The 144179-nt window shown below is 44.3% G+C and overlaps 1 long non-coding RNA gene across 2 annotated transcripts; it reads right to left on the bottom strand.

The window, feature by feature from the left end:
• Positions 1-38299: 38299 nt before the first annotated feature.
• LOC109283814 (uncharacterized) lies at positions 38300-127433 on the bottom strand. 2 transcript variants are annotated; one of them, XR_002091081.2, is made up of 6 exons: positions 127346-127433; positions 122322-122449; positions 103239-103484; positions 76040-76163; positions 72226-72432; positions 38300-40146 (listed from the first exon to the last, which is right to left on the bottom strand). It is a non-coding gene; the product is annotated as an uncharacterized LOC109283814 (long non-coding RNA). The 2 variants fall into 2 exon arrangements; XR_009460789.1 differs by lacking the exons at positions 38300-40146; positions 72226-72432; positions 76040-76163; positions 103239-103484 and adding an exon at positions 120028-121094.
• Positions 127434-144179: the final 16746 nt, after the last annotated feature.

Genomic DNA, 144179 nt, shown 5'->3' with positions numbered 1-144179 from the left:
AAGGGGCCAGAAGGCTTCCCTGGCTGACCAGAGAAATCCAGGGCAGCCTAAGGGCCAAAAGGGGAGCACATAAAAAGTGGAAACAGGGAGAGATCAACAAAGACGAATATACCTCCTCTGCTCGTGCTTGTAGGGAGGCAGTTAGACAGGCCAAAGCTACCATGGAGCTGAGGATGGCAACCCAAATAAAAGACAACAAGAAATTGTTTTTTAGATATATAGGGAGTAAAAGGAAGACCCAGGGAGGAATAGGACCCCTGCTAAATGGGCAGAAACAATTGGTGACGGACAGGGGGGGACAAGGCTGAACTCCTCAACGAGTTCTTTGCCTCAGTGTTCCTAAGCGAGGGACACGACAAGTCTCTCACTGGGGTTGTAGAGAGGCAGCAGCAAGGCACCAGACTTCCATGCGTAGAGCCTGAGATGGTGCAGAGTCACTTGGAAGAAGTGGATGCCTTTAAGTCGGCAGGCCCGGATGAGCTCCATCCGAGGGTGCTGAAGGCACTGGCCGACATCATTGCAGAGCCACTGGCGGGAATATTCGAACGCTCGTGGCGCACGGGCCAAGTCCTGGAGGACTGGAAAAGGGCCAACATGGTCCCCATTTTCAAAAAGGGGAGGAAGGAGGACCCAGGCAACTATAGGCCAGTCAGTCTCACCTCCATCCTAGGCAAAGTCTTTGAAAAAATTATCAAGGCTCACATTTGTGAGAGCCCAGCAGGACAAATTATGCTGAGGGGAAACCAGCACGGGTTTGTGGCAGGCAGATCGTGCCTGACCAATCTAGTCTCTTTTTATGACCAGGTTACAAAACGCCTGGACACAGGAGGAGGGGTGGATGTCGTATACTTAGACTTCAGGAAGGCCTTCGATATGGTATCCCACCCCATACTGGTGAACAAGTTAAGAGGCTGTGACTTGGATGACTACACAGTCCGGTGGGTGGCAAATTGGCTGGAGGGTCGCACCCAGAGATTCGTGGTAGATGGGTCAGTTTTGACCTGGAAGGGTGTAGGCAGTGGGGTCCCGCAGGGCTCGGTCCTTGGACCGATACTCTTTAATGTCTTCATCAGCGACTTGGACGAGGGAGTGAAATGTACTCTGTCCAAGTTTGCAGATGACACAAAGCTATGGGGAGAAGTGGACATGCCGGAGGGCAGGGAACAGCTGCAAGCAGATCTGGACAGGTTGGACAAGTGGTAGAAACCAACAGAATACAGTTCAACAAGGAGAAATGCAAAGTGCTGCACCTAGGGAAGATAAATGTCCAGCACACCTACAGCCTAGGGAATGACCTGCTGGGTGGCACAGAGGTGGAAAGGGATCTTGGAGTCCTAGTGGACTCCAAGATGAACATGAGTCGGCAGTGTGACGAAGCCATCAAAAAAGTCAATGGCACTTTATCGTGCATCAGCAGATGCATGACGAATATGTCCAAGGAGGTGATACTTCCCCTCTATCGGGCGCTGGTCAGACCGCAGTTGGAGTACTGCGTGCAATTCTGGGTGCCACACTTGAAGAAGGATGCGGATAACCTGGAGAGGGTCCAGAGGAGGGCCACTCATATGGTTAAGGGCCTGCAGACCAAGCCCTATGAGGAGAGACTAGAGAAACTGGATCTTTTCAGCCTCCGCAAGAGAAGATTGAGAGGCAACCTTGTGGCTGCTTATAAGTTCATCACAGGGGCACAGAAGGGAATTGGTGAGAATTTATTCACCAAGGCGCCCCCAGGGGTTACAAGAAACAATGGCCACAAGCTAGGAGAGAGCAGATTTAGATTGGACATTAGGAGGAACTTCTTCACAGTTCGAGTGGCCAGGGTCTGGAACGGGCTCCCAAGGGAGGTGGTGCTCTCCCCTACCCTGGGGGTCTTCAAGTGGAGGTTAGATGAGTATCTAGCTGGGGTCATCTAGACCCAGCACTCTTTCCTGCTTATGCAGGGGGTCGGACTCGATGATCTATTGAGGTCCCTTCCGACCCTAACATCTATGAATCTATACCAAGGATTTTGTCATTGAAAATGTAACGCCAAAGCCAAAAGCAGAATAATTAAGCTTACTTTGATGGTATGTTGTAGCTGGAAACAGCCATATTAGAAAGCATTTATAAATTAAAAGTAATTAAAATACAATTTAGATGACTTGAATCACTGCTAGGGCTTATGAAGCAGACAAAGGTATTGAAAATGAAATAAAGCAAGCCAGGTAATCGCATGAGTTGTTTAACTGAAACACCTGAAGTGATATTCACTCTCTTAATACTGGTATTTTTTAGATTTCCAGACTTACAACTATTTATGGAAGCGTTTCATTGATTCCAGTGAGACTTAAAGGTTGAGACATGCACTACAGACAAGACTTACTTGCACTTCCTGAATTATCTAAGCGAGTATTCTGCCCTGATGTAGGTCTTTATGCGACTAAACAGTTCTTTTTCTATAGCAATGTAGTACAACATTTCTACAATTAACTCCTGATAAGTAGGATCAAGAGACTGAACAAAACTATTACATATGGCACTGTTTCAACACTGTCCTAACTTCATGAAAGAAGCTGAAAGAGAAATTAGAAACTAATATGTTTGGAAGAGATAAGGTATGGTTTAGTATTCTGCATATGTTAATAGGATATTGTTCAAGGCAACATTAATTTTCTTCTTCCCGTGAGATTTAATTAATTCCATTTCGATGAGGTTTATCATGTATTCTTTGTTTTACTATATTGTAAATCTTTTTTAAAATCATTAAATAATGCAATTAGCTTCTTTTTTTAATTTTCTAATATTGATTTCAGGAACCCTAATGCTTTTGTTTAATTCAGTTAGGAATATTGGCCTCAACGTAATAGAATTCAGCCATTACATTAAAATGAACTTAGCATGAGAGAGAGAGAACTCCAAGAAGCTGTATCCATACAAAAGGGAGATGTTAACACAGGATGAAGAGTAAAGCAGACGTTCATTGATTTAAAGAACAGTGTTACTACAGTGAATGCTATGAGTATATCAGGATGTGTTTTATGGTATTTCTGTATGCCATGCTATTCCTTTGCTATGATGCATTAGAGATTTTCATGATGCATTCTCATGACTTGTGTTATTCTCTATATAAGATTTGTTCTAAAAAGAGAGCCTGAAAAATATGAAAATTTAATAATAATTACGATTATATGAATCTAAGGAATTTCACATCTTCAAGCAACTCTTATGAAAACTATTGAAACTAGCAAAAAGCAATACTCATTGTGGACAATTAGAATGGGTAAAATCCTAACCTTATTGAAGTCAATTGTTAAATTGCCGATGTTTTAGAATTAGTTGATACAAATCTGCTTTCATTAGCTCCAGCAATGTTATGTAGAAGTTTTGATTTCAGGAGAATTTTTCTGTATTTATACTACTATTACACAAAGAAATATGGCCCAATTTTGTGCTTTAGCCCAAATTAAAATGCAGATTCAACTTTATAATACTGGTATTTTCTTTGCAAATCTTACTGCATAGTTCTACCTATCTCTTCTATAACATGACCAATATTAATAAGGTTTTTCATATATCACATACTGATTTTAGAGCCCCTGAGCTAAGTTTTGGTAACAAGGTGAGAAAACTGCAGAGCAAAAGAGGAGGTACAGCAGTAATCAAAGATGAGCTGGGAATCTGGCTAAATTTTACTGAAGCCAAACAATAGTTTGTAGTATAAAATATAATGGCCTGCATTCAATTTACTACATGGAAACTTACATTAGAAAAAAAAGCTGAAATGAAAAGAAATGCTGTCTCTATAACTGCGTTTGTACTCATTAGGGCTGTGTGAAACAGCACCATTTCCTTTTGACTTCTGTTTCACCTTCGATGGAGGCAGTGTTTTGTTTTGTTCTTCATTTTGCTCCAAAAGCACATGCTCTGTTTCAAAGTTTCACCCATAGGCTATAATGGGGAAGTATGAAACTGCCTATAACTTTGTCATTTTTGGCAGATTTAGATGAAAACAGCAGGGATGGTAGCCCCTTCTAAGGGCATGAAGCTTGCCAGGTTTCAAGGAGATGGGTGCAGGGGCTTCTGGGAAACTGCACCTCAGGCTGCTGACAAGCAAAACTCGTGACATGGATGACAGTGTATGTGTGTGTGTGTGTGTGTGTGTGTGTGTGTGTGTTAAGGCATGCCCTCACTGGTGCTGGGGTCTCTACATGACACAGCAGTGTGCCCCAATATGGGCACTGTCTCCCCCTACAGCCTCAGCCCAGTCCACCACTTTAATTGACAACAGGTAAAATAACTTAGTGAGGAGCAGTACAGTAGCACCATCAGCCAAACTGTGACAGAGCCTTTCTTTCCTGTCCTGCAGGAGCTTCTTCTCCAGCATGCATGTTAAGGCACACCCTCACTGTGTCCTTCTCCTCCCCTTCCCCCTCCCTGTTCTTACTTCGTTTCCCTGCAGGCATGCCCAGCTTCAGCTTCGAAACGTTTCAACTGCTCTCATTTCTTTTCAAAGCTGTTTTGAAGCCCTTCGTTTCATTTTGATTTCATTGTTTTCAGCTTGAAATGAGTCAAAATAGCTTTCAAATGAAACAGCCAGGGAAATTTCGCACAGCCCTAGTAGTCATGCCTTTTTAGTGTCCCAGTTCAACACATTTTTGGGTGAGTATTTGACTAGAACGTGGTTTCTCAATTACTACCAAAGATGTCAGTATGTTTTAAAAAATGAATTGGTTATAAAACTTCATTTTGCAAGAAGCAGCAGCTGTAATGACAGGGCAGATGCTTTAATAGAAGCAGCAGCTGCTCTATCATGTAGTACTACATGTCTTTCTCCCCCCACCTGAGTGCCATGGACATCATTTTCTTCTATTTCTTTGAAGCATATGCATGTCCATTACTGGAAGATTCTAAAGCAGAGGTTTTCAACCTTTTTGAAGGGAGCGTGCCCCTTCTGGGTATACTTCTGGCAGGGTGGGAGGGGTTAGTGGCAGATGGATGCAGAGCAGTGGGGGAGCTTGCATGCAGCAGTGTGGGGTGGTAGATGACAACAGCTAGCTCCCTCTACCTCCCCCATGTCCAGCCAGCTGGGCGGTGCTGGTGTGGCTGGCAAAAGGGAGCTGCTGCCCTCGCCCCCTCTCCCAGCCCTGCTCCTAGGAGGTGGCAGTGCAGGGTGGTGAGTGGCAACGCTCTGTCCCTGCCTGCCTCCGTGTATCCCCTAACCCCTTCCCAAGTACCCCCAGGGCTATGTGTACCCCTGGTTGGCAACCCCCCATTATAAAGCATCCATTTCAATCAGGGGTTGGCAATATAGGGCCTGCAGGATGGATCTGGCTTATGGAACCATTGGAGTGTGTCTCTGGTGAAGGGTTTCTTTAATGTCCACACTGAGGCAGTGAGGAGGTGAGCTGAGGCTGGGAGGAAGGAAGCTGTACTGACACCACAGTTAGGGAGCAAGAAGCTGCAGTAGTTGTGGCAGCCCCATTTGAGCATCGGCCCATCTCAGACTCAAGCCAAGTTGTTCCAGCCCAAGGCTCTGAAAAATCATCAGCATGCAGTAGAGATCATTCATATTAGTAGTTTCTGCCTGGAAGAGATCAGTCTGCAATATCTGGCTTCAAGGCATTCTTGTCCTTACAATGACTTAGTGATCATATTAACAGGCATCATCTGAAGGAGCCAAATTATTCCAGACTAACAAAATACAGGACCAAGACAGAAAGTAAAGATGGTCATAACTAAAAAGGAATCACCACAGTGGTGATAATTCAACGGTGTTTTTTTAAATCAATTCAGGAACTGCTTGGCTAGGGACAGATATTATACATAAACCAATTTAAGTGATTAGAAAGTGGTTTAAACCTGTAACAGAACAGATGTTCAGTGCACATAAACCAAGCTGAAAATGGCTGAAACCAGTTTGAGTTAAACCTGGTTGAATGTAGTATCAGATTCAACTGATTTGGCTTAAACCGGTTTATGCAATGTCTGTCCCAGATCCCTTGCTGGTTTAAGATAAACCATACTGCCCCAGCATCCCAGAATGCTCTCTGGGCTGGGCTGAGCTCTCTAGTCTACAGCAGAGCTAGCTTCTTCTGTCCTCTCTGCTCCCTGGCTGGAGCTCTGGCAGAGACTGCAGGCACAGCAGGGTCTGCCTGGCTTCTCCCTGACCCCCCCCCCCCCCCATTGCTGCTTGAGGAATCTCCCACAGCACAGACCCCATCTCCATAGACCCTAGACATGTGGTATGCTAGTTAATGCCAAGAGGTGTCTGTGCGTGTCTCCAGTTTCACTAGGACAAGCAGAAAGAACAGTGACTGCTTAGGGCTTTTTGAAGCCAATCAACAGGGCAGCTGGTAAGCTGTTTCAGAAGAGTTTGAACTAATGGAGAGAAGCTGTTTTTTGATGAGGTGATAAATGCTATTATCTCCCTGCTGCCTTGCTCGCCTGTCAGTTTGCTGCAGACAGCATAAAAAAGCAGGGAGGGAGATTGAAAAAGCTCTGCATCATCAGATGCATGCACTGCACACACATCCTTGCCTCAGAGTGCTAGCAGGGGGCTGGGGGCTGGCAATACTCCTGGCCCTTAAGCACTGAGTGGGGAAAAGCCTGGGGCCATGAAGGCAGAGTGGGTGTTTACACCCCTCCCTAATCAGAGCATCCCGCTGAGGCCTGGCCCCCCTTCTCAACTCAGCACTCTGGAAGGGAAGAGAGAGCTGCTCTAGCACCCCCCCCCCCAGCTTCTAGCCTGAGCCACTGCAGGCATATTCCTGAATTTTCTCAGTTCAGAGAATGTCTGTGCAGTTTTGACCTGCAAAGATTGAATCAATTCAGGCTCAGGATTTTTGAATGTCTGTCCCTAGTCCTTGTCACTATGAATGAGCAAAATTACAGTGCTTGCACAGTTTATTGCAGCTGCATTTTTCCTCTGGCATTGTTACCTTCTCTTTTGAATAGCAATTAAAGAGCTTTTACAGTACCCTAAGTTCAGTTCTAAGGAATAATATATTTCCTTTACGTTATAATAAAGCCTTAATAATAACAACTGCTGATATTCATTATTTATATTGTCTTCAGAACTGAAAGAGGTTTAAGAGAACAGCTCTGTACCCTGGGCAGAGGCAGCAAACAGGGCATGGTGGCTGCTGCTTTTGCACCCTCTCCCACAAAGTGGGTTCCAAGGGCTGATGTACTGGTTGCCTACCTCCCTTCACTCCCCACCCTCACCCCCACCCCCACCCCACATGTGCCCTGCTCCCTCAAACACTTTTCCTACTAGAGACCCAAACTTTCTAGGTACTCTTCTGGAGAAGACACAGCCCATGCCCAGGAGAATTTACAATTTGTACATAGGAGGTGAGGTGTAAGGAAAAGGGCTGCAAAAGACAAGCTGAATAGCCAGCAAGCAGATGTGTTGTTATCTTCTGGTTTTAAGGTATTCTCATTGGAGGGTTCTGGGGAAGATGGGATAAAGTGCAGTGTAATGACAAGCAAAGCAAGGCATAAAATGAAAACAACCTACTAAACACATTGAGGGTCCTTTGGAAGACCTGGACTTCTAAAGGGGTGAGAGACATGACAAAAGCATCCATAAGTAGGGATTGTGCTTCGAAATCTCTCTTTTCTGCTGGTACAAAAGACTACCATTTTTTTGCTCAGGTGTAAACAACTACACTAGTGCTAAGGTGACAAAACAGGTAGAAATCAGACTACATAGGCACAAATGTACTCACTCAACTAAGTAAATGAACCACTGCTCTCTGAATGACACAAAGCTATCACACACACTTCAAAACTCAGTTCCAGCTAGAGAATCCTGCAGGTTTCAATGAAAATAAAGGTAAGTGAATTTCTGACAACACCTCTTTTTCAGCAAGATAAGCTGATTCAGCAACATTAAAACATTTCACAAATTCATTTTGTTTTCACCAAATTGTTAGTGTAAAAGAAATTAAAAATGTTGCTTTTTAAAAATAACAAAAACCAAAATGTATCAGTGCTTCATTTCAAAATAGTTTGTTTCAAAGTTTCCCTCTGGCTTATTTTTTCCCCAGTATTTAGTTCTTATACCAAGCTATTTGAAACAAAAATATTTTGTTTCACATCCATTTGACCAGTTCCTCCTCCCCACCCCCTGGCCCATCTGATTTGCCAAAAAACAAAACAAAACAAAATCAGAAAACAGTCCATTTCAGGTGGATACCAAATCACATGGTATAGAGCTCTATTTTCAAATTTGGCTTAGGTTATATGAAAGTGAAATTCAAAGTATTATACAAATTACAGAAATAAATCAAATGATGAGCCAGTATTGCAGTGTTGTACAATGTAGACTAGATTCTAATCATGTGCAAGGCTTTTAGCAGGTAAATCAAAGCTATTTTTTACCTATTTCCCTGGATCCATTGTTTTTAAAGAGTATAGATAGCCTTAAAAAAAAAAACACAAAAAAAAAACCTTATATTCTCCCCCTTTCTTACTGCAAATCTGAAACAAAGGTAGAAGCAGAAAATGATAAGCTGAAGGCCAATGAACACACACTAGAAATAACCTGTACTTTTTTACATAAAAAATAATTAACCCTTGGAACAGAGATTTTATATTACTTGTCTGTAAGTCAGGACCAAATATCTACTTTTTTTTTTTCTTTTTTTACAATGCATCGGAGCTGGAACAGAAGTTATTAGGCTAACACAAAAATTACTAGAGATGTTCTTTGGCATGCATTACATACCAGATCTGATTAAATGAACACAACCATCCCATCTAGCCTTGAAACTTGATACCTGAATCAAACTTGGTACCTACCTCTGTTAAATGTGACTTTTAATGCATATCCTGTACTTTTAGGTTGTAATTTACTTCATATAGGAATCTAGTGTTCACCTTCTTCATAGTACAAAGCATTTGTTAATGGGGGTGCATCACAGCTTGATATTCTTGCTAAGGTACCCCATTATTACCTGTATGCAACTGTCACAGTTGGAAAATTTTAAAAAAGAAAACCCCTAGGGGGCAGTATTAACTAACTATTAAAACTATAGTGCCATGGACCCAACAGAAAATTAACTTATATCTTGTGTGCAAGTTTGTCTTGGGTACAGAGTAGACAAGTCGAGTGTAAATTACTAGGATAATAGCTATTTGTGAATATTGTATGTTCATATTACTAAACTATGATACAGGCCAAAAATATTGCATATGTAGAGATATTTAGTAGGAGATGGCAAGTAAATGTTAGGCATTGTATAGATTTGCATTTTATAACATTCTGAATGGGTTATCATAGGGAAATAACATATAAGGTGATAGACTGGTACACAGACTTAGAAACCCCTTGATATAAAAAGAGTGAAAGGAAAACATTTGTCATCTGGGTTTTTTTGTTCCTCTTTGGGACATTTGAGGTGAGTAAAAGCAGGCAATCCTATTTAATATGATGCTTAAGTATTCTTTAAGACTGTCTCTACTGGGTGTGAAAATCCACCTGTTGGGAGGGAAGACCTGAACAAGGTCTTTTCTAATCCTCACTGGAGCAGAACCAAAATAGAACAGAGGGGTTGCCATACTTTGTGTGCGTTGGACAGGTAGCAGGAGCAATGAATGCAAGAGAGGCCTCTCTTCTTCCTATTCCTAGTGTACCAATTCAAATTGGTCAGCCAGAAGATGGTGTTTATTTGATCCTGTTCCCCCCATTAATTTAAAAGTTTTCACAGATCTTTGAAACCTCTTCTCTAACTGTGTTGGGATTGGTGCTGAGCCAAGAGTCAAGATGGCACAAGGTCAAGTGAGAAGACCCCTGCTTCCCACTCCACAAGTCAAGGCTGCACCACAGAAGCCATGTCTCTGTCCCTCCACAGAAGTCATAGTTTTGCCCTGTAACCCAGCCATACTTCTAGTGGGAGAAGCAGGAGCCTTCATCAGTGGGTGGTTGAGACTAAATGCTCATTCTCCTCCCGTTCTTTCTCGTGAAAGAGGCAGATGTTCATGGACAGGGGTTCTTGTGACTGAGCCTAGGACTGAAGCCTTTTCCAATCAGTCCTGAAAAACCAACTGTCTTGCTTGTGCCAGGAGGGTCTGTCACAGGGTGCACCTCCAGGGGCGGTTATGCTATACCTGTCTGCCCACCCAAATTTGGTGCCTTTCTCCCTCCTGCTACACCTTGATGTTAGAATTAATATGCTGTTTAGGAGGCTGACTTTGGGTACCTGGGGTCCAGTTGTGGGTGCCTTATTTGCCCCCTACTCATTCCCAGGCTACTAGTCTGACTAGCCTGCATGGGGAATCAATCCCTCTATCTCACCCTCTCTGTGTCTTTGGCTGGGGCTTCAGCCCTCATTGGGCTCCAGCCCACCTGGCCTTGTTCTAGGCCCATGGCCCACATAGCCCAGGTGAGGCTTCTAACTAAGGCACAGGAGGGGGCTAAAGGCCATCTCCCTTCAAGAAACCACAAAAAAAGGAAAGAGTAGAGAGAAGAAAAAACAAGGGGGAGGGGACTGGAAATCACAGAATGATTAAACACTCTGCTCTATGACCTCCATACCTCCCCTCACAGCCACAATGGGCCACCAGGCATTACTAACAAATAAGCAGAGTAATAATAAAAAAAAAGTAAAACAGACCCATATCAGGTTCATATAAAGTCTTCAGCCCTTAGAGTGTACTCACTCTCCTGGGCCCCCTCTGGGCCAACATACACAGTCCTCAGGGTGTACTTGCTCCACAGGATAAATAGTGCTCAGTCTTTGGGGTGCACTCAGTCCCCCAGGACCCCTCCTGGGCTAACAAACAGTTCTCAGCCCTCTGCAGGCACTCAGCTCCCCAAGCCCCTCCCAAGGTGACTTAAAACATTCTCAGTGCCTCCTGTGTACTTAGCGCTCTCTCCCCCCAAGAGGACTTCTTGTCTGGATCTGTAGCCCCTCCTTCTGGGCTTTGATTCATCCTCATCTCCCTGAAGAGCTCCATCCTCCTCTGCCCTGGAGTACAATTTATAACCCAGGCAACACCTTCCACTTGGTAAGCTGACCAGGTTTCTTGTTCACCTAGTCCAGATGCTGCCAATCTCCCTTTCCCATCTTGCTGCTATGTTCTGCAGCTGGCTAGGCTCTACAGGGGGGTAGGTCCATAGCCCAGGGTAGGTAATTTCTAGGGCTGTGCAAGTCTTCGGATCCGGACCTGCTTCGGATGCTTCAGTGTCTGAAGCAGCACTTCCGGGTCGAGCGGGGGGAGGGGGGAAGACTGATGTCTGTAGGTAGCCAGTGAGAAGGATTTTTCCCTGGCTACCTTTCCAATGGCAGCATCTGTGGGGTGGGACTGAAAAAAGTATAAAAGCCCCTGTTTCCAGCCCTTGTGTGACTTTTGCAGCTCATTCCCTGTCAGCAGCTGTGAGAGAGAGGAACACTGTGACTGAGACCTGCCTGCTGCTTTTTCGTGTTATAAAGGAGTGGTTAGGATTTAGCTTATCTTAGTTTAACTTAGCTATTCAATTAAATTATTAGTAGTATTACAATTCAATTTATTTGTTTGAATTATTTTTTGGGAACTTGTTTTGGAAACTTTGCAAAAAGACAGTTGTGTTTTCCCAGACAGTGTTCTCTATCACTGTGCAGGGAGGCACAGATTGCTTGCTTGTACATACACACACATACATAGAGACCTAGAATATAGAAAAAAAAATCATAGTGGAAGAAGACAGACAGATATTTACAGAAGAGCAAGACACAGGTAATATTTTGAGACACAGGAACACACACAAATAATTTCATTCACACCACAAGATAGACACAGATATTCTCAGGGGAACAAGACAGACAGATATACAAAAGGATTCACACACACAGACCTTTTACAGCATAGGAAAGATCAACATGAAGCATGGTGGAAAGGCAAGTCCCAAGTCTTCTGGCAGGGGAGGGAGAGGGTGTAAAGGAGAGAGCTAGAGCTGCAAGCCCCCACCCATCCCAAACACAGACACATTCTATTCCTGAGCAGCCATGACATCAGTGCTGCCAGGGGAAGCCAGGTGGTGGAAGCAGTGTCTGCACCTAATGTCCTTGCACCTACGCCACCGCCGCTCAGTCCAGAAGTGAGCACCAGCAGTGGAATCACCGCCTCTTCCACCCCAATTCCAGCTCTCAGCATGAGACTCCCACTGCCAGAGGAGGAGCTGAAGCTGGAACCAGGGATGCTAAGCATGCTGGCTCAGGCAATTCTGGGGACTGAGGGGGAACCAGATTTAGTGCTCCACATACCTCACATTTCCCCTAGACCCAGGTCTCCTCCGGAAAGCAGCACCTCAGAGGAGGCTGAGGTTGTGAAGGCAAGTGGCTCAGCTGAGGCAGCTCCTCCTGCTGTTCAGCCTTAGCCTGCTGAGAAGGGGGAAAAGGCAGGATCTCGCCCTCAACCCAGAAGCGGGGGAGTAGTGTAGTCTGGGATCATTTTGAGGTGGCAGATGATCCCAGGTTTGCCATCTGCCAGCACTGCTGAAGGCACATGAGCCATGGCAAGGACATGAGACACTTCTCCACCACGGCCATGCTGCTGCATCTGAGGAGGCACCACCCCCTTGCCCTTCTTCCTGCTGCTCAGCCTGGCACCAGTGAGAGTGTGCCAAAAGGGAGGTCCCCCACTCACTCCAGAGGCCCCTTACCCCCAAAGCAGAGGCAGGCCATCCTGGACCAGTGGGGGAAAGGTGGACAGAAAGGAAGGCGCATTCCCAAGGTGCGGGAGATCACCCAGAGCATTGGGGAGATGCTTGGTCTGGACAGCCAGCCCTTCTCCCTAGTTGAGCGACCAGGGTTCAGGCAGTTTGTAGCACTTCTGGCCCCATTTTACAAAGTGCCTCCATGCATCACCTTTAGCAGGGTGGTGGTGCCCTCCCTGTATCAGGCATGCAGGAAGTACTTGAGGGAGGAGCTGTGCAAGGCAGGGCCGCAGGTAACCTTGCACTTCACTTCCAACATCTGGAGCAGCCAAGGTGGCGATCATGCCTACCTCTCCCTCACGGGGCACTGGTGCAATCAGTCAGGCCATTGGTGGGCTCTACTGCAAGCTGAGGTGCTGGATGAGTCCCACATGGTGCAGGGGTGGCTCGTTGGGCAGGCCGAGCTCACCCGCAGGTCCCTGGTCACTGACAATGGGACCAATATGGTGAAGGCTGTCCATCATGCCAACTTTGTTGGCATCCGCTGTGTGCCACACAGGCTGCACCTAATAGCGAGGGATGCCCTGGAGGGGGACAGGGCTGCTGGTGATGGCGCCACCACCAGTACTGCTACAGGCCAGCTGATTTTAAAAATGCAGGAAGGTGGCAGGCTACTTCCACTGCAGCATCAAGGGGGGCAAGATGCTGCGGGAGAAACAGGCAGAGTTCAGCATCCCATAGCACAGAATCATACAGGATGTGGAGACTCAGTGGAACTCCACATACTTGATGCTTGAGAGGCTGGTGGAGCAACAGACGGCCATCCATGAGATGGCCTTGCTTGGGGAGATAGGGATCAGTGCCCCCCTGAACAGAGCTGAGTGCGGTACCATCTCCCAGATGTTGGTGGTCCTCAATCCCTTCCTCGAGGCCACCAAGACCCTTAGTGCTGGTAATGCCCTCCTCAGTCAGGTGATCCCCCTAGTGAGGGAACTGGAGAACCAAATGGAGAAGTTCAAAGGGAGTAATGTTCCTGGCTGGGGCAGGCCACTGTCACCAGACATGCAGGAACTGGTGAGGCGGCTGAAAGAGGGCATCAGGAGACAGGTGAATCCCTTGTGGTCCAGTATGGTCCATGTGATGGCGGGCATGTGTGACCTGAGGGTGAAGGGGAGCATGTGCACTGGCAGCCCCCAAACCTTTGATCACTGGATGCAGGTGCTGGTGAACAAAGTCAGGGAGGCCAAAGTGCAGAGGTGAGGGGATGTGGAAGAGGGGGATCCACTTTCCCATGCCAGCACTCCCAGTACCAGCACCAGCAAGTCTCCTCCACACCATCCACTGCCAATGTGGGCCATGGGCATGGCTTCAATGCTGGGGTCCAAACACACCAGACCCCAGCTTCAGGAAGGTAGTGCCAAGGCTTTGGTGGCTACCTATCTCACTCAGGATGTGGAGCCACTGGAATGTGACCCCTTGGCCTACTGGGTGAGCCACAGCCAGATGTGGCAGGATCTGGCCACAGTTGCCCGGCAACACCTGTCCTGTCCACCGACTAGTGTTCCAAGTGAGAGGGTGTTCAGCATTGCTGGGGATGTTGTGACACCCCACCGCACCTGCTTGGATCCTACGTTGGTGGAACACCTGGTGTTCCCAAAGGTGAACCTCCTACTGCTGGGGTTCCCCAAGCTCCACCTGCAGATGGAGCGAGTGCCACCCTCCTCACTCCATCTGTACCAATTTCCTTTCTGGAGGTTTTGAAAAGCCAAGTAATGCCCCGCTGTCAGCTGGAGGGGGCACTAACTGTATCACCAGCCAGCAGGGGAAGAACATGTCCCTGCTGAGCTCATTCCCCTGCCAGGATGAACTTGGAGGTATGGGATTGGAACTATGGGGGCCCCAGGCCCTGGGCATGACCACTAAAACTGCACCCTGACAGGGTAGGGAGGCCTGGTGGGACTGCTGGTGGTGCGGCAGCCCCATAAATGCCAGGACCAACAATCCCCTGGTGAAAGTCGGGGAGGAGGCACCATAACCTCCAGCTAACGCACACATGCACAAAGTCCCGGCTGGGGAACGCCCAGACCTGTCACGTCTTTGACAGGCCTGACACTTGCTGGTTGCAGTGCAGTTGTGAGGCTACTGGTGAGCTCAGCTTAGCTGCCCAGGATGCCAGCTTTAGGGTTGAAAACCCCTTTGTCAGGCTGAGGAAGTACCTGCAGTTGGTCCTGGATGGAAGGAATAGTAAAGAAGCCAGAGGCTGGCCTGGCACACAATGTAGGCAAGAAAGCCAGTCAGTGAAAATGGAAATGGAGGCATCGGGGAGGAGGGACAGGCTGGAGTTGGGGGGAAAGGGGATGTAGCAGCTCAGGTGAAAGTGCAAATGTCCAGCAGGTTGCAGTGTGCCAAAACTCCACTGTCTATATTGTGTCCATGAGTTTCTGTACCTACTACCTAGGATGTTGATGAAGTGCAGCTTATAGGCCCAGCTCTGAAAAGTGGTTTGCATTGTAATTTGTTCCCTCTCAGGATCAGGCCTGAGAGACTGGAGGCAGAGTGTTTTTTTTGGTGAGGAATGTGCCCCCACAGGTAGTTGGGTTTTGTTGTCTTTGATAGGTTCTGGTGTGCAGTTTGTGGGGGTACTAGAGATATTTGGCAGGTTTTGTGTTTTGGGCTGTAGGAAGTTGGCTTTAGTTCTGGTGATGAGGTTAGGTGCTTGTTTGAATGTACAAACCACTTTTCAGAGCTGGGCCTATGAACTGTACTTCATCAGCCTCCTAGGTAGTAGGTACAGTAACTCATGGACTCAATATACACAGTGGAGTTCTGGCACACAGTGACCGGCCGGACATCTGACACCCCAGGCACCTCTGCACTTTCACCTGTGCTGCTACATCCTCCTTTCCCCCCTATCCCCCACCCCAGCCTGTCCCTCACCCCCTGACACCTCCATTTCACTGACTGGCTTTCTTGGCTGCATTGCATGCCAGGCCAGCCTCTGGCTTCTTTACTACTTCTTCCATCCAAGACCAACTGCAAGTATTTCCTCAGCCTGACAAATGGGTTTTCAACCCTAAAGCTTCCAAAGATACATTTTTTTTAGTACTCCTTTTTTTTTCATAATACACACAGGCATAAAAAAAAAACACAAAACACAAGATAAGCCAACACACACCATGAATAACAACATATGTCCCACACAACACAACATTCTTACTTCTTGCTGTCAATTCTGCACCCCATACTGGTGAACAAGTTAAGAGGCTGTGACTTGGATGACTACACAGTCCGGTGGGTGGCGAATTGGCTAGAGGGTCGCACCCAAAGAGTTGTGGTGGATGGGTCGGTCTTGACCTGGAAGGGTGTGGGCAGTGGGGTCCCGCAGGGCTCCGTCCTTGGACTGATACTCTTTAATGTCTTCATCAGTGACTTGGACGAGGGAGTCAAATGTACTCTGTCCAAGTTTGCAGATGACATAAAGCTATGGGGAGAAGTGGACACGCCGGAGGGCAGGGAACAGCTGCAGGCAGACCTGGATAGGTTGGACAAGTGGGCAGAAAACAACAGGATGCAGTTCAACAAGGAGAAATGCAAAGTGCTGCACCTAGGGAGGAAAAATGTCCAGCACACCTACAGCCTAGGGAATGACCTGCTGGGTGGCACAGAGGTGGAAAGGGATCTTGGAGTCCTAGTGGACTCCAAGATGAACATGAGCCGGCAGTGTGACGAAGCCATCAGAAAAGCCAATGGCACTTTATCGTGCATCAGCAGATGTATGACGAATAGGTCCAGGGAGGTGACACTTCCCCTCTATAGGGCGCTGGTCAGACCGCAGTTGGAGTACTGCGTGCAATTCTGGGCGCCACACTTCAAGAAGGATGCAGATAACCTGGAGAGGGTCCAGAGAAGGGCCACTCGTATGGTCAAGGGCCTGCAGACCAAGTCCTATGAGGAGAGACTAGAGAAACTGGACCTTTTCAGCCTCCACAAGAGAAGGTTGAGAGGCGACCTTGTGGCTGCCTATAAGTTCATCACGGGGGCACAGAAGGGAATTGGTGAGTATTTATTCACCAAGGCGCCCCCGGGGGTCACAAGAAACAATGGCCACAAGCTAGCAGAGAGCAGATTTAGATTGGACATTAGGAAGAACTTCTTCACAGTTCGAGTGGCCAGGGTCTGGAACGGGCTCCCAAGGGAGGTGGTGCTCTCCCCTACCCTGGGGGTCTTCAAGAGCAGGTTAGATGAGTATCTAGCTGGGATCATCTAGACCCAGCACTCTTTCCTGCTTATGCAGGGGGTCGGACTCGATGATCTATTGAGTTCCCTTCCGACCCTAACATCTATGAATCTATGAATTCCTTGATAAAACGATAGGCTCTGTGACAGTTCCATTTGGGTACCTTTGATGCTGCTGCTGATGCTGCTGGTGTTGAGCCAGCTAAGTTATTGGACCTGTTGTCGCGTAAAGCGGAGGACCGGGCAGGAGACTGTAGGGGAGGAGGCTTCAGTGGGGCACACTGCTGTGTTGCGCAGAGGCTCCAGTGCCAGGAAGGGCACACCTTAACACACACACACACACACACACACACACACACACACACACACACACACACACACACCACGAGTTTTGCCTGTCAGCAGCTTGGGGTGTAGGGCCCCAAATGACAGACTCCCCCAGCGAGACACACACAGCTGGCAGGCAGGGTTTGTGGCCTGGCAGGGCTCAGCACTCACTCGGGCCTGCTCTAGGACACATACAGCTGGCATTGTGGCCTCAGTAAGAGCCATCACACCTGCAGTTTTCAACCCGCTGCGCCTTAACACACACAGGGTCATTTGTGTCACGAGTTTTGCCTGTCAGCAGCTTGGGGTGCAGTTCCCCTCCAAACCCTGCACTGATCCTACTGAAACTTGGCAAGCTTTGTGGCCTCAGCAAGAGCTACCAATCCTGCAGTTTTCAGCCCCCTGTGCTGTAACACACAGCTGTGACATGAGTTTGACTTCCAAAATTTGGGGTAAAGTTCCCCCCAAACCCCTGCACCAATCTTCTTGTAACTTAGCAGGCTTTATGCTCTTCACAGAGGCTGCCATCTCTGCAAGTTTCATCCAAATCATATGAAAAACAGTAAAGTTAAATATCTTCCATTAATTCTCCATTATACCCTATGGCCAGATCTCCAAGGCGGCTCCGAAGCTTCGGAGCCACTTCGGCCAGACCGAGGCAGAAACCCAGTCTGGAGCTCTGAATCAGATCACAGCCATCCAAAGTGGCTGGATCTGAAGCTGGATTGGATCGCTGCTGACTCACACAGCCTTAGTAATTTCTCCCCAAGAGGTCTCTGCTCTCACCTGCAGCAGACACCCTGTCCCTTAGTGTTCAGCTGGGGGGTACCTCCTTGCAACTTGTACCTCTACCACTTTGGCTGCTCTGTCCAGACCTTTTCCTGCAGCAGGTAATTCTCTCCCTCTTTGGGCTACAAACATTCTGGTTCTCTCTTCTCTGTAACAAAGTTCAGGTTCCCTGTTACAGGTCTTCACATAGAAACTTCCAGGGTTGGACAGATTGGGGGGGGGGGGTAGTATGCACCAACAGCAAGAGATGAATGGGAAAATAATACTGCCCAATCAATTATGACATCAAGAGCATGCTTCAGTGGGGACTGGGCAACACAGAGAAATGATGCAGGGCCACTGAAGCATGATAGAGCTTTGAAGGCTTCAGATCAGTCCTGGCGTTTTAAAAGTGATGACACCAAGACTAGAGATAGAAATTACACAAACTACTATAAGTGATTGGCAACCAGTTCAAATCTATGACACAACCAAAGTTCAGTGCATATAAACCATTTCAAAATGGCCCAAGCCAGTCTAAGATAAACCTGGATAGATGTACTTTCAGACTTAACTCATTAAATTTAGGTTAAATCAGTTTATTGAACTTCTGTCCCAGATCCCCTCCAGATTCAAGTGAACTTGCAGTCCCTCAGCATCCCAGGATGCTGAGGCCCTGCCCCACAAACTCCCCTCTTACAGGGTGGGCAAGCTAGCCTTAACTCAAGCTGTCAGCTACAGTCAAGTAGGGAGATGTCCTCTAGCACCCTCCAGCTTCTGGCCTGAGCCACTGCAGCACACAGCTGCATTTCTAGAATCAAAAGTGAATGTCTGCTCACTTGTTTATCAGTTCAATTAAGTCATCTTAGACTAGCTTGTGAAGACTGAATTGATTCAGCCTTGGGCTTTTTGACTATCTGTACTTAGCCCAGGGGTGAGCAATAAATGTTTTGTGCAACTGTGCTAAAAAAAGTGTTAGGTCTTGGATCATCCTCTCCATTTCAAACAGACAAGTCAGTCAGCAAAGAAGATACTAGCAGATCATATACAAAGGATCTTTCTGAAGTTGGACCAAAGGGTGGCATGAAGAAACATAACTTTGAGCATTCTGTTTCCAAGGGAAAAATAACAATATCTATCACAATGATCAATGTGGAGTTTGAGTAAAATGATAGTGGAAAAAAAGTTTGCTTAGGTCAGAACTTGCATGCAATTCATCTCTGGGTTGCTTCTAATAAAAAACAAGACTTGTTGGTGATATCTTTTATTGGACAAATTGTATAGTTGGAATAAATAGTAGATAAGCTTTTTGGCACAAAGCACCCTTCTTCAGGCCCTGAGAAAAAGGAAGTATAGATGAAAAGCATTCCCAACAAATTTGAAGATATCATAGGTACCTCTCATTATGTTACACCAGGTCTGGGACCAATCAGAGAATGAAGATGCCAGCCAAGGTCAAAAGGAGCAGGTAGAATCCAGGGAGAAGCTGTGTCAGGAAGCCAGGAGATCAATCCAAAAGTAAGGTCTAGAAGCAAGGCAACAACAGCAAAAACTCTCTAAAAATCAAACTAAACCCTATAGCTCAGCACTTCCTGTTCTAGATCAAGGATGTATATGGGGGAAGTGGTAGGTCAGCTGACCCTGGCCAGCCACTACAGTGTTGGAAAAAAGGTAGAGAGTTAGGCACTGTGGAAAGCTTCAGGCTAGCTAGGATAAGTCTAGGGAATTAACTATAGGGTGGCAGGCTAAGCTAAGCATCTGTATTAGCCAGGCTAATGCCTTCAGGTTCAAAGCCCCAGTCTGCCATGTTGCCAAAAGGCTGATGGACTTATATGACAAGAACAGCTCCTCATGTGGAGGGATAGTGCTAACAGAAGTTCAGAACTCTGATTGAGTTAATCTCTAAGGCTAATTTAATATATGAGTCTTGTGGACTGTATTATAGGATTACCTTAATAAGATAGAAGTGACTCATGTGGAATGAATATTTGCAGGTTTTAAGACAGTGTATGTGAGCAAAGTTTCACTTGCAGCTGAAAAACCTGAAATCTATCAAAGCATTTAAAACAAAGCTCAGTAGGCAGCTGGAAAAAAAATCCAGCTACTATTTGAGATTCCTGTGAACAGACCGATTAATTGTTCTCCCTGAAATGGTGCCAAAATGCAATGAGCCACTTTGTGATGGGACTAGTTGCCAGGAGGACATTGCTTCAGAGTCTATGCTGTTTCTAATAACATTTTGGGCACAATTCCAGGTGCTGGTTTTGGCTTATAAAGCAGAATCCAAACATACCTATTATGAACCTCAATACCTAAAGGACTGCCTCCTCCCTTATGTTCCACTGCAGTCACTCAGGCTATCTTGAAAACTCCCTTTCTGCAGAGAAAGAGGGATGATCATGCCTGAAAATAAAGGGCATTTTAAGATGGTCACAAACTGGACAGGGCCAGTCACCCCTTGCAGATGTGTAGCAAGTCCTTTCAGCACCAGCGGTGTGGCAAGGTGAGGGTTGGGGTATGTCAACCACTGTAGAGAGAAGAGGTGGGGGAAGAGGGAAGAGAAGTCTTATGTGCCCTGGCTCTCCATACAGTGAAGGCAGCTGCTACTGTTGCTGCTGTAGCAGCATCAGTTTAGGAAGCACTGGCTTCCTGGGAATTGCTCCTGGTGCCCCATTCATTTTCCCACCTCCCAGATATGTTATTGATTACAGGATTATGCCTGGTGTGGCAAACTTCCCCCAAGGTGTCAAAACCCAGTAGCTGAATGGCTATGTCACAGTGGAAAATTTCATTGATTTGATGCCTATAACACAGTGGGAAATTCCGCTATTACATCACAATGGAATTTCTCACCACAGTGGAATTTTCCACTACGGTAGACAACCCCGGTGCAGTGAAAAGTTCCCGCCAACTTTATGCAAATACGCGCACCACCATTGGCCAGTTATAAATTATTCATACTTGGTGACTAGCAATTGGCTCGCTAGCCATATAAAAGTTAGAGCAGTTTCCGCCCAAGTCGGAGAACTCCGCGCACATCTCGGAGTGAACTTGGCAGACTGATCACCCACCAACGACTCCCTGTCACCGACCGTCCCAACGTATCCCGTGCTCTGTATGCCCAATAAGCCGTTCATGTCATCTCGTCTTACTCGAAGAGTTCATGTTTGCAACTGTAATCTAAGTCAGTTCTTCTTCCTACGCTGTATACATCGACAGCGTAAGTAAATAATCTCTTTGTTCAACCAATAAGCTTCAGTGCCTAATTCCGCTCCATCCTTCAAAAGTACCCGCCTGCGGTTTCGGGCTACTGGCCACAGCCTGGCCTACCACTCGACCGCCACATGGCGTCACGAACAGGATCTGGGGAAGACGCGATGGAGTCGGAACTAGTTAAAAACTGCCCCTGGCGCAGTGGGAGACGCCGCGTGATGAATGCTAAAGAATTGTGGACACACATCGCCTATCACCAGGCGGGTGGAATGGGTGAAAGGCCCATCAGCGGCTACCTTTCGATAAAAGGGGAAGAGGGAGTTTCAAGAGAGTGGGAGTCACATCTTCACCCTGGAGCGTTCGGGTGCATGATGAGCAGCGAGCGGGTCCTGTTTAGGCCCCGAGGCGAAGTAGGCACCGTATCCTTCGCCGGAGTCAAATCAGCGGGCAGAGCAGACCCAACTCTCGCCCGGGAGTATGCCCGTTTTATAAGATATGTGTGGGAGGGCGGAGAACCGACACCAACCGACCGGTTTAATCCCCCGGCTTTGGCGCCCGGGTCGAGGGGCCACGAGTTTCTCTTGGATCTCCGAGAAAAATTAGAGTCAGAGGGCCGCATCACGACACAGTGGGCAGGCCCGGAATGGGATAAGGGGAAAATGTTGGATATAATGTTCCGCGCCACCACAACCCTGCTGTGGGAGAATGCCGATCTAGAGGCCCAACTGCTCAACGCCGCCCAGGCGGCCAATGAGGCGGCGGCAAAAGAAAGCCCCAAGCCGCTGGAAAACCCCGAGCTGCCGCCATTCCAAGATGGCGCTGGGGAAGAAGAGAGGCGTGCGAAAAGTTCAGAGCACATGAAAAGTCCCGGGAAAGAAGGGGCGGTTACGCGACTCGCGGCCCCGCCCCCCGACGTGACATCATCTCCGACATTCGGAGAATGTGAAATGAAATTAAATCTATGAAATCTATGAAATTCCTGCCCCCTTGCGGAGGGGAGGGATTGTATCCACTCCTTCTACTAGATACACATGCACTCTCAGTAGCCGTTCACCCTGTGGTTTTAGTAAGACAAGTCATCGAGGCACAGGGTGCAACCCGCACCATCACTACATACCGCACCCGCACGCGGGGAGAACTGCAGGAATTGTGCTGAGAATCAAAAATAAGACCCGAAGAACTGCTAGCCATATGGCTGGGATGCCTAGTCGTGGAGTTCGGGTCGGACTTGCTGGACTTGGAAGAGGCTGGCTCCCTAACCCTCCAAGCCTCATGGAGTGGGGGGCACGCCATTGACCTGAACATGGTGACGAGTAACATTCATTGGCCCATCCCACTTCCAGCGCTCGTTGCAGGCCAAATTAGCCACAAGTCTCACGTGTGGCATGATGGTAACCTGGAAAAAGCCAGTGCAGAACAACTTCAGCTGGCTATGCTAGGGGTTTCATACTGCTCTTGGAACCCAAAAGTGCATCAGCTGGGACTAACACAGGCCCAATGCAACGGGGGATGGCCCCACCACCACTTAAGAAACCCTGGAGCCATCCCGGCAACCCTCAAAGCTATAGAGGCCTGCGTAGTAGAAGTCTATGGAGGAGAGAATACCGTAGCACTCTGGCTTTTCCTCAACCCAGTGGCTGGTCAACTCGTGGGTAATCTCTTAAGTCAACTCCCGCGACTGCAGATCCTTATAAAGCCGGACACAAGAACCTCCAGCGACTCAGAACATCGACCCACTGCATACCATATCGAGGCCCAGGACACGAGACGTCATGAATCTGACTCTCGACGAACACCGCAACCGTTGCCACAGAGGACACCGGAAGAACGGGCCAAGTTTGGGTTCCTCCTACACCATTCTAAACTCACTAAGCGGCAGCTGCGCATCCTAGGAGACGTGGGGCAATGGCAACTAGCATACGAGCTAGGCTTTCAACATGCTGAGGAGCCAAAGAACGAGTCCACAAGTGTACAGGGGAAGGATCGTCCAAGCGAAACCATATCCGAGCACCTATATCATGTGCTTTAAAGAGGGCAAGAAGCAGTGGCAAATCTTTGCCCACCATGACTAGCTATCCTGTCGCTTATGGCTAACAAATTAACTGCTCAGAGAAATTTTTTTTCATAGGTCCGAGACCCGGGATACATGATGGCAGCAGACCCAGAGAGAGAGAGAGAGAAAGAGAGCATCACCAGAGACGCAGGAGCCCGATGTGTGACGTCGCCATGACACCCACCGAAGCCCTTATAGTTGAACTTTTTGTAACTAATCTAGTTATGTGTATTTGTGTTTGCATTGGTTGTTATTTAATCCAGTTTATTGAGAACGAACTTGATTCATTATCTGCTTATGTGTACACCCGTTTGCCATATGAACCCCCCAAGCGAGACGATGACGACTTAAACGGCTTACATGTGCTCTAATTCCAACTGTGCCATAGGCAGGGGGGCATGTCAAAACCCAGCAGTTGAATGCCTATGTCACAGTGGAAAATTTTATTGATTTGATGCCTATAACGCAGTGGGAAATTCCGCTATTACATCACAGTGGAATTTCTCACCACAGTGGAATTTTCCACTACGGTAGAAAACCCCGGTGCAGTGAAAAGTTCCTGCCAACTTTATGCAAACGCGCACAACCATTGGCCGGTTATAAATTATTCATACTTGGTGACTAGCAATTGGCTCGCTAGCCATATAAAAGTTAGAGCAGTTTCCGCCCAAGTCGGAGAACTCCGTGCACATCTCAGAGTGAACTTGGCAGACTGATCACCCACCAACGACTCCCCGTCACCGACCGTCCCGATGTATCCCATGCCCTGCATGCCCAATAAGCCGTTCACGTCATCTCATCTTACTCGAAGAGCTCACATTTGCAACTGTAATCTAAGTCAGTTCTTCTTCCTATGCTGTATACATCGACGGCATAAGTAAATAATCTCTTTGTTCAACCAATACACTTCAGTGCCTGATTCCGTTCCATCGGTCAAAAGTACCTGCCTGCCATTTTGGGCTACTGGCCACAGCCCGGCCTACCTCTCGACCGCCACACAAGGGAGTGACATTCTGCTCACCCCTCTTCACTCCCCAGATACACTGCTGGGTGCAGGACTGCATCTGCCTGGCTCTTACAGCATTCTGCCTATCCTGGCCTTTATGACATTCACAGTCAGCACCTGGAGCTGGTGCCTGACTTGTTCCTCAGTTACACTACTGAGTCAGGACAGGATCACAGTCAGAGCGAGTCAAGCCAGTATCTATATCCATGAATCAGGAAGCCACAGATCATGCCTGGTTAGGAGCTGAAAGTTAAGAGCAAGTCAAGGGTCAGAAGTCAGACATGGAGTGCAGGAAATAGGCGTGAGAGCAGAGACCAGAGTTAAAGCAAGGTGCTAGGATCACAGCAGTCTAAAAGATCACTAGGAGACTTGTGCAGACAGCTCACCACTGTCTGCCCTTCTGTTTTTAGAGCAGTGTTTGGAGCAGGGTCAGCTTTCCAGCAGCACAAGAGCCCGACAGAAGGATGACTCAGCCCCAGATGGAGTACTGATTCATCACACTAAGGACTCAAGAGCCATCTGGCCCCACAAGAGAGAGAAGGACCATCACAAACACATTTGAACTGCCTCTTGTGTAACGTTCTTTCCTGTGCCGCACATGTTTCTGGCTTAGATAATGGCATTATGACTTCTCTGTTTCAGTTTCAGGATAATAGGTTCCAGAAGATTGTGCCATTTCCCAGCAGAGGTACATAGGTGATCCCTCATCAATTTATGAAACAATGTGCCTTTTGCCTCAAGGACATCCTAATTTTACAAGGGTGGTCACTTGAGTTCACAGGATTACAGAGCTACAGAAAGCCAGCAGTATCTTTGGTCAATCCTCAAAAATCAGTTAGTGAAATATGTAGTGACTCTGGCGTACCATGAATTAGCTTCATCCATATATCAGGGAACCTACCTGGTCTGTCCTTTTGATGAGGGCCGGTAGGATCTGCTGATCCACGCAGCAGATATTTACTTAAAAAAAACTCTTGGAGAGAGAGTCCAGAAGTGACATACATAGGGAAGATGTAAGTTTTCCCAAAACCATAGGCATCCTTTTAGGATTTCTGGATGCTTTACCTGGCATATTCAGTTGTGGGATGGAAGCACTTCTATTTAAAACAGCATTTGTCCTAGACTTTTTTCCTTTATTTTGGGGGTAAGGAGGGGGGGTTCCTTCCAGGGTTAACAAATCTGTGCTGCAAATGACTGGGAATAGGTCAATGTACCTTAATGAATTTATGGTCTCTCTACAGAATAATGTCTCCGAATTTGAGTGATTCAGAAGCAGGCAAAAGGCAATAGGGCCTGGGGTGCCAGTAAAAAAATGTCTGTATCTAATTAAAGAAGTCAAAGTGTGGGATTCTGTTTGGGCAGCTAAAGAGCAGTTTTCCAGCTGTATAAGTGGCATTTGCACACATTCTGCAGTTCTATTACCCATGTAATATGGGCACATAAATATGTTACCTGCCCTGGTAAAATACTAACGCACATAGACATTAGACATTATATACATTCAGGCTGGAAGGCACCTCGCAAGATCATCGGGTCCAAGCCCAAGTACTGGTCTACATGCTCAGTAGGTTGCATACACATGCCCAGCATACATATGTAAGTCACAAAAATGTGACTTACAAACTAAAACCTGTGACTGGGTGAAAAACCCTCCCATGTTTTCATTCCAAGAGCTGAATAGTTAGGACACTTGCTCCAGAAAGTAGGAAACTTGGGTTCTAGAATTCCCTTCACCCAGAAGGTGATTTGAACCCCTATACCTCTTCCGTCCTCTGACAACACTCTTACCACCAGGTCACAGACTAGACGTTTGTTTGAGGGGAACTTGGAACTGATTGTGTTTTCCAGGCCAAACATGAAATTGTTTTAGTCATAAATGCTTGTGAATTGAGTTTGGCAGTGTTCTGTCAAGCTAGCTTGAGAGAACAAGGTATGAGAGACTGGGAACTGTGAGGTTCCTATCAGTTTCTTCCTTGGAGCCTGGCATTTCACTGGTCATGCACTTGGACATTGAAATAAACAACACTCTCCCCTCTTCTCCCTAATATGAATATGGGAATCAAATTTTGGTTTCAGTATAACAGGAACTGGATTGGGCAAGAAATAAGTACCAAAATGTAGAGATAGGTGTGGCCAAGCTAACCACTAATACATCCACTGCCCAGTGTTGACTGCAGATAAAGACCAGAAGATCCAGTTTCTAGAGATAAAATAAAAACAGGATTTTGCTTTTGGACTTTGTCTCTGAAAAAAATGAGAGTCCCAAAGTCTTCCTACCCCAGTACTCTCCTTTGGTACTCTCTTTTCCTCAGACAGGTGAGGCCAAGAATGCTCAAAAATATGAGCAGCGTTCAGGGGAAGTACACTGAAGAAGGTCCACCCTCTTTTATGGATTATATGATAGAACTTATACAGTCCCAATTTTCACACACACAAAAATCATTGACAGTTAACCTGAACTAGCAGTCCATTGTGCTAGCGTGGCTCAGGCTCACCAAGTGCTCTAGCTAGTAGCACACAATGGTATGCTCTGACTGGCATTCACTAAGTGGTGTTCAGACTTCCATAGTTTCAGAAGTAGTCACTATGCCCTTGGAAGTACTTTCCCAGGTCCCTTTTATGTGTTTCAATAACTGTTTTGTGAACAGTTCCTGCTGTGAAGTTATATATTGAGTTCACTGATTCTTAAGCGCCCAGTGGAGAGCAACAAAAATGGGCAGGGGGCTAGGGCACATGAGCTATGAGGAGCAGCTGAGGGAACTGGACTTATTTATTCTGGAGAAGTGAAGACTGGGTGGGGGGTGGGGTTAATAGCAGCCTTCAACTACCTTAAGGGTAGTTCCAAAGAGGATAGAGCTAGACTGTTCTCAGTGGTGGCAGATGACAGAATAAGGAGCAATGGGCTCAAGTTGCAGCAGGGGAAGTTTAGGTTAGATATAAGGAAAAACTTTTTCTCCAAGAAGGTAGTAAAACACTGGAACCGGTTATCCAGAGAGGTTGTGGAATCTCCATCCTTGGTGGTTTTAAGACCCAGCTAGACAAAGCCTTGGCTGTAATGATTTCGTTGGGCATGGCCCTGCTTTGAGCAGGGGGTTGGACTAGATGACTTCCTAAGGTCCCTTCCTATCCTAATTTTCAATGATTGTATGATTCTATGATATGTATACATTTTCTCTCCAGCTTTTAGAGCCCATGTAGAGGTATAGCTCTCTGAAATGTATGGGCCTGGCTATCCAAAAGTCCCATGATGCTGTAATATTGCTATTCCTAACCTTTATTTGTCAGTATTCCAAATATTCCAACACCTCCTGTTCAAGGTAGAATCATTACTGTCTAAAGAAACCCACACAAATATTCATCCAACCTACTTTTAAAAACTTATAATCAGTAAAAACAAAGCTCTTCAACTTCTCCAGGTAATCTGATGCTATTAAACTAGGCTTTATTAAAGAACATTATATAAGTGAAATAGAGTGTGGATAGACTTATTTTAACAAGCTTAAATGGGAAAACAAATGAGTACTGCTCCAGAAAAATGTACCTTGTCATGAAGCTTGTAATGGAATCTTTAACATATCTATAGCTGTTGCAGCACAGCTAGGCATGATTATGAAGTATAAATCAGAAGACCACAGAGACGGCAAAAGAAAAATAGCCTGATGACAACAAATAGCCATCTGGCACATTTGCTGTGAATTTTGTTCAGCTTTAAAACTTACTCTGTAAGATAAAAGACTTAAGTCCCTATTTCATTTTCCTTCTAATACTACTGATGCTTAACTCTCAATTAGAAGTGGAGTATCAATGTTTGAGTACAATCAATCACCCAGTCTTTTTCTGAGGTTGTATTAGCAGTTCACAAATATTTTAGATGATAAGCAGATGTTAGTCCATGAAAAATATTTGAAATTCCATGTCCGTCTTTGTGACCAATTAAGATTATTTGTTCTTCTGGCACTTGAGTAGATAACACATCTGATGATTAGATAAAACAATTTTCAGAAAAAAAACAGATACACATCCATGCCTTGAACATGGATTGATCAAAGAATTCATAAATGGGACATCTCTGAATAGTCTTTACCTAACTCAGATTTTATAGCATGATTTTTTAGCCCTGCTGCATGTTTCTGTTTCACTTGAATGAGATCTGCCTCTCAGAAAGCTCTTAGTGTACTTTCCAAGCCATTATCATCCATTAGATGCAGAGAGAGGCATGAGCCTTATCTCTGCTTTCTTGCTTGGTAACAAGCCAAAATAGTTGCAACCTAATCACTCAAGGATTAAGGCAAAATACTATATTAGGACAGTGTGCAGTCTTGCATTAGCCAGGGCTGATGTTTAATGCAGGAAGCTTAAATGCAAATAAAGGATTGAAAGCTTAGACTGGTGCCTTTCCCTGTTGTCCTCCCTTCTCTCTTTTCCTAAAACTATTTCTTTCTCTCCCTCTACATACTTTTTTTGATGAGTCAATTTTTGACTATTGTAGAGAGTACTGCAAAACTTGAATTACAGATCTCTCTCATTCTTTATTAATGATACATACCTACACCTAAGCACCTAATGATCTCTGATGTGTCTTAGTAATACCATTTGGATGAAGTACTAATCCCACCCCTCCTACACACACATTTTAAAAGATGACAAACAAAAAGACTTATCCAAGACCACATAGAGAGTCTGTCGGCAGAGTAAGAAACAGAGCTGCCCAAGTCCTATTCAGTGCCCCGGTCAACTCTATTCCTACCCTTTCTCTCCTGATAGATAAACATGAGTCTCTTAGATCATTGGTTGTCAACCTTTTTAGTACCAGGACCCATTTGTAAACATTATTGGCCAGTCCTGATCCAGTGCCCCTCACTCTCAACCTGCTGCTCCCTGCCCCCAGCCCCTCAGTGTGTGGGGTAGAGGGTGGATGTGTGGGGATGGGACAGGGGGGTTGTGTGTGGGGCACAAAGTGCCCCAAGTAGCCACTAATAGGCTGGAATTCTGCCATCCTGCAAGGGAAAAGCTACAGTTTCCCACATTTTCTCCATTAAAGGAGTAACCATTTTTTTTAAATTCATTGATCCATTTTTAAAGTTTGACCCTTTCATATATTTCTGAGACCCACTATTGGGTCACGACCCCTGGGTTGAGAAATGTTGTCTTAGATCATGTACTTACAGCCCCCAAATTACAGACACATAAAGATGCATGAATGCACACATGTGCACACACATCTTAGAAGGCTGTGGCTACACACAGACCTTCATTTCTAGCAATAGAACTTTGGGAATTTCTGAGAAATTTCCACCACTGGAAATCCTTCTGGGAGAGGGAGCAATACAGATGTTTATCCTGCTTCCCAAGCTTTCCTCAAACTGGGGCAATCCAAGTCTGGGCAAGTTGTGGAGAGCAGTGACGGCTTTACTCCTCTTGTTGCTGGAAAAGTGAAATAAGGGGGAATGACTTCACATGTTTTCCCAGATGGGTGATACCCTGGTCTGGGGAACAAGCAGGAAGTGGTGCAAAGTGGACTGGGAGGGAAGTGGAGGAGTAGGCAAATGTATGCAACCCCTGCCCCAGATGGGGGTATCCCCTGGAAAGCATAGGTCTGTAAGTGCTGCCTGGGGCCAGTCAATTGGCTCCCCACCCAGGCAGCATGGTCAAAGCCTGTGCCTGCAGTCCTGTGAATGGGGCTGCAGTCAGGCTTTGCCCTTGGTGGCATGTTCAAAGCTGGTGCCAGCAGATACTGGCTTTGAATGTCCCCTAACCATGTAGTATTTTTAGAGCTGTGTACCTGCAGTCCCACTCCAGACTGGGAGGAGAGTGCAGCAGCAGGTCAGTGCCCCTTCAACCCATTTCCCAGGTCAGAGACACTTGGGTCTATGGAATAGGCAGGGAGCAGTGGGGGCCCCCAAGACTTCTCCAGGCAATGGGTATGGGAGGAGTCAAGCTGCAGTGAATTGCTCCATCTCTCACAGGGACTGCATAGATATAACATCTTCCTCCCAGAGGGAGCATGTTTCCTTCAAGAGGAGTTGAATGAACATCCATACACTTCTAGTTTCCACTGGGAGAGTAGTGATTCTCCTAGTTGTAACTTAAGATCTATATGTGGCATGTGCTAGAAAAAAGGAGACTTTAAAAAAAATTGATCATTGAATAATACACTAATATTGAATGATGACGTTAGAAACCTGATCAGACTTAGTGATCAGAAGTCTTCCACATTCTTTTTTCATATGTAATTGACTATCTGTTTTCCTAATCTGTACCCAGAAATGCAGGATTGTGCAGATGAACAAGTCTTTCAATATTTGGGACATATAAGTGGATATTTGGATCTAAAACTCTTGAGAGACATATGGTACCTTATTTATTCTTAAGATATCATAAGTAGAAACAGATAATTAATTTATTGAAAATAAAACAGTGGATGTAAAATGACTGGAAAATTACTGAAATGTAAAGTGAAGTCAGTGAGATTGTATTCATGCATGTAGTGTTAATGATGTGACTGTGTAAAAGGAATAAAATATCTCATCAAAAATGAACAGGGAATTCAGAATAATGTGTAGCTAGCAATTGCCTTTAAAAATACTCCATTTAATAAAGAAGTTATAACTCCTCAAAAATGCCATACTTTGCCAGCCCTCATGTTGTTTTCCCAAAACTCGTATGACCTGTCATTTCATATATGACACAATATATAGAATCTGATGAAGTATTACAGATATGACAAGTACCATCAATCAAGGAATAAAAATACAAAAAGAGAGATGTGTTTTATGCTTTCTAGACTTCTTAGTTTTCAAATATTCATCACTACTTACTTTCAGCATCTAATGGACAAGATAGAAAAAAATATTATTAATTTTATTAGGCATGCCTATTTGTCAGGTTTTTTATTCCTATTTCATTTCCTCACTAAGTGGTTATCTGACAAAGTCTTAATGCCAATGAGTGTGGCTGAATAGCACCAAAGCAAGGGAGAAAATAAAAATCAGTTTAAGAGTATTTAGTTTTACAGAACTAAAGTAACTCCCTGTACTGTAACTCCCTGCCCAAGTTCGCAGATGACACCAAGTTATGGGGCAAAGATGACACACCGGAGGGCAGGGAGCAGATACAGTCCAATCTGGACAGGTTGGATCAATGGATCAATGGGCAGAACAAAGCAGGATGCAGTTCAACAGAGACAAATGCAAGGTATTCCACCTAGGGAGGAGGAATCCCCAGCATACCTATAGACTGGGGGATGGCCTCTTCAGCAGCTCAGCGGCTGAAAGGGATTTTGGAGTCATAGTTGACTCCAAGATGAACATGAGCCGGCAGTGTAACGAAGCCATCTACAAAGCCAATTGCACCTTGTTGTGCATTAACAAATGCATGACCAACAGATTGAGGGAGGTGATGCTCTCCCTCTATGCGGCATTGGTCAGGCTGTAGTTGGAGTACTGTGTCCAGTTTTGGGCGCTGCACTTCAAGAGGGATGCAAAGAATCTGGAAAGGGTCCAGAGGAGGACCACTCATACGATTAGTGGCCTCCATACAAGACCCTATGAGGGGAGGTTGAGGGATCTGGATCTCTTCAGCCTTCACAAGAGATGTCTGAGGGGAGGAGACCTTGTAGCAGTCTGTAAATTTATCAAGGGAGGACAACAGAGAATTGGAGATGCACTATTTACCGGGGCACCCCTAGAAGTAACTAGGAATAATGGGTACAAACTAGTGGAGAGCAGATTCAGGTTAGACATTAGGAAGAAATTTTTCACAGTAAGGGTGGCCAGAATCTGGAATGGGCTGCCGAGAGAGGTGGTACTATCACCTGACTTGGAGGTCTTCAAGAGGAGGCTAGATAGGCACCTGGCTGGGGTCGTCTGACCTCGGTCCTCTTTCCTGCCTGGGGCAGGGGGTCGGACATCCTTCAGGGCCCCTTCTGACTCTATAATCCATGAATCTAAGAACAGCCATATCAGACACAAGATGGTTCCTGAGTCGTCTTTGTCTGTCCCAGGAAGTGAACCATGGAACTCTGAAATATATACTTAAAGAGATTACACAGGTTGTTGTCTACAAGAGATGCTTTACTGTGAAGTAGCATAGTTTGCTGTGCAGTAAGCATGTGCATATGCTTACTACAGAGTAAACCTTGTTAATCGTGAGTAAATTTGTTACCCGCAAATGGACCTGCAAAGGGATAAGGATCTCCCAGTGCTGGCCCTGCTGTCATGGAGACTGTGTTGGGAGCTCCGTGCTGGCAGGGGCTGGGGAGTCTGTTCCCCACCCAGCCCCACAATCATGGAGCTGACAAGGAACAAGCTCTCCATCCCATTATCACCAAGCAGGGGCTGGAAATTGTCCCAGTCAGGGCCAGGTCCCAGCCCCGCACCCCAATGGGTGATCAAGGCACAGGGCTTGGAAAGAGCTTGGAAAGAGCTGCAGGGTAGTCCCTTGCCCCAATCTGCCTGTGGGGCAGCTAGTAGGAAGCCCCCAGATGGGTGGGGAATCCCTACCCAGTTGGGGGCTCACTGGTAGCTGCTCCACTGGTGGATCAGGGCAAGGGTCCTCCCCCTCCCCTGCAGCTATTTCCACCCTAATAAGGGAGCCAGGGGTGGGAGCTCCCTGCTTCTAGGGCAGGGGGGACATTGTCCCTACCCCAGCAGCAGGCAGCATCCTGGGGGCAGGGAGCAGTGTCCCAGCCCTGGCCAGAAGACAGCTGTCTCCTGCCCTGGTGCTCCCTGCCAGCTCCTGAACTAGCACCCAGGTGGAGCTCCCCCTGGTGGCAGCGGGGGCCCATTGCTTCCCTACACGTGTAGATGCCTGCCTGGTCGCATTTACTCACAAGTAGTTTACTCATGTGTAAAACTAATGCATGTATAGACATGCCCACTACGCAGCATGCACCCCCCACTAGAGTCTCCATTAAGAATCACTGGTAATAGATTCATAGATTCATAGATTCATAGATGTTAGGGTCGGAAGGGACCTCAATAGATCTTCGAGTCCGACCCCCTGCATAAGCAGGAAAGAGTGCTGGGTCTAGATGACCCCAGCTAGATGCTTATCTAACCTCCTCTTGAAGACCCTGCTCTTGGTGAACCCATGCTGGCTGTTTCGCTCACCTTGTTGATGCTTTAATTATACCCTTTACTATCAACTGCACCTTGTTCTCCTCTAGGTGTGTCACACTAGATTCTTTCAGGACCTGCCCCATGTTATTTTCAGATACTGAGATCAGGCTGGCTGGTCCGTAATTCCATGCATCCTCCTTCTTCCCTTTCTTAAAGATGGGCATTATATATTTACCCATTTCCAAGCTGGGACCTTACCCAACCTCCACAAGTTCCCAAAGAGAATAGCTAATGGCTCTGAAGTTACCTCAGCCAATTCCTTCAGTACTCTAGGATGCATCTGTTTTGGCTCTAGAGACTTGAAAGCATCAAGTCTTGCTATGAAGTCTCTAATCTGCTCTGCCATTACTGAGGGGGGACCTGGCTGAGGGGGGACCTGGTGACCGTCTATAAACTCACTAGGGGGGACCAGAAGGGTTTGAGGGAGACCTTGTTTCCCCTAGCACCCCCCGGGATAACAAGGAATAACGGCCACAAGTTGTTGGAGAGTAGGTTTAGATTAGATATCCATAAGAACTACTTCACAGTTAGGGCTGTTAGGATCTGGAACCAACTTCCAAGGGAAGTGGTGCTGGCTCCTACCCTGGGGGTCTTTAAGAAGAGGGTCGATGCCTACCTGGCTGGGGTCATTTGAGCCCAGTTTTCCTCCTGCCCAGGCAGAGGGTCGGACTTGAAGATCTACAAGGTCCCTTCTGACCCTACTTCTACGATTCTATGATTCTATGATTACACTAGGCCAGGGGTCCAGATGAAGTTCCCTGGGCTAGTCTGCAGGCCATACCAGGACTGATCCCCTGTGCACTACCCCACCATGTCTCCATAATGCCAAGGAGATCCAATTCTTCCTGCTTCTCACATTTGTATCAGTGATGTACCCAGACTCCTGGTGGCCCCAGGCAAATTGTTAGTATTGGGCCCCACTTCACCAGAGATAATGATAATAATAATCAAACAAATAAAAAAAAAAATTCAAGCCCCCTTTCTGTGTGAACCCCAGGCAGCCACCTGGTTCACCCATGTCTGTGTCCAGTGGCCACCTGGTTTGCCCATGCCTATGTCCAGCCCTGCTTACTATATAAATATTTCAGGTGTCTGACGCTTGCCCTATCTTCTCCTCGAGAATATTTCTGCTATTGTTTTTCTTACATAATGATTCCACATAAAACTGATTGTCAGGTGTGCAAAACTAGCTTAGCTAAAAACACTTCTGCCAGATGCACAGGATTCAATTTCAGAATATCTATTTCATACAAGAAGTAGAGTTCATTTTGGAATATCTTTGATTGGACCAGGCTTATATTTGAGAGAGAGATTAGAGAAGCTTTCAGGCACAAAGAGCCCTTCCTCAGGTAACCTGAGAAAATTAGTTTTATCTTTATTTAAGGTGATCTGAGGAAGGGATTTTTTGTACCCAATAGCTTGTCTAACACCTCTCCCAGCTATATAGTGGGTCCAATAAAAGATATTACCAAACAAATCCTACTTCTCAACTGTTCCCCAGACCATCAAGGCTATACCACTATTATGCAGTTTTCAGTCCATACCATACCATGGTTTTCAATGAGATTTGGCTTACTTTCTGTGCCTGCTGCTACTATTTGTCCATGCCTCTGCCTTGTTGTTCTGCAGCAGAGCTAGTAGCAGCTGTTGCACCTGGAACTTGTTGTCTTTGCTAGCCTTTTTCATGTTCCGATGGCACAAAGATTATTTTGCACAAAACATCTCTTTTATAAACCATAAGAAACAATCAAGAGAAAATTAATTTTGAACTGGCACTGACTCCAACCCTTGATCTTTGTTGCAATAATAGGTGGAAGCTAGGCACCAAGTTCAGATTCAGTTCTAACCTTCCCCAAAAAATCAAGAGGTGTTGAAAAACTGTGTCAGATCCTGACTGAATAAGAAGATGGGGCCAATTCTAAGTTGAGTTCTGGGGTAAGCTCAAACACATCACAAGTCTGAAGTTGTTTGGGACATTGCATTTTGGCCTGAGCCCACCAGTAGTTACAATGCCGTTATCTACTTCTCTGCCAGAAAGAACCCAATTTCCCTGTCTTTTATTCATAACGTAAAGCCTTTAAGTCACACAGCAGAAGCAAGATGAGAGTTGCTATTTAAATCCAGGAGCCAGGCTCTCCCTACAGCTTGATGAATGAAAACAGTGGAAGTACAGCTGCTGCTTGGGCTAGAATTTCAGTATTTAGTACACTGCTGGAAAGTCCAGGCACCAGGAGGCTTTATTTTGTTTTAATTTCTGGGAATTCTAATTTGATTCATACTATTTTACCAAAATCCAGATACAGCAACAAACACAAAATGAGAAGAATCACCTATCCAAATATACAAGAGGTGTTTATAACATTGGGTGCCTTCTTTTCTGGGGATCAAGTCTGTCATACTGGCACCCCAATTTCTCTGAGAATGCATAATACCAATCCAAAAAAAAAAACAGTAGAAACTAAATATGGTCAACTCCACTGGAAAACAAGGCACTTACATGGGGCCAAAGATTTAGATTCTAAGTTTGAGTGACTGAGGTTGAAAAGTTGGGTTTGAAATTGGATACCAAACAAGGAAACCACCCAAAGATCAAGGCCAATTCTTAAAGTACTGCCTCAAATCCAGATTCAAATGCCTCTTTACTTTAGGAAAATGTTGATTTCAATCTGTTTCTGAATTTTGGGGCGTGGATTTATCTCTATGTTGGATAAATTGAAACAGAGGATCTGACAAACAAGTAATCTGATTGGCTAGAATTCTCAGACTTCATTATCTCTAATCCAGAATTGCCTGCACTGTTGCCTTCCAAAATATTTCTTGACAAATGTACATGTAACATTCCAACGTATGAAGGCAGCTGCTCTTTGGGCATATTCATCAAGATCATACCATTGCTTATAGATAAATTTATAAGTTTAGCTTAGTATCAGACGTGTCTGAAACAGAAGCAAAGGATTATTCCCTGCTGTCCTGATTTACTTCTCGTCACTCTAAGCACAACTCTTCCCTCATTATAGAAGGATGCTGAGCCTTATTCTGTTTTCTAGATCCCAAAACATCCAGCAGGGTCAGTCTAACTGCAAGGATTTTATGATAAATAAAGATCCACACATGACAAGGATCTTAAAATTGTTTTATAATCCAAGGAAGTGACAGAAAATGGTGGGCCAAATTCTGTCCACCTTTCACCCCTAACTGAAAGCAATGACAAAATGGTGTTTCTTAGCCCATGTCTAGAAATATATGTCAAATATATAATGCTTCTTAATATTATGTAATCATTCAAGTCAAGTGGATGTAAATACACATTTAAAAGTAAAATGTGCTTTAAAAAGTGAATCTCAGCAGTGATGCTGCAAGACTCCCTCAGGGATGCTGCAGCACATATGCCCGTGCAAGGCGAAAAGCGTACTACTCATTTCTCCCCAGCCCTGCCCCAGAGACCCACACACAAGGGGAACTTGTGGCTTCCTCCTTCCACCCTCCAGCAGTCTGTGCCCTGGCCACGCTGAGCAGCGTGGTACACCACAAGCAGGTGGCACAGAGCTATGTGTTTCAGCCTGTCTTATCCCCCAAAGCCTTGCATACTTCCAAGGCAAGTGGGAGGAGCTTTACAGGCAGGTGTGCAAATCCCTAGAGGAGCAGTTACAGTAACAGAAGCTACTCTTTCCCCCTTAGACATAGACTGAAGGCAGGGAGGTGGGTCCACCTGTGCCCTCCAAAGGCTCATTTGTTCTGTTGCCCCTGTCCCTGAGCCTTTGACCTCCTCAGTGATCCTCATGTGCCACACATTTGAAGCCCAGCATCTTGCCCCTGATGACTGGATGTCCTTGGACTCTATCCATTTTAGCCCCAAGGCTGGAGTTCAGGGGGGATTGCCCTGAGATAACTAAGGCTAGTGCCATGCGTGGGGAGTCCAGGTGCCACTCTAGGAACAAACATGCACAGAGCCAGGGGCAGCAACCTTAAGGGGTGACTATAATATAATAATGTAATTAATAAATACCACATTAATTAATAACATTATGCTTAAATTATCATATTAATTCTATATTTCTATTAGGCAGACAAGTTTCTTTGGGTAATTTTGATATCTTTTATTAGACCAACTCAAATAGTTGGAAACATTCTTCTTAGCAAGATTTTGGGTTTAAATACCCTTTGTCAGGCTGAGGAAGCCTCTGCAGTTGGTGTGTGCTCTTCCAGGATGGAATGAATAGTAAAGAAGCCAGAGGCTGCTATTCATGTAAGAAAGGCAGTCAGTGAAGATGTACATTGAGGAGTCAGGGGGTGAGAGACAGGCTATGGGGAGGACACAGAGATGAATGTAGCAGGTAAATAGTGGAGAGGTACCTGGGAAGTCAGATGTCAGGCAGGTTGTAATGTGTCATAAATCCAATGTCTATATTTAGTGCATGATTTGTTGTATCCAGGAGGTCGATGAAGTGAAGTTCATAGGCTCCTCTGTGAAAAGTGTTTTGTAAATTTCCTATGAGGATTAGAATGGAGAGATTGGTGAGAGTGGTTTTCTTATGAGAAATGAGCCCCCTAAACACCTAATATTTCTATTAATTTTTTTCATGAGGTGTTTCTGAATTGTGAAATGGAGAAATGAGAAATGCTGAATTATGAAATGGATAAATGGGATGCTGCTGAATTCTAAAATGGAGGGCCTTGAATCTAGAAAGCTGACAACCACTGGCTTAGATGGTTTTCTGACTAAACAAACATATACTTTATTGTTTGTATGAACTAGGAACATAATGACAGCTTCTATTGTAACAAGTAAGTAGGTACATAAAGCCTGCTTACTGAAATTTAGTTCTAAATGTTTTGGTTATTAACGTTTCTGACATCACATTGCATTTATCAAGCTTAGACATTTACATTTTTCTTTTTAACTATTAGCTAACCAACCTCAATTCATGAATAATAAAAAAGGAGCAACATTCCCTGTGTAAAAAGTAATTTTCTTTATTTGCAAAAGGGCAATTGAAGGTAAATTTATGATTAATCAAGTATATATAACTTAATGAAGATTGTCAACTCTGAATGATTACAACTCTGAATGACTGTCAACTCTGAATGATTAAAACACAGAACAATGTACGGTGTCTCAAAGTCAGTTCAAAACCATCAGATTGGCAATGGTGTGATGGAAAAGCTGTCACCCAAATTCAGCGATAAGATGTCATAAGACAAAGTGATTACATTTACACAGATCATTTGTCACAGTTACAATTGAGCCATTGGAATAGGACTTTTCCCTAAGATCAATGCTTTCTGCTTCAGCTTGACATTTATTTATGCTAACTGTGGAGACATTTATCTAGGCACAGGAGATCATTATCCTATGACATTGTTCAAGTTGATTCTCTTCTCTTAGTTACAGTTATGCTGTGAATAGTACACAGAAGTATACATTCCATCACTGAAATGACTGAATTGAATATTACACTTTGCTTCTTAAAATTCACAGTAAAAATATTACATTTGGCCTCAGTAGCTTATCATCATATTGATAGATATTTATATTCACTCTGAATGAGAAACTGGTTTAGTTTAGATCAATCTTCACACCAAACTGTAGCGCTGATATAGCCTCACACAAGAATTAGCCATCATTGTAATGAGTTTTGCTTACATAGGTATAATCAGGCAATTTAATACTTGTGTAAAAAAGGCCAGGTCTTCTGAGGGTGGAGAAAAACCATATCATTCCCTTGAAATCAAAAGAATTACTTTGGTTTGCACCAGAGGATCTGGTACCTTTCAAATAAGCTGTGTCTTAAACAAACAGAAAGAAAGAAAAAACCTACCACAATTCAACTCTAAAATTGTAATTGCCCTAATTCAACAAAAAATAAATGAAAGAGGATTAAATTAAAGTGGTCATGCATGGAACTTACTGGAGAAGTGGCATTCAGTTCTCTGATCTGCTACAGATGACCTATGTCACCTTAGACAAATCATTTAGTTTCTCCATGCCACAGTAAACGAGTGACTTCCTTACCTCACATATTGTGGCAACAGGGGTCATGTTAAAACCCAAGACAGGTAGGTAGACAGACAGATCGGTCAATCTAAGACATCCTTCCTTAGCATCTTTAGTATTCCTTATGGGAAAAGTTCTTCGAAAATGAGGTAACATCCACTTATGTAAGAGGAAATTTAGAAATTTAAAGGAGAATAATTTGAAAGTTTTTACACATTCCCTTTTTAAATACTTCTTCAAATATAAACTGGCTTTTTCAGGTAAGACGGTTTAGAAATTATGAAGCATAGCTGTTGTATTTTATTATTTTGAAGTAAATAGATAAAATTTATTACCCATTGCACAAGATTTTTGAAAAAATGAATCATCCCCATTCAGCTTGAATGAGTCATTTTTGTCTTTTTATAGAGAAGATTTTTTCCCCTTTTATCAGTCTTCACAGTCATTGGCAGTCCCTCAATACAACAGCAACAGACTCCAGTAAATAGGGACGTCATTAGTGAATCTGTAGATGACTGAGGAAGCTGGTCTGAGATCTGTATGTTTGAATGCAGACATGGCAGATAGTAGATTCTTGTGATGTTAGCTCACAACAATTTCCTTTTGTTTTTCATTTATCCACCTTCAAAGTGAGGTCCTTCTCTTCTTTTGTGTCCTTGTGACAAGGTATTTAGCAGAATTTGCTAAATTCACTGGAATCTGACACAGTGGCACCATGAACGCTTCTGCTATGGCCTCACACGTATGACCTCTGGGCTGTCCAGTATGTGCCTTAGTACTCCATTGTGAGGTGAGTTGGTTCAAGATGTACTACAAGACATCAATCATTACAGCATCATTGGCAACAATTCAGTAATTGAGTCTTCCAGTTATTGAAGTTAATACAGTATAACATCATAAATCCGGATACCAAAATCTGGAATTATAAAAATTCCGTCACTTCCCCCAACTGCTCCAGCACTGGCCGCTGCTCCCCTCTGCCCTCCTGGACGCGGAGTGGAAAGCTTGCACACAGCAGCTGCTGCTGCCATTGACCATCCCATGCTACTACTCCATGTGTGGCCACTGCTTTGGGACCGGCCGCTGCTACCCCCCTGCTCTGCGACCGGCCACCGCACCAGTTTAAAAAATCCAGCATTTTCAAATTTCTGTCAAGTGCTCAGTCCTGAGTATGCCGAATTTATGAGGTTATACTGTATTTCATTTCTTCACAGTAAAAACCAAAATAATAGATTTTGTGTCTGAATTTGTAAGGGTTCTTCCCATTTAAAATGTCTGATGAGGCTAAGGATCCTATGAGCAAAAAGGTCTGAATTCCCTGAATTATGCATTTTATTGGTGCCAATTTAGGCTGCTTGGAAAGGTACGATTCAAAGTTTTGTGGGACAATTCAGTTTGGATGAGAAAGCACTGCCACAATGATCCTTGCTACAATTTATTCATTCACAAAAGAAATCATTTTGCAGTTCAAAAAATGAGATGGATTATATGACTTAAAGAAAGTTAAATTGGAAGCTCGTGATAGAATTTGAAAATAAACTCTCTCCTGAGAAGAGCTTAATAGGTATCAGATTTTACACTTCACAGGAAATCCAATGATAGCAATTTGAGTTTTGGTTCATTTTTTTAGCAGCTAGACTATCTTCTGGTTATTATTAATTTTGCTCCACATGAAGCACATTAACCTGCAGCCATGTGTCTGAGCTCAGAAAGCATCCCAGATGATCCTTTTGCCCTCTTTAACTTGTGCCAAAGATAAAATAATAACCTGTGTTATTTATTTTGAATCCTGAACCCATTTTGGGCTACTGATCTGACAGTTTGGTTATGAATAATTTGAGGGATAGTGGAGGGGAAAGGATAACACATTCAGACTTTAGTCTGACTGATTTTCCCTCTAGGACACAAATAGGTAAGCAAAACTTTCCACATAATATCTTGATTAGGTAATACTTTCTGCACCTGTCTATTGCATTGCAGGCAATGAAAGGAACATGATAAAACAAAAAAACCAGAAAAATAAAAAAACCCCCAAAACAAACAAACCAGCAGGCGAGCAATTAGAACTCAAAACTTTGAGTGCCTATCTAGATCCAAGTTAAGAGGGACAGTAATCACTATCACTTTCTTCCTTTTTTCTTCCTTTTTTATTGTACGCTAAAGCAGGAAGTTAGAAATCCTGGAATTTTCCCCTTCTCTTGAAGGTCCTATTCTCCTTCACAAACCGTATCCCCAAGTGGAATCATTTAAGTGAAATCAGACAGCTATAACAGAATTGGGGAGTGGAGGAGGGGCACTGTTCGTTTGTTAATTTTCCTGGACACAACCCACATCTCTACTATATCATGCCATTTTCAAATGTCCTTAAATTTTCTAAGTCTTGAGCTATAACAATAACCACAAAAACTTCAACCTTAAAAAATATGATGCTAGGAACATAGTCCCACAGGAAGCCATAATATAAAACAGAGTGTTTATGAGATTGCCGTCAGCTGATAGTCTTCTGAAAAAAGGACAGCAGCATATTCTCTAGAAATTAAAGGAACTACTAGAGGCTCTGCGTGCTTCTGTTTTTGTCTTGTTCTTTGGGGCTGCATGCACGCATCTAAGGCAACTTAACTTAAGCTATGTTGAAGCATACACAAGTACAGCTCCTTGATATGGTGGCATCCATTTTATGAGGCCTCTCCTGTAGTAGTCCCTTAGTCCCATCTTTATACAGGCTCCAGGGTGGGGGTGAGATTCTGAATACACATGACATTGGTGCTGCTGGAGCAGTCTGATTAAAATACATTGGAACAGGTGTTGGGCACAGGTATATGATATCACTCAGTTGACTGAATTATTATTTCTGAAAGCAAAATGATTTGGAAGGCAGTAATTCTAGATATTATGTTTCAGTTCCATAAAGAAGGCGAAATCTTAGCCTCAGTACCCTGACTTCTATATAGCCATTTTACCTACCCAAAAGTAAATGCAAAGTGTGTATTAATTGTGACTATTTGGAACAGGTAATATTCTGCACTCAATTTGCCTATGTTTAAATAAATGGAAAAGAAGAAAGGAGGTGAAGAGTTAGGCCCATAAAGTCTTGAAACAGAACTACTACATGGCAGGGTCTTTAAATAAAATAATTATATATCAGTATATCAGGGTAAATGCTCTTTATATACTTAAAACACAATTGTAGGAGAAAGGACAAACACATATAATGGAATTAATGGTGTTAACATGGAATTCACTTAATCTGGAATAAATAAATATTTAAGGTTGTTTAAAGCTAAGGGAAATCAATAAGTGACAAAAAACACTTATTAAACAATTACATGTTTGTAGCTATTATATTTGTCAATAATCATGATTAAGAGACTTCACACTAAACTTTACTTCAATAATCAATGATATTATGCATGCTTTGGCAATGAAACATCACTTGAATGCATCTACTGTATCAGTAGAACATTCAAATTTAAACTACTATAAAATAGCATGATTTTGATAAACTTCCCTTTGTTTTTGTCATTGTTATAAAACGAAGCTGGCCTAGTAGCAAACCCAACTGGAAAATGTACAGGTCCCTGGTCCCACATTAACTTTACCAAGCACTTGTTTACTAGATTAGATTTAAACTCAGAATTTGCATTCTAAACCTGAGACACTTGGATTTCTATTTATATGAAGATTTAAATGTAAAGGCAGCTGTAAACAAATGCTTGGAGATTTTCCTGATAACTAGGGATCTACTTAAACTGTGTAGCACCATTTTTGCTGTCTTTTTCACAGAGGCTTCCCCTGCTGCTGATTGGCTGAGGGGCCCTGGCAGCCCTGCCCCTCACTATTCTTATGTAGCATAGTGCATGGTTGTCAGTAGGGATCTACCCTATTTGTGATTTTACATTTTGTGGCAGCGAGAAGCCCCCACAGGCATCAAGGACAAACCCAGGTGTTCCTGGAGGGGGAGAGAGAGTACCCTGCACCCCAGGAAACTTACCATGTAGACAAGTGGGGGTGGAGCAGGAGCCACATGAGTCAGTGTTTTGCCGGCTCTTCAAGCAGCTGCTTCCCAGGTGGAAGCTGCTGAGGGAGGGGAGGAAGCCAGCTGGGAGCACGCGGGCCAGGCAGAGACTCTGGGCACTGGCTGTGGCAGTACAGAAGATACTGCTCCACAGCAAAGCATGGGGAGCAGTGTCTGGCATCAGGCTGGGAATGGGCAATCCCCAGCCCCTGAGCTTTAAGCTTACTAGAAGTGTCTCTTTTGGTTGAGGACGCCGAATGCCTGTAGCTCCGACACTTGAGACCATGGACTGAGGCTCAGACATATCAACATCCCAGCAACAGGCCGGATTACTGAAGTCAATGCTGGACCCCATAGTTAAGCGGGCCACCGTAGATCATCAGGGCAACGATCGGAATATCCAAGCAGTTAGCGAGTGGATGGGGTGTAGGGGAGGCAGAGCACCAAGGAACACCATGGCACACTTGTGAGTATCCCGTCTTCAGGTCTATAAGGGAAGAGAACACCACTGAACCCCCTCCTCTTCATATACCAACAAGTCATGGCAGACAAGTTGGGATAACCCAGCATAGGGGGTGGTGTAGTCACCACGCCTACTCGAGGAGTTACACATTTTTGCAGAAACTGAAAAATGCAGTTTCCACAAACCCTGAGAAAGTGGCAATCCTGTAAATTTGGCAAGGATTTGGAAAGGGAGGGGAAAATAAAAAAACTTACTAAAAATAAAATAGTCCTCAGGGCCTCATATCCTGCTGGAGAGGAAAGGCAAGGGGGGGGGGGGAGGCAGAGAGCTACTAGCATGAAGAGGAGCAACAAAGATGGTAGCTGCCACCTCACCTTGCATTGATGATTGGCCAAGAGGGCTGCCTATGATGTGGCCCTACCCCTGCTGCTGACTGGCAAAGAGGGCTAATAACCGTTCACTGTGCAACACAGTCCCGTTACCTTCTTTTAAAATTAGCTCAACAGGCAACTGGGTATTATCTTATCCTAGGGCAAGTATTTATGCTTGTAAACTACAAACACCATCAGGCAATTAACACTTCATCCTCTTTCTGTTTTTCAAAACAGGAGAGGTAAGCAACAGTTTGCATATTTGTCCATTGTTTCCTTGTTGTTTTTTTCTCTGTTATACCATGTTTTATTAGTTGTCTCCTAAGTGTATTGTAACTTAGGTCATGAACTCTTCTGAAAAGGAATGGGAGAGTCTCATCATTCTTGCCAACATCTTCTGCTTATAAGAAGGATAGCACTACAAAATCAATTGAGCATTTGGGGTCAACCCTGACTCAGATGGGGTTGTTCTTCTTTTGTAGAAGAGGTCAGGGTTCTGCAATAAGAAAGATATGACTAAAATAACAATGGAGCAGCTGTGCTCTTTGGATGACTGGCTGTGTATATAGAAATCTCATTTGTAAGTCCTGGAAAGTTACTCATGTCCAATAATTGTCACTGTATGAGGGCATTCAACCCAGAGCTTTATGTAAGAGGTATTCAAAAACTTTATTTGTAGATTTTCTGACAAAAAATACCACAGTTCAGATGCCATAGATCTCTTGCCCAGCAATATGTAATTATTTCATTGTCTCTTCTCCTACCTTCTTTTCAGAACTCGAGTTAATGATGCATGTGACTGATTCAGTACTTTAAGGAACAATTTCCAAGGCCCTAACATCTTGTCTTTTGATGAATTTTCATTATCAGTATATTCTGTTTCCTCTCCAAGGCAATAAAAACTGTAGCAACTAAGCATAAATAAACAGAGCAACAGGTATTTTGAAATATAAATGTTTGCATTTTTCTTGGTGACAAGAGCTTTGAAAGGTTGTGCTGGGAAAAAGAGGACTGCTGCTGGATTCTCAAGCCCTCCCCATGGATTGGAGCTGCCACTACGGTGGCAGGGGCTGCTAAAATCATAGCTGCCCCACTCTCAACGTACCTGACCCCTGCTTTTAAGAACTGAACCTACAGCAGGTGTTGAGTGGGATGCAAGAATGGGGTGTATGAGTGGAAGTTGGCAAATTGGATAACCAAAAAAACTGAAGAGGAATGGCCCCAGATGGTCTGCAGCTTTAACAAGGGAGTGCAGACCACTTAGGGACAGGTGTCTGGAACAGGTATCACTGAAAGGTAAAGCTCAAGGATGCTCTTCTACAAGGAACTAGTACGAAGGGTTTGTGTTGTGTTTTGTTTCAATTGAACTATGCATTTTCCTTGTGAAGAAGGAAGTTTAAAATGGGTGTTTTAAACAACCTCTTGCTCCAGGGCTGTTCTGGATGTCCCAGATGGACTTGGGGGGCTTTCCAAGGAAGTTCCCTCAGTCACGCATCTTGGGGTCTCTTGCCTGGGGCTGTTGGAGTAACTTGAGCTAGGGTTAGGGTTAGAGAACTGGAAAGGTTTAGAGATATAATTTTGCTTTGGATTAGTTTAACTCCCAGAGTTATATTTAGGATACAGGTAAGAAGGGCAGTCCCTCCTCATAAGACATGGGATGCGCCCTGGGGCCCCCACCTCAGGTTGACTCTAGATTGGTTCCCAGCACAGGGGTCACTTTTAGGAGTGGGACAGTACTTCTTGCTCCAAACTGTTCTGGCAAGTAGGGATCTAGCACCTTGGCTTCATGATGGGGTTTGGGGGCTTTCCAAGGCAGTTCCTATAGTCAGGCTGCTCTGAATCTCCTGCTCTAAATGTTTCCAATTCTCTAACTCAAATTCTAAACCTGGTTGGGACATGGCCAGAGCCAGAGAATAAGCAACAGTGGAGATGGGGGGGAAGTGGGGAGAGAAGAAAGAGGGGCAGAGGCTGCAGGGAGGCAAGATGGGGCAGCAGCTGTGGCTCTAGCTCCAGCAGAGGTCAATGAGGGAGGTGGAGCTCCAGCAGCAGCCAGCACCCTCCAACTACTGTCACAGTCCACCAGGCCAGCTATCCTAGTGGGTAGAGCTGGTCATAGAGCTAGGCATTACAGTGGTCAGAAGCCACAAGTCTGGAACCAAAATACCACATCAGGGTCAGAGGCTGGGAATCAGGAACTTAGTTACATGGACCAAAGGAAAATTCACAGGGCAAAGTTCAAGAGTAAGGCAAGCCAGGGTCAGAAATCAAGAAATGAGTCTGCAGGGAGAATCTAAAGTCTGAAATCTAGGAGCAAGCTGCAGGTAGGGTCAGAAATAAATGGAAGCCAGTGAAGTTCATGGAACAGGAGCTACTCAGAGACTAAAGACCAGTATGTTGAGCAACAGCATTCAAATGCTGGAGGATTTCCTTAAATACAGCTGCAGAACCAATCGGAAGGAACATGCTGGTGGCCAGCTGGCCTCGAGTAGTAGTAACTGGGTAAGTGCACTGGGCTGCAGGGCAGAAGCCTACCTGAGCCTTACAGAGCTGACCTAGGCAGTAGCATAGGAGACTTACACCTGCCACCTTGTATTCAAATCCAAAATGAGGGGCTATTTCACTATGTTAAATGGGGAAAACACCTTATCTTGGATTCAAGTAGATATGATAGCTTTTAAAACATGTTGTAAATGTTCTTAAACAATTTCAAAATGTCATTTTTCTTTTAAAATTCTCTCTCCCATTTCATAATTATATTTTTTTCAAGTTTGTAAAATGGGCCTGTAGCAGGCTGCAGCCTGGCTGGAAGCAGACAGAGTGAAATTCCAAGCCTGTCTTGGTGGACTGGGCCATCTGATGACAATAATTGACTAGCCCCATGACAGTTAAAAGCTCCCAGAGAGACACTGGGAAAACAGGAAGTTTGTAGGCAGAAGCTTGAGTGCTTTCCCTCAGTCAGAGAATAACTGGAAGCTGAATATAGCTGAGGGATATCCAAGAACCAACCCCTTGTCTAAGCCCTGAGTACTAGGGCTGTGCGAAGCTTCAGTCACTGATTTGATTCGGCAAAGATTTGGCCCAATTAAGCAGCTGAATCTCTGAATCTGAATTGAAACAGGAGACCCTTTAATCTCTTCAAATCAAATTGAACTCTCTGAATTGATTCAGAGAGATTCAATGATTCGGACACAGACACAGCTTTAAATGTTTTTTCTACATACCTCAAGGTACCAGGTAGCTCATGAAGGCTGAGATGGTGGGATGGATGGAACATCCCATGGGAGCACGTGGGAGTCCCAAGCGTCCTTGGCAGTGGACCCAGAAGTTGACCAGAAACACTTTCAGTCCACTTCCAGGTCCGCCATACAGCACGCGGGGGACCCTCCCCTCTCCCCCCAGCTCGGCAACTGGTGCCTCCTGGGTCTGGGGCGGGGGGCACCTGGGGTCCCCCTGTGGCCAATCACTGAGCCGGGGAGTACAGGGAGGGGAAACTCCCGCACGCTCATTGGTGGATCCGGAAGTGTACCAGAAGTACTTCCAGTCCACTTCTGAGTCTGCCGCTGAGCATGTGGGGGGGCCCCCCATGCTCCTGTGGGATGTTCCATCTGCCCTACCATCTCAGCATTCACAACCCATGCCTGTTACCTCGAGGTATGTACAAAAAACATTTAAAATTGTATCTATGGCTGAATTGCTGATTCTCCAAATCAGCATCAAATCTTCAGATTTGGATTCGGCCGAATCGAATCAGGACAGTGATCCAAATCAACTAATCGAATCACTGTTCCCTGAATGTGCACACCCCTACTGAGTACCACTCCAGAGTTGTTGCTCTCCTACAGGTCTGGGAAAGACTGGGAGTGAAGCCAATAGACTGAGTTTGCTGGAGGGAATGAGAGAGAGAGAGAAGGAAGAGTGCAGGCTAGTGGCTGCAACACTAATTTGTGTGTTTGTTTTATTGATTGTTTACATTGATTCCTGCAGGGAGGGAGTTTGCCCCAGAAAAACAAAGACTGTAAACAAGGACTGTAGAAGCTGATTAATTCCCCAACCTACTACAGGGTCTTTAAAATATCAAGATCACATATATTTTATGAGTTAATCCCTACCGCATTTAACAGGAAATTGCTTATCTGAAGTCCTTGTTTTGTTTTACTGCTAGTCTAACTCTTCTGTTACTAAACTAAAACTACATGTACAGGGTAAGCACTTTTACATTCCATTATAGGCATATAATAATCATCCCACAAGTGAGTGGTACAAAGCACTTCATTTTATTATACATTAGTCTAGGTCCTTCACAGACACTACAGTTTAATATTCTTCAGGAAACATTTACAAGCCAGGGTGAAAGGTTTCTATACTAACTTTGGCTTGTAAAAGAGTGTTCCAAAGTAAAATATATAGGAAGGTCATCATTCCCGTCCTTGACCATGGAATCCAAGCTAGATGCTAAGAAGGATACTCTTTTTTTATTATAAAGGTCATAATGCAAGGTCTATGTGGTTTTGACAATACAGATCCTGCTCTGGACAGGTGAAAGCACGGAGGAACTTGGAGCTAACGTTGTTCTTTCTTCTAATTTCTGAAAAAGACAGAAGGTTTTGGTTTGTTTGTTTTGGGTCTGTGTATTTACAGATCAGTACAGACACAAAATGAATTGGCATGTGATCCAGGTGTTGACCCCGAGAACCAGTGACTCTTCTTGTGAAGACAGAAGGCCAAATATCACAGCCCTTAATTAGACAACACTACCAGGCAGTAGGAGCTGTGACTTTAGGGAGGCATTTGTGGGTTTCCTGTGGAAAAGACCTAATGGTTTAAGCATTATGAAGATTTAGAGCTGTATTTTGGTTAATTAGGTGGTTTGTTATTAATAATTTATAGGGTACTTTTGTGGTGCATTATTCATACTTTTATACATTTTAATGTGATTTCTTTCTCTATCCTAAACAGAGATTAATGTTGTTTGAATGGGTCTCTTTATCAGAGAAATAATTACCCATTACTTGTTCATACAAGTAATTAATTCTGGAAAGTTTTAACTCTGAAAAAAATAAAAACCTCTTTTCTGTCTGAGCAAGTTTCTTACAACTATAGAATAGCTTGTTTTATTAAAAAAATGTATAAGTAAGTCACTCTCCTTACTGCGTCAAACAGGTGATTCAACACTACTCGTAGTTTCTCAAGGCAGTTTCAGTCTTCACAAAACAGCCTTGAATCCACAACAAAAGAAGCAAACCAAAACCCTCCATCCTTTCCAGAAAGTAGAAGAGAACAACTTTAACTCTGTGTTCCTCCTCAGCATTCTCCTCCTGGAGTTCAGAACTGTCTTGTGGCTCTACTCTCACCAGCTAGTCATCTCTTCCAGCTGGCCCTAGGCCTCCCCCAGGAAAACTATTACCTGCTGACAACCTGCAACTGGTTTCCAGTCATTGTTGGGGTGGGGGAGCACTTCCTTACAGTAATATTTCAGGTACTGTATTTACCCAAATCCAAGATGACTCTGAATTTAAGATGACTCCCCCAATAATTAGATTCTAGACACAGAAATCTTATACATTTGTTACAATTTTCCATGTCTAGAATCGAATTTTTGGAGGGTTGCCTTAAGATCACACCCTTCCCCCACTGCACTAGGACAAGCAGTGGCATGGGGCAGGTGGAGAAGCAGCCAGCAGGGAGTTAAGTCCCTCCTGTCACTTGGCCTCCCTGCTGCCCACATGCCCCATCTGTCCCTCCACACTTCCACATTCTAGTTCCTGCACTCCCTGTTGCCTGCCCCTCCTGCTTGGCTTCCCCTTTCACTTGTCCCACCCTCATGCCTGCCACCCCCTCCTATGAATGGTATGTGCTCCCTGAGACTGGGTGGGGCATGGCTGCACTGACAGTGGTGGAAGCACAGCAGTGGGAGCCCAGCAGCTGTAAGCTGGGAGCTCCTGCAGATGCCGCCGGCACTGTCAACAGCCGGTGGGTGGTGGTAGGCGCCAACCAGCAGTCGACGACCACCCGCAGGCACCACTGGCAGTGGCCACCAGCGATTCTGGACCACCCGCAGACACCGCTGGCTTTTTGCAGGTAGTGCATCACTACATGCAGGGGGTGCACCTGCCTTCACCCCTACGCATTGCCCCTGCCCCCTCCCCTGCCACACAGCAGCTGTTGTGGTGGAAGCAGTTGTGGCCCCAGCCATGGGGGCCAGAAGCAGCATGTGCTTCATGCTCCCTGTACTGGCCCAGAACAGGGCCCCAGCCAGACCTGGAGCTGTGAGAAGAAGCAGTGGCAGTATGGGGGGATGGTGAAGGGCAAAGGTTGTGAGGAGAGAAGTGGCTGTGAGAATGGATAGGGAGCAGTGGCTGGAGTTCTGACTCTAACCCAGGGGTTCTTTTACCCCCCATGCTGAATGACGAATAAATCTCATCTTGTATTTGAATACGGGAAATAATTGAAGCATCTCAAATTCTACATTTTGAAATTGGTTAGAAGCTGACAAACAGATCAATGTATTCTTTAATGAAACTGCCAAAAGAAATAATTGAATCTGTTACAAAAAAATTACTGCAGTTTAAATACGAACAAAAACATCAAGAAAACCACTCTCTCTCCAATCCTCAAAGGAAACTTAAAAAATACTTCCCAGAGATGAGCCTATGAACTCCACTTCATCAACCTCCTGGATACTAAAAATCATGGACTAAATGAAGACATTGGATTTATGACACATCATAACCTGCCTGACATCTGACTCCCCAGGTACCTCTCCACTATTTATCCCCCTTCTCTCCCCCACACCCAGCCTGTCTCTCACCCATTGACTCCTCAATCTACATCTTCACTGACTGCCTACCTTGTATGCATACCAGCCCAGCCCCTGGCTTCTTTACTTTTCATTCCATTCAGGAAGAGCACACACCAACTGCTGAAACTTCTTTAGCCTGACAAAGGGTTTTTGAACCTGAAACCTTGCTTAAATTTTTTTTCAACTTCTTAAGTTGGTCTAATAAAAGACATCAGATTCACCCAAAAAAACCTTGTCATTTTAATTAACACATTTTTTACAAAGTTCTATAATGTAGTATGATGCATAATGACTATTTATACTAGATCAAACCATAAAATTACATTAGTAGGATCTATCATGGCTTTAATTCATACCGGTATCAGATGCTTTAGGAGAGGATGCACAGAAAAAAAAAAGTGTGGTAAAAAGGTGTTTAAAAAAACCCAACAAACTAGAAAATGAATTGATAAATTGTCTACATAAATAATTTTTTCTTGCATGTATTCAGATATTCTCATTAGCTTTAAAAGGCCCCAGTTTTTCATTTACACTGTGCCCACTTTATTCCACCCTGACAATGTGGGGCTTGCTGTAAGTTACTTCCACTTTGCAGCACTGTACCAGTCTAAAGAGGTTGCAAAGTAATTTTATACCTAAAAATAAGATGAATAAATATGTAATGCCATGGGTGGTTCTAAAATTGTGTAAAGCAGGGCTGTGAGAGCTGTGACTAGTGCTGCAAGGGTGAATGCACCCCTGCCCCAGTTTCCCTGCACCTACTGAGATGGGTAGATGACACTGTGAAGCAGCAGCCAGGGACTTAAAAAAAAAAAAAAGCTCCTGAATCAAGAAAAAAAAATCATCACCCCTTTGCTATCTGTTCCCTCCCTCTTCATACTCAGCTGCACATCCCCTCCCCTCATTCTCCCTCAACCATGTTCACTGCTACCACCATTCCTGTGGTTCTTGACTGCCCTGGGAATAGAGGTAGCTCCAGAGCCATTCCTGCCCCACTTGAGCTGGGCTGTGTAGGGAGCCAGGCTCAGCTCAAGACACTGGCACTGACTGGGGAGAAAAGGTTCAGCCCTCCCTGTGCCTATTCCTGGGCTTGCAGGGAAACACACAGCAGGAACCAGGAAAGGAGGAAGAACTTACCCATTGCCGCTGCTGCCTCCGATTAGGGCAGCTCTACACATAGCCCAGCTGCAATGGGGCAGTAGCAGTTCTGGAGCTCTCCCTACCCCTGTGTTATCCAGGGGCAACATTAGTTGTGGGTGGAAGAAGGAGGAATGGGAGGAGAAGGGATATACCACTGAGCAGGGAGGGTAAGGGATGGTGGCGGGAATACTTACCAGCTTCAGGGACAAAAAAACTCTGGAGCTGCTGATTCCACAGTGTGATCTAAAAGGGGAGGAGGGGTGCAACTGTGCTATTGCACTTCTAGAACTTCCCCATCTAATGCTGTTTGTAATCTAATAACACTTAGCTTTAGATGCTTTGTAGATGAAGAGTCCTATTGATCACTTGTGGTATGTTTACTGCTTATAAACATACCCATTTGTTTATTGTTTTTAAATGTCTTGCCCTTCATTTTCACTGATTATTCCATTTTTCTCATGTTTTGGGTAAAGTAAACAGATGTGTCATCTGTTTCTTAGTATTATTCATACTTTTGTGTCCTTTTCTCCTGTCCCCTCCAACCAAGTTGTCCCAAGACTAAACACTGCTAGTCTTTATAATATCGTATAAATGTTGTTATTTTTTTATACTGGTGTCCCAAATTAAATGGAGTGTACCAGGTGAAGTGACATCCTTGGCTATACAATATTATGATAGTTTCAGTGTTGTTTTTATTTTGATTATTTTACTTAGCACAATGGAACAGAAATATTTATTGAGCTGTCTACAAGAATTACAAAAGGCTTTAGTCTGCAATGTAATGAGAAACTGCTCTTTTTAATTATTATCTTGATATTTCTCCTGTATGCCAATGGGAGATGAAGAGAGAGCAAAGATCAATGTAAAAAACTCAACAAGTAAACCACTTTATTCACCCAGGGGGAAGTGAGATTTATTTCTGCTTTCAAGCCAAAAAAATAGTTTTAGTAAACTGGGGAGTTGAGTTTTAAGGGCCATCTCTGGCATATTAGGAGCTATGTCCCCAGTTGCCATAGCACAGGTACAGTTGAAGTTATTTGCACAAAAATGAGAGCATATAGGTGATTTTCCTCCTTTGTTTCAGTTTCTGTTGTGCCCCCATTCACACACAGGTTAAAGAGATCAAGATAAGCTTAAGAATTTTTTTCAGGTTTATCTATTATTAATGTACATTTCACTGAAATGAAAGTCAATTAATTTCTCAGTTGTTAGTTCTTCTTATGCTAATTCAGGATTCAGCTTTGCAAGGCACAGAACATTTTGCTCCTAGCCAAGCAGGACTCAAAACAACCTCCTAACTTGAAGCATAGGAAGTCAGGGCAACTGCTCAGTCTTACTTTTACTAAGAATCCATGTCATTATTGATGTTAAATGTTTACATTCCAGCTCTCCAGCATTTAGTCTTACCTCCTGTCATGTTTTAATTAAGGCTTTCCTGATGTAATCCTGGTGCATGAAGATGGCACCCTATACATGCAAATTCACTGAGGCTCTGGAAAGATGTAGGATTCCAATTCAAGTTGCAATGCAGGAACAGGGTTTTCCATCATAAGTATTACACGATAGAGACACTGGGCCTTGTTCTGTTTTCATGTACTGCATTGGTATTACCCCACTGAATATGATTTTGTTCTCATTTGCAGCATCACCAATCCAGATTTACAGTTAATGTGTTCTAATTAACATAAGAGCAGATAAGAGACCACTGGGCAAATATACCTGTGCACTTTCATGAACAATAGCCTATTTTACTGTGCATTAAAGCATCATGTAAAAAAAGTGCAATTATGCTAACATACAGTAAAATAAGGTACTGCACATCAAGCATTACTTTTAAAAAGTGTGCTTTTGGTCGTGTACATTAGAGCTGCCTAATTCACATTTATTTATACCTCACATTAGAGGTACTAAATTTAATGCGCATTAAGAAAAGTGCATTAATGCACATGTAGACACGCCCACCGTCAACAATATAGTTTGTGACTATACCAGTAGAAATAAAGAAATTTTTTGTTTTCAATAAATTTTTGAGGGAGTTTTTCATAATTGTCTTTTTACACTGTATCTTGTCTTCCACTGCATGCAAGTTATGATTTGAAATACATTATGCTTATAATACGTTACTTAAAAGCTTAAATATGGTCTGTTGTATTGAAAGCATTTGTACTAGTGGTAAGTAATATCAGATAAGTGTTTTTTGAGAGTTTCCCTGTGGAGCTTTGATTTCTCCAGCAGGACAAATGAGAAAATTAATTGATATCAAACAGTGTTTCAGCAATGGTATAATCATAAGAAAACAGTAAGTTGACATGCACTTTTTAATATTTAGGCAGAGCATTTATTATATGGACATAATCTAGACTTGAGGTCCCTCCAGAGTCATATGCTGATCTTTTTATAACCTTACAACAACAACAAAAATTTTACAATTATACCAAGACAGACACTGAATACATGAGACACTGCAGGCAATTTTAATTATAGTGGCTCCCAAGAGCAGCTCTAATTCAGGTGCACCCCCACCCTGGAGTACATATAAAGACAACCATTGGGACTGGGGTCCAGCCTACCAACTCAAGGAAGAGCACCTGTGGGGAAAGCTGTCAGTGCCAGTGATTGTAATGCAGTAGTCATCCTGCTGGTCTTCCAAGTGCAAGTTCTAGTGTTCAAGGCTCTAACCAGTGATTGCTTGCTTTTAAAACTTTTGCAGGGTCTTTGAGCATCCCCAATCAAAGAGTCTCACATAGCAGAGTCCTGATACAGGTCCCTGTCTAGCAGTGCAATGGAAGCATCACTGTTCTGAGTACAAGGTCCTGTCCACAAGGGGTGTCACACTCTTGGGCCCTGTGCTGCTCAAGCCCTTGTCTGGGGTCCTGATAGCAGGTAGCCAGGAGTTCAAGATGCTCTCCCACCTGGTACCTTGGCAGGGTGAGAAGCCAGTTTAGATTGGTGGCTGCTCAGGCCTCTTTTTTCTTCCTCTTCTAGCTCAGGAAAGAGCAGAGCAGTGCCCATTTCTGGGACCACCCAATTACTGCCACTAGACTGCTTGACAAGGCTTATGCTGTTAGATCTGTGTAGAGTGATTTGTTTCAAGTGAAGATGGTTTAGCTAATTGAGGGATGGCTCAAGGCAGGCCACATCTAGACAGCCTTATAAAAGGCAGTCCTTTGCAAAGAGTGGGAGGAGTGAACAGAAAGGGTATGTGCCTGGAGTTTGTCATGGAAGGGAGTAAGGGATCATGCGACTCTGTATGCATGTGTACTTCTTTGTTTTGTTTTCCACAGCTTTGGTGTCCACCAGGAACATAGGAGGCATAAGTGGAGACTGGATCAGTAGCTCTAATTTGCACAAAACTTGCAATGCTTGTATTCCTCCAAGATAGTTGAGGAATTGCATTTACTCTGCACCAAGAGTTACATTTAATCTGCACCAGGTGTAAGATGAGGTCCATCTTGCAGGAAAAGACTGAAAGGTTGAAAGCACATGCTATCAGGGGAAATGAAGACTTCTTGGATAGGAGTCATGAAAAGCTAGCACAGGAAAGGCCAAAGAATGTGCAAGACAAGTGGCAGAGAGCAGGGTCCCCAGAATTCAAGAGGAACAAATTGAAGTCAGTAACCACTTTCCAGCACCTTGTTGGGGTACAGTTAGGGAAAAGGCAGAGGTGAGGAGTGGTGGTTGATGACTCTCTTCTGTGGGGTATAGAAGCATCAATTTTTCATCTGGATTTGAGGTCCTGGGCGGTGTGCTATTTGCCTGACGTCGATATTTAGGATATCACAGAAAAATTCCCAGAACTCATCTGTCCCTCAGAGCATAACTCTTTCCTGCTTTCCCATGTAGATATCAATGATACTGCCTACTCAATGATACTGAGCAGATCAGAAAAGAATATGGAGCTTTTAACAGGAAAATTAAGGAGTTTGGAGCACAATTGGTGTTCTCATCAATCTTCCCAATGGATGTTAAGGGCAAGGCAAGGACTACTGCATCATAGAAGTAAACACATGGCTGAGACTGTAGTGTGAACAGGAAGGCTTTGGATTAGTTGACAATGGGCAAATGTTCTGGAGGACTGCTATCAAGAGATGGGATCCATCTGACCAGAACTGGAAAGAGCATCTTTAGGTATGTGACAGGGAACCCTAGCTCTGTTACAAGGAAACAAAGCAGCCCCTTTAAGGCCAGAATCTTCAGCTGATGGCTTACCAGCAGGGCAGGGATTAAAGGGTAGCCCTGCAGGTTGGTCAGCTGACTGTGAGAGCTCAGGCCAGAGCTATATAAACCCTGAGCTACGCCAGCCAGGGGGTAGCTCAAGCTGTGGCAGAGTGTAGACTCCTAAAGACTCCAAGAAAATGTGAAGCAGCCCTGCCAGTGAGAACACCAGGCAGAGTGACACAGAGGTGTGGACATGGGTAAGCGGGCTAACTGCCTCTATTACTTCTGCTTTGTTATAGCCCAGGGCTTAATGTTTATGTTGTAGTTTAATCTGACGGTTTGTAGCTGAGGCTGTAGGGGAGGTGAAGGCCTCATTAGTGCCCACAGGGGCACAGCTTCATGGGTCAGAGGGCCTGGTACCACAGAGGATGCATTTACACAGGGCAAGGGGCCAAGAGATGAGTCATATTGATTGAACCTAGTGCCTCAAAGCCAGGCCCAACGTAGTGGTCTGAGCTGGATGGGTTAGGTATATAAAAAGGGGCAGAAGGTGTATTGGCTGAGACCCCAACAGAGTGAGTAGAAGATGCAAATATCATGCCCCATGCCTTGTAGGTGTTAATGGAAGGTTAGAGTCATGCAAATAGCCCTTCAGGCAGGAGCTCATCACCTCCAGGTGTTTGAGCCAAGACCAGTTCTGGGAAGCCCTGGGGCAGCCTCCCTTTTAAGAACCCAAAGTAAGAACAAGTCGTGGCAGATGAGTGAAGGGGAGTCTCTTCCTAGAAGAAGATTCTAATAAAGGGACTTTGGGGTGCTTCCAGGTGTGCTCAAATTCCTCGGAGGATAGCACCCTGTTACAAGGTATTGTCTGGCCAGCTTAGGAAGGAGGGCTTTAAACTAGATTCCAAAGGGATGAACAAAACTCTCCAGGAAAGAAAAAAAATTTTAGTAGAAAGCTCATTGATCTTTGGCCAGACTGGTCTCCCTGCTTCAGTGCAATGACATCTGGCTTCAGCATCCCATGTCTGTTAAGAGATTCATGGCCCTAGTGATTTGGAAGTTGGCACATACAGCCTCCATTCCATCAACTGGTTTGTTGTAGAATGGACAATAGCCACAACTGCTGTACACAAAGTGTGCAATACCATATTTGAAGAGCTGAGGCCTTGGTTCATCTTACTTGAGGACCTATAGCAGACCCATTACTGGGTCTGAATAGATGGGCTTCCCAAACTGCAAGGGAGCCCTAGATGGGAACCACATACCCAAAGAACACCTTAAAGTTTATATTCCAGGCAGTCATGGGCCATAGAGGGCACTTCACTAACATCAGACCAGGTACATGACATCCATGTATTCAGGAAATCTGATTGCTTGCAGATGATGGAGTGGGGGAGTTTCACCCCTAGTGCTCCCACCATGGGTAGAGCTAGATAATGTAAATGGATCATCCCATGGAGTGGGAGTAGAAAGGCTGGGAGTAGTACATTCTGGGATGCTGGTAGACTGGAGTAGTCCAACAATGCTGAATTTGTATTACTTAATATTCCTCATGCAAAAATGTTGTAACTTTGCTAAAATACAAGCCTATCTAGCAGGAGTTTAGGTTGTAGCCGTGTTGGTCTAAGGACATAGGCAGACAAGGTTCTTTGGGTGAATTTGATATCTTTTATTAGACCAACCCAAATGGTTGGAGAATAGTTATTAAGCAAGCTTTCGGGTTCAAAAACCCTTCATCAGGCTAAGGAAGCTTCAGCAGTTGGTGTGTGCTCTTCCTGGATGGAAGCCTATCTAGCATGCATTTTACCACTCAAATGCATGTCATTCATGTTTTAACTGCTGTAATATAGGGACTGTTACTGGTCCCTGTTCGGGAGAAGACGACAATGAAGTACTTGAGATGGATGTGCAGCACATGGTGTGGTTTGATGTCATTGCGTGGTGGGCTGCTTGAAGATCTTCCAGAACCAGGGACATTCCTGAGTGACTTGCCTGCCCAGAAAGATCTATAAAAGTGATACGGGTGAAAGCTGTTGCCTTGGAGAGGAGTGGTGTGGGATTTTGTGCCTATGGCAAAGGCAATGTGGCCATAAAAAGCTTGGACAACTTATGGGGAGGGTCAGTCTTTGGCATGGGACAGTGTATGTTCCCTGCTGAGATCAGAGGGGTGACAGTAGAACAAACCCACTGAAGTTCTAAACTGGGTGACCAGTTTTCAGCAACCAAAAGATCAGGTCGCCAAGTCTCCTGTTTGGTCAGGCATGGACAGGGTGTGAGGGAGTGGTGGAGCCCTGCAACTGCAATTACCATGTCAGGTATCTACCATCAAATGCGAGTCATCTGTTTTTCTTTTGGGTATATTCTTTTTCTCCCAACAAGTTTTGGCAGGAAGGTCCTGAAGGGGGACAATGACTTAATGGGACAGCAAGAGAACTAGAAAGGTGCCCTGTAACAGAACCCTATACCAGTGCATATAATACATTCCTAGTGTACCAAAGGATATAGCCTTGAGATTTCACTTTTTGCAGGAATAGAACAAGAGGGGATTCCCTAGATTGTGGAGTTCAGTGCTCTATAATTAAGGTCCAAAGCTGTCCACAAGAAAATCACTCCAAACTACTGTTCCACATCACAAGACACGACACCCCCCACACACTATAAGAAAATGGAAACATTTGAACTGAAACAAAATACTTCAAACTGCACTATACCACAGGAAAGGAGCAGCAGACCCCAAGGCTGTTGCCAACGCTTTGGGCTCCTGCAAAGCCAGGAAAACTATCCAGCAAAATCTACCCAGATGATTCTAGAAAGTAAATCATGTTCTATCTTGTAAAGAGAGGTCCAAAAAAAAGGGGGGGGGGGGGAAGAAATGTGTTTACTACTAATCAGACTGGTGAGGGGGCAATTTTTTTTCCGAACACCAGGTCTGGGGTCAGTTTTACCCTGACCTTGTAAGGGGGACATATCTGAAAAGTTCTCTGGTGCCATCACCAGAGGAACCACACATCACACCCCTGTTGCTAGCTGTAGCCATTGTCTGTGCTTCAGACTAAGGTGGGGGTAGGGGGGGGAGAGAGAGAGAGAGAGAGAGAATGCAGAAGCTGGACTGTGCATCAACGTGACGCAAACGGGGAACACTCCATACCTTGTACGACTGTCCTTCAGCCCCACAACCTGCTGCTTGACTACTGAGAACCAGCCGAGTTTTACCTGTTGGCCAGTTCCTTGGTCCAAAACACTTCAGCTTCACTTGTCCCAGTCCTTGTCTTGCCTGCTGTTAGCAGAGGAAGCTTGGTCAAATTTAAGAACCATGCCCTTTTTCCAGCTTGTACAAGAAATGATGGGTTCCCTCCTCCATGGAAGTGGCAAGCCTGTATTGTCAAATGCTGATTTCCTACTTACCACAGAAAAATAATAAGGTATAAGAAACAGAAAAATATTTGCTACATAAGCCCGAAAAATCAAAAAAGTGCAATCATATGGAAATACAGAGAGGTATAAAAGCAACACTATAAGAACTAGTTTTGATCTTGTTCTGGCTTGCTCTACTGACTAAAATGCAGCTGTTGATTCTGACTATGTCAACGTTTTCTGTAGACATCTTGTCAGCTGGGGTGCTAAATCACCTAATGCCCAGGGATCCTTAGACAGCCATTTGCTTTTGAAGCCATGTCTTAAGTACTGAACCTTATCTGCTCATCTGCATACTTCTACTGAATTCTTGAGGAGTCTGTGTATATTATGCATATAACTTCCTCCCCCAGATATGTATCTGTTTGACAGGCCAAGCATCTTCCTAATCCAATTATATCAAGGAAATATTTACATCCTTTTAGATGAATTCAATATCCTTAGCCATCAATTATCCTGGAGTTACAGACTCTCGCTTAGTCTCTCCACTCTCCATTAGATCTTCTGGTTTTCTAACTGGCTCAATCATACACTTTGCTCACCTTATGATCTACTGTTTTTCTGACCTGGCTTGTTTCTAGCCTCTGCTTGCCCTCTCCGATTCTGATTTCTACTCACATCCAGTAACCGATCCCTGATTAGCCCCATGCGTGGCTGTCCATGCCCTGCAACTGACAGATGGATTATAGGTTTTATAGTAATAATTCTGTTTTAAATATGTTCATGTTACTATAATGTTGTGTGCCTTAGTTTCCCCCTAGTGAATGTATACAGAGGGGAAAATTGGGTCAAAGAGACAGGAGCCAGAGGTACCTACATGCAGGACAGGACAAGATGCATGCAACATGCTGGAGTACATTCACACCTTCAAAGATGTCCTTCAAGCCACAAACCCCTCTCTCCTGCCTGGGGTTAGTCACTGAGAACAAGCTGAGATGCATCAAAGGTATCAACTCCTTAGCCCAAGGCTCCTCCAGTCTTGTCTAGACCTTGCCAGCTCTTGGCAGAGGAGATTTTGGCAGTTAAAGAATAGCACCTTTTATCCACCTTGTGCTAGAAATGTACAGATCCCCCTCCCCTGCAGAAGCAGCCAGCCTGTATACTCAAATGCTCTGCAATCATACTTACTACAGACGACAGGTAAAATATAAGAAATGGCAAAAAAAAGGCTTATTTTGTAGATAAAAGAAACCATGACAACAGTAGATGTAGTTTAAGCACAGACATGGATCCAAAAAATAATCGGACAATGAACTGATCTTACCCCTATATCTTGTTCCTCAAAATGCCGTTCATAACTCTAACCCTCTGTCAGCTTCCTGCAAACCAGTCTGTCAGCCTGCACTTGCCAGCTGGAGACATCCAAAGCTCCATGGATTCTTAGACAAAGTTTGCTTCCCCAAAGTAATTCTCAAATCTTCATCCTTATCTGCTCATCTGCATACTTCCACTGAGTTCCTGGAGAACATACTATACCTACAACTTCCTCCCTCAGATGCTATCTCTGTGACAGGTCAGAAGTCTTTGCTGGTCCAGTTTCAACAAGGAAATATCAGCCATGAAGATTGCTAATCACAGTGAATTATACTCTCTTACTTATTCTTCTCACTGTGAGAAATGTCAGTCTTTGATTAGACTGGTTCCAGGTGTTAGCCTTGCTACCGGCCTTCCTTTTTAAAATGTAAACTTTCATTATTTGGCATAGCCTGAGCTTGTAGCAGAAAAGGATCTTGGTCATTATTGATTCCAAGATGAACATAGGCCACCAATGTGAGGACGCTGTCAGAAAAGCTAACCACACCTTGTCAAGCATCCACATATGCATCATGAGCAGGTCCAAGGAGGTGATCCTCCCACTTTATGCGACATTAGTCAGGCCGCAGTTGGACTACTGTGTCCAGTTCTGGGCGCCGCACTTCAGGAGGGATGTGGCCAGCATTGAGAGGGTCCAGAGGAGGGCCACTTGCATGATCAGGAGGCAGCAAGGCAGGCCCTACAAGGGGAGGCTACGGGACCTGAACTTGTTCAGCCCCCACAAGAGGGGATCTGGTGGCCATCTATAAACTGGCCAAAAGGGACTAGCAGGCAATGGGGGTCCCTGTTTCCCCCAAGCACTACTGGGTGTAACAAGGAATAACAGTCATATATTGACTGAGAGTAGATTCAGGCTAGATATCAGGAGGAACTACTTAATAGTCAGGGAGGCTAGGAGCTGGAACCAGCTTCCAAGGTAAGTGGTGCTCACTCCTATCCTGGGGGTCTTTAAAAGGAGGCTAGATAGACACCTCACCAAGGTTGTTTGACCCCAGCATTCTTTCCTGCCCAGGGCAGGGGGTCGAACTTGATGATCTGCTCAGGTCCCTTCCAACCCTACCTACCATCTATGAAACTATCCTGCTATTAGTCCTACAGGCCACAACTTGCACTTTGTAGTATTTCTGTTACTCCAGTCCAAAAGGCCATCTATTTATTCCTATTTTTCAGTCCTCCTCAGTGTTGGCAATAGTGAATTTAGTCTCCAAATTCGTTTTTGCATTAAGGTCACTTGTAAAAAATATTAAACAGGATTACCCTAAGGCAATCCCCAAGGAGCACGCTAGAAACTTCTCTCAATCTGGATAGCTGCCATTTCAATAAAGAACACTGGAGGGTTATTTTTGGTTTTGGTTTTTGGTTTCAGTTTTTTACAGCCTGATCCTTACCCACCTGCAGTTCTAGTATTGACCCCCATTTTTTTTCTTCCTCAAAACAACATGGGGAAAGTAATTATTTAAAATTAGGTAGTGCCCAAAGACTTCTAGTTAGCATTCCAACTCTGTTCTGCAACTGTGCACATCCATAACTAGATATGATTATCACAAAGTAAGCAATCAGTCCGTTGCCCCAGATCTCCCACTGTGAGACATGCTGAACTGGGTACTCATGCCCACAGCGATTCACACACAACTGTACACTAGTTCTTACACACTAACATTTTGGAACAGTTCAACTACAGTGTATCAGTATCTGGACCCTTGGTAGTATCCAGTAAAAGGTCCTGGGCAATGAGAACGTAGGATAATTTACCATTAATTGTTTAGTCAAAAACCTTGTGGTTTTCCAATTTTCATCCTCTCTTGGGTTTGTATGAATCATAGAATTGGATGTACTGTTTCAATTAACAAGTTATACTGGTAGCCTGCTCCAGTGAGAGATACCTGGGAGTGCCCTCAGTCATCCAGGTTGAATTTAACTGAGATGTTTGGTTGGGTCTGGCACCCTTATAGAGTGATAGAGCATTCCTCGAGGAGAGAGGTGGCAGATGGGAAATAGAGCAGAAAAATCTCATTTCCTATATACAGTGAACTTATACAGTTCATTCTTCTCTGCAAAAAAACTCAAAGGCAGTTTTACACATGATCCAAGGGCACTTTAATTAGAGAGGCTCTGAGAGTCTTGTATATCCTCAATGATGAGCTTTAATTCAAGTGCCCCTGCTGCCACTTAAGTGGGGGGAATGCTGATACATGAGACATATATAATTACAACATGTTGGAGTAGCCTCCACACTCATGTACAGGCACCCCAACTGCTCTGTTCATATATTAGCAGAAGAGTATAAAGAGATTTAGGGGGAAATAGTGTGGTCTCATAGTCTACTTGAAACCTACTAAGTATGCTATAGCATGACACCATGGCAACTAATCAATTATGCCATCTCATTCTTTTTACGTTCCCTTTCATACAATTATTTGTAGCACAATGTTACCTTTATTTAGGCTGCCTGCACCCATGCTTTGGAGGTCCCAGGGGTAGATGACCTGTGACTGGGTATGTTTTCACTTTCTGCTTTCTCTTCTCTCCTAAACATGAGTTCAACAAAATTCAATAGCTTGCAGTTGACTGAAATCTATAGTGTGGTTTTCTGACTACAGCAGCGAGGGGAGTGCTTGGACCTATGCTTTTTTGTTTCCCTGAGTCTGCCGGAATGGGAGGGGAACATATGAGGGGGACAGTCAAGTAGGGAGTGAGGATGCAGCTGATAGTTAAAAAAAAAACTATCAAGCGGTGACAAGGAGCTTACTGATTTTAAAAGTGCCAACAAAACTGGGGGGGGAGGCAGTAGCTTTTTTGGCTGCGTACCACAGCAAAAGTGGCAGGGAGGTGAAGACCAATGCAGTGAGAGATGCCTGAAAAATCCATGAGACCCATGTCATGGAATACCTGGTATCCATATGTAACAGCAAACAGGTTCAAAAATAGTACTTGATTATCCAGGTATACTTTTGATTGTTCCAGGCAGCTTTTAAATTGGCTGAACAAGCTCGTATGTCTGCCTTCAGGCTTAAACGCTATTTAAAAAAAGCGTAAGTGTTACGTGTTTCCACAGCTTTTTTCAGATAAGTTTGGAAAAAATTGTTATTAACTGCCTGGAGCATTTTAGGGTTTCAGACCCTCAGGGAAACATGGAGCTTTGGTTGATTATGCCACTATATGTTTATAGATTGAAATATGTTGTTGTTAATAAGGTGAGGAGGCCACAGTAATTGAAGCCATTCACAATGGGGTTTTTTGTTTGTTTGATCTTCTATAAAGTACCTGACTTCACAAGCTGAAACCCAGTTGCAGGTAGCAACTAATAGTCTGTCTATCCTGAAGGTAGGAAGCTAGCTACAAAAGATGACTAGTAAAAAAGGAGAAAACTACAAAGAAGGTTAAAAACTTCCATGAGCAGAGTACAAGGACATGACATTGCACTTTTGCTGCCCTCATGCCAGGGAGCAGGCGGGAGGGTGGCACAAGACCCCAGCACTGCCCCTGGCCTGCCTGTGCTGGCTGTGTGCGCCTGGGGGGCTGGCGGGGAGGGGGCTGTGTTTATTTTTGTACTAGAAGATTTCCCCCCGAGGAGAGTGCGCTTGCCTGCCACACACGCCTCTTGCCCCAGCTTCGGTTGAGCCTGTGCTGAGTTGATTTGTTCTTTTCTTTTTCTCCTCGAGCCGCTGGTGGGAGCCCAAGTGGTGGCTGCAGTGTGTGCATGAGACAAAAAAAAAAAAAAAGAGAAATTTATAAAAATGTAAAATTAAGAAAAAAGAATAATTTCTTAAAAAAAAAAAAAAATCACGGGGGCACAGAAGGGAATTGGTGAGGTTTTATTCACCAAGGCACCCCTGGGGGTTACAAGAAATAATGGCCACAAGCTAGCAGAGAGCAGATTTAGATTGGACATTAGGAAGAACTTCTTCACAGTTCGAGTGGCCAAGGTCTGGAACGGGATCCCAAGGGAGGTGGTGCTCTCCCCTACCCTGGGGGTCTTCAAGAAGAGGTTAGATAAGCAACTAGCTGGGGTCATCTAGGCCCAGCACTCTTTCCTGCCTATGCAGGGGGTCAGACTCGATGATCTATTGAGGTCCCTTCTGACCCTAGCATCTATGAAGGAGGTGGTGGTGTTTCTTGGGGAGAAATAGAAAGCTTTTGTGCCTTCCAAGATAGGTTTTGAGTTGTTTGTTTGTATGGTTCTCTGGTTTGTTGTGTTCTTTTAATGTGGGGGCAAGGCCATCCCATGTAAAATAAACCAGTTGGAAACCTTGGATGCAGAGCTGACTGGCCTTAACATGGAAGCTGGGGGAGTGATCTGCTTATAGCCCACCTACAACCAAGTGCTGCCAGGAGGTGACACATGTTTCATGGGTAGAAGAGAGAAAGTATATCTTTGCTAAAATTAACAAGACTGTGGACTAACTTACATTCTGAGGCCTGATCCTGACTCCCTCTGACATAAACTAGTTTCAATATCTTCAAAATGCCAAAAAAAAGTTTAGAAATAACAATTAATGATCACTCAAAGCAGCAAGTGTTTACAGAAACTCAAAGCATGTGTAATAGTCTGCTTTGGCCAGTTAAAAAGTCAAACAGGTCTTAGAGACTTACAATTGCTTACTATGCCCTTAAGAAACTAAAACACCAGACAGCCCCAGTGGAAACTTCCTATCAGAATTTAATTACAGACATAGCTGAAAGAGCTCAGTATTTTTTCACTATTAAACGTTTCTAGTGGTTTCTGAGCAATCCCTTTATATTCAGATTATCAATACAAGTTTTGCTTTTACATGTTAGGGGTAAGCAGTACACATGATCTTGAGTCCCTCAGGATTCCCAAAACTATCAAAACATTCTTCATATGCCCAAAAGTAAAATAGCAGAAATATTATAATGTAAAAAAAAAAAAAAAAAAAAAAAAAAAAAAAAAAAAATCAAGCAATTGTTTGTAAAATGACCTTTTAATACACCAGATTATGAGAGCCACTTAGCAGTCTTTAAAGAAGTATTGCAGGCTTTACTGACAACTAGACCTGAAGACAAAAAGGCTCGGCTAATTCAGTAATGGGTGTCCTTTTTCAGAAATAACTGTTAATAATAGGCAATGCAGATCACTAGATCAGCAGTGTGTGAAGTTAATCCCCTTATTGCATGGTAGGCATTAATGCTGACAGACAGACGTCAACTCCCCTTTGAGTTATGACAAGGGATTCCCAAACTGTGATATGTGTACTGCTGCGCGTACACAAGACATCTCTGGAGACCACACAGAATAAACTGTGTAATGGCAAATTTAACTTCTATTATAATAATTATTGGCAGTTAATAGGTTAAAATATAACAAGTATGCAGGCAGCTGGTAAATCCCAAAGGGATTTCTTACACTATAAGAAAACGATTAGGAACTTCTGGATTACGGCTTTTTGTTTGAGGGGCAGCAACCTGAATGACCCACCAGGCACCAAAACAAACCTATTCTAGGGAAGGAATCCCCTTAACAAGTGCAAACGCACAAATTTGTCTTGCATATGAGTCCAGCTATTATGAAAATGACCACTGCTACATAAATTATGGCCTCATATAGAATAAAATAACCCCTGTCTGAGGACAATGCACAGCTTACCCTACCTCATATATAGAGGTTGTGACTATAGATGCAGCCTTACAAAGAACCTCCCCAGAACAACCTTTCACAGTTTATTCAGGCAGCAGGTGGGTTTGTCAAGCACCACTCATGGCTTACACAGTGGGGAGCTAGAGAAATGAAAACTTCTGAACAGAGGCCAGTGACGCATGCTAAGGTATTTAAATATATTATGAAGTTGGTGGAAGAGTGCAAAAATGCCCCTGCTATAGGAAAGGTAAAGGCATGTAGAAATGGACTAGAAGAATCTTATTGGGACAACTGGACAGATCTAGAACCTGAAATAGGAGCCCAAATAGGGAATTATGGGAACCCCTAAAGAATTAGGAGTAATCACCACAGGAGGTGAACAAAAGGAGGTAGGAAAAGATTTAGTATAACTGCGAAAACAAGATCCAGAAATACAATAGTTAAAGGAAAGTGTACAAGAATTACCAATAATGGTGACACACAAGAAGGCCTAGTATTCAAATAAAAGGAATGAGTTTGGCTGGTACTCTCAACATGCTTCACTGAACTAATAGCTTTGGCCCCTAATGAGGGACACTCGGAAATGGAAAAAAAACTTTGGAAAGACTTAAAGTAGGAGGGTGGAGGCCAAATATAAAGCATGGTGTGGCAGAATTTGTAAATAACTGTTTGCAATATGCAATGAATAATACAAATTGAGCAGTCACAAAAAGGAAACTGAGGCACCAAAGAAAAGAAGAAGCACGGCTTCAATTTCAACAGACTATGAAGGATCCTTACATCAAACAGCTTGTAGAAACAAATTCATGCAACTTTAAATTCTTCCACGAGATGAACAGAGGTAGCGATGGTTAAAAAAGAAACAGCAGTGGTTCCAGTGAAGGTATTAGTGAAATAGGTGTTCTCTAGGTGGGGCATACCCAAAGAAATAGATTAAGATGGGGAAAGTAGTTTCATAAACTCTGTTATGAGCATAGTGTCACAGGTATGGAACTAAACAAAAGCTGCATGTTGCATATCATCCCTAAAGTTCAGGTTTGGTGGAAAGAATTAATCAAACCATTAAGGAGGCACTAAGAAAAACAGTAACTACTACTTGTTTGTACTGAAACGCTGTAGCTGCCTCTGGTGCTGATAATTCTAAGAGCAGCCACAATGTCACACAGGCTATATCCCCATATGACAACAAGTGGAAGGGAGAAGGGGATACTAGAGGCCTGGTTTTACCCACCCACTGATGAATAGCAAATCCAAGTCTTAATAGGTAAGTGAGTAAGCCGATAAATACAACTTCTTAATAATGTTCATAAACAAATTGCTAAACTAAACATCAAGAAAATGGACAAACAGTTGGGATCAGTCCTGTATCCCTGCAAGTGGCAAATTGTAGATGGAGTTCTGGTCATGAGTTGGCAATGTTGGGCATGTCCACACGAGCATACACGTGCCTCTTGCCCCACGTCAAACCCCTTTGAGGTGGGGCAAGAGGCATGTGCGGGAACGAAAAAATGTTTCCCCATGCTGCAAGTTTGGTCCCAGACCGTGCCCTGAGGCAACCAGAGGCTGGGTCCTCCACGGCCAGCCAAGCCACATGTTTCAGCACCAGGGCTCTGGTGCTGGTGAGTAAGGGGTCGGGGGGCTGGAGGGGACCATGGGGGAGGGGCCTGACCCCTGCCCCCCACCCCATAGTTTAAAGAAACAAAAAAACAAAACCTGGCACTTACTAACTGCCGTCTGGCTGCCTGGGGCCCCGCTCACACAGTGTGGGGCAGGGTGACGGCCCCAGCCCAAGCCCTCCTGCCCCCCACTGTCCTGTGCTGCCCAGGGGGCTCTGCCAGGAGGCCCTGGAGCCCCCCACCCCTTCTAAGATAAGCAGAGGCTTTTTTTTCCCCCTTTTTTTTTAAGTGATGGTACCTGGGATTGTGGGGGTAGCCTTGGAGGCCTGGGGGTGCAAGTTGGAGGGTGAGGCTGGGTGGGGTAGCCATTTGGAGGTCTGGGGGAGTGGGGGTGAGGCTGGGTGGGGCAGCAGCTGGTGGGGGTGGGTCAGCAATTGGGGGGGCTAGGGTGGGGCATGTGGGCCTTGCGGGGGGTAGGTAGCCCCTGCAGGGGGCCATTTGGCCCCTGTTAAGAGGATGTACCCCTTGTGTGGGGCACCGTACACCCTGTTGGGGGGCCAAAACACCTGTGTGGAGGCCATTGCCCTCTGGGAAAGCAGCAAAATATATAGTCATGAAACATGCATTTACATTTCACTTTATTATTATAAGAGACTTGCTTTAGCACTGTAGATATATCAATAAAACATTGTCCAACCGATTCTCTCTCTCTCCTCTCTCTTTATAGTGGTCTTTTGTTTTACTTGTGGAGGAACATGGATTTTGGGGTATTTTACAGAGTGACTTTGGGATTCTTTTTTATCAGGGATTTTTCAGTTTTCTAATAGGGAACACCAGAATTCCTGCTAGGGAGGCCAGTGGCAGGACCCTGCCTGCTCAGAGCTGGCACCTTGGACCCAGCTGGCTGTGGCTGACCTCCTGGACCAATGGCCAGGAGGACATGCTTTGACAGTTCAAAACAGGCCACCATACCAGGAACATCTTCTGGGAGATAGCTGCCCGGATGGCCAGGCAGGGGGCACACGTGGCAGTAGTGCTGCACAGAAGTCAACCCCGCAACTGCTGTTCACTGACAGCTGGCCCAGAGGGGCAGATGCCTCTACTGGCTGTGCAGTCCCTATCTGGGTCTGGCAGGTACACAGCAGGTCACAGCCAGGCAGCAGCCCCCACTGCCAGACCCCTGCAGTGGATAGAGGGTGCAAGGAACTCTCAGGGCTTCTTCAGCAGTCCAGCTGGCACAAGGGCTAGTGTCTCCAGGTACCAGTTGGCTGGGCCCCAGAAGCTCTTGAGAGAGAGTAGCCCTGAGCTACTTGCCAGGGCAGCTTTTTATACTTTTGAGGCCAGGACAGGGCAGCTTTTTATATTGCTGGGGACAGCACAGGTGCTGGCCCGGGGCTCTAGCTCCCCCTGGCTGAAGATCCGGGAGGAGCCAGGCAGGGTTATTTTGCCCCAAGTGGCACTATTTCCTCCACAACAAAGTGCATGTCCAAGCACTTGCGCTGAGGCAAAAAGCCCTGACTCAAATTTGCACCGCTTCTATTTGAGCTGCTGCAAGTGCACATGCTTGCATGTGTGGATGGGCCCGTTAAGGCCATCCATTTAAGACTGCTGTACACAGAAGGCAAGCGGTGACTAAAAGCTGATCTTGCAGTGATTCTCCCACTTCCTTCCATGCAATCCAAACTGCTGCTGTCTGAACACTGAAGGCAGTGGTGATTCCTTATACTGGTGAATGCATGTTCCGAGAAAAGGCAATACAGCGTATGACTTGAAGCTTCTGTTTCACACTAAACAGACTTAAATTGGAGCGTCAGAGGAGAAGGTAAATTAATCTGTGGATTTAAACTTTATTTTTTTCAGTTACAGCAAACACTCCAATTTGGGACAATAATGTCAAGAGGGACTTTCTGGATCATTGACTTAAGTCCCAGCTATTATAAGCAGTGACATCAAATCGCCCTCTTCATAAACTTGCCAAGCTCCTCACAAAAACTAATTGGGTTTCTTGCCCACACTGCTCCTGTTGGAGGTGTGTTTCAGAATTTACCTTTTCTGCTAGCTAGAGACCTCCCTTTTAATTTGCATCCTAAACTTATCCACAGCCAGTTCATTTCCATTCGCTTTTGTACCACCGTGTCCTTTAGCTTAAGTACCTCTTCTCCCTCCCTTTTTTTTCCCCTGAGGAAATAGAATACATCTGACTCAGTCTTTTCCCCTTTCTTTTGCTAGGCTAAACAAGCCAAGCTCTTACAGTCTACTTTTATATGGTAGGCTCTCCATCTCTCTCATTATCCCAGCAGCCCGTTTTAACACACCTCCATCTAGAATGCTTTTCTTGAACCTAAGTAACCAGCATTACATAGAGTCCAGAACAAAGTCTTGCTGCTGCCCAGTACAACTGCAGGAGGTAGTTGGCTAATAAAGGTGGGGAAAAAATTGCATTCAGTGCGGGGGCCAAAAAACCCTCTTATTAAGGTACTGCCAACACAGATTTTCAGAGCAGGCAGGCAAGCTGCACTTGTATCTGGTGAGGGAACATAAGCACTGTTTCACACCAACTCCTCCTTATCCTGCAGGTCTTACATTTTATTCACAATGACCAACCACCTTCTTAAAAGACTTTTATTTGGCCTTTGAAACAAGTCACTAGTGGAAACAGGATTTTAAAACAACACCAGCCTAAATATGTCACTTATTTTAGCACCATTAAATTTACACACAATTGTGTAAAAAGCCTTGCATAAAACTACTTTTGCCAACATAGTTTCCAGCCTTGGCAAGTAAGTTCCACTTGCATTTTGTAAAAAACAAACAAACAAACAAAAAAAGAATGAAACAACATAAACATTGTGCATCATTAAGCTAATTGTACAGTCAACAAAAGTTTCACCTAGCTCTACTCAGTAACATTAGGTCACAAAGAAGTTTAGTCTCTATTTCAAAAAGCCCAGGGATAATTGTTGCTCACTGGGAGCATCTACATGTGATGTTACATCGCTGTAGCAACACGCTTCCTTGCTATAGTGTGTGGCTACATCAATGTAGTGCCTAAAAATAAGGCATGGCACAATATGGGCTGTTAATGTGCCATCTTTTAGTACTTCCAAAAGGAAGCCCTAAATGACAGCACAGTAATAATGGCACCATAGCAGCATGTGTAGATGTGTCCACTGACACACAGTGCAATTTCTTTTCCTTGTTTCTTCTAGTGTCTGATGCTGTGCATGATCTAATCCTGACATCAAGACGGCTACCATATCTCCACCACTGACACTGCCAAACAGCCAACACTGCCCTTTAATTTGAAGGTACCTAAATTATCAAAATCACTAGAGCAAATTAGGCATATTCTGCCCCTGAATCTATGTCTAGAGCCTGACTGAGACTACAGCAGAGGAGTGACAGGAAAAAAGCCCCACACTCACCCAGGTTCCTCCTGGCCAGAGCCTCCTTCCCAGTCTTGTAGATGGACAGCTTGGGCAGAACCAAGAGATTGACCAGGAGGTCTTGGTAGGGCCATGGATAACAAATAGGTGCACAACAAAATAGGTGTGGGGAGACATGCCGCCGGAATCTCAGCAGGACGTTCTGGAGGAGGCAAAAGAGGGCCTGCTACCTGGCACACCCCAGGTAGGTGTGATGCACCAGGGTCTCCCTCTGTTCACAGAAGGGCAGGTAACAGGGGAGTTGGTGAAGCCCCATATGAGATGGGAACTAGGTGTGCTGGCCTTATGGTTTGACCCAGTAAATAGCAGTTCGTTTAAGAGACATGGGGAGGGAGTGGTGACAGCATAGTAAAAGTTTACAAATATTAAATGGTATAGATAATAATCCCCTCTTTATTTATTGTCTCTCACAATATTGGAACCATGGGACAAAAAATAAAACGTATTGGTGTAATGGGGCCCCTACCCCATTATTAGAATGGGAAGGGGATCCAGGAGTACCTGGCACCTTTTCCTCTTCTTCACCTCCCTCTCCCCCCCACCTTTTCCTCTCTTACCATTTGTGTATTTGCCAGTGCCTCCTTTCCATGGCAGAGGTCCCTTCCCCTTGTTTCCTGCTTACATGGTTCTGATGTTCCCTCCTCCTTCCTTCCACTTCATCTTGGTGTCTCTTCTGTCTTTACTCCAGTGGTGCCGACAGAAGCATACTCACAAGCAGCAGAACCTAAAGCAAGATGGCCACTGGGTCCAAGTGCAGGCAGAACCTGATGGGAGGGGAAGTGAATGGGGGGGGTATGTTACCCACAGAGCCTTTTATAAGCCCATGCCTCAGGCCAGGGCAGGTAGTCTGGCTGGGGAAGCTGTTGGGGACAGTCTTCTGTGAGAAGTGTGAGGACTGGAAACTGCAGAGAGGGAACTTGGGAAGCAGCCCCTCAGTGAAGAAAAGCTGGGAGCCTGCATAGGAAGCAAGCTAAGTACCCTGGGCACTTTCGGTTTTGTTTTCTTTTTTTATAAGAGGCTTCCTGGCAAGGGGTGTGATGAACCCCAGGTGGGACATGCTTTGAACTGGGACTGGTGCTTGCATTTTTGTGGTTTTCATTGTTCTTCCCTGCCTTCCCATCTCCCCAGAGGGCTGGGTTGTAAGGGACAACCAGGAGACACCACAAGTGTGAAATTGCATGGAATGGACAGAGGATAAGGACTAGAGGATGTTCTGAGGCCGAGCTTGCCTGGAATGTAAAGCCAGATGGCTAACACATGTTCAGTGGCCATAGGAGGCCTAGCTTGCCTAGACTGTATAGAAGAAAGTAGCAGGAGAAGAGCAGGACTCCAGGCACCTAGCTGCCTAATGTAGCAGATCATGGGTGCTGGAACTTTAGGTCATGGGGTGTAATCAGAGCTGAGCCAGGAGCTTGCAGCCCTGAACAGTATGCCCTAAGCTAGAGGGCTCAGTGAAAATAAAATTGGGACAAGGCCAAGGGGGAGCCTTGGACCAAAGTCCCCCTCTTTGAAAGCATACCTTGCCCTCTGTGCAGCCTCCCCTACTGTTACCATGAAAGGCGTGATGCACAACACTACTGAATAGGGAAGAGATTGGAGGGTGTGGGTGCTAATGGGCCTACAATTGAGTAGTAGGTTTAAAACTAACAAAAGGAAATTTATTTTTCATGCAGCAAGTGAAACTTGTGGAACATTACCACAAGATGGGATAGTCTGGTAGTTTAACCCATTTCAAAAGAGGTCCAATTCTTGAAGGAAATATCCATCAGTAGGTATTGAATATTTTGAATAGGGGTACAGTTTGTCAAGCAGCACCTCCTAAACATTTGAATGCTGGAAGCTGCAGTGGGAAAGGAGCAGGGAGTGGAAAATTCTGGACGTGCCGTGTTCATCTTCCCCCTGAGTGGATAATCTGCTAATGTAGGAGACAAGTTGCTGGGTTTGGGGAACATATGGTCTTACTCAGTAAATGGCAGTTCAGTACGCTCTTATGATTCAACTACTTTAGCCTGCAACTATGCGGTGATGCAGCCAACACATTTTCCCCCTCCTCCTAGCACAGAGTTGCTTGGCAAGTAGCATCACATGCATCCAAGTACTTGAACTGAAAGTGCGGGTAGTCCTCAGAATTATACAGCTGAGTCTTCAGTCTACAAATCCTTTGTATGAATACAAACACCTTTTATATCTGAGCACAAGAGTGTTTCTAGTGGATAAGGATTTATTCCTGCCAGTACTCAAAGTGTTTTCCACAAGGTATGTACTGTAAAAATTGTATTTTCTTAAATGAATGGAGTTGTAAATCAGCCAAATCTGCTGATATTTACAAGAATAATTTTCTCATGTGTGCCCTTGTTCCCCTGCAGATAAAGAAGTGGTAAAGTATATACCTCAGGCCCAGAAATAATCTCTCAAAGATGGCAACCACCTTGTTGTTAATAATATTGTCATAAGCCTTACAAGTAACCTTCAGTCAAACCTTCTTCAAGGTATCTGATGAGCTATTTAATGCCTAACAAAGCCACATTCTAAAGCTAGAATGATTTGGTATTTGCTTGTCTATTTGTGTGTTTTACTTGGGGTTTTTTTTCCTGTTTCTGAAGCATTGAGATAATGGCCAACGTAAATACTGGGTATGTGCTTTTGACAAGGGTGCATTACTGCTTCTGCTGGGATTTACAAAACTGAGAGCTTCTTGGCTGAAGGGTCTTGCTCTTCCAGCCAGGGTCAAAATCATAACTAAATAGTTAGGTCAGGAAATGATTCCCTGCCCCTCCCCTTAGGTCAGACTGACAAAGAAGGAGAGTATGTGCACGCACACTTCTGTACTATTGAGCATTGTCCTCTTCCTAGGATTCTCTAAATAAATGTTAAACAACTATTTCCAGGTCATTGGCATCCTCTTCTCCCACAATACAGACACTCCAACCTCAACCAGGACCAGACACACATGGGAGTAGAACCCATGCTGCCAGTGCCTCCCCCACAAGGTTGGCAAGCTCTCCTGATTGGGGATCTGTTGGCTGTGCCTTTTAACTCAGCCCTCTGGCCACAGCAATGAAAGAGTCAGTGGGTCCTGGGAGTAAAGACCTTGCTCAGGAGACCAGCATACCCAGGGCACCTACTCACCATGCCAGGGTGGGATTTGAATGCATGACACCAAGCCTCTAGACCACCACCCTCCCCACCAGGATAGCAAGCTGTTGGCTGTGCCTTTCGACTCAGTGCCTCTGGCCACAGCAATGAAAGGGAGCAGGCCACAAGAGTAAAGAACTTGCCCAAGAAACCACCTTACCTTGCCAGGCTGTGATTCAAACCCACAATAGTGAGCCTGTAAGCCAGCACTCTCCCCACAAGGCTGGCAAGCACTTCTGGATACAGAGCTCTGGGCTGTGCCCCTGCACTCAGTGCCTCTGACGTGGAAAGAGAGTTAAAGACTGGTGTCTTTGGTGTCTTTGAAAGGGGCCTTGTGTTTTTCAAGATAAACAGTCACATTGTTCACACCAACAGACTCACTTTTCCCTTATCAGGACTTGACCTCTAGTCTTTCTTACATACCAGCATGGGACTTAGTGACCATAAGGAGGAACCAGCTCAACAGAAGACATATATTAGCCAGTGTTTCCAGTAGCCTAGTGGCTAGTGTGTTTTTTGGAATGTAGTGGCCCCAGGTGACAGCCTCAAAAAGCACAGTAGTTACAGCCCCAGCCTGAGGTGCCATGGTCTTTTGGTTTTAGTCCCGGATCTGAACTTCCATTTTTCACTTCCCATCAGGGGAATGGGTCCAGCTAGGTGAGAGCAGGAGTACCTCACCCAGGAACCCCAGCAGCATGGGGTCCTGGGCAGAGACACGACTTCTACAAAATGGGCTGGAGAGATAGCCAACACCTCTCACTGTTTTGCTGTGAAAGCCCCAGACCCTATGAGAGAGATCTAGTGATAGAGATATACAAAGATAGGGATAGAGAGAGATATACAGAGCTCTATATATATCTATCTCCATCTCTCTCTCTCTGTGTGTGTGTGTATATATATATATATATATATATATATATATATATATATATATATATATATATATATATATATATATACACATACACACACACACACACACACACACACATATATATACACACACACACACACAGATAGAGATAGAAATAGACTTATATAAATCTATGTAAACAAAGAGATAGATATATATTATATTATAGGCACACTGCTTAAGAAACGTGGGTGACTGCAGCTCTCTTTTATAGCCAGTCAGTAGTGACACAGCAACATGAGCCCAGGCATGCTGTCTCGCACAAGTTATCCTGCTTCTCTGACCTACAGCCAAAGTACAGTGCAGTAAAAGGTGGTACATACCTTTCAGGAGCAGGGTGGACTCCGCTGGGTGACTATATGGCTTTTGAAAGAAGCAGTGTGGTTTTCAAGCAGAGAATGAGGGGTACTAGCCGGTGGAAGAGGTTCACAAAAGTTGAGGACAGAACTGTCAAAGCAAAATTTTTAGAAAATTACAGCAATTACTGGCAAAGTACAATTAAAACACCCAGGAAACAACTAAAAATGTTTGCTTACAATGGTATAAAATGACTAACATACAAAAAAAAAAAAAAAAAAAAGGAACCACATTTTTAGCTCTTTTTGAACCACTGCGAGTTTCAGTACATTTGCTCCATAAGCACACTTGAGCAGGAAGCACAGGGGCGGGGGCTCAGGAACCTGGAGCCCTGAGGTGAATCCAGACAGCTGTCTGTGAGACCAGCATCAATCCCATGACAAACATGCATGTGGCAGACCAGCTATGGCACCTTCTGGGCAAAGATCAAAGAGGATGAGGGAACTTCCATTTTGGAAGAGAGGTACTTAGCCCTGTCTGCTGGAAGTCAGCCGAAGTGTAAGGCAGGGTATATAGCTGCATTTTTACAGATTAAATTAATCCAGAGATCCATAAGAGTCCATAAGGAGCAGTTTACACCATCGGATGCTGCTTTCCAGAAATCCTCTGACACTGCACTGAGCCCAGTCTGCTCCATGCGAAAAAGCCCCTCTCATTTCCCCTTCCTTCCTACCTAAGCTGAGATGTCTCGGAGTTAGGCTGAAGTTGGCGGCATCTCCTCCCCATGAGGGGGAAGAAAAGGGCTCAGGCCTCAGCTCTGCACCACCCCCAGACAGGGTCCACCCTGGGCTCCTGTGACCACAGACACCCCCCACCCATGAGCTCCCCATGGGGAGATGCCACCTCTCTATCACCAGCACTTAAGTGAACCACAGCAGCGCCAGCAGCCTCATGCACAGCCACAGACAGGACCACACTCTGAGCAATACCATCTTGGGAGAACCAAGGCTCAAAGAAAAGGATGACACCAGAACAACCCAGGGAGAAAGGAAGGGCAACAAGTGTGTGACAATGCCAGAGCAGCAGGGGAAGCACAGCAGGAGGAGGGATGCGAGGGAAGAGGAGGCAAGTGGGAGCAAAAATGAAAAGGGGAAGGCTGAAATTGGGCTGAAACTCCAGGAGGGACAAGGAGGCAGGAGCTGAGGGCAAGGAAAAGGGGGAGAAAGTGCCAAACCAAACAGGAGAGTGAGGTAAGACGGGGTTTTAATAAAGAGAGAACAATAAATGGGGCAGGGAGAAGTGCAGCTGCAATAGTATCCCATGTTTCACATACACTAAAGGCCAACACAGTCAAACTTCCCTCAACAACCTACAACCCACCACCAGTTTCAACCCACAGCCTGCAGCCAACCAAACTAGAGGCTGCCTCGGTGCGCATACTGAAATCAGGCCCATAGGTTACGGTCATTTGCTACCAACTATGCCCAGACAGCCCTTCCCAGCTCAATACCCAGCAAATCCCAATAGGAATCCAAACTCGTGGCCTCCAACCAGAACCCACGAAGTGCATGTTCTCCATGCCAACCCCCACCCCTCATGTTGCACCAAACATGTTAAGATTTTCACCTTTCCTAAGCTCTGAGATGCAGCCAAACAATCCTCGCATCCCAGTTGCATCAAACCTCTGTCCCCAGCACTGCCAGCCTTCACTCTTGCTGCCATGACAAGGCCCTCCCATGTGCACCCCACTAAGAAGGCACCCCACAGGGAGCAGCCAAACAAGCTAGCCTACGACCCTACTAACTTTAACTCAACAAGCCAAGACTCCCCTGCCATGTGGAACACCCCACCAAGTACTAGTTAGGGGACTGCTCACAACACAACAAGACAGGGCAACAACCTGCCCCACGCCCAGACCAGACATCTGCCCCACCACCATCACCCAGCCCAGCCAAGCCCCCCAGTCACTGCCATCACACAATATCTAGTTCAAACCAGAGATGTTCCTATCCCTGTCCAACCCAAATATGGAACCCAATCAAGCCAGGTCTCCACCCCCTATCTGCATACAACCAATCAAGACATTCTACCAATTACTTCAGCCCCCCAGCAACATCCCACCTGAGTATCTGGCATGACCCAAAAATGTCATCTCCTCCCTGAACACCAAGTTTAGACTCAATCTACCGAGGAACCCTCTTGCAACCCAAGCCCCAGGCCAGAGCCAACACCACTGCCCCATCCACTTCCCAAAGTCCCCAGGCTGTAGGGAAATAAGCCCCATAACCAGACTCCGGGTGTAACTCCAGGATGCTCCCAACCAATCAAGCCACCTCCCCACCCTGAGCCCACAAAATCCAATTAACCAATGCAGAAGCCCCCACGCTTCCTAGCCTGCTCCTAGCTCAAGAAGGCTCCAGACTCACACACCAAATGAGCCAAAGCTCTTCTCTCAAAGCCTCAGAGCTTCTGCCTCCGGAGTCCCTGAAATACAGCACGGATACAACCTACTGCTTGAATACCCAGGATGCCCCACCATCTAGTCAGTGCCCCCACAACTACATCCCAACCAAAATAAGATGCCCCACAATCCTACACAGGCTGCAGCCATCCCAGCCAGCCCTCACCCAACACGTAAAGCTGTTACCAACCCCATCAAAACAGACCACTCATCCTAACCCCTGATCCTTGACATCTCTGTTCCCAGTCAGTCTCTCCCTTACCAAAACACCCCAACAGCAGCCAACTGTAACAGGTTCCCACCATCTCGGTACAACCAGCCAAGACAGGACACCAGACCACATCCTTTGTGGAACACTTCCCCAAACTCCCCAATGCATCCAACCAAGCCACGACTCTAATCTCTCCTACCTCTGCCCACAGTCTGTACTGACCGAATGACCAACTATCCTTCCTGGCCATACGTGGCACCCAGCCAGGCTAGGAAAAATCAAGTGTCTTTTTCTAGCAGAGTGACAGTCTCTGAAGCATCCTTAACAGGCATGCTTTCTCATCACAAAGAAACTGTGTAATTAAGTGCCCACCAACACTGAAGGATGCATATCTTAATACCAGTGCATCACTTCTCTAATTCCAGAACATGTCTCATGGTCACGGGTATGTTTATGGTGGATATTTAATAAATGATTCAGTGCCTAAACAGGTGTTTATGGCCCTGGGTAAAGGAAAGGCTAGGAAACCAATTAATTCAATCAAGTATCAGGAGTCTCACACATCCAGCCACAGAGCAATCACTTCACAGTGATACCCATCTTACTCATGAAGTGGGGCACACTGCTTAAGAAATGTGGGTAACTAATGACTGACTATTAAAAAAAAAAAAAAAAAAAAGAGCTGCAGTGATGCAGCAGCACAAGCCCAGGCACGCTTTCTCAAACAACTGTCATCCTGCTTCTCAGACCTACAATCTGAGTGTAGTCCAGTAAAAGGTGCCATATACCCAAATATTCCACTTACCCTATATGCTAAATATCACCCTCCCTAAATACCATATCCCCACAAGACTCATTTCAGTGCATGGCTGCATTATGCTGTAACTGGGACTGGACACAAAACCTGATTGATTTTGAAAGCTTAGCTGTAACATTTCTGCTGTTTTTCACACAAATAAATCATACTGGGACTGAGATGGTCGAGGCCACATTTTCCCATGAAACATCATGGGAGACGTGCTTCAAGGGGGGGTAGTGCTCGAGTTAAACAATCTTGGTTTCGTCTCGCACAGTGCTGGGCATCTTGCACGTACTACATGGGCTTTGGCAGAACTGTCCCCCCTCTGGCCATACTAGCTCCCTCATTGTGCAGGATGGGGTTCTCTTGTACTGTTCTCTCCAGCCTCTGGTAATGGGCACTATCAAGGGATGGGATACAGGATATGCTAGACTATATGGTGAAGGGGCTCCTATGGGTAGGGGATGAGTCCAGCTGGGTGGGGCAGACTGTGAGCTCACAGGGATGAGTCGGTAGGATATCAGCCATTGGGCCAGAGGGACAGTGACCTCATAAAGGGCTGACATCAGCCTGCAGGGACAGTTCCAGAGCCCCAGGCTGAGGCTCAGACCTGAACACACCTTCATGGTGGCAGGTCTCTCTGGCTGAAGCTGATACAGGTGAGGGAGAATCCGATTCCTATTTCTAGTCCCAGGGCCACCCGTCTTATCTGTCCATCCCTCCTGCCCCACAGGTGCCACCCCCAGAAGCTTTTAGGTTCGCGCCAAGTGGTACAGTTGGGGCCCTCTCTCCTTCGTCCCCAACCCTTCCTCATGGTTAATGAGTTCAGGGCTGTGGCCCTTTTCAGTCACAGGCTGTAATTCAGGCCCAGGTCACAGGGCCTGGCATGCAACAACATGCGAGTAACTTTGGTGTAAAAGCCAGTTGTGATGGCTGCCAAATCTCGGCCAGTTCAGGCCCCTTAAAATGTTTGGACTTGGGATGAAATACTTAGTTGTGCCCTTTTAATGGGTGGGGAGGTTTGATCCCCATATTCCCCTGGGTGGGGATCTTTGATCCCCATATTCCCCTGGAGCTCTGTCAGTCTGTCCAGCTGTCTGTCACTCTGTGCTTGATCCCCAGTGGCTGAGACATGGAGCAACCCTTTAGTGTCCAGTGCAGCAGCATCCAAGCACAGGCTGCTGCACATTTAACAAGAGCTCCCCCACCCCTCCTCTGATGTCCACAAGGGCCCTTCCACCCTCCCTTAGTTCTCCCTTCCCTTCTCCTCCTCCTGCCATTTCCCTAGCCCTACACCTACAGAGCAACTGTGCTGTGCTTGAAGGGATCTGGGGGGACTCAGGTGGGTGGTCAGGAAAGAGAAGGTTGGGGGGGGGGTGAGGAAGTCAACCATGTGGCTAGGGACTTTGTCTCTCTGTGCCTGACAAAAGCAGTGCAAGTGAGAAGCAAGGGGTTGGGGGGGGGGGGACACTTTTGGAGGTGACTTTCATTGGACCAGATGTAAAATTTGGGAGCAATGTTAGACAAGGACACAGAAGAAGGGCACCTGGTGCCCAGAAACTTCTCCAAGCAAAAAGACTGCGATGAGGAAAAAAATGACAGAAAAAATAGAAATTGAAGTGGGGAATTCTTTCCCAACTATATGGTTGGTCCAAGAAAAGATGTCCCTAAAATCACCTTGATCCTTGCATATTGCCCAGACCATCATGGCTACAACAGTACTCAAACCCTACTGGGAGGAAGGATATGGCCTTTATTCAAATAAGTCAAGCATAGCCAATCATGAGGCAGAGCATTTGATGCTAGGAGACAATGGCCAGGTGGTTGCTTAGTGCAAGGTGATTGTGACCCAATGAGCTGTCCACCTTTCTGGCCGCTGGTCTAGAGAGAGTTGGGTAGGGGGACACACATTATGAGTAAGGCTCGCAGACATTTGCTGACAGCACAAGAGTGGGGAGACTCATGGATATTCAGGAGTCGGAAGAGGGGTTCACTCAAGTAACCCCAGGGCATTGTGCACACTCTGCCCCCAACAAATCTGACCTCTGCTTTTGGGTCCCCTCCAACTTGACCTTGTCCCAGTTCAATTTTTCCTCATCCTTGGCTCCATGCCAAGCATCCAAGCACTCAGTTGGATATCTCAGATCCCACTGCAAGGCCTTACTCTAAAATGCATGGAGAAGGTGACTTAGAACATCTCCTAGAAAAGAGAGATATGAAGCATGCTCTCCATCCTGGCTCATAAGGGAAAGGTGCGTACTTCCACTCTCATTGTACCTTTAAAAGGCAGGACATGGCCTGTGTTCATTCATCAGCAATACACTCCACTGAAACAGTTTGCTAACCTCCAAGCTCTAGTTCACAAATGGTATTAGCAACTTCTTGGAATCTGTTCAAAAAAGCCACAATCGCTTTAGCAACTAGAAACCCAGGTAAAGGAGGGAGTAGAGCAGACAATGATTGCAGCAGAAGTGATAGTAACCAACTGTTACGTGTTTCTCAGCAGATTCAGCCAGGGTTTCAACAGAGTACAAAGAACTCAAAAGCTTCTCAGAAAAAAAAAAATCAGATGGTTGGACCTAAAAAACAACAAAGCAAAAATAAACACCACATGCTTCATAAAGCAATGAAGGTTAGAAACAAAGCCACAGTATAATTTACATATATATGTATATATATCATATATACCTTAACAAGGCAATTGGTAAATGGCTAGAGTCAATAGTAGCCTATGGATCTGCTGGCAATTCTATTTAGACTTTCACAAAGAAGTTGATGGCTACAGCCCCAATCTAACAAAATGCACGTGCCTTATTTCAAGAATGTCTGTGATCCCAAGGAGCTCAACAGGACTGCTCCTATAATTGTTTCTTAGCACACTGCATCAATGTTTGCAGCATCAGGGTACAACACAGAACCAACTGGACCCTGGTGGTTTTTAAATTTGATGAGCAGAGTGCTATAATGCTTGAAGGTCCTGATCTCCTGGTATTGTCTCCACTGTTGTATCTGTCTTTTCACTGTCTTTCCATTAAAATGGTTATGTATCTCAGGAAAAACTCTGGATACACCAAAGTCAATGTCCAAACTCACATTTAATTCAGTAGAGCCAAGCTTTTACCCTTACTCACCCCCAGAGTTGGGCTTTTATAGCAGAGCCTGCAACACAAACTCCTAGAACGGCAAGCAGTTTACACTCAACAGTTAGGACTATCCTAGTATGTATTGCTTCTCATGTCAGGTAACCAGCAGCTTAGATTTGTGCCAATTGCTAATAAAGGCACAACAAGAAAAGATCATCCTCTCAGGTAAGAAGTCAGGGCATGGGGAGATGTCAAAACTGAAAAATAAAGTGAACCTGCCATGACATGTATTGTTGTGCAGGATTTGCCCACCCAAATGGCATCGGTCCACACAATCTTCCACATTCTTTTCAGAAACAAGTGAGCAGGATATAATGCTAGATGTGCTGTGTTGCAATTGGTTGTGTGACAGACACTCTTTTCTTAACACCAAGGGAAACAACGGCATGACCAAACTACAGAAGGCACTACGGCCCAGTGGCCATAGATCAGTAGATAGCGGAACTGGGTCAAAGCTGCTAAATGCAAAATGGGGGCAAAACTATTTTCCTCCTGCATTGGGGCTCATTAGCAAATGCCTGTGCTGTCCTTGAAAGACATAAAAGCTGCACAGCAGACAGTGTTTGGATACCTCATCATAAGAAAGAGCAGGGGGCAGCACTGCCCAGGGAGAGCACAGCCTTTGAGTTTTGGTATGAGATGGATTAAACGTCTGCAAATTAATTGATTCTTTTTCTGCAAAGAGAAGCGAGCTAGTTGATAAGTACTTTCTTGGCGGGGGGCGGGGGGGCGCAAAAGATAGTCCCAATGTCAGGCCTAATTACTTGTTCAAATATGGAACATGAGATTTGCTGTTATTTCCCACTCAGCGTGTGGCAGAGTCTCTGGACACAGGGTCCATTGCACAGAGGGTGTCCAGAGGTGTATCCAACTCCTCGCCCCCCTGACACTTGTAGTAATGTCAGCTGGCAAAATTAGGTCATCTCTCAGCTCATGTGGGGAACCCTGGCCCTGCTGAAATCAGTGACAAACCTCCTCCGGCCTTCAAGATGGTCAGCATTTTCTTCCATGGTCTTCATGTCAGTCCTTTAGAAAGAAACTCAGGGAGAAGCAATGCTGATCCTAGTTTGTCCTTCACCTACCTTTCCTGAACTGGCTGTTTCTTTATTTCCTATTTTTATTCTGTTAGATTTATATCCCACCTTATCCAACAGGCTCAGGTGATACATGTCTGAAGGACCTGGGCCTCTTCAGCCTCCTCAAGAAAAGGCTGAGAGGGCATCTTGTGGCTACCTACAAATTCATTAGGGGGGAACAGCAAGGGGTTGGAGATGCTCTGCTCACCAGGGCGTCTCTTGAGGTAACAATGATCACAAACTGACAGAGAGCAGATTTCGGCTAGATATCAGGAAAAACTTCACGGTAAGGGTGGCCAAAATTTGGAAGGGGCTTCCAAGGGAGGTGGTGCTCTCCCCTACCTGGAGGGTCTTCAAGACAAGGCTGGATAGGCATATAGCTGGGGTCATCTGACCCCTGCACTCTTTCCTGCCCAGGGCAGGGAATCAGACTCGATCTGTTGATGTCCCTTCCAACCCTAGCATCTATGAATCGATGTCACTTTTCATGGAGGGCTATTATTATTTATCCTAAAAGTTTTAATCACACCCAGTAGACCACTGTTGCCATGTGCAGAAGGGAGAATGAAGGAATTAGTTAACACCTTTACTGTTCTCTCTCATTTGTTCCTGCTACAGAAAAACAAGACCAAGAAAATGACTGATGCAGTTACGAATATAATTACATGGTTTATGGATGAGGTCAGAGATATCATCTATCCAGTAATAATAGAATATAAGAGGAGAAAAATAACTCAGAGAGATACGAGAGATGAGGAGGTCAATGCCAAAAACTGTGTCTGCACAGATAGAAAGATAACACCCAGCAGATCTCCAGGTTGTGGGAAGAAAGGGTGTAGAGTAAAACTAACCTCTCTGATTTCTCAACAGTTACTTGGCCTGTCTCCAAGCCTTGGCAGAGTTTTGGGAAGACAATCTTCCCAAGACTGAACCAGCAGCAGTACCTCCTCATCCAGCTAATAATATATCTCATTTGTACAGGGAGAGTATGTGCATGGGAGCTCAGCTTGAGCATCCCAGGCAGAATTTCCAAGTTGAGCAATTTCCCCTTAACCAAAATTACTTTCAGTACAAAACAACACAAAAAGATGGCCAGTTAGAAACCCATGTCATTAGGGAAGATATTTCTTCTGATGTCACACAAGATCACCCTAAAACAGGCATGCTTAGAAAATTATTTTCACGGATCAATGCCCAGGAAAGAGCACTCAGTTCTGGGGAACAGGTCCAAAGGGAAGGGCAAACGCCACGACAGCTTCAGGTCCCCGAGCTTGCACAACCCACCTCAGGAGGCATCAGAAAGCTGCGTTACCATGCAGGAGCTCTGGGGCTCAAACCTTCTGCATCCCCCCAGGACATATTAACTGAGCCAAGGGCAGCCCACTCTAGCATAACTCTACCTCAAAATCGGCAGACAGCTTGTGAAAAAGCCCTTCTTGTCATCACGCAGAAAAATATTCCCTGAAGAGGAAGCACCACTGCCAAGATACACCATTGAGCCTCAGACCTTGCAGTCACCTACCGGTATTTATGCCGATGCCTTTTTCAAAGACACATATGATGAACTAATGAACAAATATGTCCCTTCCCTAAACTTACTTGCTCAGGACAGAGTGATCCGTGGAAGCAATCCTTCACATTTCAGTACAGAGATGGTTGATTTGGTGTTAGGTAAGCTTTCCGGATGTCAGGCCATAGCTCTGCAGCCTTCTGAAGATCATGGTATCTTCCCTGACATAGATACCTCGATGCCCCAAATTATTCACTCTAGTTTATCTGACCTTCTGCATGAAAGTGCTTCTAAAGTCACAGTTTGTGAAAACATGAAAAGCAACAAGTGTGTGTCAGCAGAAGGGTTAAGTGTTTTGAGAAGGAGAGAAATTATTGATCACCAACCTTTAGCAAAAGCACCCCCTTCAGCTCTGTATAAACCTCTAGAGCCTGGGAAAACTGATGAGAAGCTTTTAGAAGATGCTACCAAAAGCACCTCACAGTGCCAAATCCTATACCATCTACTCCAGAGGTACACCACAGATACTTGAAAGATATAATCAGCAAGCTTTTATCTGATATTCTCCCTGCCAGCACATCTTCCCCTAAAGAAAAGAAAATGGAGCTTGCAGAATTTGACTTGCTTCACCTGAAGGTAATCAGAAAAGTGATGGCAAAAATCTCTGAAGATGATGACACTTGTAGCCAGCATACTGAACATCCACATGCCAGAGAAGATGCTATGATTCAAACCATTGCTGATTCGGTTTATGACAAGCTTTTGGAACAGTTTCAGTCTCAAATCAATATGCAGAATTTTTTAAGAAATGGGTGCCTGGTTATTTCCGAAGCTCTTTGTGACTTGGTCTTCCAAGAGATTTCTGGGAGTCCGTTGCAGAGCTCTCTTTCTGGAGAATTACCACTTCACCACCGTGCCAAAGCTGACAATATTGTTGGACATACACTAAGAGATGTTACTGAGCCCCTGGATAAATCCAACAGCTTACCATCAGACCTTAGTAAAATAGTTCCTCCTATCATTGAAAAACTAGCAGGAAATCTTTTGTCCATGTTTTCTTCCCTCTTTCCCATTGTGGATTTGGATGCAGAAAAGACTTTGTTACTGAAGGATGCAACTAGAAAAATACTACAGGCTTTGCAAGCACTCCTCTCAAAACAGCAGATGAACATGAATGAACATATCAGTGAAGATGATCTTTTACACAATAAAGACAGCCAGACGATGGGAGACCTGTTCAATTCAGCTTGCTCAAGCACTGCAGAACCTGCTGATTCTGGCATTTTTTTGGCAGAGACCTAACAAATCAGAAAGATATTTTATTTCATAGGATAGCAGCTTCAATAGCAAAAGGAGTTGCCAAACCTGAGTTTCAAGCCAGGTCAGAGGATACTTCATCTTCAACAACAGGAGGTGTTAAGATTGCGGACAAACTCCCTAGCGATCTTGGCATGATAAAGGAGATTCCAAAACCAACTCTAAACCCATGTATTCCCGTGGTACCCATGACATTTGTGGAGGAAATATTAAGTAGATTCCTGTCAAAAGTCTTAATTTCAACTGATGGCAAAAGCCCACAGTACCAGAGATGCTTATCAAGAGCCGAAGTGAATGCACTTGCTGAGAACCTTAAATAGGCCATGGAACAAGGCCTGTCCAAACATCAAATCAGCTTTGTGGCAGCTACAGGGGAAGAACCACTGCTACATCCAGAACAGGAAGAAGCACTTAATCAAGTTGTTATTTCTACTTCCAGGAATATGTTACAAAGATCTGGATCTGAGCTAGACCTGTATGATGATGTAACAGGTTTCAATGCACGTTTTCCTCAAGATGTGGTTACCATAATAATTGAGGAACTCTCTGATCACTCCCTTTTACGAGTGGTTAGTGACCAACTGAGCCAAAGTATGATGGACCCAGACAGAATTGCAGACAAGGCTCTTTCCCAGGTGTCTATTAGTGCAGAGTCTAAATCATGGAGCTCTAAAGAGGCAATCCCAGGTACAAGTGCAAACAAGACCCCAATAGGGACAGGGGAGTTGCTTGTGCAAATAGTCCCTTGTGTTAGGATCAAACGTGTGCCCATTGCTCCAGGCTTGGGGTCTGATCATTTAAAAGTCATTGCCATAAAACCAGAACCTCGTGAGGAAACCCAAGAAGCATCTGTTGCTCAAACTGGGAATGCCCTAAGAGACCTACAAGCATTGCCGACTGAGAAGTGGCCTGAAGATGAAAGATCCAGATCTGAGGCACAGAGAAAAGAAGACAGCCATTTCTCTCTGGGTAGCACAGGACAACCAGTTGGAAGACCAGGGCAAGTAAATGGAAAGAACAAGGCAGGGGCAATCCTCTTTTGTGGATGCTATTTTCCTTCCAACTGGATCTTTTGTTAAGATGCTCATATGGCATTGAAAGACCATCTACTATGAATGCTGGTTGACCATAAAGGTGGTTGACCATCTCTTAGAAAGCCTGCAGTGGGCCATCAGTGTGAAGGACCCTTGTTAGCTGGGATTCTGGGTTAATGGGCAGTAAATTTACTTATCTTGAATCTACTCTCCTTCCAAGCAATCTGGCTAGGGATAAGGAGAGGGCTGGAATCCCTTGGGTTAAGCATATAGACCAGACAGCTACAGCTTCAAGCCAAAAGGGCTATTTGATTACTAGAAAGATGGATCCAAATGCAAGTCTAAAAGGGGCTTGGTTTAGTTCGCTCTCATTAGCGACCTGTAGGAGAAGCTGATTTGGAAAGGATTCTGAGGAGGTGTCCTGCTCAAAACTTTCTTTGATTTCAGGCCTTCAGCAGGACCTCATTGGGGAAGGTGCTGAAGCCTGTGTTAAACACTCTGAAAGCTCTTCAGCCCAAGGTGGACCTCCTTACACAACTGGCAGCTCACTACCCTGGGGATGAGGAGGCAGAGGAAAGGGTGGAAGAAAACCTTGAATCAGAGTGACAGTGGAAGGAAGAAGAGGGGCTGTAGCAAATTGAGATCATTCCAGTTGAATCCTCTCTGTATTTGTGGAGCCTATTTGATTCATCCATGGACGCTGAACAATCAAGGTAACTTTTTTCTGAAAGTGCAGCAAGAGTGGGAGCTGTGGTGGAGGGGGAGGATCATTTGGGGTCTCTGGACAGAGTGGTCCCTACATTAGATTAGGTTTAGTATGAAGGTTTGCAGGGCTCTGCCCAACTCTCTGCATGCTTGTAACCAGATTTTTCACTGGTGCAACAGTGGGACCAGACTGTCAGGGACTCTGCACTTCCATACAAGGCTAATTTACTCTGCCACCATGCTGTATGCTTCCTCCCCATGCCCAGATCAAGCTACACAACCACAGCTGATGGGAGGATATGTTCAGCAGATGGGCATTAGAGCAAGGGCATCTCTCTCAGCTACACGTGCTGTACATCCAGAATCCACTGGGATAAAATCCTCAAGCTGGGTGCCACAGCACTCTGAGGCGTCTTGAGATACTTTTAGGGGTGCCACAGGGTGCCACACAATGTTAGCACTTGTAGGAGTGCAAACATGATCCACAAGATAAGCCCAGAGATTTCCAAGAGAAATCCAGAGTGTTTAAAACCATGCTGGCCTACCGTGCTTCAAACTTCTTTGCAACAGAAGAATTGCTCTAATATTTTTCTGTACTCATACAAGTGAAGACTAAAAGCTTACATTTTTCAAGGGGTTCCTTGAGCCTAACAAGGCTGAGAACCACTGCACAAGGGAAACAGTCCATACAGGCTGCCCCAAGCTGAAGAACCAGTCCCCACATATGCAATCCTGCCTAGCTGCTGGGCTGCAGATGGACGATCTTGGTGCTGCCGTAAGGCTTTTGAGGACCGGAGGGCAGTCTTTGCCCAAAAGTCCAAGTTCTCAAAACCTGTGAGCCTGGGGGCCTGGTCATGGCTCCTCCGATAGTTTCACCAGCTTCCAACTGTTTAGTTTGAAGCAGTGAATGTTTCCAGCTGCCAGAAGGGGAGACCTTCTTGGGTGCATCTGTCCCAGCACACCAGGGCATCCCTAGCAGCATTGCCATTGGAGCAGCACTGGGCCTGACATGCAGGCCACACCTTTCGTTTCTCAGCTTCTGATTGCAATACCACTATAACAGAGAGCAAGCCTGAGGACTGTCTGCCCCTGCTTACTAGAAGGACATTAATTGGTGCGCCCACTTGCCCAGGAAGCAGCAAACATGGGTCTTAAGTCCTGCTGACCCAGAAACAGCTTGAACCTGCATCGTCTTTTCCCAACACAGTGCTCTAACCACTAGGTCATAATCTAGGCCTTGCTTAGAGCTCTCCCCATCTCTTCTCTCCAAGCTTGCTCCCTTGGCAGCCAAAACAGGGAGGTAAGTGAAGATATGAGGTGCTCCAAGGTTTTATCCTGGTTCCAAATGCAAAGAAGAAACTCATGTGTTATGTAGCCATTTCAGCCACCAAATGTTAAGTTCAAAGGGCGGTCCTATTCCACCACTGAGAATTACAATCCCAAACTGCATAAGGGTGAAGCAATGCAGTTACACAGGTGAACCGTGTATAGGAGTAGGCCTACGAGACCTGTGAGATGAAGTGTGTCACCCAAGGCCATCCAGCAGAACAGTGGCAGAGTCCCAGGCAGATTTCCAGCATCTACATTCCCAGCCATGTAGTCTCAACAAGACAGTACACTCACCTCAGAGCAGCTGGATGTGGTCAAGAATCTGTAAAGCACTATCAGTGATTGTTTCCAAAGCCCTGACAACGTGCTTGGCACAAAACAGTGTGGAGAACAAGAAACAAAGATGAAAAATACTATTGAAATGCTAATGTTATGGCCCTTTACCCTTGCTTGTCTCTAAATCCAAATGACTGTTTCCTTTTGTTTTTAGTGAGACTGTCGGGAGCATTGGAAACACAGACATCGGGTGAATGTATGTGATTTGCATTTTTTTTAGGGTTTCATTTATTTCCCTTAATGTCTTTATAATTGTCTATAATTTCTTTCATTCCTTTCATCTCAGTGATCTTTTGGATGGTGAAAGACCGTCTCCAAATACAGTAGTCTAGAGGATAGTTATGCTACCAGTGTGGGGGATTTCTCCAGAACAGACTTTTTCTGGCAAAGGGAGTCATGTTTTAAAGGGAAGCTCATCACACCTTCCACATGGTTTTCCTTCTGTCTGGCAATTCCCCGCACAAACTTCCCCACTAACAGCCTGCGCAATGCATCTAAGTTGCACCTAATCTGTGGGTTTGGAAGAACCAGCTCATTTATATGGCATCCTCTATGTGCAGATCACTGTTAGGACAGCACAATGGGGCCCTTGCTTCTAGGCAGTATACAAGCATGCCCCAGAGGTAGCACCAAAACACATGAAAACATAGACCAACCTCCAGAAAAAAAAAGAGAGCATGCACTGGTTTCTCCTAAGCATTGGGCATGTCTGTGTGCTTCAGTACTGCACCAGGGATCACTGCAATGAGGACTGCAGCATGAGCTCTGCATAAGCTGTCCCTCCCCTGAAATGGAAATCAAGTGGTGTACGTGCATCAGTAGGCTCAGCAAAGAGCAAGAGCTGCCTGGATCCAACAAGTACCGCACCACTGGGTGGTGACATGGCATCAGGTTGGGAAGGCAGCATGCACAGAAGCAGGCATGGTGCACCTCACCACACCACTCCCTGCTTGGGCACAAGCAGCCAAGACAGGCCCATTGGCACAAAAGCTCGCAGGACACTGCTTTGCAGTGATGCTAAAACAACAGCTAGAAACATCCATCATAAAAGTGGAAATGAATCCCAGGTGAGCTGACTGTGGATGTGTTTTGGTTTACAGGGATTTCTGTTGACATGTGCCAGGCCTGGGACAGAGAAGACTCGTTAGACACGTCTGTGGTAAATATCCTGTAAAACCTTGGGTCACACAACCGTGGGAAGTTGGCCTGTGAAAGGTCTCTTGGCTCCCTCAGCTGACCCTTTGCATTTTGCAGGCTCTTCACTCTTTCATTCAGTTCTGATATCTTTTCTGTCATCTCTACGCAGAAGTTGCCTCTAGCTATGCAGTGGAGTCAGTTTCCCAGCCTGGTTACTCTACTTCTTAAGATCATTGGCTCCAATCTTGCTATCCCTGAAGTCAAGGGGTATTTCTCCACTGGTTTCAAAAGGAGTAGGGCTGAGTGCCTTTTCTTAATCTCGTTCCTAACTATTGCTTCTTTTACTCTGGCCCACCATGTGTATTATGTACTTAAAAACTAGCTGTTGTCTGTGATGCACGTAATCTTTGTAAGCCCCTATCTTGCATGCTTAAGCATGTCCTTAAAATAAATCACGGACTTTACATAAAGTAAGATGTTACCTTAGGAATCATCATTGACGAAGGGTATTAAAATCTTCGGATGCACTCGAATGTAGATCACTAATACAAAAGCATTGTTACTACTGACTACAGCATTAGTGAGCTCATTACTGGAAGCTGTATCCAATTCTCATGTTCACACTAAATGGATGCTGATAAGCTAAAAGAGGTACATACAAGAAACATGAGATTGAACTTAGGTCTAGAAACCCTTCCTCAGTGTGAGAGACTAAAGAAACTATCTATTCAACTGAAAAAGAGAGAAGGCTTAGCAGCAATTTGATTGTGGGCCAAAAGCACCTCTATGTACAGAAAGTTTCTAATTGGTAAAGGCTCTTAAATCTTCCAGAGAATGCAGTGGCTGGAAAATGTAACTGGACAGATTCATTCAAGGAATACAGTGCACCCTATTTTTTTGTTACACAACAGGTTATTAACTACAGGAACAACTTACCCGGGGGTACGATGAATTGTCCCTCAAATGAAGTCCTGAAATAATTTCAGGTGATGCTCTAGCCTTTCTTTTATGTAGACCCAGTCTTTATTTGGGTTGATGCTGATAGCACTTGCTGACGTTTTGCAGGCAGATTCAGACTAGGGGGAATCCCTCTGGTCTCTCTCTGTCCTTCAAATCTATAAAGACTTCGTACATTTGAGACCTTAGTGCATCCTCTCTCCTTTCTATCTTTTGGATTCCCCTTCTCTGCACTTCCTCTAGTTCTTCTGTCATCTTTTTACATGCTGAGGACTAGAACTGCTGTCCCCCACTCATTCTAGATAAGAAGTTGCCCTTGTATCCATTCTTTGTGACAATACCCATGCTGTTAGCCCCTAGCTACTTTGCTCATTCCTAGAGATAAACTTGGGCTCATTGCTTTCTGGAAGTCCTATAAATGAAGGATACCTGTGCTGTGTCTTGCCTCTGCTCAGGCTGGCTGGTTCTGCAGGATTAGTATGGAATGTCTTCCCATCCATGCAACCTGCTGCTCTAATCTCGACATTACAATGGGTAGCTTGGGTCTGTTTCCTTAGTGCTGCTCACAGCAATGCTAAATGCCACACTTCATTGCTCAGGTGTCACATCCAAGAATTGTGGGGGTTGAACAACACTTCCTGACCCCAGTGTTGCAAGCCCCCCAACCTGGATGTGCACAGAAAGGTGCAGAAAGGAGCTAGCAGAGCTCTTCTGGTAGGGAACGGAAGGTGGACAGCAAAGGCAGTGGTAGAGTTACAAAGCATTTTCAGGAGGGGCTAGCAAGTGCAGCAGGAATAAGCAAGAGAGATACTCACACTGCACAAAAAAAGTTGAAGCAGAGAGAAACAGTGAGGATGTTATGAGGAGGAGGGAAAGCAGTGGAGGCAGGCAAGGGGCTGAGCTGAGTCTCTTGTATGGAAGACGGTTGCACACTTAACTTCAGAAAGTAGGACAGAAGGGGCCCTCTTTGCATCCATGGACTCGGACTTCATCTGGTCATTCATGGCACCACAGGGAACCGTGGCAGGGAAGACAGCCCCACCACCACTGCCTGCCCCTCATTCTGTGACTGTGTAATCCTGAGAAGTGCAGATCAAACAGGACCTGGCCTGACTTTTCTTTTTTTTTTTTTCCTCTTTCCATGGAACAGTTTGAGACACTGCCTGAAGATGCTGGACCTCCCATAACAGAAGACATGGGGGTCGAGACAGGTATGCATGGGGAAGTGACACTGGCTAAGTTAGGTGATGTGCTCAAGGTCATGTAGGAAGTCTGTAGCTAAGCCAGGAAGCGACTCGAGACCTCCTGAACCTGCATTCATTGACCTACCCAGAGACCATCATTGCTACCCTACCTACTGTCTCCCATGCAGCACTGCAGGAAAAAGATAAATTAGGTCCTGACCTTCAAGCATGAAATTATGCAGAGCTTGGCCACAGCAAAGGATCCAGTCAAGCTGGTTATCAGTGCCCCATCCTAACACACACCTTCCTAGCACACATGGCTTATTCCCTTTCTTGTAAACTCCTTTTTGGCTAAGCACAATGGCTGAGTGATTACAAGAGTGGGCTGGAAATCCAAAGGTATTTCCCTGTACAAAATTAAATTCTGTAGGCTTGTTTCTTGAGGAAGGGAATTGAACTAAATGACCTTTGTGGACACCCTTGTTTTATTCTTCTATATTAAGTGACTGTTCTTTTCTCCACAGCAGCTTGTGCCAGTTTGCCAAAAAATCCCATACTGGATCTGGTATTGGCAACAGGAGATGACATGATAGGGGACCTCCACATCGGTAGCCATCTGGGGGACAGCGATCACCTTATAATAGAATTCAACATAAGACGTCGAGTGGGTAAGGTAACTAGTAGGGTGAAAGTGCTAGACTTTAGGAAAGCTGATCTCAATGCACTCAGGCGATTAGTCAAGGAAGCACTGCAGAGTAGGAGTTTTGAAGGGATGGGAGCCCAAGAAGGGTGGCTGTGCCTAAAGGAAACGATCCTTAGGGCACAAAGCAAGACGATCCCCGAGCGAGGCAAAAAAGGGAAAGGGGCCAGAAGGCTTCCATGGCTGACCAGAGAAATCCAGGGCAGCCTAAGGGCCAAAAGGGGAGCACATAAAAAGTGGAAACAGGGTGAGATCACTAAAGATGAATATACCTCCTCTGCTCGTGCTTGTAGGGAGGCAGTTAGACAGGCCAAAGCTACCATGGAGCTGAGGATGGCAACCCAAGTAAAAGACAACAAGAAATTGTTTTTTAGATATATTGGGAGTAAAAGGAAGGCCCAGGGAGGAATAGGACCCCTGCTAAATGGGCAGAAACAATTGGTGACAGATAGGGAGGACAAGGCTGAACTCCTCAACGAGTTCTTTGCCTCAGTGTTCCTAAGCGAGGGGCATGACAAGTCTCTCACTGGGGTTGTAGAGAGGCAGCAGCAAGGCACCAGACTTCCATACGTAGATCCTAAGGTGGTGCAGAGTCATTTGGAAGAACTGGATGCTTTTAAGTCGGCAGGCCTGGATGGGCTCCATCCGAGGGTGCTGAAGGCACTGGCCGACATCATTGTAGAGCCACTGGCGGGAATATTCGAACGCTCGTGGCGCACGGGCCAAGTCCCGGAGGACTGGAAAAGGGCTAACATGGTCCCCATTTTCAAAAAGGGGAGGAAGGAGGACCCGGGCAACTATAGGCCGGTCAGTCTCACCTCCATCCTTGGTAAAGTCTTTGAAAAAATGATCAAGGCTCACATTTGTGAGAGCCCGGCAGGGCAGATTATGCTGAGGGGAAACCAGCACGGGTTTGTGGCGGGCAGGTCGTGCCTGACCAACCTAGTCTCTTTCTATGACCAGGTTACGAAATGCCTGGACACAGAGGAGGGGTGGATGTCGTATACTTAGACTTCAGGAAGGCCTTCGATACGGTATCCCACCCCATACTGGTGAACAAGTTAAGAGGCTGTGACGTGGATGACTGCACAGTCCGGTGGGTGGCGAATTGGCTAGAGGGTCGCAACCAAAGAGACGTGGTAAATGGGTCGGTCTCGACCTGGAAGGGTGTGGGCAGTGGGGTCCCGCAGGGCTCCGTCCTTGGACCGATACTCTTTAATGTCTTCATCAGCGACTTGGACGAGGGAGTCAAATGTACTCTGTCCAAGTTTGCAGATGACACAAAGCTATGGGGAGAAGTGGACACGCCGGAGGGCAGGGAACAGCTGCAGGCAGACCTGGATAGGTTGGACAAGTGGGCAGAAAACAACAGGATGCAGTTCAACAAGGAGAAATGCAAAGTGCTGCACCTAGGGAGGAAAAATGTCCAGCACACCTACAGCCTAGGGAATGACCTGCTGGGTGGCACAGAGGTGGAAAGGGATCTTGGAGTCCTAGTGGACTCCAAGATGAACATGAGCCGGAAGTGTGACGAAGCCATCAGAAAAGCCAATGGCACTTTATCGTGCATCAGCAGATGCATGACGAATAGGTCCAGGGAGGTGATACTTCCCCTCTATAGGGCGCTGGTGAGACCGCAGTTGGAGTACTGCATGCAATTCTGGGCGCCACACTTCAAGAAGGATGCGGATAACCTGGAGAGGGTCCAGAGAAGGGCAGCTCGTATGGTCAAGGGCCTGCAGACCAAGCCCTACAAGGAGAGGCTAGAGAAACTGGACCTTTTCAGCCTCCGCAAGAGAAGGTTGAGAGGCGACCTTGTGGCTGCCTATAAGTTCATCACGGGGGCACAGAAGGGAATTGGTGAGTATTTATTCACCAAGGCGCCCCCGGGGGTTACAAGAAACAATGGCCACAAGCTGGCAGAGAGCAGATTTAGAGTGGACATTAGGAAGAACTTCTTCACAGTTCGAGTGGCCAAGGTCTGGAATGGGCTCCCAAGGGAGGTGGTGCTCTCCCCTACCCTGGGGGTCTTCAAGAGGAGGTTAGATAGGCATCTAGCTGGGGTCATCTAGACCCAGCACTCTTTCCTGCTTATGCAGGGGGTCGGACTCGATGATCTATTGAGGTCCCTTCCGACCCTAACATCTATGAAATCTATGAAAAACAGCCTTCCTTGTTTAAGACAACACTGAATGCTCTGGCCAGAGTGCACTCGCTCCTGTCATGTTGCCTACCACACCACAGGAAATTTTGGAAAATTGAACCTGAGATTATACCATGTTAAATTTGTTGTAGGAAAAATAGAGTTAGGAAAACACGGGGCCTGGTGGAGGCTGCTAATTGTATTTCATGAGCGTTCGCAACTTCATTCTCATGTAGTTAGGATGCTCCTTTCGGGATGCATTGTTCAGGAGTTAAGGTGCACTCCCAAGCGGGTGGCTGTTCCACCGGAAGGGAGTTGGAGACAGAGGTCAGGAGCCAGCTCAACCAGCTTTGGCCCTTTGTGCCACAAAGGGCCAGAGCACTCCTTGAGATAACTTGGAGGTGCCACCTAGCAAGGGTGGGGGATAAAGCCAGCAGGTAATGCCATTTGGAGAAGGCAGTATTCTCCATCTGCAGTCACTGGGTCGTCAGAAAGCCCCTGAAATCAGAGGTGCTGACCCGTCCTTCTCTGCACCAGTAGAAGGAACAATTTTATGAGTCTTTTGCTACAGCACCTGGGGTTTAGGTCAAGCTCTCTAAGCAGAAGAGCAGCATGGCACAGCTGCCTGAGGGGAACAAACACCCAGGACTGAGGACCTGTTGGTGTCCCTGACCCCTGCTCCCCCTTGGGAGCTCAGGGCCACCAGGGGCCGCCTATGAGCTCCTACATAGTAGCATCACGGTTAGTGCTCCCCCACACCATAGCTCATTGCTACTGCCACATAGCTTTTCATGTAGACATAGGAGTGGCTGCTGAAAGGGAGAGTGAACAGAGTATGACCAGGGTGTTTTTTTTCCCCACTATTCCTCTCTTACCTCCAGCATTTAAGATCCAGGTAGTTTGAATTCAGAGGCTGTGCCCCTAACTTCTGTTTCTGCCACTTCATCACTTGGGGCACCTATAGACATGCAGCAAGCCTGCTCTGATACTGTCATTACCAGGGATCTGGGTTTTCCATTTCCCACGAAAAAAATGGGAGTTAACGCCGAATGTTATCTTTTATCAAAGGCAAACATGGATTTCTTGTTTTACAAGAGAAACCTGTGGATTTTGCCTGTAGGCTGGCAGAGTTGCAGCCTGCAGGGAGCTGGGAGGAGGCGGGAGGAAGGCAGTGAGACAGGGGGTGCCACATGGATGGACATGCATGTGGCTCCAGGCAACCTGCAGACTAGCTCCAGCAGGTAAGGGTGGGGGGAGAAAGAGGGGCATTGAGGCCCCTATAAGGAGGGATCTGGGTAGGGCTGGGGATGCTGCCCCGCTGGGTACGGGCTGGGGCTTCGGGCTCCTCTGCTCCCTGCTGTGCTGGGTCATGGGGGAGGGAAGCAGGGCAGCTTGGGGACACTGATGCAGGTGATGATTTGGGAGCTTTGATGGCTGGCTGCCTGGGGGGTGTTGGGGGGCAAGCCTTGATGGGGATCAACCCAGTCTACAGGGGGGACTGCCTCTTTCCCCAGACTAAAACCCTGGTGGAGTCTGGGGCCAAGGAGGTGTGTTAAACACCCCTTCCCCTGCCCAAACTTACTGCTGGCTGCAACCGTGGTCGACAAATCCCAGAAGCACCTGGAAGCAGGAAAAGGAGGTGATGAGCAAGCTCCAGCACTACAATGAAAAGCAAAACCCCCACAGCCTGTACCAATCTGACAACCAGGGAGAATCCCTTCCTGACCCTTGTGACAGCCAGCAATGCTATGAAGCATGAGAAATACCTCTAGTATAGCAAAGGCATAGCTATTCCTAGTCATCCCTGATGATGCTTATCCATTATTTTCTTGAATACCTCCAATGAATGAGAGCCCACAACTCTCCTAGGCAGTCCATCCCACTGCCTCACTGATGTCCTTTCATTGATGAGCTGATAACTGCAAGTAAAATCTTCAAACAACATCTCTCTCAAGCAGCTCAGTCCAAGGCAGCAATGGGGTCACCATTGCCCCTCTGAAGCTACTCAATCAGCCCCTCTCTCAGCTCAAGATTTAGGTGAAGGATAAGACAGAAGTGAGTCCTTTTGATGACTGAGACAGGTAAATTCATAACCCAGAAGAGCCTGCCATACCAACCTGTTTTCATCCTTTGCCTTGGTATCCTGGGTCACAGTCACACGCCTCGAGATCCTTTATGAAACTTGGCCTGTGTTTGGGTTACGCTGCCTCTCGGTGGAGAAACACAATGTCCTGCCCCATTTAGCACTCACCAGCCCATCACTACAGACCCACACGAGGTCACCTGGTGACTGATTCACAGGCCAGGGCTGGAACATGGCTGGCTACCTTTTGACATGTGCAAGGAGGGTTTCTAGCGCTAGTCTTATGATCTCGGTACATTGCTCCTGAACAGATGGTTCAGTGGCAGTGTCCAAGGTCTAGGCCCTGGGCACAGAGAGGATGAGGGTTAGAAGTTATCAGCAAGGATGTGCTGGGGGGGGAGGGAAAGAGGGGGTAATGGTCAGTAAGGATACTGGCAAGGTGATCGGGATGAGCCCTGGCACCTCAGTGTTATATCCCAATGGCTGATAGATATGCTTGGTATCCCCAAAGAGGATAAGGAGCTCTTTGGATACCTCCTTGTCTGAGCACTGTGGGCAGTTCCTTCGTATGTGCTCAGTCCATCACCTTCCATCAGACAGCTCTTGCTTTATCCTTGAGTTGGCTAATAGCAAGTCCATGCAGCTTTAGTTTATCACCAAGGGATGTATAGTGTACATTATTATTCACCATTGGTGTTATGCCTGTTTACCATACTCAAGGGATACAAATTTAGCACCCTGGGGTGTATCTGAACTTGGGTTACATGTAGGTCACAAAGTGTGTACCATAGACAAAGTTACACCCATAAGGCAAGGAGCAGATCAGAATGGTTTTCAGCCCATGTCTCAGTTAAAGACTGTTTCAAGACAGTGGAGAGAACCTGGAGGTAAAACAGGATTATCAACAATAAAGGGACTATGAGGAGCAGCACTCCCACAGTGAAAGACAAAAACACCAATCTCATTCATGTACAGACCGTGCATGCCAACTTTGTCACAAAAGTCATGGAAGTAGTCAATGGAGTTGGAGCCACAAAAAGACTTGGTGAAGATCTAGGTGATCCGAATCAGGCCAGTGATTCATGAGGCACCTGCTAGTCTCACCACATGCCTGGCCACTCATCATGGTCATGTAGTGCAAGGGCTGCTGTAGCAGGGTCTGCCTCCTGAAGATGTCCATGGCACCCCAAAGTAGCAATTCTGATCTTTGCCCTGTCCTGCCCCCTCTATTCCCATAGGCCACTTCCCCACACTCACCTGTGACACCTTGATCTCTAAATAATACAGATATGGAAGGCTGCTCTCAGACACTAAGAGGGAGCTTTGGATGAGCAGCCATGTTCTGGCCCCAATCCCCACTTAAGTAGGGCATCATTATTGCTCTTGGTACCAGGCTCATAGGCCCTGCCTCAGTGTCCTGCTCCACCCCAAGCACCTTTAGGCCACTTATCTGCTCAGGTCTTATTTTCTAGCCCTCCTGGCCTTGGCTCTTACCTATCCCCAACAAGCCAGCCTTAGGGCATCCTATCCCTTCCGAGACTTGGCTCACACAGGGACTCAGGCCCCATCTCATCTTCAGCCCCACTCAGGCTTCAAACCCTCTACAAGGCTTCAGTCCCTGCAGCCCACTGGGTCTCAAACCCTTACAGAGTTCAGGGAGGGTTACCTTGCATGGAATATCTCCCAAGCACTCCACCCACGGTCTCCATGTACACCTACAACCAAAACCCAGGCCTCTAATACAAACTTAAGTCTTCATAACAAAAAAAGAAAGAAAAAAAAAATATTTTTCTTCCTCACCAGGGCATCCAACATAATCTAGTAGCTCCAGACCCACGCTTATATGGCCCTTTCTCCTCCCCCTTCTGGTCACTTGACCCGGCCAGAGGTTAACAGGGAACAGGTGCTGCTACTTATGTTCATTAACAGCCTCCCATTCCCTTACCTACAGGCTGAGCCATGTGGTGCTCTTTTTTGATCCATATGCCCTTGCTACTCATTGCAGCTAGACTTCCTCCTGCGAGCTGCCCTTGCTCTGCTGGCTCTCCTTTGCAGTGTTGGTGTTGCTCGTCTGCCAAATTATAGGCAGCATGCACCTTGCAGCTTACTTCCCAGCAAACTGCACTCCCCCAGCTTGCTTCCTGTCCCTACTTCTTTCCAATAGCAGACCTTGCTTGTGCTTTAATGAGAGCCACACCCCAGAAGCATATGTAAAGATGTTTTACCTGACTCATGGCTGGTTTTCTGAGCCTTCTTACCTGATCCTAGACTCTGTTCTCTAACTGATCTCTCAGTTCCCTGAAATGGTCTCTCCCTGCATTTTGCTCAACCATCCTGACCCTAGTCAGGACCTCCATTCCACAAATGGCCCCAGCCCCTCACATCCCAGTGGGACACAGTGGAGATTTATCCTGCAAATCTAAAGGAGCAATAAAGTGAAGGCCTGTTTATAGAAGGTACTGCTCAGTGGAGATGCACTGATTGATACCATCTGAGTATCTAATTTGATCGCTTCAGAAGTATTTTACTTTTTTCCACATCTGCAATATATTAGGAATATTTGTTCCTTCCTGTGTGAAAGCCTAAATGGCTCTCCCACTGACTCCTCAATGTACGTCTCCACTGACTACCCTTCTTGCATGCAGACCAGCCTCTGGTTCTTTCCTATTCATACCACCTGGGAAGAGCACATACCAGCTGCAGATGTTTCTTCAGCCTGATGAAGGGTATTTATATCTTAAAACTTGCAAAGAAGAATGTTTCCAACTATTTGAGTCAGTCTAATAAAAGATATCAGATTTACCCAAAGAACCTTGTCTGATTATGTCCTTAGACCAATATGGCTACAACCCATACCTTCATAAAGGAAGGCTTTTTTTAATTACCATTTTCTATATTTGAACTATCATTATGTATAGTCAAGTAACTCCCCCACTAAACTAGTCAGAAAACCTGTTCTCGATATTTTGTTCTGTGCATTTTAAACTGAGTGAATGATTACAAGCACTAAGGAAATTCATCTTTAAAAAATGAAAGATGGTTATTTAAATGTGAATAAGTCAATGCTTTTACATCATGTAGGATGTGATATGTGTTGTCCTTCTCTAAGTATGCTGGAACATCAATCACTGAAGATATTTCCAACTTGTCTCGAAACATTAGGCTCTCTGATTATGCAAGAAGTTAGTTCCCCATCTGGTGTAAAAATTCATAGCTGCTCTTTGTAAAGAAAGCCATGATATATATGTCACCTGGAGACCCTTTTTTTTCCAAGTCCTTTCCCATAATGAGGTTGAGTAAAGCACAAGCCACAAATTCAAGACAATATTCATGTTTTATTTTTTTCTCCCCAGGGTGCTGGTAGTCGTAGTTGTAATAATAACCACATTAGTAATAATAACAACAACAACAACCGAATGAAAAAGCAGAATCTAAATCTGAATTTGAGATCATGATCAAAACATTTTGCACACTGACCACTTTTAGATACTGATCTATAACCATTGCCTCTAATGCAACGGGTCCCAACCCTTTTAGTAATGAGGCATCCCTCAGAAAATGTCAGCTCTTAGTTTTAACACTTTTTTCACTATGGAAAAACAGTAGAGCAAAGAACTAAGAAAGGTCAAAAGTGGTCACAGTGTTCTTGAAACTCTGGTTTCCTATTTGAAATCTCTCTAGGTCTATTTTATATTCATTCCTTACTCTCAAAATTGCCCTTTTTGGGTGTCAATTCTGGACAGTTTTCTAAATTGCTAGAAGTATTTTCTTGGAGAAGAAACTTTTTTCTTTTGGAAACTCTTTTTTCACTGGGGAATGTTGATTATTCTATCTGATTTGCAAGGAAAACACAGTTCATATTTTGCAGGATTTGCCATGGAACAGTAATCCCAATTTCCATGCAGTTGTACAGTACCAGATTCTGGTCTCCACTGAGTTTGCTGCTACATCATTTCTAAGAAAGGCCACGCTCCTGGAATTATTGGACTTCACAGGATAGGCTGCTTGTTGGAAGGGAGAATGGACTGAGGGACTGGCATCTTGAAAGCCATTTTGGCTTGACATAGTTAAATCACCTTCCAAAATCCCCAGGCTCACCTATCTACTGCTTCCCTGTGGTAAAATACAAGAACAACCCAAATCCAGTATCACTACAGTCACAATTTGTACAGAAGCCCAAGTGAGTAGACACTGAGAAGAAATCATTTCCAACCCTTCAGCATTGTGTGGAAGAAATCATTAGCTCTCTTGCAAAACCCATACAAGGAAATCATGATTAAGACTCCCAGCACCTGAGTAATCACTGACAACTACTATCTAAAAACTATTATCACTCCCCTTTAAACATTCTTCTACCCTCCTTCCAGATCTCAAATAGTCAAACCTCAAGAAAACATTTTATCACAGAAAAGAGAAAGATCCTGTGATATTCTCCAAGAGGGATTTTTGGAGATATAGAAGATACTTACAAGCTGTTGCAAATAGTGCAGTAACAAATGACAATATCAGCATCAAAGAAGATAAATTGCAACAGACATCAAGACAGTAGCTAGGGCAGAGCAGCATCTTAGCGACTAACTAGTTCAGGGAGACATAAGCTTAAAATTAGATATAGAGAATATTTAAAATGGTGTAGAGCTAAAGCAACACAATGGGAATTGGTAGAAATAATCTGTATTAATAACACAGTTGATTGTTTCTATAAAGATGTTCAGTGAAACCACAGTCACTGGAGAATAACTGACTTCATCAGAATACACCACCTCCATCTAATCAGTTCCCATAGTACTGTTTTGATGTCCTTGTTTCTCATGCTGTAGATGACTGGATTCATCATTGGTGGTATCATAGAATACAGAACAGACACCTCAAGGTCCAGAACTGATTTGGGCTTCATATAGGCAATCAGACCAGTGCTACCAAGCAGGAAGACTACAATGAGGTGGGGAAGGCAGGTGAAACTGCTTTATGCCAGCCCTGCTCAGAGGGAATTCTCAGTACACTAGTGAATATCTGAATATAAGACACAAATATAAACACAATGCAACCAAGACTTAAACACGCACTAAAGATAAGAATCTGAATGTCACTAGTAAATACCTCTGAGCAAGAGATCCTAAGGAGCTGGTGGACTTCACAGAAGAAGTGGTTGATGATGTTGGAGTGGCAGAAGGGCAGCCTAAAAGTGTTACCAGTGTTCAGAGCAGAGTACAGAATAGCAGCACTCCAGGCAGTGGCTGCCATTTGCAGACAAGCTCTCCTGTTCATCACTGTCTCATAGTGCAGTGGTTTGTAGATGGCAATATAATCGGTCATAAGCCATGATGGTAAGGATGGCGAGGTCTCCTACAATGAAAAAGAGGACGAGAAAAACTTGGGTGACACATCCAGAATAGGAAATCAACCTGGTGTTCAGTATGGAATTGGCCATGGATTTGGGAACAATAGAAGAGACGGATCTAATGTCTAGGATGGACAGATTTCAGGAGGAAGAAGTATATTGGGCTGTGGAGGTGGCTGTCAAAGGTTATGAGAGTGATAACAAGGAGATTCCCAATCAGGGCTGCCAGGTATATTATTAGAAAAATGGCCAAGTGTAATATCTGCAATTCCAGGGCACTGGAGAATCCGGGGAGTAGGAACTCAGTCACAGTGGTGCAATTGGACATCATCATCCACAGTGCCTTTTGGGATGCCTGTGGAGGAAAAGGAAATGACTGTGTCAGCAGAAGAGCAAGCAAGAGAATAACCCCACCTTTCCTATCCACAATCATGCATATCTTATTTTTTTTATAGTGCCACCGTATTTTCAGTTGAAAGGCCGGTTTGGGGGGGGGGGGGGTTAAATGAAAAATGAGGGCCCCTAAAGTAACAAGTGTCAAGGTGGGCAGCCAAGAGCTGTTTCTTCAGGAGTGTTTGCCAGCCTGGTGGGAGAGTGCTGGCTTAGAGGCTTGATGTTAGGGGTTCAAATCCCACCCTGGCATAATAAGCCAGGTTTTGAGGATTCTGAAGGATAGTAGGGTAATTCTATTAACAAGAAACCACAGCTTTCCCCACAGCTTTCGGAAAGACTGTAAGCCATCTACTAACATTGCTGCTGTGAGGTGGGTAGCCTAGGGTTTGGCGTTTACAGATGACAACTTCTGTGGAACAAATTCCACAGAACTTCTACCTAGAGAAGTAGGAGAAACACACTAACCAGAGATGCTGTAAAATCTCCTTCCCTGGAAATTTTCAAGAGTAGATTGGATGGACACTTGGCTAGGAGGGTTTAGTCAGGGACAATTCTGTGTTGAACCTGGGGTCTGTACTAAATGACCTTGAGGGAGCTCCCTTTCAGCTCTACTTTCCTGTGATCAGCTAATGCATGAATCCATTGAAAGCAATTGTAAAGCCCCCACTGAGTTCTGTAGAGGAAACATGAGATTGACCTCCCACAAATCCTAAGGATAATCACAAAACTAAGGATAACAGCAAGTAAGGAGTAATGATCAGATTTTAAGGTGCCTAAAGAGGCAGTCAGGTGCCTAAATCCACTATTTCATGACAAAGCAATTTATAAAACTACTACCTGTCTCTTGGTACTTAACCATCTTTACACATGCTCTGGGGTTTGGGGCAGAGGAGAGGGGCATTTTAATTAAAGTGGCTACAACTTCTCATGTATTCAGAGTCCTGCACTTCAAAATGGCAGTGGGGTTGCTTTAACTAAAGCTCATTGAATGAGTTTTAGTTAATGTGCCCGCACCACTATTTTGAAGTGCAGGGATGCTGAATACATGAGATGCAGAGGCTGCTTGAGAGTGCTAATTGGCGTTCTCCAGCAAACTTGGTTAATCGATCCTGCTCCAACACTCTGCAATTATAGCACGTCAGAGCAGCGTCCCTGCACACCTACAGGCACCCTAATAAGTCTCCCAGGTGCCTGTTTTTCTAACCATTGGTAACTTAGCCTAAATATTAGTATTCCAAGCATTGTTGCTCCTCCATAGAAAATGTCCAAAGGTATGAAAAATCAGTCTCATACTTGTGAAAAACCATGATTTCATGTGCAGTACAAATGCATCTACCATCTTCCCAGTACTTGACACACATTTCTCATTTTAAGGCTCACTTTCAGGGACTGATCACCTCTAAGATCAAGCTTAACAATTTCCTTCTGTCATAGTCCACATCTAATAGGGAGGGAGGCATTTGGGATACGAGGTAAAGCTGGGAGGGTGACCTTAGAGAATGAGAGACCCAGGTCACAGGTAGAAAACAATCACAGTCCCCTGTGGGAAGAGAAAGGGGAACAGGTTTGTTCTGCTGAGTGGAAAATGGAAGCGAAGTATCATGTGGAACAGTCAGTCACCTATAATTGCTAGTAAGAAAGCAAAGGGTCAGGCTGGAACTAGTCCGAAACCAGTGCCAAATTTAATTTATTCTGAGCCATGTTCCCAGGAAGCAGGGATTATGCTACTGGGAAGAACACAGTTTAAGAACCTATGTAGAATAGAAGAAATTTATGCTCAAATACAAATACCTAGCAGATTTTCCACAAACCTGCTTACACTAAACTGCATGAAGGAAGAGTTTGTATACATGGTTGTTGGTGACAAAATATGAACATACATTTGTGCTGCTTTTGTGAAATGTATCTTGCCCATTTTTATGATGCCCACTTTTTTGACCTGTACTTATTGTAAGCATTATTATGGTCAGGCATTAAGCTATCAATTTACAAATTCTAAAAATAACATTTGAAATATGAGAACTTGATTCTAATCAAGATCAGAAGAATACAAGCAATATATGCAAACTAATAGCCTTAAAGGAGATAAAGTTAAACAAAGAGTTTGTTAAAAACTTTTCACCAGGCAAATATACTTCTCATTGCTGACATTGTTCTATTAATTTATATTTTAAACATTATAGTATCAGGAAGAAAATTTCAGCTTAAACAACTAAATGCACCTGATATTTGAAAAGTAGGTTATTTAAACAACGTCTAGAGCTTTGTCTATTGACACCCTAATATACTTTTATTCTTTCCACTGATATATGAGTTATTTAAAATACTGTTTTACAATTTCTGAGGTGCACTGGAAAGCATATCTATTGCGAGTGCATGCAGAGGTTCAAGAAATACCTCAAGGTTTAGAAAGCTTTTGAAGATTTCAGATTTCAATAGATAGAGGTCTGTGGCAAAAAAAAAAAAAAAAAAAAAAAAAAAAAAAAAAATTGAAAATCTCAACAGGACATATTATTAAAAATGCAAGTTTTCCAAATTGTTGCATTCAAAATTAATATAAATATGATTATCATAGTCTTTAGGGAATTTAGAAGAAAAAAAAAATGATTACTTAGACAAAGATGTTATCTGTAGTCTAAAATAAGATAAATGAAACCATTTACCTTGACCAAGTTCAGGCAAAATGCATTTAATTTTTCTCTTAGTTTTTCCAAGCATGATCTAAAAACCTTTTGTGGTAACCTCTGGACAAATACTACCTGAGAGAATTATCTGCCTGAGAAAGTGCCATGACCTGGGTTATGCAAACAGAAATTCAAAAGACCCCTTGGTCTTCTAATATGTTTTATAGGCCTCTTGCACTCCCCTTTCTGATCTCAGGAGTACCTGCAGGAATTTTTAGGGAGAACATGAATGATAGGATTGTCTTTTAGGGTTTCTACCCCTGATTCTCACCCTTCTGCGTACTACACTATTCCTTTCCCATTGTGTCTGACGGGCTGATAGCACAGAGTTAATGTCGCTGTTATTTTCCAAGCTTTTTTCTCAGTTTTTTAACAACCAAACCTTTTTTCTTGTGCCTTTTACTTCTGTGGCAGTCATTTGTATTTAATGATGCATACAGAGACAAGCAATTAGGAGACTTTTTTACCTTAAGTGATAAGCCACGATCCACTGGCTGGAAAATTGGCTCCGGGGTCGGACCCAGAGGGTAGTAATGGATGGAAGTCACTCATCGTGGTGTCCTGTGACCAGTGGGGTCCCCCAAGGCTCTGTCCTTGGACCCATACTGTTCAACATCTTCATTAATGACGTGGACACTGGAGTCAGAAGCGGACTGGCCAAGTTTGCCGATGACACCAAACTTTGGGGAAAAGCATCCACACCAGAAGACAGGCGGGTGATCCAGGCTGACCTGGACAGGCTCAGTAAGTGGGCGGATGAGAATCTGATGGTGTTCAACGCCAATAAATGCAAGGTTCTCCACCTTGGGAAGAAAAACCCACAGCATCCTTATAGGCTCGGCAGTGCTATGTTGGCTAGCACTATGGAAGAAAGAGACTTGGGGGTCATCATTGACCACAAGATGAACATGAGCCTGCAGTGGGATGCTGCAGCTAGTAAAGCGACCAAAATGCTGACTTGCATCCATAGATGCTTCTCAAGCAAATCCCGGGACGTCATTCTCCCCTTGTACTCGGCCTTAGTGAGGCTGCAGCTGGAGTACTGCGTCCAGTTTTGGGCTCCACAATTCAAAAAGGATGTGGAGAAGCTTGACAGAGTCCAGAGAAGAGCCACGCACATGATCAGAGGTCAGGGAAGCAGACCCTACAATGACAGGCTGAGAGCCCTGGGGCTCTTTAGCCTGGAAAAGTGCAGGCTCAGGGGTGATCTGATGGCCACCTATAAGTTTATCAGGGGTGACCACCAGTATCTGGGGGAACGTTTGTTCACCAGAGCGCCCCAAGGGATGACGACTAGGTTGAATGGTCATAAACTACTACAAGACCGTTTCAGGCTGGACATAAGGAAGAATTTCTTTACTGTCCGAGCCCCCAAGGTCTGGAAAAGCCTGCCACCGGAGGTGGTTCAAGCGCCTACATTGAACACCTTCAAGAGCAAACTGGATGCTCATCTTGCTGGGATCCTATGAACCCAGCTGACTTCCTGCCCTTTGGGCAGGGGGCTGGACTCTATGATCTTCCGAGGTCCCTTCCAGCCCTAATGTCTATGAAATCTATGAAATTTTATCACTTTTTATAGAGAAAACATACCAATTTTAGGATATAATATAAACACAGTTTTCTCTTTCCTCTCTGGTTCTTTTAACATATTTTTCTGTATTTTATCAGTAGAGAAAGACTCCTGGTGAAAAGTCAGACATTCTAGTGAATTCTAGAAGTTTAAAAAAGAGCTGCCAAAGATAACACATGTAAAGACAGTTGCAATGAATTGCTACCCTGTTGCTATGCTGGGTTTTTTGCATTTTTTTTAATTAACTGAAAGATAATTCAGAATACTCCAGAATATTGTCATAATAAGTCAAGTTGCAGTTGTGGGCACAAAAGATTAGGTATTCATTTGAAAATAAAAGTGTGGGTGACAAATAGAATAAAGCACTGTCAACCAGAAAGCTAATTTTCACTTAGATATCTTAACCAGAGCACTCATTAAACTATGTGCAGGAATTACATCAGTTAAGACAGGGCTGTTATTAGCAACTAGAAATTTGTGAAGGACAACCTCTATTATGATCTGAAATACTGCATCAGAATAGAATTTAAGTCACGCATATTGTAAACTGTTATCTATTTAAAAAAAAGTTTTGCTAAGGAGATTTCTGAACTGATAGCAGTTCAATAGCATGTATCTAAAAATTAACATTATTTTAAAGAGTGCCTTGTACAACATTTAAAGTTGTTATAGCTACAGTCTGCAAGGTGACAATGCATTGCATAATGGGCAAAGAATTTTGAATCCGTAAGGGACTTTGAGTATCCGCGTAATAAGATTGCCTATCAGTGAACAAAAAAAATCTCATTACCCCATGGAAGGGGAAAGGCTAGGGATGCATGTCCCAACAGAAAAGCACTTGCCAGAGAAGACTGGGACCATGTAGGTCCAGTGGCCTCAGTGAGGGTCCGGGAATAGAGCACAGGGTTGGATGAGGCCAAGGGTCTGGAGTGTGGCTAGGAAAATACAGAGGAGTCTGACACTCTAGAGAGAGGCCTGAGAGAGACCCTGGGGTCCGGTGGCCCAGAGAGTGGTTGGGTGAGGCCGAGGGTCCAAAGAGGGACTGGAAGAGAAATCAAGGGGTCTGGCAACTGGAGAAGAGCCAGGAGAGAGACTGCAAGGGGTCTGAGGTCCAGAGTGAGGCTGAGAGGGGCCAAGGGCTCCACACTTTAGAAAGGATGTGGAGAAGCTTGAGAGTCCAGAGGAGAGCCATGAGCATGATTAGAGGTCAAGAGAACAGACCTTATGAGGAGAGGCATGGGACTCTTCAGCCTGGAGAAGCAAAGGCTCAGGGGTGACTTGGTAGCAGTCTATAAGTATATAAGGGGTGTACATCAGGAACTGGCGGAACATGAGTTCACCAGGGCACTCCAAGGGAAGACAAGGTCTAACGGTCACATACTGCTGGAAGACCATTTTTGACTGGACATAAGGAAAAACTTTTTTACTGTCCAAGTCTCCAGCATCTGGAATACACTCCCCACAGAAGTGGTGCAAGCACCTACTCTGGATACCTTTAAGACACATTTGGATGCCTATGTTACTGGGGTGATCTCACCCCAGCTGACTTCCTGCCCCTTGGGCAGGGGGCTGGACCCAATGATCTCACAAGGTCCCTTCCAGCCTTAATGTCTATGAAGGCCTAGAGAAGGGCTGCATCAGTGACCAACAACACCTGCAAGGATGTCATCCATGAGGCATGGGACATGACATAAGGATGGATTTGGAGGTACGCAATTTGCCCTTAAGTCTCAAGGTGCTATCCAGGGCCTCATTATAGAAAGAGGCCCAGCAAGGGGCCTGGGAACAGGTAGAGGCTGATGGGGGTTCAGCGGAACTGGACCATGCAAAGGCCTGTGGGCAGCCTCTCTATCTTATTTACCATCAAGGCATGACAGGTGAGATGGAAAGGCACTCAGGGATGGAACGAGGCACAGTTGCAAATCCCCCAGGGGAATGCTACGGCCACCCCTGGGACCCGACCCTGTGATGCTATTGCTTAATGATTAGCAGTAAAAAAGCAAAAACAAGGATGATTGCCCCACAGGCAAATGTGTGTTCTGTTTGCTACCAATCTAAACTATGCTGCTTACAGAAAACTGTGCAACTTAGACTGATTCTGCCTTGGGCTTTTTGGATGTCTGTACCTAGCCATATAGCTGCTAATCTTTTCCATTTAAGCTAATAGATCCTGGGTTCCCTGCTTAAGAGCAAGTATAAAGTCTGCGCTGGAGAGTCCAGCATCAAGAGCTGCTTGCCAGTGTTGGCTTCCCCTCAAGAATTCTATCCCAGATCCCATGCCTCCTGACATATCTAGCATGATAGGACATGAGATTTTTTGGAACTGGGAATAAAATTCCTCTGATCCCATTGTGCAATTAGTGTAATGTCTGCTATGGGAGTAAGTGGGTAGAGATGATTCAAGGTGCTTCCATTCCCAAAGAGATCCCTTAGCTATTCCGTAACCTATATTAGCATAGAATATTATCATAATCAAAATTACAAGCACTGGTCACTGTGAAACTAGGTCCACAATAGGTTAGAAAAGAAAAATGAAAGCATATCTATAAATCCCGAAGTAAAGGATATATTATTGAACTGACTACTGCTAAATGTCTCCTGTTTACACATATTCGAGATATTGCACATCAGTCTTATTTTATAGTCCATTTTATAGAACCATTTTATGGTTCTTCCAATTTCACATTATGCCTTTGAGTCTGCATGGTATCCTGGAAAATTACCTATGACTCATCAACCCACTGCTGGAAAGTCATTATCAATAATGTAACCTCTTATTTCAACAATGGAAGGTTTTTGTTTTTATTTATTTATTTATTTTAATCTGAAAGAATTAGACTAGCCCTGTAATTTTAGGGGGCACATCCACTGAAAACAGATCTCATAATTTTAGTTTAGGAAACAGTTAAGTCAGCAAGTCGGAGCAGAAAGACAAATGTGGGTGGAGAAAGTCTCCCATTACAAGAAGGAAGAGAGATCACTGTTGAGCCTAAATATGTATACTACCACCACCCCTGAATTATAATGCCCATTAATGCATAAAAATAATTATGATATTAAATGTATCTGGTTTACATGCTACCCTCCCCATAAAAGCTCAGGGTGGCCTAATTATGAAATTAACAGATTCATTGTGGTTCACAGTAAAGAGTTTGTATAGAATGATGCTTCCTGCATATTACAAACCTCCTGCATATCACAAACTTTCTGTGCTCATTGAATATTTAGCATGATCCAATTTTAATTGATCCTTTATCATGCAAAGTAATTCCCCTACATATCACTTCCAATTGCAATGGAACATTTCAGTCTATATCTGAGCTGGTAAATGTTGCCTTCCAACACACACACCCTGCCCCCCCCCCACCCCCCACTAACACACACACTGCTTCAAACAAAGAAGTTTGACTATGAAGTTGCACCATCTGAAAAAAGAAAGAAAATAAGAACAGCAATCTAACTGGAGGGAGTTTGCAGGGACAAGTTGGATCAAATACATCAAATATAATTTGTTCACTTGTGTATGAATTTTACAGATTTTCCTGTAACCCCACATCTTTGTTTACTAATAAGTTGTGTGCATTTGAAATCCAGATCCATATTTTCTTCACTGAGATTCATAGGAATGGATGAAAATGCAAACTAATATAAAAATAAAGATGGTTAATCAAAAGATGAACTAAAAACACTGGAACCCTTTTAAGTGGCCTGACTGGAGCCATGTGAAACAACAGACTTGACATGTTCAAGTAGCACATGAAATAAAATTAATCAGAAGTCACTAAGCATGCACAATTTTGAAGATGACCTGGCTATAGAAAGAGCTACAGACTCAATTTTGCGACTAATTTGATAGGAGAAATTTGGATGGCTCCGATAAGGCAAGCATTTGGTGGTAAGGGAAACAAAGCAGACAAAATATATCTAAATGCAATAAAGTTGTACAGTCCCACGTGCCATTTCCATAAGTAAGCTGGTAAAACACGGACAAAGTAAAATTACAATTAAGGGTTTAGTGACATGTTCTAATTGTAACATGCTGATTGTAAGGAATGGAAGGCATTGAGCTACTTTGAGTATGTTAAGGCTAGGGACAAACGTTACACATAAATTGGTATAAGTATTTGGAAAATGGTTTAAACCTGTAACAGAATGAAAGTTCAGTGAATATAGACGAGCTAGAAAATGGCTAAAACTGGTTTAAGATAGATCTGGATGGCTGGAGAATCGACTTTACTGATTTAAATTAAACTGGAACTCCTGTCCCAGATCCCCTCCTGACTCAAGTTTACCTTGCAATCCCCCAACATCCCAAGATGTTCTGGGCGTCCCCTGCCAACCCCCCACCCATTACAAGGCCAGCAGGCTAGCCCACTCCCTGGTTCAGCCAAGCCCAGATAGGCCTCCCTCTGGGTTGTCACAGAGCTGAGGCAGCAAAGCCCCTGCTCCCCACCCCAGTTGATGGGGGATAGTGAGGAGGGGAAGAGAGCCCTGTAACCCACCAGCTTGGGTCTACACAGCATGGGGTAGGGGGGCCTTCAGTTGGGCTTTTCCCCTGCAGCCCTGCTTTCCTCCCTCTGCAGCCTGGCTGAGTCCTGTGCTGGACTCAGCCTCTAAGCTGTGGGGGTGAGGGGCAGGCGGGGAACAGAGCCCCTGCCTTGGCCACAGCCCCCCAGCTGGGGTCTGAGCTTTCCTCTCACAGCTCAGCATGCCTCCTCCCACACCCTGGCTGGGTAATCACTCCAGCCCTGCCCCTACAGAGAACCCAGCCTGTCAGCCATTGGGGGGCAGAGGCTGGGGGGCAAAAAGAGCCCCCTGCCCCAGACACAGTCACCCCCCCCCACCCGGTTTCTGCACAGTGTGCAGAGCACAGCTGGGGAGCACCATGGCCAGGGGTTGGGGACATGTGCCTAACAGCCAATCAGGGATGGGCCCTGCTTGGCTGGGCTCAGCTGCCAGGCTTGGAGGTGTGCAAGAGTGCCACACCCCCCACCTTCTGACCTGACCATAGGCATCTGCCTGCTTCCCCTCCTCCCCACCCCCAACATGGGCATATGTGTGTTATGGTTGCTCACAGTCAAATCTTTGCAGCTTAGAGAAATCCACAAAGGTTGGATCAGTTCTGACTCATGCTTTTTGACTATCTATACTTAGACTAGAGGATAATACCCTCTCTCTAACATGCATGAGTCTGACCTGCTATTAAAGGGCTGGTGAGCAGGGGAATGGCTAGGAGTTGCCAAAGCTGGCCTTTGCCTGCCCAGCTCTCTAGCTGCAGTATATACTGGGGGGAACGGAGCAGAGGGTGAAAGAGAAAAAGGGGAATGGAGCAGTGGTTGAACTAAGGGATGGAACTAACCCACACATTTTGGAAGAAAATTACTTCAAAATTCAGTGGCATTTGGATTTAAGATTCAGGTTCAAGTTTATGTTAGAAACTAGTAAAAATATATATTGAAAATAGTTTGAGAGAGAGAGACAGAAATGAGGAGGGAGGAGAAATGTATTACGCAAAAATTTGTGTTCCACAGAAACAAAAAGATTTAGGAGCAAATAACAGTAAATAGACGTATCAAATAGTGTTGATGCTGGGTTTGGAGATATGTAAGTTGTCCAAAGCATTATGGTTATATTCAGTACTAAACCATATTTTCATCAAATGTTAAGGTACCATTAACTCATTTCCACACAGATTAGCCTGGCCAGGCACTACAGGTTTCCAAGGTAGCAATGACTCACTCAACACAAGATATTATGGGAGAGCACACTGTAAACTGCATGGAGTTCCAGGGATAGTGTCTGACCTATCTTAATGAGATAATGAGCTTGTAATTATCCAATCCTAAACTAAGAGCTTTTATTTTACTTAATTTGTATCACCCTGCTGCTCTAGCACTCTGTGAATGTTATTTGAATTCAAGGAGTCAGTTCTCTTGGTTAGAATTCTCCCTCCATCTTTTCTTCTAATCTTTGCTGCGTAAATTAAGTCTTTATCATTTCTACCCTTCAGTGATCCTTGCAGTATATAAATCATTTATGCTGTTGCCTTTGCTCTGCATAGGAATCCTAACAGCTCCCAAAGAGGTTGCATTTGACTCATGTTTCTAATAGTTTTATATTTTGCCTAAAAACTTAGTTTCCCTTCAATCCATAACTTTATGTCCTTAATTTTATTTGATTGTTTAATTGCTAACAGAACTCTTTAAATAAAGGCATTTTACCCTCTTAATAACTACTGGCTTAATCCTCCCTTACCCAGGAATTGTTAATTAAACATGTTAGCAAAGTTGTTTTATGATTTTCTGATTGACTGTTAATTGTTCAATGAAACATCACTCTGACACTTTGCATACACCAGATACATAACAGCAGCTTTTTGACAAGCTTAGAGTTCTCAAAGTCCTCTTTTGGCATTTAGATGGCTCATTTCATATCCAAACAGTGCAATACCCAAATCCAGCACCATCCATATTTCTTCATTAAATTTGGTTTTGATAAGCAGTATCAGACAGTCTAGGAAAGCTTGCTACTACCCCGTGGGTGCATCTACATGTTCAACTAATGAGAATGAATAAACACCGATGCACTTTATGCTGGAGTTTATTTGCACACCACATATGTATGCGCACCCGGGACCAGAGCATGTTGAACCAGGTTGGAGCAGACCCAGCTGCCAGGAGGCCTGGGGAGGGTCAGCCTGACAGCCTGGGGCTGCTCCAACCTGACTCAACATGCTGTGGAGGGGCTGGCTGGGGCACAAGGAAGTCCAGTGCAGAGCTAGCCAGTAAGCAGCCCCAGCATTGAAGCACCCTCAAACCCCAGCCAGCCAGGTCAGCATTTACACATGCATTGTGATGCACTAAATAATGCTGCGATTTGATAATACTTGTGTTGACAAGTACTAACCTATGGAAGCCTTTATTAGTTTACTGCAGCCTCATAGGGTGCACACATAGATGCTGAGACTTTACTGTGGAGCTAAATAGGCAACTCTTCAGTAAATGTTTGGTACAGACACACCCAGCATAAGATAAGATGGGCTATACAGAGGTATGTGCTCCTAAGGCCATTTTTCTTGAGGACAATATAATTTCCTGGACCTCTGTGTGTACTGGATTGAGTTTGCTGTACACAAAAGAGCATTAACAACATTTTGTCAAAATATCATTTCTCTATTTTTAATAAAAGTTGGATAAAAAGTTTAGCTGTCACTGAATGATAGGGATATGTAAAGCTTCAGTCACTGATTCTATTTGGAGAAGATTTTGCCTGATTCGGAGGCCAAATCACTGAATTCAAATCAAATTGGGGAAAACAAAATAAACCTCTGAATTGATTCAGAGCCTCCAAATAGATTTGGAGATTCAGAAGGCAGTCTTTCAGGGGAACAGAAACTGAGAACTGGGACAGGGAGCATGGGGGGAAAGACTGACATCTATATCTGGCCAGTGACTGTGATGTTTCTCCGAATCTCTTTCCAATCACAGTGCTCTGGGGGAGGAACATAGAAACAACATATAAGCCTCTGTCTGCAGTCTTTCTGTCCCTTTTGTGAGCTGTTTCTGCCTGAGCAAGAGCATCTGAAAGGTACTACTGTACTGGCTTGGCTTCCTAGTCAGCCTCCTGCTAGTTTCTGTTCTTAGAAGGGACTGGATACAGCTTACTAGTTACCTTGCCTAGAATCCCTCTACTTATCCCTATCCAATCCATTTCTTTCAACTTATTCTTCCCCCAAACACCTCTGTTTTGTTCTTGTTCTTTTCTTTCCCCCATGCTTTAAAAGAAAGATGCGTTTTCCCTGGCAGTGTGATCCATCACTGTGCAGGGAAGCACATACATTACACACACACACATACACAGAGAAAAAGAGATATTAATATTATTCATTACACACACACATACAGTAAACAAAACAGAGAAGTCAGACAATGTAGTAATCAGAGAAGAAGAAGAAGAGATATTATTAGTTAGTTACACACAGACAGAGAAGAAGAGATATTACAGCTACACACACACACACACACACACACACACACGCAGACACATTTTCCAGCATAGGAAAGATTCATATGAAGCGCACTGGAAAGACAGGTGCCAGGTCTTCTGGCAGGGGAGGGAGAGGGGCTAGAGGGCGTATGGGGAGAGCTAGAGCTGCAAGTCCCACTCCACCCAAACATAGATGCATTCTCTTTCCTGGCAGCAATGGGTCTTCTGCTGCCAGTGGGAGCAGTACCTGTCCCTGCACCTGTACCACCTCCTCTAACACCAGAAATAGCCACCAGCAGCAGAATGACAATCTCCTCCACCCCAATTTCATCTCCCAGTGTGAGCCACCTAGTGCCAGAGGCGGCGCTGGATCTAGAAGCAGGGGATCTGAGTGCCCTAGCAAAAGAAATTCTGGAGAATGAGGAGGAATCTGAGTTTGTGCTCCACACCCCTCAAAGTTCCCCTCAAGTTAGGTCTCCTTCTCCAGAAAGCACCTTGGTGGAGGTTAAGGTTGAGTTTGAGGTTGTAGAGGCAAGTGGCTCAGCTGAGTCAGCTCCTCCTGTTGTTGTGCCTCAGCCTGCTGGGGGGGGGGGGGGAGGGGGGGAAAATAAGGCAGGATCCCCACCCTCAACCCAGAAGTAGGGGAGTAGTGTAGTGTGGGATCATTTTGAGGTGGAAGAGGATCCCAAGTGTGCTAACTGCCAGCACTGCCAAAAGCAGATCAGCTGGGGGAAGGAGGTGAAACACTTCACCACCACGGCGATGCTACTGCATCTCAGGAGGCAGCACCCACTTGCCCTTGTTCTTCCTTGGCCTGGCACCAGTGGGAGCATGCCAAAGGGAAGTCCCCCTCTCACTCCAAAGCCCCTGTCCCCACAAAGCAGAGGCAGGCCACCCTGGACCAGTGGCAGAAGGCCACAGACAAAGGGCCTGCCTCTGTCTGGCAATACCCTCCTTAGCCAGGTGATGCCTGTAGTCAAAGATCTTGAGATCCAAATGGAGAAGTACCAGGGGATCAACATTCCTGGCTGGGGCAAGCCACTTTCACCACAGCTACAACCTACACCTTTAATACACACACAAGTGACATGAGTTTTGCTTTCAACAGTTAGAGGTGCAGTTTCACAGAAACACCTGCACTACTCTGCCTGAAACCTGGCAGGCCTCCCTCATGCCTGTACAAGGGTCTATGTATGTGTCAGGACATGTGGGTGGTGATTTAATGCCCCACTCTCAAAGCTGGAGGTGGCAGTTTAGTTTCTCATCAGCCAGCAGAGGAAGAACATCTTCCTGCTGAGCTCCTGTGCCAGGAAGAACTTGGAGTTATAAGGGCTGGGGCTACATTGGGAGGAGGAAGCCCCACATAATCTTGGGCATGACCTAAAACTTCACCCTACCAGAACCGGGAGGCATGGGTGAGACTGCCAGTGATGTGGCAGCACCAGGAAATACCAGGACCATAAATCTCCCTGGTGAAAGGCAGGTAGGAGCAGGAGGCACCGGATAACCTCCAGCCACTGCACAATCCTGACTGGGGAAAGCCCAGATCTGTAAGGATTACTGGCTGCAGTGGAGTTGTGAGGGTGAGAACAAGGGCTACCATCTCTGCAGTTTTAACCCTGCTGTGCCTTGATACATACACAAAGCCACACAGGTCACAAGTTTTGGTTGTCAGCAGCCTGAGGTATAGTTTCCCAGAAACCCCTGCACCTATCTCCATGAAACCTGGCAGGCTTCATGGCCTCAGCAGGGGCTACCATCCCTACCATTTTCACCCCTCTGCATCTTAACACAGTCACACATCACAAATTTTGCTTGTCATCACCCTGAGGTACAGTTTTCCAGAAAACCCTGCACCTATCTCTTTAAAACACAGCAGGCCTCATGCATCCAGATTTGCCAAAAAATGACCATGTTGTAAGTATTTCAGTGATTCCCCATTATAGTCTATGTCCAAATCTCCAAATCTTTCCAAATCAGCGCCGAATCTTCCAAAGCCAATTCGGCCAAATTGATTCAGGACAGTGATCTGAATCTCTGAATTGAATTACTGTCCTCTGAATTGGCCAAATCTGAATCGAATACTTCCCTATTCACACAGGCCTACTGAATGAGATCCTTAAAAAAATTACATGCCAAAATTTTAGAAGACATTTTCTGCTTTAGTTTTAAAATATATGGTATAGCCATTTTCAAATTTTTTTTCCCCCAACCCCATTGTTAATAAAACTACACTTCTACCATGCCTTTATTCTGACAGTCTCAGAGGAATAGACTGTGAAAGCCTCACTCATGTGAATGAGAACTTATTCACAGTAGTAATATCCTTGAAATTGAAATTGTCTTTTTGTTGACATCTCCCTATGAGGTAAGTTATAGCTGTCATATTGAATGAAATAGTTTGAATGTTTGTAATAGTTGCCCATTAGCCAGTTTAGGAAGAAGACAAGATTTATCTTCTTATCTAGGCCATTGTTTTGGTCTACGTGCAGAAGGTCCTGACTTTGCTCAAAGTCTTAACTCTTGAATTTTATCTTTAGAGGCCTTTAACAAAGAACCTAAAAATGATCCTTAAGCAAATATCCCAAATTCTGAGAGATCAAACCCTAGGGCCTTTGAAAAAATTGGAAAGAAAAGGTCACTTGCAGTGGTATGAAAGTTCCCCAAAGTAATTAAAATGATCAACAAAAGAAACTGATTACCAAGCAAAAGAATCTGTTGAGAAAGATCCGAGCCCAAATTTGGGGGTAGTGACAGGTTTGGGTAGGAGGAGCCCTAGATGGCAACTCACTCAATAAAAACTGTAACCTACTCTTCCAATTTGGAGGTGACTCACTTGCGATTCTTCCTTCGTTGTTCTGCAAGTGTAGACCGGATCAGACTGATCACCTGAACCACCCTCTCCATGAACACGAATCTCTTAGTTCACGCTGAAGCTGCAGAGCGCCCGAAAGGGACTGAAGGAAGGGGACTTAGTCCTATCACTGCTGAGGCCAGCCCATTGAATCGTATTGCTGAGGCGAGCCCATTGAACCATACTACTGAGGCCAGCCCATTAAATTGTACTACTGAGGAATGAAACCTTATTTAGGTGTTTGGCTTCTCGGAATTCTGGGATTGTAAGTATATTATGAAAAATAATAGTATTGATTCAAATTTAACTTTTAGTTGTAATTGTAGTTGTTTTTGTAATACTAATTCTTATAGCATTGTTTGGGAAGGAAGTGCATTCGGAGCATTGTTTCTGATATATGTACTTGTGTTCTTAATGTTTGTGGTGTTTCTTAAAGCTAAGCAGTGTTATATGCATAGCAAAGAATTTTAAAATAAAATTGTGTTGTATGAATTAAGAGCGTAATCATTGTGAAATCGTGCAATCAACTAACTACTCCCCCAGCCAGTGCATCAAAACGAATTAGTAAATTGTGTGGGATCTTCTCTATTCCATAACCCACTAGAGACAATAGCAAGTACTGCTGGTTATACAAAATGATTTAACTTTTCATAAAAAGGCCAGATACTTAGGGGTCCAGCTCATATGATAGAAAACAGGGATATAAGGTACAACCTACAGCACTGTCCCATTTTCTCTAGCAAAACTACCACTCAACTCTCTGATTGTGAGCCCCTTGCAGGAGAAATCTAAAAAATATATATATACACAAAATATAGCAGGATGGGGTACTGATCTTTAAATGGAGCTTCTAAGGGCCACTCCAATACATTTTATAAGAAAGAAGAAAACTTAAATAACATACCCACTGACCATGGGGTCATTTTATGAAGGATGTATTTTAAGTAGTTTAGAGATCTTTCTCTAGTTCCTTGAAGAATTCTGAACATTTGGAAAGAAAAAACCATACTGATAGTAAAATTGTAATTAGATTCAAATGAGCAACCAAAGCCATCTAGAAAACATTTTAAACTGTCAGTCTTTTCCCAGTCCCATTAGTAATACATTGATTAATCAATATTTTAGATGAGTTAGTGTGAAAGAACAATTGGTTCAAGTAAGGTTCTGTAGGGTGTTGTTTCAATTTTTTTTTCTTCTTTGCATTTATTATGAAATGTGTGTATACCACTTGAAACCAAAAGATATAAGGATAAACTCTGAGTATAGAAAAGTAATTTCACCCAGTGATTCTGTTTTGAAAATCCCCCATTTAATCTTTCTTTCTGATCAAAATTATGATTTATTACAAATTCCTGTTTGAATGACAGTTTTTTATTGTCTTAAATTACCTACCCTTTGAGAAGAAAGATATTTTTGAAAAAGATGCAAATCCATGTACCTTTTAAATGGCCATGTAAAAATAGTTAATTAAAAATCAAGTCAGCCCACTTCAATATTATTTCAGTAATTAAATACTAGATCCGTAATATTGCATCTGAGCAGTATAAGAAATTTAAATAAAGTCAGCATTTCCTTTCACTAGTTTCTTTACTTTTCAAAATCAGTTTAGGAAAACAAAGACAAACCCAGATAAAATGCCTATGATATGAATAATATATAAGTTAATACGGTTAATTAAGCATGGTAACAGCTAAAAAGAAATATATTTAGAACAAAAAACTAAAAGCCCCAAGAACAGTTCTCCACTATCTCTTCCAGAAAAGTAAGTGTGTTTCAGTGATATTTTATGTACTTTATGTATTTTTTGTGCTCAAAAGTTTACCTAATATCTCTTTCAACTACGCAGCTGAACCAATAAAATGTAGCACCAAAAAAAAGTCTTGCTTCTTACACTTATGCTGGACTATCATGGCTAAGGTTTCACCCCATTCCTACTATATACATATGGCAGTGTATGGCTCCATATCTAACTACAGCATCTTTCAACATGAGAGATAGTAGAATAAATTATAACTCTTCAACCCAATGCCTGGTCAGTGGGACATGAGAGGTTTTCCTCCAACATATATGCTTTCTTCTTTCCTTGGAGCAGCATACTCCTCTTCTTGGTCCACCTACAAATAATGACCTAAACAGGTGAGAGAGACATTTAGGGGGTAGGGAAGTGAGGGTGCCCCCTGTTTTTCTGGGACAGTGCATTTACTAGCAGTTTAACTTGATGTCCCTCCTTCTGGGGGGGTGGGGGAGCTGTGAGAGTGATTCAGAATGGGGCACTTATGAATCCCTTAAAATCTTTCCTAACTATACTAGTCTAAATAACAGAATATTTGAACCCTTCATATTTGCTACAATAAATAATGCTTTTAAAAAAAATTCTTCTATGTAATCACCCCCCCCCCCCCATCTTCTTTTACAATGGGGACATTGTACTTAAAAATAGATCTTAAATAAAGAAAAAACCTCCAAATATCTTTTAACATCTGATACATAATTTTCAACACTAAATGCCAAGGTGACTGCTACAAAAGAAAGATATAAATTGGATGTTCATCATGAAGTAATTTGACTGAAAAACAAGCTGTTAGATGTGTGTAACCAAGGATAAGACTGGCAGAAATCTTAGGAAAATAAATTGGAGCTCTGACAAGGTTAAAATTATATATGAGTTAAATGAAAAGAAAAACTGCCTGTATGAAGAGAGAGTTTACTATGGGGGGAAATGAAAGGTTAAAATAGGGAAAAGCAGAGGCCATTCAATTGATAAATTAGTGCAGATTTCCACTGAAATAGATTAGGCATGGAAAGACTGATCTGAACCAGGTAGAACAGGAGAGAAGAACAAATCAATACAACAAACAGCATCTGCAGCCAGGTAGCAAACCATTCCAGAAAAGATTGGGATGCTCATCCTTCATCAAGTGCCTGCTGGTTCCAGTGGAGTGACTTTCCATTATGAGAGACAATTTTAGTCTTAAATTAGTTTAGCTACTGGTTCTAAAATAGCAGTTTTGGATGTGTATGTATAATGAACAATTATGGAAGCAGTCCTTTCCTTGGATTTACTCTTTTAAAAACTTCAGTATCAGAACAGATCGGGGCACTGTTGACAATAGGAGCTGCCTTACTGATGGTATAAAGCCCCCCAGTGTGCCTTAATGTATTAATAAACCCAAGAGAAGATTCATCCTGGCTTTGGGGAGCTAATAGTTGGCTTATGCAATGATACCTAACACTTCTTTCCTGAACACTGTTATGCCATGTGCATTTTTACCTGACCAAGTTTATTTTTTTTTTTTTCTGTTGGCTTTGTTGGGCTCAACTAATTAGAAGCAAGAAATAGAAAATGTGTTTGTACCTTGCAAAGAACCACATAAATTGCTTCCCTTTCTTTGTTTCCACCTTTTGCATCTCCGTTGTGATATGCTTAAGCAGTTTCCATATGACTAAGGATTTTTAATGTATCCATTTTTGTCTGAAAGATAACTTAGAAAGATACATTAGAATGTACCTTAAGTTAAAAACAGTGAAACAGTGATACTTTGGAATTCATTTTGCAACATGGGTGATACTGATTTTGTGATACTGCTTTTCACTCACTCACTCACTCACACACACACACACACACACACACTATTCATGCTATATACCATATTTACTTGATTCCAAGATAAGGGTTTTCTTCCCTGCATTTAAAATGGGGGAGAGGGGGGAACTCCTCATCTTGGAATCAAGTTAGAGGCAGTGGTGGGGGCAGGCAGGTGCTGCAGCTCTGGACAAGGCTCATGGAAGGAGGATGGGGGTGGGAAGTGACAGGTCGAGTCCCAAGGCTGCTGTTGGAGGCAGAAGCAGCACAGGGGGGAGACAGGGGAATGAGGCCTGAGGCTGTGGAGGGGCAGGTGCAGGCAGCAGGGGGAAACTGCCTTCCCCCCACTGCCTCCATAGCACATCCCCTCCCCCCTACTGTCTGTCCCCCACTGCCTCCTCCACCCCCTGTCACTCTACCACTGCTTTCCCTGCTGCGGTGATGGTGGTGGAGATGAATTTCAGATGACCTTCAAATGATTAGATTCTATACATGGGAAATTTTAAACACATGTATACATTTTCTATGTATAAAACCTAATTATTGGTAGTTGTCTTGGATTTGAGTAAATACAGTAGGATATGCCATTGTTTTTTTTCAGTGCTTAAGTAGAAGCAAATATTAACGCATTCTATAGAGTGTGTGTTGATCAGAAATTCCTCAGAAGCAATTAATAAAGTCTACGTCACTCAGGCTATGTACACACATTTAATTTCTACCAGGAGAATCACCATTATCCCAGTAGAAACAGGAAGTATTCAGACATTCCAGCTTTTTCTCCCAAAGCAAGAAAGGCGGCCTTGGGGGAAAAAAAAATTACTATGGTAAACTAGAAATGTTCCTGGAAGAGTTTCTCCTGGGCAACTGAATATCTGCAAGCTTTCCCCCAGCTTACTTCCCCCTGGAGATAAGGAAGAGTGGAGCCAGGAAAAAGGCTCCTGTACCAGCCCAACACCAGGCATCAGGGGTAGTTTCTCCTGCCCCTCTCAGAAGTGGAGGGGAGGAGCAGCCAGCAGCTACTCTCTGCCTTCTTCTTATTCCAGAGTCCTTGCTGGAAGAAGCAAGCAGGGGATGTGTCTCACAGCTCCCTCCACCTTTTCACTGGGAATTGAGTGCAGAGGGCTGTGCAGCCCCCTGCTTGCTCCTCTAAAAATCAACCAAATTATATACTGTGCCTAAAAGCATTCCAGTGACTCAGAGTGGTGAACACACTCAGGGCAGGTTAACAACCTAATGTTTCAGAAAGGGCAAGTGTTTCCTCATAAACCAGAGTTCCTGGTATCAGAAGCAGACAGGGGTTTTGTCCCACTGCTCCAGTTTCCCTGCAAAAGGTAAGAATGGAATAGACCATGCTTTCCCCAGACTGGAATCACCTGTCTCAGAAAAATGCAAGAAGCATGGGAGAAGGGGCAGTTTCACACTAAACATCTGTACTGCTCCCTCTCCGAGAATAATTTCTAGCAGTGGAAATGTTCCGTCTCTAGAATTAAACCTTAATGTCTGAATTCTAGTAACCACCACTGTGTAACAGGACATTGCAAAATGCACTCAGTTCTACCTGATACGTGTTCAAACCCCTTCACACTGGGGACTCATTTCTCAGATTTTCACATGCTATTGTACAAAACTGCCATCATAAATTATTGGTATAAATCAAAGAGTTTCTACTGAGTTTGCCATGTGAAGTGTGGAATGATGTAACTATACAGATGCTAGTGCTTAACTACAGTATGGAAATATATATTTTATACAGTAAATCAATATTTCTATTCAAACTCATTTAGAAATCCATTCTATAAACAAGACTTTTAGTGATATAACAACTATATAATAAACTTATCATTAATATATAATAGGACAAAAATATCTTTATTTAGATATTTTGAGTCAGATAATTGAATATGTTGTTTGTTTGTTTTTTAATGACAGCATTATTTTAACTATCCACAGATTTCACCTAAGTTGACTTGTTTTTGAGGTTTTTGGAAAATACCATTATTATATATGTATGTGCTTTAGAAATAGCTCTATTCATAGTAAACACAATCTTGTGCTCTAACAATATTGACTTGGATATAATCACAGTGTCAATAGACTGCCATTTTGATCAAAGAGTACTGAGGTTTTCAAACCAGCACCCATGTTTTGGAAAAAAGGATCATTATTTATTTGCTATTTTCTGAGAAAAGTGGATAGATGACAGAGATAAATGATGTGATACATATTCTTAAAACCTCTTTCCTGTTCTAAGTATTGTTTAGTTCCTCAGAGACTGGCAATTTTACCAATTGTCAAAATATTGTCTTGCCTATGAATGCAGGAGAGATATAGTTGATAATGTAGAAAGAATTAAGTAATGATGACTCCTGTATCTAAGGGTTGTTGGTTTGTTTTTGTTTTTTTTAACTAGAAAATTGTGCTAGTTTGTTCACAGGAAAAACAAAACAATTGCCAGTAAAACTAACCACTAGAGAATAAATCTCAGTGCTGGGTGTGTCTACATGAGATGCACACTTACTGCACAGTAAACTACACTACTGCACAGTAAAGCATGTCTACAGGTGCACATGCTTACCATTCAGTAAACTTCACCAATCATGAGTAAATTTGCTACCTGCAAATGCAAGTAGCAAATTTACTTGTGATTGGTTACTGTGCAGTATCACTCATATAGATGCCTGACTGGGAGAAAATTTGTTCCCGGTCAGCCAGCCACCAAGGGGCAAGAGATTGCTTCGTATCCCTGTGAGCTGCCTGCTGCCAGGGTGGGTTCTTCTGCTGGAGCCCAGGCAAGGACTATGTCCCCCTACCCTGGCAGCAGGGAGTTCCAAGTTCCCCCTCTCCGAGACCATGATCAGGGAGTGGAGGGCTGGGAGATCCTTATCTCCTAGCACCAGCTCTGTGACTGCAGGGTCAGTGCTAGGATATCCCTGTCTCCCAGCCTGAGCCCTGCAAAATAAGGATCTCCCAGTGCTGGCCCTGTGGTTGCAGAACTGGTGCTGGGAGATAAGGAGCTCCATGACCACAGCCTCAGGTTGGAAGATAAGGATCTCCTATCATCATACTTGCAATTGCAGAGGTAGTACTGGGAGCTCCCTGTTGGCAGGGGCTAAGGATCCTGTTCCCTGCCCAGGTCCATGATTACAGAGTTGGGAACAGGCTCCCCAGCCCCCACCAAGAAGGAGCTCCCAGTTCCAGCTCCCCAGCTCCAATTGGGCTGGGGATCCTGTTCCCCACTCAGCTCTGTCATCTGTCATCCTAGCATTTCCTAACTTCGGTTTATTTAGCTTGGCAACCTAAATAAGTTTTCTACCCATGTAGTTTTGGTTGTCAGTTTGAAACCAAATTTCAATTTAGATATGCCTTGAAACAGTAGAAGTCTCATGAGAACAGAGTTTTTTGTCCCCCTGCCCTTAGCCCCTTTCACATTGGTCATTTCTTTTTACTAGTCAGACATCTTACAAGCTGAATTGGTCTTACTTGAAGGCTACCATTTTGAGTCTGAAATCTCACAAGATGTCACAATCATTCAACCTGAACTGAAAGGCTATCCTAAATTCCATGTCTTAAAGTAATCTAAAAATGAATACTGCCTTTTCTTTAATTCTATCTAATCCTAATTTAATATTTAAGGAAAAGTTACTAAAATAATATTTATGCAATTTGTGTTCTTATTCTTTTAACACACAAATACAATACTAAGAATCATATATTCTTGCCATTTTCCAGTTGGTCTACTAAGAGGTATCCGTCACAGGCAGGGTCCTCCAGGAGGGCCATGATCTCCTTAAGGCCCCTTTCTCCATGCCAAGTCAGCCCAAGGGCACCCTCTAATTCTCACCCGCCATGTCTCTGCTGTTTAGATAAGTTTGGGAGGCTGCCTTACGCCCTCTTGGTCACTTCTTGGTGTTGGTTTAGACCCCATGGTTTCCCAGGCCCCTTATGGGTTCTCATTCTATGATGGGTGCTTCAGGGACACCCTAGCCTTAGGGGCTATGTGTGGCTCCAACCACCCCTTATACCACGCCCCAAGCCTCGCAGCTGAAATGGATGTTGTTCTGTCCAGGTCTACAATCTCTTTTGGTGCTTGGGCCCTCCATGGCCCTGTCTCTTTCCGTGCCCTCTCTCTGGGACCTTCTCCACAATGCTGCCCCTCTTCAGTTTTGCCACCCTCCTCTGTGGCCTTCCCTATCACACTGCCCTCTCTCTGGGGCTCCTCTACAGTGCTGCCCTTTCTGGGGCCTCTTTAGTAATACTGTCCCCTTCCCTAGGGTTCACCGCAATGCTACACCCTCCCTCGGGGCTCACCACATTGCTACCCCCTTCTCCGGGGCTCACCACATTGCTACCCCCTTCTCCGGGGCCTTCTCAATACTGCTGCCCCCTCCTGGGACTCTCCGTGCCCACCCTGGGCCTTCTCGGTAATGCCGCCCCTTTCCTGGGGCTCTCTGTGGCCGCACTGGGCCTTCTCAATCAAACCGCCCTCTCTCAGGGCTCTCCTATAATGCCGCCCTCTCTCGGGGCTCACCAGCAAGCTATCCCCTTCTCCAGGGCTTGCCACGCCCACACTAGGGCTTCTCAACCACCCCTCTCTGAAGCTGGGGTCTATGCACCCCATACACCACGCCTTTACTGGCACTGGGATCCCCCAGACTACTGTGGGTCCCCTATGAGGCCTCCTCCAACCCCTAATAGCCTCACCCAAACCACCGGTGTAACAACGGCAACACAAAATACAAGCCAACCAGCTATAACTTAAACAGAAGCCACCTGACCATCACAATGCTTAAGCCTACCAGGAAATACTCTACTCCTTCCGTAAGAGAGCTCCTTCTTCTTTAACAGCTGGCAGGGAACTACTAGCCTGGCCTCAGCCCCTGGGCTTTCTGAGGGCCAGGCCCTGCCCCTTCCGGTCAGCTGACCTTCCCTGGTTGCCCCGGCAACCCCCAGCTGGGCTCCTTATTCACTCCCTAGAAGTTTCTCCTCCTTTGGAGCAAGGCACCTCAGTGCCCTGTGACAGTATCATTTGGAAACCAAGAGTTCTAGTTTTTTGTAAGAATCATATACTGTGCCAAAAAGCATTCTGCACTCAGGAGAGGTTAGCAACCTAATGTTTCAGAAAGAGAAAGTGTTTTCTCTTAAGCCAAATTGTTACCAAACATCTGTCTCTACTTTCTGTTTTTTCCAGTTATGAAAGAGGTTTGACACCCTGGCTAGTGATCCTCTGAAATATTTATTGAATAAGTTACAACAAGGAATTTCTGTAAAAAAAAATTAAGTATTGTGCCTATATGTGAATACATCTCATTTTGTCAGCAAGCTACTGCATTTGATGGAAATGTGTCTGTGAAGTAAGATGTGATAAGAGTAGATGGGTAACAACTGTAAGAGTTCTTAGAAGGTTCAGTATTTTCCTATGTGGAGTAATAATAGTAAGAGATTGTCTAGATAGGTACAATGCATCACAAGTATAAAAAGGAAACAAGACAGTTGTTTCTGCTACTAACTGTGTTTTATTCAGTTGTTCCTTTAGTAGAATGGTCATTAATTTTGGTTACTTTTATTTAAAAGTATTACTTGGTGTGAGAGATGTCTTTTTCCTTTACAGCCCTCAATCAGAGGTTTCATCAGTTTTATTTTCCATTACCAGAATCAAGAAACAGAAATAACAAAGAAAGTCATTAAACAAATTTAGAAATAAGTTAAAACAAATCCTGAGAGAGAAATCTTTCATTTATTTTAAGATGACATTTTAATTTTATTTTTATTGCTTTTTCTTTTACTAACTCTTGTCCTTCCCCAACATGCATATTTCTTTCATAAGTGTATCCATTTCCCACAAGAATCAGTGGAAAAATGCTTATTGCCTTGTACAAAATAAAAGTCCTAATAAGCACGAAGTCCCAAACCCATCCATTGATCAAAAAACTGTTCAGTCTTCACTAATCCCTTTCTTTGTAGCCTTTGGTAACAGATTAAGTATCTTTTCTTGAAAAGTATTATTTTTGCTAGCTAAAGACTGTCTGCATTAGATAAATGTCAATGAATATTGAGCTAGGTGATTAAGTTGTTTATTTATGTAGGGCGAGATACAGATATGAAGGTACAGTAAAAAGCTCATAAGCTACTCAGAGTGTACCACTCAGTAAAATGACACAATCCAAGTTGCAAGACATTAAGACTCAGATTGATGGTGGGTGATGGCATGCTGAAGGCTAGGAATATTTTTTACATGAATTAAATAGTCCAGAAGAGAATGTATCGCACTATTGGAAAAATAAAACATGCCTGTAGGGCACATCACATCAGCTCTATTATAACACAAACAAAACTTTTCTACTAAATTTCTACAAGAATGCCCAAGGGAATCTTTCTCTGGACAGACCCCCAGCAACAGAGAAATGCTTCCAGGGAATACTGCACAACTCCCCTGCTAAATAAGGAGTCTCCTGGGAAACCAGATAGCTTTATCCATCTGAGCAAAGCAGAGCTTTTATAACAAGCAGAAGCCAGATGCTCCTTAGATCAATTATCTCTTATTACTCCTTCCCCAAGAGGGTCATTTATAAAACTGGATCCAACTATGCTCAGTCTTGCTAAGCTCATTATTAGGTAGGTTAGTACAGGAATGGTCAGTGTAGTATGTGAAACATGTTATTGAAATGCTTGCAATACATAAGCCAAACACTAAACAGTTATATTTGTTATTAGAGCAAAACAGTCACTTTTGAGCATAGCACTACATTTTTTAGTATATTAAAAGTGATAGCAGATCCATTTACAGACAACATTTGATTAATAAAGTGAAAATGCTAAAATCTGAATTTGAATGGCTATTTCATGCACAAATAGCCATTTAACTGAAATATGGGGAACAATAAAATCTGTTGGTATGTCTAAATGGGAACACCCAGGAAAGTTAAGATAAATTGACTAAAGCTGAGAAGTTTATTAATTGCCTTAATTAAGGTACGTTAAAGCATGAATGCTCTTATTCAGCAAAAAGATGCTTTTACTTTAACTCAAATGGAAGTAAGCTACAGCCAGCTAATCTCATCTCACTTCTGAATGAGAACACCTATATTGATATAATGCATTTTAACTTTTCATGTTCTGTTAGTTCATCTTTGCTTGCCTGAATGTTCCTACCCCAAAAGAGCCCTGGGAGGTGCAGAACTGAGTAACACTACATGGGAAAATCTTTAAAGGAAAATGTTTCACAAAAGACTGATCAAATCTACACCCGTTTTTTGCACAATGTACTCTTAAGACCCAGAACTTCTCCCTTTGATTTCAATGGGAGCAAAAGTGGGCCTGCAAAAATAATATAATACGTATGTGTATTATGCAGTTGCCATTGAATGTCTCAGTCATCTAGCACTGGGCAAGGAAAATTGAAAAAAAATCTGTTTGTGGATTTTTGATAGCACACCTTTCTTAGAATTTCTTAAGTACTTTGAGCTCCAGTATGACCAGTTTTTCAAAACTACACTTCTTGCTACATAGTCACTGAAAAAAATAGATTAGTTTAGATAACCAAGTGTGCTGGCAAATTACCTATTTGTAATCCATAGGGAAAAAATGGAAGAGGCAGTAACAAAAATCAGTAATTCACTAATAAAATTGTCTGTATTTTTAAAATGGAAAATTAATTTGTTTGCAAGTGGAACTGAAGCAAAGCAGTCACAATTAAAAAGCACTGTTTGCCTAGGAGTCTCTCAATAAATTGGTATTTGAGAAAGCATATTAACTTCATTTAAAAAAAAAAAAAGAAAGAAAGGAAAGGAGTGTTGTGAGCACTCAGTGTTATCAAGGAGATAAATTATTTTATATACTTTGAGAATAAGATTCATTTAGACACCACACACACACACACACACACACACACACAATGGGGCCACTAAAACATATTAACGGTAAGAGACTACAATTATTAAAATAGTAAAAACATAAGATCTCTAATAAGTAATAAAAATAGTAATACTGATTTGCCTACATAATCAATACAATAAAAATGAAACATTCTAGTGCAGATTGCTATAGGCAGAGCTTGATACATGGCATAGACTCAAGTTGTTCGACATTTACCATTAGAACACTGTTTTCCCTTACTTAAAACCTTGCTAAATTTGGACTGCTTGAAATGAGATGCGTCTTCTCAGGCTGAATTGTATAGGAAAGTTTTGAAATAGTTTTAGTTATTTCCTAGAATGAGATTAGGGAAATACATTGTTTTGCCCTGTTGTTTTGGGTTGTTGGGTTTTTTTTAAATAACTGTTTTTTGGAAGCTTCAGTAACCCTAGGCTAAGGAGCCAGAGCTTCAAATTTAGCATGTCCTCACCCTGGTATCAATGTCATACCTTTCACATCCCATGTAATGCTCAGTATTCAGAAAATACAGGCCTTATCCATCTCAAATGGACACCCAAAATTATAGAACACTTTTGGCCACTTCAGCTTCAGGTCTATAGCAGTACCTCTTTACTTCACAAGTGCTTGGGGAAATACTCATCATTATTTGTGAAATATTCAGATACTATAGTGATAAGTGTCATAGAAATGGTCAAGAGGAAATGAGTAACTATATTCAGAGCAGGATTTGAATGGTGTACTGTAAGTAAAGCATATGTTGAAGAGTAAGGAAAATATATTGAATAGCTGTTCATTTGGTAAGCCTAGCATATCTGTTCTGAAAAAAGCAGGGTTTTTATGGAAAAATTAGTACATGTTCACCTAATTAAAGATGTTATGCAAATACGCATGCATAAATGGCCAATTAACACTGCCTAGGCAGTCTTGATCCTGACATTTCTTACGTAGCTTGGCATTGGAACTTTAATAGTCTTTTGATTTCAGCTTTGGGGTTTTTGTGCAATATCATTACTGTAAGAGAAAGTGTTTTAAAGTAGCAGCTTTCTCTACCACACATAATGTACTTAATATGCTTCAATAATACTGCAATCAGAAACACATAATGTGATACCAGAACTAATCAGTCAAAAAATAATAGTTTTTATGGAAGGACATAGAGCCCAGAGGGCTCTTTCTACATTGGAATAGTTCAAGTTCCCTCTCTGTTTTTATTGTGTTGAAATAGAGAAGATGTAAAGGTTTAATTTAGATAACTTACACACAGAATTATTATACTAATGTATCTTTCTGAACAATGTATAATAGACTTTTAGGGCAGAAATTGTGCAGGCCAGGCTAGTCTAAAAACAGTACACAACTTGCTGTTGCATACAGAATCCAGCTCTACCTTTTCTGTCACATCTCTGCTGCTGTCTATGTTTAAACAGTTGTCTGGATACCAAATGACAGTCTAAGATGGAATTATTTCTCTCCAAGGGGAAATCTCTCTCCTGACTCCGATTACCATGTCTTGGCTCTCTGTGCGCTCCATATTTGAGGGGAGATACATACACGATAGGTAATTAGCTGCAGAATCTGTAATCAAACAAGTAATTGCCTAGTGAGACATCTAGGATGATCATGGTCAACCTCCACTGAAATGAATTAGTCTTGGGTGGGCATGTGTACTGACAGAACTTGTCATAATAGTCCCTACTTAGTAGCTGTGGGTAGGGATCATTTTCAAATAGTCATTGCATATTCAAAAGAAGCCTCAAGAAGTTACCAATGACTCAAACCTTAAGTGATTGGAAGGTTTCAAACCATTTGAGATTCAAGAAGGCTAAGTAGTCCCGTCATAAGACGTAATCAAGGCTATTGTGGAGAAATTAGAATCTGCATATCCTTCAGACAGTAACTGGATTGCCAAGTTACATTGTACTTTGCCCTTAATTATTATGTTGCCAAAATGACAGTGTGTTACAATTACATTTTTTTTCATAGATTCATAGATGCTAGGGTCGGAAGGGACCTCAATAGATCATCGAGTCTGACCCCCTGCATAAGCAGGAAAGAGTGCTGGGTCTAGATGACCCCAGCCAGATGCCTATCTAACCTCCTCTTGAAGACCCCCAGGGTAAGGGAGAGCACCACCTCCCTTGGGAGCCCATTCCAGACCTTGGCCACTCAAACTGTGAAGAAGTTCTCCCTAATGTCCAATCTAAATCTGCTCTCTCCTAGCTTGTGGCCATTATTTCTTGTAACCCCAGGGGTGCCTTGGTGAGTAAAGCCTCACCAATTCCCTTCTGTGCCCCCATGATGAACTTATAGGCAGCCACAAGGTCACCTCTCAACCTTCTCTTGCAGAGGCTGAAGAGGTCCAGGTGCCCCCGTCTCTCCTCATAGGCCTTGGCCTGCAAGCCCTTGACCATACGAGTTGCCCTTCTCTGGACCCTCTCCAGGTTATCCACATCCCTCTTGAAGTGCGGAGCCCAAAATTGCACACAGTATTCCAACTGCGGTCTGACCAGCGCCCGATAGAGGGGAATTATCACTTCCTTGGTTCTGTTCGTCATGCATCTGCTGATGCACGATAAAGTGCCATTAGCTTTTCTGATGGCTTCGTCACGCTGCCGTCTCATGTTCATCTTGGAGTCCACTAGGACACCAATATCTCTTTCCGCTTCCATGCTACCGAGCAGGTAATTTCCTAGGCAGTAGGTATGCTGGACATTTTTCCTCCCTAGGTGCAGCACTTTGCATTTCTCCTTGTTGAACTGAATTCTGTTGTTTTCCGCCCATATGTCCAACCTGTCCAGGTCTGCTTGTAGTTGTTCTCTGCCCTCCGGTGTGTCCACTTCTCTCCAGTTTTGTGTCATCCGCAAACTTGGACAGAGTACACTTCACTTCCCTCGTCCAAGTCGCTGATGAAGACATTAAAGAGTATCGGTCCAAGGACCGAGGCCTGTGGGACCCCACTGCCCACACCCTTCCAGGTCGATACCAACCCATCCACTACGACTCTCTGGGTATGACAATTCACCACCCACCGGACTGTGTAGTCATCCAAGTCACAGCCTCTTAACTTGTTCACCGGTATGGTGTGGGATACCGTATCGAAGGCCTTCCTGAAGTCTAAGTAAACGGCATCAACCCCTACTCCTGCATTATTCCAGCAAGGATAAACTCATAGCCTATAAAAAAAGTCTCAATTCTATGATGTTTTATTTGTAATATAAAAATGTGGCTGTAGGATACATACAGTGTTGTATGTTTGGTTCAACACTTTGGCCAGCTAGGTTACTTGGGTTTCCAAATCAATTTTAGGAAAATTCTTCAGTTTCATGTTGTTAGGGAAAAAATATAAGGCCAGCACTTCATTTTGTGCATTAATTTTACATTTTCAATTCAATGCATTATAAAGTTTGGTGTAATAATAATAAATAACCAATCCATATTTAGATGAAAATATCTCTGTTGTGGTCCATGTAGGGAGAATGGGCTTTCTCTGTCACCTTATGTGTATCTTAGCTTTGTTTGCAATGAGAGAGAGAAAAGATAGTCAAGAAATTAAGATGCTGACTTGTAAGACACACATTTAAATCTCTGTTCTACCACCGTCAACATGAGTTATCTACATTTGAGTGAAGTTCTTTTGAGTTAGGGCCATGTAACATGTTACACTTAGCATACTAAATACACTTAACATGTTTTACTGCTTGAAGACAAAGTCACTTATGTCTTAAGTGCACTTGTATTGTAGCAAGTTTTTGGTTGTAACCATGTTGGTCTAAGGACATAGACAGGCAAGGTTCTTTGAGTAGATGTGATCTCTTTTATTAGACCAACTGAGTAATTGGAAAAAAAAAATTAGCAAGCTTTCAGGCACAATCATCCTTCTTCAGGCAGAGGGAGTCTCCACTATTCTAAGACTCCAAGGAACGAGAGGTGCTAAAAGTGTGGCAGGATATCATTCTCACTGACATCCTCACTGACATACTGCCATACTTTTAGCTTCTCTCATTCTTTGGAGTCTCAGAACAGAACAATTCTCTATGCCTGAAGAAGGGTGATTGAGCCCAAAAGCTCACTAAGAACTTTTTTTCTATCTACTCAGTTGGTCTAATAAAATATATCACAACCACCCAAAGAACTTTGCCTGCTAGTATTGTAGCAAAGTTACGACTTCTCATGCAAGGAGGATCTCCAAATAGTTCATATCATCTCCATGGAACTGTCCAACAACAGCTGAATGTGTGTGTGTGTGTGTGTGTGTGTGTGTGTGTGTGTGTGTGTGTGTGTGTGTGTTAGTACTGTCTGCCATCCTCACTCAGCTGTGATATCAGCCAGGGATCTCTCTGCTGTCCTAAGCCTTCAGATGGGACAAGGAAAGCCACACATGTCAGTAGGAAGGATCCTGTTTCTTTCACTAGTCTGCTTCCTCCAGGATCAAGCTGAAAGCTACATGCCTGCAGCTTCAGAGGATTCCAGAGCTGGAACCAACAATAAACTGATTGTCAGTCCAAGCCCTAGGACTGTGCTGGAGTTCAAGGCTGTAGTGTGATGCCAAGGCTGAGACCAACAATCAGTAAGCTATGCATGTTAGAGATCATAGTAAGTATTACCAAGCAACTATTTAGAACACATTCTAACTTAATGCCATACAGATGCAACAAATATTAAGTGTCCTGTGCAACAATGGTCTTAGCTTAGCTTGAAAGAGAAAGGCCACACTGAAAAATAACACCCCAGCTGCTGCTAAACTGATCTGATTAACAACATGTATTGATCATAGTCAGAAACTCCACCAAGTTTCAGGGATTTGTAGAAAGGCATTGAATGGTTTCTTGTGATTATTTCATTGATATGGCATGCATAGTCTTATTGGAAAGTTAGTATTATGCTGCATCCATTTATGTTGCTCTTATCAATATATAGATTATGTTATGTTGCTTGTATGTAACTTTATGATTGTGTGGTGGCAAGGATCACGCACGCCTGCCCAAACTTCTGAGAGCCCTGTCTAACCCTGAGGAGAGAAGACAGAGAGCCCCGAAGGATAAGAGTAAGATGGAGCAAGCCCAGACTGGTGCGACATGTGGCACCCCCGCGCCGCTTTTTGAGCTCATTGTCAACCAAGCTTACCAGTGCTTAGCTGATGACATTAACTGCAGGCACTGCTGTGGGGAATTTAAAAGGCACAGATAGTGCTGAAGAGAGGAGGCAAGGCAGGGACTGGGCAGACTGAGCCCGGTGGGGTACCAAGGCTGTGAGGCACGTGAACTGCTGGGTCCCCACTGAAATAGGGCTGGGGGAAGGCAGGGAGCCCCTGCCTGACTCCCTGCCCTACCTCAACTCCTTTGCTACCTCCATAAAGGGAGGCAGCCAGAGGGGTTTGGCTGAGCCCCTCATAGCCAGCCCCTTTCAAAAAAAAAAAAAAGACCCACTGTGTCAGAAGTCAGGGCTTCTTCCTGGGAAGGGACAGCTCGGAGCAGGGGGGCCTGAGATTAGGGTGAAGGTAAGTGATGAAGAGGATGCCTGGTACACCCTTACTGTGTCCTGGGGCAGCCCAAAGAGGGATCAGATGGAGTTCCAGTCAGGGACAGACAAACAGGGAGAGAAGACTGAAGCAGCTGCTACGGGCCGTAAAAGTATTGACACCAGCAGTTGGTGAGTGGACAGGGTGTAGAGAAGATGGAGCCCCAAGTCAGCTGCAACCAAATGCTGAGTACCGCAACAAGGGCACACTAATTACACCACTGAACACCTCCTTTGATTCTTTTGATACCATCAAGACATAGCAGGGGAGTTGGGAAAGGGCCCTGTCCAGGGTACTCACATAGATGTTTACCAGCTAAGCAGTGGCATGACGTTTTGGTTTAAAGGAACTGAGAGATGCATACTTGAGGAAAAGAATAAGCATAACTGATCATCTGGATCTCTAGACTTAGCCTTATTAAGACAAAGACAACTGTCATTCTCAGTCATAGACAGAAGGGGCCAGTGGTGGGATAGGCACCTAAAGTATTGTCTGCTTGTAATGGGAAAAACAACCCCACATTAGAAAAGACACCTGAGAGAATGATCCCATTAAGCAGAGAAATTCCAGGAGCCTCAGAGAGAGCGAGAGTGTGTGGGGGACAGTGGTTGGGTTGGAGGTATTTAGGAGACTATCCTGCAATGAGAGGGGGTTTTTGGATTTTCCCAGGCAGGAAGAGGGTTCAAGTCCCCAGTTGTCAGGGCTGGTAGGAACAGCAGAAAGCCTGATCTCTGAAAATACTGGCATGTCTCTCTGAAGAACTAAGTGGTAGTCAGGCAACAGGGTAAAAATCTTTACTTGCATTTTTGTTCTGTCTTCAACGTTATTGTCAGTTCTGCTTGTATTATTCTTTTTTTCCTAAATAATAAAGTATGTTGTTGTTTTGTCTCCTTACTGATTGCCTGTGGCAAGGAGTGATCTCTGGGTGAGTGATACTCCAGGCTAACCCATTCTACAGAAAGGTGAACCTAAAAATTCTTTTACAACTTAAGGGGAAGCCACCTGGAGCTGGCAGAGATTTCCCTGCTACAGCTGTGAGGTCCAGGAAAGGGCACTCAAGCTGAGGCTTGCAGGGATAAGGAGTTATCCCAGGGGAAACATTGGTCTGTTCCTTGAGACAGACAGTAGGATAGTGGGAATAAATACAGGTTTCTGGGCGTACCCTGCATTTGGGTTTGTGACAGTCATGTTAGCAGCTGAGGAGTTGTGCTAAATTAAATTGTAACCTATTCCCTTCCCTGTAATGGGCCATCCAAGTCATCTTAAAACAAATACCTTGCTCACTTTAAAGAGTTTTTTGCATGGAGGGTAATGAGATTAGGGACAGCCCTTAAATTATAACTTTAAGTAACTCTGTACTAAAGAAAAACTCTCAGGCTGTGAATATGAGAGGATCCAGGAGGGAGGGCACAGGGAGGCAACTCTCTCTTTTGGCATGCCTAGTGAGCTCTATAGGCTCAGCAGATTGTCAGAGTGGGTCCTGCCAGAACCATCACTTGGAAATGGCTTAAGAGTCCAGAGAATGAGCACAGCTACTGCTCACCACCCCACTTCCTGACCCACCACCAAACAACTGTTGAAGTGCTCCAACTGTTTGCTGCAGCTTTATTTTTAAAAATAAGTGATGTTTCTCCAGTAAGATGAGTAAGACCCATGTTGATCTTCAGCTAATCAGAGAACTGGTGATTTTTGCCACAGCAAACAGTAGAGCAGCTTGTCTAGGAAGGTGTGGGAGGGCAGGAAACGCAGGGCTACCTAGAGCAACAAGTAATAGCTGCACAAGTGACCTGAGCCAAGAACTTAGAAGACCAGGTGCTTAGTGATGCATCTGGCCCCTGAATATAGGAAATCTGGTGACATTAACAGAAGATAGTTTTTTGGCATATAAGCCCAGTCACTGACAATGTAATGGGTAGTCTGGCCCTGGATTCAGGAGGATGTGGAGCTGCCAGGAGAGAGCTGGCTGCAGCAAGGAACCAAGCCTGTGTGAAAGTGGTATTTGGGACCTGGAGGGATGGAAGCAAGCCAGCCTGAGAAACAGGGCTTGAACCCTATAGCCCCAGAGAGGTTTATGTTAACTTAGAACCTGGTAAGTCTTTGTGTGTGTGTGTGTGTGTGTGTGTGTGTGTGTGTGTGTGTGTGTGTGTGTGTGTGTGTGTGTTGGAGTTTTTCTACCAGAGGACTGGGTTATGGTGACAGAGGAGAAGGTGTCCACAAATGGGGGTGCCTGGATGGCATTGCCCACTATATGTGACAGAAGCATAGCTGCAAGCTAGAGGAGTAGAGGCTGCTGGAGTGAAACTGGAGCCCAAGGAGGGGCCAATGCCAAGTTAGAGCCAATGCCTGTGCGCTGATGTCTTAGACAGTGGACCAAGACCTAGCATGAAGCCAGGGGAAAAGGGGGCGAAGGCTGTGACAGCTGAAGCCCTGACAGGTGCTCAGAAGCCCGAGGGAGCGCTTGCTTAAAGGAGATACGCTTAAAAGGGAAAGCACAGACCCCAGGTGGTGCAGACCTAGCTGTGGAGGCAGAACCAACCATGGAGGGAACCAGTGAGGCTACCTTCAGCCCCAGGAAGTAGCTCCCCAACAAACCAAAAGATAATACCAAACTTATGACAGATGAGAGACTGGAGGTAAGGCGAGACTGGAAGAGGCAGCAGGCAAGTCACACCACAGGGGGCACCAGGTGCCAGGGTGGTGAACCCCCAAGACTTGCTACACTGATGATATAAATTGCCAAGAGATGCAAGTTATATGTTCCCAGAAAGAATTAACTGCACATCATGCTATGCATACAATTGACTCCATGTGGCACCTAAATCACTTAGTCTTGGCACTTATCCTGCACATGGGAGCACACTTCACCTGACTGAACTATTGGATGCATAGGTTACAATGAAAGCGAGCAAAGCTATAGGTTTATCATTTTTAAGTACTCACAGAATCCCAAGTCAAAAAACTCAGTTAATATAAATGCTGTAGCTTCATGACTTTCCTCTTCACTTGATAACAGAAAAGGTAGATTTCATAAACAACTGGAAAAATTAGATTATGTAACTGAAGATTGGAATTCTTTAATTAAGCTGTCTGACTAAAAACTGGGATTTTGGCACAGGTCAGTTTGGTTTAGGCTAAGACCCAAGATGAGTGCCAAAACAGTTTTATCAGTGACCTGGAAACGGGAGTAGATAGCAAAATTGCAAAGTACAGATGTGGGCAATAAACTGGGAGATAGACTTCAGTGTTGACAAGTGCAAAGTAATACACATGGAGAAAAAGTTACCTCAACTATACCTACATACTAGTGTCCTCTGAATCCTTATAGCAGGAAAAAAGTGGGTCTATATGTCAAATGACTTTTGCATTTCATTTGAGAGAAATATAGTTCATCTAGCAGACAGAAAAATGCAACATCTAAATTATTCTTCTTTTTAATAGTAAATATTAACACAATTATTGGTGCTTTACTATCACCGAACTGAATGGAAGGGTTACAAACAACATGCCAGAAAAAAGAAGTTCTCTACTTAGCCAAGCTGGTTGCCAGCCATATTTGCTATTCCTGCTAAACATTGGGATGGCTTGTTCCTGTGCCCTCAGTAAGGTTTCTTTAAAATACAACCAGCTCTTCTGGACTCCTTTCCCCTTCAGACTGACCTCCCAGGAGATCCTGCCCATCAATTCCCTTAAAGAGTCGCAGTCTGCTTTTCTGAAGTCCAGGATCCATACTCTGCTGCTCTGCTTTCTTCCTTTTTGTCAGGATCCTAAACTCAATCATCTCATGGTCACTGCTGCCCAGCTTGTCATCCACTTCTACATCCCCCACCAATTCTTCCCTGTTTGTGAGCAGCACGTGAAGAAGATCATGGCCTCTAGTTGGCCACTCCAGCACTTGCACCAGGGAGTTGTCCCCAGTACTCTCCAAAAACTTCCTAGATTGCCTATGCACTGCTGTATTGCCCTCCCAGCAGGTATCAGGGTGATTTGAAGTCCCCCATGAGAACCAGGGCCAGTGATCTAAAAGCTTCTGTTAGTTGTCTGAAGAAAGCCTCATCTACCTCGTCCTCCTGGTCTGGTCGTCTACAGCAGACACCAACCATGGCATCACCCTTGGTGCTCTGCTCTAATCTTAATGCAGTGGCTTTTAACAGACCTATCTCCAGTTCTATTCTGGGGCTCTGAGCAATCATACAGCTTTTTTACATAAAGCACAACTCCTCCTCCTCTCCCCTGCCTGTCCTTCCTGGACAGTTTGTACCCATCCATGACAGTGCTCCAGCCATGTGAGCTATCCCACCAGGTCTCTGTTATTCCAGTTACATCACAGTTCCTTGACTGTGAAAGGACTTCCAGTTCCTCCTGCCTGTTTCCCAGGCTCCGTGCACTCACGTATGGACACCTGAGGTAACTAGCCAATTGCCCTCCTCTCTCAAGAAGGATAAGGGGTCCTCCCCTGTTCCCCATTCCTCCTTGTGCTTCCTTCAGCTCTCCCACTTTCCGACTTACCTCAGGGCTTTGATCTCCATCCCCCAGCGAATCTAGTTTAAAGCCTTCCTCACTAGATTACTGAGCCTGTCTGCAACAATGCTCTTCCCTCTCTTTGTCAGGTGGATCCTGTCTCTTCCTAGCAATCCTTTTTTTTGGAACAACATCCCATGGTCAAAGAAGCCAAATCCCCGCTGGCAACACCACCTGTGCAGCCATGCTTTGATCTGAAGGATGCATTTGTTCCTGCCAGAGCCATAGGCAGTGGAAGGTTGTGGCTAATGGGGCTTAGCCCCCCAGACTGGGTTGTGACTGCAGCTCCAGTGTCACTGCTGCCGCAGCGCTGCTTCCAGCACCCCTCCCTGCACACTTCTCCACTGCCACACTCACAGCACCAGTGTGCTGGCCCCGAAACGGCCCCGCAAGAGGCAGAGGTAGGGACAAGTTGATGCACTCCACACTGCCCAGCCTTCCCTCCCCCCACAGTAATATTTTCTAGTGCTGTTTATGGCCAGGGCCTTTCCCCTTGACCATAAGGATCGAGGAAAAAACCACCTGTGCCTCTGTCCTCTTCACCCTTGCACCCAGAGTTCTGTAGTCACTCTTGATCTGCTCAGTCACCCCTGGCAGTATCATTGGTAACTTACGCAAAGTCAAATAGCAGGATCTGAACAGAGTGAGAGCATGACACCCCAAAATACCTTGTACCCTGCTGGTCAGGGACTTACTTGGCATATAGGATTTTAAACCCACATCTCTTATTATACAAAAGAGGACATTTTACATGACTGTTCTGCCTGCTGTACCATTAAATACACATTTCTCTACTTCCAATTTTACCAATTTCCTAGTTCTTCATTTATTTTGCTTTCCTTACCAAAGTCCATTTCCTTTGTTTCCAAGTCAAATGGAATGTTTTGTGTTGAATGAAACAGTTTTCTGTTTCCTTGTGAGAAAAAGAACAAGTTTAAATTCCATTCAGTCTCAACCATTATTTTCAGGCTTGGCTGCCAAACAAAAACAGACTTGTTAACACAGACCTAGCTGTGGATGGTTTTCACTTCTTCAGCATTCCTGGGTGGACTATCTACCATTAGATGTTGCATTTGTTTCTTCAGGTACAGATCTTGGGCTGACTATAGAACTGAGGTCATGCCGTCAAAAAGGATTTTTTTTAAGGAGCAGTATATGAACTGCTTTTATTTCAAAACAGTTTCCCTTTCAAACATTATTAATGTGGCATCTTGGCCATTGCCAGGGGCACTCTGCAGAAATTATAAATTACCTAGAACCTGAAGAGAGGAGGAATATTTTGATGAAAGATTAATTATTAGCAGAAGATTCCATTGTTATCTAGATAAACAAAAGATAAGCATTGTTCTTTGCAAATCAATAATTTTCATTCTGGAACTATCACAAATTCATGTTCCATCATAGTAAGCAAGCATGGCTGTTTGGATTTTATTGTGCAAATTTCTTAAATTTTAACATGTAAAGGTTGTTTAACAAAATCTTTAAACTTTTAAAAAACTAATCCTCTAGCTTCTAACAAACTAATCCTCTATAAGAAGTGGTTTTAACATTTTTTTTTCTTTTTTCTAATCAGATTGACTAATTTCAGTGAGCCACATAGTTTAATACATAAATCAATTTAACTGTTAGCTCCAGAAAATCTACACAAACTTCATCACTGGTTGGTAACAATGAAAAAATACAATATCTTTTACCATTGATGCAGTACTTTCTTTCAGAGATTTCAAGGACATTTCATTATTAATCTTACCTAGTTTTGCAATAGGAAAACTTTGGCAGAAAGAAATTAAGTAACAAATAAGTTTGTAATTGGAACAGGTTTATTTATTTACCATTATTAGCTGCCTCCTCCTAAATCTTAACTTATTTTACCTCAGTGAAAACAATTTTTGCTATGCATTATCAAGCCACTAAAAATGATAGCTAACCTTTTTATATTGTTTTTCCCTTTGGGTTAAATTCCTTAAATTCTAGATGTGATATTAAAAACAAATTTCTTCCATGATATTGAAGGATGTTGTTGTTGGGGTTTTTTAATATAGAAAAAAATCATAAAATTAAAGATAACAGCAACATTAAATATCAACTGAATCTTGAATCTCAGAATCCTTGTGACTGACAAACTTGATGGGCCTTCATGCATTTAGTAAATCACACACTGTAAGGTTTATGCTTTTTGCTTTTCTCATGATTTTCAAGTGGCTAGTTGCTAAGTATAGTGTGATGGAGTGGAGGAAGAGCAAGAATCTTACCTGCAGAGTCCACAGGCAGCGGGAAAATAGCAGCAAGAAACAGTGCCAAGTAAGAAAACAAATGCTGGGGAAACCATTTATCAAGGAGGAACCCCATGCCTGGGTTAAAAGCAGGCTGGTTTGGGGAGATGGATGGGCCAGAAGTGAGGTCCGGAAGCCTGGAAGGGCCAAATGGTGGAGCGCAGCCTGTCAGCAGCAAGCCCACCGAGACGGCTTGGAGGAGCCAAATGATTTACCTGCAGGATTGTTCTGGCACTCAGGAGCAGATGATTGGGATCTGAGCCACGACACTGAACCTGAAAGACAAGACAGAGATGGAACCAGAGAGGAACTGTGAGTGGGGCAAGAATAGCTCACAGTAGACCATTCTGACCATGGATCCTAAGGTCAGAAGGGTCTCACAGGACAAGGACTATGTGGTCCAACTCTGGGCCAAGAGACTATAAAGAATGGACTAAGATCCAAAGTAATCTTATTGCACTATAAGACAGTATAGTCTTCATGCCCTTGAACATCTATTTAAGACCTCAGAGGCTGGCTTAAGGCAGGGTGTAGGGGAGGTGGAACCCTGGAAGACAGCGCCAGGACTGGATTAAGGACAACATCTGCAAGAAAAAGTCGTGGCAGGGGAGGGTGGTTGGCCTTACTCCAGGTCCAGCTATACAAGGCTAAGAGCAAGCTGTCTACTCCTAAGGGAACTGAAACTCAAAGAGATCCAGTGGAAAAGTTGAGGCATGCCTCACAAGATAGGCACAGGCGCTTCCACATATAGTAAAGAGTAATAGGAGAACATTACTCCAGGGTAAGCAACATTGTAATTTTAAAAGAAGCAATTATTACCTTATGGTCAAACTAGAATTTTTAAACATTAATTGTCCTGAACCCAACAGTGAATGCAGACCCATTTAATTTCTGATTCTTATAGCAACTCTGCACTAGATCTCACTGATCTAACTTCTGCCAGCCTATGGAGTCTGAATGGACTGTATATCAGCTGGGAATTGTTGGGATACAACCTGCAACACTTCCTCCTTCTACCTTACTACAATGTTTATTTCAAATTTTAATAGGAATATTGCTGCAATCATTAAGGCCCATCTTAGATAACTTTTAAATTGTTTGTGTGCACCACATTTATTTGCAAAAAACCTAACCAATTTTGTATGAAATGATGATCTCTCCCTCTTTACACATATGTAGCCCTTCTGCCAGGGACTGAACAGTAGTAATGAGGACCAGGTTCAATTTTAGAGCTTTTACACTACCTCTCAAATTTAGCCCGGGCCCCCAGCGCAAGATCCATCAAAATAAAATATAATTTGATATACTAATGTGAATAAACTTCCCGACTCACAAGTAAATGTTAAATTAGAACAGGATTTGTGATGGGGAAAAGGAGAGCAATCATACACCTTAAGGAAAACTTAACTATTAACTCTTAACTGTAGTTCAAAACAGATGACAGTCACA

This window comes from Alligator mississippiensis, chromosome 3 (assembly GCF_030867095.1).
Source record: "Alligator mississippiensis isolate rAllMis1 chromosome 3, rAllMis1, whole genome shotgun sequence".
Lineage (NCBI taxonomy): Eukaryota > Metazoa > Chordata > Crocodylia > Alligatoridae > Alligator > Alligator mississippiensis.
This window is presented reverse-complemented; position numbering and strand designations above follow the sequence as displayed.